At 37.6% G+C, this 144,179-nt stretch overlaps 7 protein-coding genes across 7 annotated transcripts; 3 read left to right on the forward strand and 4 right to left on the reverse strand.

The window, feature by feature from the left end:
• Nucleotides 1-11,923: 11,923 nt before the first annotated feature.
• Nucleotides 11,924-12,310, reverse strand: LOC145785172 (zinc finger BED domain-containing protein 5-like). The gene has a single exon (XM_082596867.1). It carries the CDS (start codon nt 12,308-12,310, stop codon nt 11,924-11,926), a length of 387 nt encoding a protein of 128 aa, XP_082452993.1.
• A 12,928-nt stretch (nt 12,311-25,238) lies between these two features.
• On the forward strand, nt 25,239-39,182 carry LOC145785173 (uncharacterized). The gene is made up of 8 exons (XM_082596868.1): nt 25,239-25,334; nt 30,025-30,138; nt 30,678-30,845; nt 31,888-32,018; nt 33,394-33,597; nt 34,050-34,213; nt 37,220-37,360; nt 38,556-39,182. The coding sequence occupies exons 1-8, from the start codon at nt 25,239-25,241 to the stop codon at nt 38,672-38,674; spliced, it is 1,137 nt and encodes a 378-aa protein (XP_082452994.1). The 3' UTR covers nt 38,675-39,182.
• A 249-nt stretch (nt 39,183-39,431) lies between these two features.
• LOC145785928 (uncharacterized) lies at nt 39,432-48,268 on the reverse strand. The gene is made up of 4 exons (XM_082597622.1): nt 48,213-48,268; nt 46,231-46,353; nt 45,441-45,582; nt 39,432-40,012 (listed from the first exon to the last, which is right to left on the reverse strand). The coding sequence occupies exons 1-4, from the start codon at nt 48,238-48,240 to the stop codon at nt 39,898-39,900; spliced, it is 408 nt and encodes a 135-aa protein (XP_082453748.1). The 5' UTR covers nt 48,241-48,268; the 3' UTR covers nt 39,432-39,897.
• Nucleotides 48,269-48,778: 510 nt separating this feature from the next.
• On the reverse strand, nt 48,779-51,445 carry LOC145785174 (growth hormone secretagogue receptor type 1-like). The gene is made up of 5 exons (XM_082596869.1): nt 51,420-51,445; nt 50,864-50,995; nt 50,218-50,347; nt 49,741-49,869; nt 48,779-48,922 (listed from the first exon to the last, which is right to left on the reverse strand). The coding sequence occupies exons 1-5, from the start codon at nt 51,443-51,445 to the stop codon at nt 48,779-48,781; spliced, it is 561 nt and encodes a 186-aa protein (XP_082452995.1).
• A 7,079-nt stretch (nt 51,446-58,524) lies between these two features.
• LOC145785176 (growth hormone secretagogue receptor type 1-like) lies at nt 58,525-70,724 on the reverse strand. The gene is made up of 10 exons (XM_082596870.1): nt 70,678-70,724; nt 68,427-68,519; nt 64,977-65,105; nt 62,056-62,185; nt 61,248-61,376; nt 60,739-60,878; nt 59,845-59,981; nt 59,637-59,759; nt 58,973-59,102; nt 58,525-58,639 (listed from the first exon to the last, which is right to left on the reverse strand). The coding sequence occupies exons 1-10, from the start codon at nt 70,722-70,724 to the stop codon at nt 58,525-58,527; spliced, it is 1,173 nt and encodes a 390-aa protein (XP_082452996.1).
• An 8,010-nt stretch (nt 70,725-78,734) lies between these two features.
• On the forward strand, nt 78,735-100,323 carry LOC145785524 (uncharacterized). The gene is made up of 12 exons (XM_082597182.1): nt 78,735-78,839; nt 84,333-84,493; nt 84,953-85,131; nt 85,402-85,656; nt 87,298-87,395; nt 91,080-91,254; nt 91,823-92,097; nt 93,679-93,907; nt 94,562-94,667; nt 96,833-96,969; nt 98,066-98,387; nt 98,433-100,323. Exons 1-12 carry the CDS (start codon nt 78,764-78,766, stop codon nt 100,275-100,277), a joined length of 3,858 nt encoding a protein of 1,285 aa, XP_082453308.1. The 5' UTR covers nt 78,735-78,763; the 3' UTR covers nt 100,278-100,323.
• A 13,041-nt stretch (nt 100,324-113,364) lies between these two features.
• LOC145785608 (host cell factor 2-like) lies at nt 113,365-139,944 on the forward strand. The gene is made up of 21 exons (XM_082597281.1): nt 113,365-113,530; nt 124,854-125,002; nt 127,932-128,092; nt 129,206-129,411; nt 129,529-129,749; nt 129,927-130,074; nt 130,585-130,737; nt 130,858-131,023; nt 131,475-131,562; nt 131,873-131,975; nt 132,148-132,236; nt 132,551-132,754; nt 134,444-134,516; nt 134,917-135,025; nt 135,710-135,853; nt 136,071-136,259; nt 136,696-137,149; nt 137,318-137,610; nt 137,860-138,014; nt 138,225-138,285; nt 138,889-139,944. Exons 1-21 carry the CDS (start codon nt 113,371-113,373, stop codon nt 138,920-138,922), a joined length of 3,360 nt encoding a protein of 1,119 aa, XP_082453407.1. The 5' UTR covers nt 113,365-113,370; the 3' UTR covers nt 138,923-139,944.
• Nucleotides 139,945-144,179: the final 4,235 nt, after the last annotated feature.

Consider the following 144,179-nt stretch of genomic DNA (forward strand, 5'->3'; position numbering starts at 1 on the left):
TAACAATTGTGTTTCAATCCTGGAATATAGCGAATACACAGTCTCTAAAGAAACATAAAAAATTACCCTTGAGGACCGATGGGACACATATGTCCCATGCAAACAAAATATCCTTTCATGCCATAATATTCGCTCTTATCCTAATTCTAACTGGCATACAACAACAAAGAGGTCTTACAGACCACATTGCAACCAAAAATTTTTTTTTAAATGATATGAAAATTTCTCAATTTAGTCACTAAAAAAATGCACTTGTAACCTCAACTTTTCACTGTTTTCATACTAAAATAACACCAAGAAAAATGACTCAGAGTTTCCAATTTTTATATTTATTTTGAAGGATAAACATCTAATACTATGTTAGGGTATCAGCAGTGGCAATTTTTTTAAAGTTAACTGCAGGGTGATCGGTTAAGTGCATGGGACACATATGTCCCAGCGGTCCTCAAAGGGTTAACTTAGAAATGCAAACGTTAGTCAGCAGCCTATCACCACTCACAGTTTTGCAATGACTGTGATTATAACGAATTAATATTGATTGCAAATGAAAAAAGGGATAAGTCCTTTGCAACAGTCGCAAAAATTATATTAATTTTTGATCAAATTTATAGAAAAACATTAAATCAGCATATAGATTACCGATTTGTGATCCTGTGTGCCAACATAATCATCAATTGTCATAAGTGTAAGTGTGTCGCTTCAAAACTTATGAAATATTTGATTCCATTAGGAAACGCGGTAAAGGCTACCAAAATTTCCGACAAATTTTTTTCAGGGGTCCGCGACCGCTTCGAAGGTACCAAAAGGAGTCCGCCAAAAAAAATGTTGAGTACCACTGGTTTAAATACTTTCACGCAAAGCATGAAAGCATTCTTACATTGGGTATGATTTAGCAAAGCGATGTTTTGCTTTATCAAACATAATACAAAGTTGTGCTTGGAAGCGGGTTACGTGAATATACCCTCAAGGAAAAGACAACAACTATTTTTGCTTGTCACTAAATAAAACTCAATTTCCAATCAGATTCTAACGGATGTCATCTGCTAGTACTCGTGTGGAATCTACTTTTCTGCACTATCCACGCAACTTCAAAACATAAAAACAACATTTACAACCGGCCAGAAACGACGATGTTCTTGTAACAAACGTGTGGGGAGATACACTCTTGCCTGCAAAGCTTTTGGTATTGATGAATGCACGGATTGATGATAACACTTCTATGGAGTGAACTGCATTATCCTTGCAGGTGCGCAAACACACACGTAAAAAGACAATATTCTGTTACACAATCTTCAGTCCGCCAACCAAGCGAAAGGCCTGGTGTCAATGATGAAGCCAAGAACTGGCTGCGTTCTATTAGCCTTCCAGTAAAGTTCGGGAGCATCGTGAACTTGGGATGGCAAAAGGATAAACCCTCAGCACCCAGAAGTTCTTAAACAATAAATAGATTAGCCTACTTCTTGGTTAGTTTCTAAAATCTTTTGTTTTTTGTACAACTGACCGGATTTGCTACAGTTTGTTTTTGAATGCTTCAGAAAGGGAATGGAGTTAAAAAAATTTATCCAAAGTGACCTCATAACCGATTTGTTTCGAAAATCTAAAAGTCCGGCTTAACACCAAACGTCCTCTTGCTCTCAAGTTGGATGATACATGGGAAGGTTGATTTTAATTTGAAATCATACAAAATCAACTAACATCACATTTAGCTGTCACTTTGAGTCAATACAGGATAGAAGTGATCTGAACTGAGTGAATGGAGAGAAGTTACGAGACCAACCCAATTCACAGCCCTTGCCAATACCAACACTCCACCCAGAACAGAACTACCTCGGAAGGAATGGGTGAAGCTCAATCGCCTGCGGACTGGGGTGAGCCGTTCCAACAGCAACATGTTCCAATGGGGCCTCGCCGACTCACCATCTTGTGCATGTGGCTCAGATCCTCACACTGCACACCACAATATCTACTATTGTCCTGTATATCGGCCTCAGGACAGGTATGTGGACCTCACAACGCTCGATGAACACACAATACATTGGCTGCTGCGCCTGGATATAACAACGTGATCTGCGGCGGGCTCAAACGCAAGAAGAAGATAGGATAGAACATTATGGTTGTTAATGCAGTGACAGTTTTTCAATCTTCTCAATAAATCAGAAAGTGCTGGATTCCAGACTTAAAACAGAATATCGATTGATTTGTTTGACAAGTAGACCAACTTCTCTAACGGACATCATAAACTTGTTTGGCAGGTAGAAGTGAACGCTTGTAAAAATAACCTTGGTAGCTACATCTGCTGTGTTCACTAAAAAACTTCTAAAAGCACACTTTCTTCTGGAGCATTACTAATGTTTATATTTATTTTATCTTTCTGCCTCTTCCTAGTTTGATCCATTCATGGCCGACTACTGACACTAGAGGGAGCCATGATCCACTCAAATATGGCTATATAGGCCTACATTGCTGTACCTAGTTCCGTGGTATTTGCTAGTCCTTCATACCTCATCACTGGGTAATCTACGATGAGGATTTTAGTCCAGCATTCTTTCTGCTGTTTAAATGTAAATAAGATTATGATTTCTCATATTCATCCTTATATTCTCCCCTCCTCCTCATATTCGTCATTTACTTATCTAAACAAGCTGACTGATGCAGAAAATATGCATTACAAAAATGTAAACTAGCCTACGCTGACCAAACTTTTGTACCAACGGGAAATGAAAAAATAAGTAACTTATTACAGTGAGTATTTATTGAGGATCAAACCTATGAAGATGTTGGACATGGAAGAGGATAAATCTTCAAACTTCCAAGAACACTCTAGGTATCAAAATTCCCGAAATGTTTTTATAAGTTAAACAAACTCTATCAACAACGGAAAATGAAATGGCCTAGTCACAGCTCACAAGAAAAGCGCAATGCATCGACTCCATTTGATGAAGTCAGAGATTTTGTTATCCCTTTATTCATGGTATTGTGCCTGAACAACGCAACAAAAATTAAGGTCGGAGTTAATTGGAATAAACTGAATGAATGAAAACAATTATTACAGTTGCTTTCTGCAGTGCTTTCACTGCTTATGTGTACTTTTTGTTAAATTTAAAATCAATTTTTTTGCCTAAATAACAACATCTAATGGTTTTCCCCATTACAATTTTTGAAAACCCTGATATCTTCGGTTTATTCATTGCTACATAGCCCTTGAGTATTGATTTAGCCCTTGAGTAGAATATATTTTCATATTGGCACAAACTACGTAGCCATGGAACGTCAGGCATTAAGTCGTCACAATGCCAATTGTTTGAAAAACAGTTATGCGGCTTGTACGTCATTTTACTTTCCGTTGTTCCTGAACAACACGAAGAAAGAAAGGGTTACAATTGACCATTTAAGTGGGCTAAACAAAGCAGGCTATCAATAACACAGTGTCACTAAGCAGTATTGCACCAAAAAGAGAGCGATACCTTCATTTTCTTACACCACAATAACATATAATGCACAAACTTAGAGAAACGCTTCATTGAGTTTTAAAGTTCTCTTCTTGGAGCATACAGTAGCATTAAAATCGTTCGCTTGCAGCGAAGTCTAACTAAAAACAACTTCTTATAAAATCTTAAACAAGTTTGCGATTGAATTAAACTAAACATACATGAAATCTGTGCTGACTCCATGACAAACAGAGAAACGTATGCCACACAGGGTTGCCAGATACTCAAGCTATAGTAAGGCCAAATCCATTATAAAATAAGGCCAAAAAAAGGCCAGATTTTTTATTTACTTCTAAGGCTAAATAAACGCTAACAACTTAATTGAAATAATTTTTTGAAAATGCCATTTTACGATCAAATATGACAGATAATAATTTAGCACTGTCAGAGCATAATGACCGGTTCGTTTGCATAATTTGATTAATGAAAAATTACTGTAGTAGCAGATAAACTAGAAACCATTATTACTTCAATTCATGAACAGTGCAATTCGGAACATCTAGCTAAGCAATAAGCATGAATTTGTCTTATTGAGTATATGTAGTCAGGGATGTCTACAACTACAGGATTGGAAACTCTTTTCAGTGCTATACATGACTACAGAAGAATTATTAAAATAAAACACCGTTTGTATCAACTAAAGAATGTATAAAATTCAATTTTGCAATAACAATATAAAATATAGCCTTCACTCACATCAAAACTTATTTGATGTAGCCTACAGAAGTTTAAAACCACGAATCTAAAAAATCAGAAATAAACGAATGCAAAGATTCCCTGTCGTTCTGTAGCATTTTGCGTATTGCAAACCGGATCAGAAGTAAACGTGGAGTGTTCAACAATCAGTTTTCTTCTTGCGTTTGAGGCCGCCACAGATCACGTTGTTACATCCAGGCACAGCAGCCAATGGATTGTGTATTCATCGAGCATTGTTAGGTCCACATGTCTATCTTGTGGTCGGTATACAGGACATTGATAGATAATGTGGTGTGCAGTTTGAAAATCTGAGCCACACGCACAAGATGGTGAATCAGTGAAATGTGTTGTCGTAGGCTTTTATAATAAACTTATTCACAGACCAACCCAGTACGAAATCAATACGTTTAAGATGTCATAAGAACTAAAACTAATACTCGGCTTTGAAGTTATTTAGCAGCAAACAAAATACGACAAAATTGAACAAATGGAATGCAAACACATCACATTAACAAACAAGGCAAGTGTATACTTTACGGTTTACGGCAGGTGCAACTTAATAGAACCACCTTGTCCACCGCTAACATATTCTCTACTCTCTACCTATGTCTCTACTCACTAATTAAAATTAAAACGAATATAGGTCAGGCTCTAAAGTCTGAGTGATGATAAGTGATACTTTTATATTACAATTGAAATTAAATTTCCTTAAAATAGTACTTTCTAAACCGGTCAAAATTTGCAGCCATAAAAAGGGCCAAATAAGGCCAGATTTTCTGGCCTTATTTGCATCAATTTTTTTAGGCCAACTGCAATTTAAAAGGGCCAGTTTTCTGGAATTTGGCCTAAAAAAAGGCCATCTGGCAACCCTGATGCCACAGGATGTACTGTAAATCGCTAATTTCCCTTTCCGCATGTTGCCAAACATATGTTAAATCTGCGCTTACTGCATGACAAACAGATAAACGTGTGCCTCAGGGTGGAGCCTACGTACTGTAAATCGCTAACTTCCCTTTCCGCATGTCGTCTTGATCACTCAGCTGTAACGAAGCTGTCATAGCAAAGTCAGTCGGCTACCATCTGGTAAGGTAACCAAACAAGAAGCTTTGATGTCACTTATTGTAGGAAGGAACTAATAGGCTATATTATAATGGTTAATTTATAATTAAAGGCATCAATGCTTTAGGTTAGGCCAGTGGTTCCCAACCTTTTTGTCTTGGTGACCCCCTTTAAAAATTTCGTAGATACCGCGAAACCCACTTATATTCTTTCCTTAATGCAAGTATACTATTAACATATAATACAACAAAAGGCAGCACTAAAAATGTTTTGACGCCATCGGTACAAACTCCACAACATTTGTCCATTCAAATTGGGTAGATTCAAAAAAAGTTGTCATCTTATTCATAACATCGGCACTTTTTATGATAGTTTCCAGCTCACTGCAGAACAGAAACTCCTCTTTGAAGTCACCGGAATTTTCTTTTTTTGATTGATTGATTGGTTTATTTTGTTTTGCAATATCATAACAGTCTCGTCTACCTGACATGAAAACACCGGAGAAGCCTTGATCTCCTGTATCACTTGCACTGTTACATCTTTGGACCTATCCGATATGCGTCTCTTGATGGTATTGTTAGAAAGAGAAATTTGTTTAACTTTCGCCGCACTTGCATCCCCCCGAGAACCAGTGTTCCAGACGGTTGTTCGCCTGGTCAAACGTCATGTAGAAACCGTTCGGGTCTACTGAATATTACGTCATGGAAATTCCTAAAACATGAGCCAAAATTGCACCATCGTCCGTAAGACTCGTGTCAAACCTGTTTAAACCTGTTTCAGTTGAAACCTGTTTGGACATGAAATTGCGTCACACGAACTGCTCTCGTGCCTTTGAGTTATCACAAATTTTTCTGATTCATTCTCGAAGTTGTTTGTTGGAAGTCGGTCGCACATTTAACTGGTTTATTTGGTGCTTGCTAGCTGGACAAATTCTCCGTCTTTTATCCAAGTAATCTGTATCGTAGTGACAGTTTTAGAGGTGTACGGCGTTGCATTTCGATTTCGATAGCCGCGGGCTAATTTTACAGGAATACACTTTTGAAAAGACGTTTCGAAAGAGTGTTTATTTTTCGGTCACCTACATGCAGACGAACGGATTTGGGAATCTTATGTTACAATTTTCCCACGAAGAGATTATGGTTTACCGCTGTGACCATAAAAAATAAAAGACGAGTTCTTGTCAGTTGGTAGGTCAAGAAGAAATTAAAACATAAAAAATAAAAGACGAGTTCTTGTCAGTTGGTAGGTCAAGAAGAAATTAAAGCTAAAAATAAAAGAAGATTTTTGTTAGCTGGTAGGCCAAGAAGCACTTGAAGGCATAAAAATAAACGACGTGTTTGTTGTCAGCTAGTGCAGAAGAACTACTTAAAAGTACAAGAAATAATAAAAGAAGATTTGTTGGTTGGTAGTCTACACTCTTACAGAAGCAAAGAAAAGTAAAGACAATTCTTCTCAGTTTGGTACAGAAGAAAAATAACTTTGACATTCATTGGCAAGAAAGAAGATTAAAAGACAATCCATCTGTGCTTGTAGATTCAAGTGGAAGAATCCAAGCAAGTTTTGTGGACTTTAGGACTTCATACTCGTACAGCTACGATATCGTGCATTTAAATTCTTTTTTGTATTTTTACGGTCTTGGCAGTTAAGTTTTTTATAACTACTGTAGCCTAATAATTTTGTGTGTTTGTGTAACTTCATTTTTTTTTTAATTGTTAATTTAGCCCCAACATTTAATATGTCTACACTCGGTGGCGACAAGGACTCGACCGCCGTAGACTCGACTGAGTTTAAGCCTGATGATGTTCTTTGCGGTCGGGCAGGCCATTCTGGGGAGGGACCCAATAACGATGAGGCTAAGTCAGTTCGAGAGGCCCGGCATCTTAGACGGGATATTTTGACTCAAATTGGGGAACTTTCTGTAGCCCTAGGTTCTTTGAGTGATAAGCAAGAACTGTTAATTTTTCGATCTAAGTTATCTATTTTAGAAGAGGAATTGCTGCATTTCCATGCTCTTTTGACTAAAATCTTTAACTCTGCAATCTTGGCAGAACTTCGTGATAGGGTAGATCCCGAATTTAACTCTTTAAAACATAACTTCGAACAAAAAGAAAATGAGTTCTCAGATAGGTTGGATGCTGACATACATCCTGAGGATAGCGCCTCAAACGTAAGCACTAGGATGTCTGAGAGCTCGTCACGGATAGTTACACAAATTAACCTACAGTTAAAACGAGAGGAGCTCCAGATACAAGCTGAGGCCGAAGCGAGAGCTGAGGCCATACGAGCTGAGGCCGAAGCAAGAGCTGCTGAGGCCATCGCGAGAGCTGAGGCCATACGAGCTGAGGCTGCCGTGAGAGCTGCTGAAGCCGCCGCGAAAGCCGAAGCGAGAGCTGCTGAGTTCGCACTCAAAGACGCTCAGTTGAGGGCTGAACAACGTAAAGAGGTAGTTTTAGCTGAATATCGATCAGAGGTGGGCTCCCGGCGTAGCTCTAAGAAGAGCTCTTCTAGGCATTCCAGAAATGAACATCAATCGCAGTTTAATTTACATAACCTTTTCCAAACGCCCGTTCAACCTGTGAGTGGACCAGGGCAATCCACACGTTTTCCAGCTGTTTCAGGAGGTCTCGGGGCCGCGGCTAAGGGTCTTCCGAATGCTGTAGAGCCAAGGTCTGCGAATTACAACCGAACTCCTCCCCCAGAGCGTACAGGTCACGGGGCCGCCATTAGTAGCAATGCTTTGCCCCCTTCACAGTTTTCTGCGCCGCTAGGTTTAGATCGCCCAGCTACACGTAATTTGGGTGGTTGTGAGAGGCGTATCGCGTCTCCTGATTTTAACGTGTGTGAGGATCGTGATCGGGCTGTGCACGTGACTGAGCCTACTCACCCCCTTAAGGGATATAGCTTGTCTTCTCCCGCTAAATCGAGTTCTCAACAGCAGGATTGCTTTTTTGAATACCAAAATAGTAGGACGTTTTTCGATAAGGCGGCCTTGATTGGTTACGATGGTAATAATATGCCATTTATCTTCTTTAAAAATCGTGTTACGGCCTTAATGGCAGCTTCGCCCTTTAAGGGGACTCGTTTGACTTTGTTACAAGCAGCTTGTGTTAGGACAGCTGCGCAAACGATTGCTAATTTGGTTTCTGACACCCCTGGCTTGTCAGAGGAAGACAGGATAGAAATGTCGTTAGCTCGCTTGTCCCAGCGTTTTGGGGTTCGTGGAGGTCTTTTTGCAGAACCGGAAATTAGAAAGTATCGCTATGGTAGCAAATTGACTTCGACCTCTTCCAGTGATCTGAAAGAGTTTAAAGATGAATTATCGCAGTGTTTGCTTTACGCGCAAGCTTATGGTCAGCGTGACAAATTGGAAGGACGTTTTGTTTTGGATTTGGCTAAGCGACTCCCGTTTGACGCTAAGCAGCGTTATCTTGACTTTTTAGGTGATCAGTATGGTGGCACTGATGAGCCTACTTTTCAGAGTTTGTTTGAATTTGTAGTACGGGAGGAAACGCGTAAGTCGACTGATTTTAGCATTATGCTAATGGGCGATTCTGGTGAGTCGCAGCAATTTAAAAAGTTTGGCAAAGGAAAATTGCCTTCATGTCTGGTTAGGCAGACGTCCGTAAAACCCCATGATGATGTGATGTCAGGGAGTTCGCAGTACTCGACTGTTGTTGGCGCACCGCGCGGTGGTGAAGCCAGACGTAAAAACCTACCGGCATGCATTTGTTGTTCGTCACGTGGTCAAGTTGAATATCATTTTTTGTCTAATTGTAAAGAATTTTTGCGCTTGACACCTAAAGATCGGAGAGATGTCATTGTGAAAGCTGGCAAATGCTTGAATTGTTTGCGCCAGCATATGGTTAGGGATTGCGTTCATGCAAATAACTGTCGTAAGTGTGGGCCTAACAACGATAGGAAACACTATTTTCTTCTGCATGATTTTTATGTGACGTCACGTGATTCTCTGGATTCGGTTGGGAAAGATGATGCTCGTGCCAGAGTTCCTGTGCGTAATGTTAAGATTGGAAATGTTAAAGCAGCCTTTAACCACGTTACTGCTGCTCGTGTTTTGAATCCAATGACTGGCAAATCGAAGTTGGTGTATTGTCAGCATGATCCTGGTTCGCAGTTGACGTTTGTTTCGAGTGATTTGGTGTGTGAACTTGATCTTAAACCGTACGATAAAGCGTCGTTTAAAATGGATACCCTGGCTGGTCAGAAAGCTACTTGTGCTGACCTTGTCAAACTCAACATCCAGTCGTTAGAGACAGATGAACTGTTTTGTGATATAACCTCGGTGGTTAACCCAGCTTGGGCTGATGATGTTAAAACTTTACCGCATAAACAAGATTTAAATGGTTTCCGTCATTTTCATGACGTGAATATGTTTCATTTGAATGATTGTAGTACTGTAGATGTACTGATTGGCAACGACAACGCTTATTTGATGTGTGCAAAAAAAGAGCGTGTTGGTGAAAATCGTAGTGAACCACATGCTTTGCTCACTCCTCTCGGCTGGTTGGCTTGTGGTGGTAAGTCACCCTTAGATGAAAGCGTTGCTAAAGTGTGCAGAGTGCAGACGTCTTCAGAGTCGGATGTCATCTCTGGCTTTCAGCGTAAAATTGAGTCTCGTGATATGGAAATAGCAGACCTGAATAAAGTCATTCAGGATTTGACGTTGCAAAATGAAACCTGTGAATTGTCTCGCAATGATAATTTGGCTAGAGAACTTGTCGAACCGAATATTGAGTTGAAAGATGGTCGATTTGAGATACCTGTTCCGTTGAAGGAAGATATTGATCTACCTAACAATTTTGTGTTGGCGTCAGATAGAGCTGCTGCTTTAAGAAAGAAAGCTTTAAAACAACCTGAACTTCGTGATTTCCTTACTGACACCATGAAAGATCTTAAATCAAATGGCTATATTGAGCGTACTGGTGAAACAGGAAATGTCAAGGGATTTGAATGGTATTTACCATACTTTGTTACGTCACAATTAAAAAAGCGCATTGTTTACGATGGCAAGTCTGAATTTCGAGGAACTTGTGTTAATGATGTAATGTTTTCGGGTCCTGACTTGTTAAACCCTCTGGTAGATGTCTTGGCTAGATTTCGGCTTGGTAGATTTGGTCTCATGGCTGATGTGACTAAATGCTTCTTTCAAATAAAGTTACCCGAGTTGATAGGATCAGCTGAATTTCACAACGCCCTGAGACAGAGAGAGATAAACTGGGAATTTATACCTCCGTATGCTCCGGCGCAAGGTGGCGCCTGGGAGGCAATGGTTAAACAATTTAAAATTGCATTTTTTCACATTTTGGACTCTTCAAGTCGTAAGCCCAGTTTTATTGAACTGCTTACGTACACCAGTAGTGCCGTTCGGATCGTGAACGAACGCCTTTTGGTACCTTTGAGTGACGACCCTAGGGATTTTACTGTCATCACCCCTGCCTCACTTTTGACCCCATACTTAGACCCATACTGTGCTGTTGGGCAACCACATGATCGTGACCAATTAAGAAGGGATTATCGGTTCAATCTGTCACTTTCTCAGCAGTTTTGGAATAAATGGATCAATTTTTACTTGCCAGGTCTTCAGGGCCGGAAAAAATGGCTAAAAATGGCCGAGAATTTGGAGCCTGGTCAACTTGTAGTGGTAGGTTCTCTCCAGGACATTGGTAAACGTGGGAAGTATCAACTTGGGAGGGTGCATGAGGTAGTTCCACAAATTAAGAAAGGGAAGCCTGTGGTTCGTAGAGCTAAAGTTGCCGTCTGCAACTATGATGAGAGTACGGGGAAAGTGAAAGTAGACTGTGTGTTGAGGGATATTTCGTGCCTCGCCCCCGTAAAGAACACCTAAGTGTTAGGGTTTGAGCCTGGTTTTGTCTGCGGTGGCCGACACTTGTCTGAGCCCAGAACAGTCGGTTATTATCGCAACCATGGTATATAGCGTCATTTTTTGCGTGTACCTAATACCTATGGTACCAATTTCATGTATCGTCGTGTTTATTCTTATTGCTGTTCATTCTTTGCATGCCCTTTGTATTTGCGTATTAACTTAAACGTGAGTGATTCAAACAATTTGTGTATCATGTGTTTTTATTCATTGGCTCACAATTGTCGTCAATTCTTTTTTAGTTATGCCATGTCAGACTGTCATAACTAGGGGCCGCTATGTTCCAGACGGTTGTTCACCTGGTCAAACGTCATGTAGAAACCGTTCGGGTCTACTGAATATTACGTCATGGAAATTCCTAAAACATGAGCCAAAATTGCACCATCGTCCGTAAGACTCGTGTCAAACCTGTTTAAACCTGTTTCAGTTGAAACCTGTTTGGACATGAAATTGCGTCACACGAACTGCTCTCGTGCCTTTGAGTTATCACAAATTTTTCTGATTCATTCTCGAAGTTGTTTGTTGGAAGTCGGTCGCACATTTAACTGGTTTATTTGGTGCTTGCTAGCTGGACAAATTCTCCGTCTTTTATCCAAGTAATCTGTATCGTAGTGACAGTTTTAGAGGTGTACGGCGTTGCATTTCGATTTCGATAGCCGCGGGCTAATTTTACAGGAATACACTTTTGAAAAGACGTTTCGAAAGAGTGTTTATTTTTCGGTCACCTACATGCAGACGAACGGATTTGGGGATCTTATGTTACAATTTTCCCACGAAGAGATTATGGTTTACCGCTGTGACCAACCAGCTTTACCGTTTTTAACAAGCATGGCTTCACAAGTGTTTCCCCAATGGTGTGAGGTTTCTTTCCTTTGGCAAATTCCAGTGCGACGCCATAGGACGCCACATTTTCCTGATGAAAGTTTCCAGTAGCGTCAAGCCGTTGCAGTTTGAGACAAGCTTCATGGCGTTTAAGAAATGCTGCATCCTTTTTAGCATGTTGAGGGTGTTTGGTTTCTAAATGGCGTTTCAATTTTGATGGTTTCAATGATTTTGCGCTAAGAACAACGTTGCAGAAAACACACTGTGGTTTCTCAACACCATTGGTCAATAATGAAGTAAAGCCAAGGTTAATGTACTCTTCAACGTATTTTCGTTTTTTCTCCATGGAACGATGCTCCCTTTCAGGGCCGGATTTAGCTGATGGGGGGCCCGGGGCACTTTTAGATCGGGGGGCCCCCCCGTGCAAAAAAATTTTTTGCGCCTACGCCGCAAAAAACCACCTCTACGTCTACACTACCATTAATCCAGCACTGTACAGCATTTTGCAGAAATTTTAAAGACTGAAAGGAAAAATAACAACACAAAAACACATTTTTTCCACGTAGGGGGCCCTTCAAAAGTCGGGGGGCCCGGGGCACCTGCCCCCTCTGCCCCCCCTAAATCCGGGCCTGCTCCTTTTAACTATTTTTTAGCAATCTCGAGTATTGACTGATCTCTGTTGTCTAATATACAAGGCTACTTCGTTAATAGAGTTTTAATTTACACTTTTACAGCGAATAGTCCTACACCCTAATAATCCTAATATGTCGCATTTTAGGGGCAAAAATTAAGAGGCTGATTGATGCATTTCGCTTTCCAAACAAAAATGTGTTTTATAACCCTTCAAACTTTAATATTTGTTTAGGGAAGCATTTGCTGAATATTTCCACAACAAAAAAATCTGCAATATTGCTTCAACGATATAACAATTCAAAGATCTTGGTTCAACTTGCACCAAAGTCGCCGTTGTTGTGTCCTCGGATAACACTTTCAAGTACAGGTTCTAATTATTGTCCCTCCCTCTCTTTGTCATGATAGGATGGAAAATGCCACAAACGACCAAGCCAATCAGTTTTCAAAGTGTTTATTCAAAATCGCTGTCAATTCTTGCTACAAATCGGCTGCGGAGAAACATATTGTTGATTGGATGGTCTGAATGGCTAGCGTGGAAGCTACACCGTTATGGTTAGCGAATCGCAACTGCTCGCTGTACTAGTGAGTGCTCAGCCTTGTGCTGATAGCCGGGGCCCGGGAAGAACGCCCCTTTCTTCACAATCCTACCTTATTACTTTTTTGATACACCTTTGCACTGTAAACCAAAAACATCAAAGATCAAAAGCACAAACAATGATTTCGCATTGAAATGAATCGCTGCGTGTGTTCTGCACGAGCACCAAGATGACACGTATTGGGTTAATCGTTTAGCATGCACTCGACGACAGAGAGGATTAACTTTAATTCGGAGGGAAAATGATTTCAGTTTGTTATTTTGAAATGCTTGCAGTAGCAAAGTTGTGTTGTGAAGAGTGAACTAACTTAGTATAGATCACTTTTAGTTTTGCTGAACTTATTAAGCATATAACTTAGTTTTTGCTAACTTTAATAGCCTATAGTAGGCTACACGTTTGATGATAGTCAAAAAGGAAAGGTTTGTCATTTATTTTACATAGCTAAAAAATAAGAATTCAAGTTTAACATATTACAAGTTAAGTTTGCTGGAGTTGCTAGTTAGTTTTTGCTGCTAGGTTAATTGAGAGATGCAGAATACCGTTGAACTTCAGAGCTTGTTCATTTCACAATAACACTTTAAATAATTGCTATCAAGTCTTCTTGTGATAATGTCATAGCAAAATAGCCTATAACCAGAAATGGGCAAGATCACCAGTATTGGTGATCTTGAAGATCAAGATCAAGATCACCAAGAATAGGTGATCTTGAAGATCAAGATCACCAAACTATGTGATCTTGAAGATCAAGATCGTGATCTTGAAGATCAAGATCACTTTCAAGATCACTTTTTGTGTACAGTACTTGAAAAAAAAATCAAGTTTTTGATCAATGATGTTGCATAAAATAATTACTATAAGCAACCTGGGTAAAGGTAGCCTATATAGTTGGTATTGCTAACTTTTAACTACTCGATCGCTGGCCTAAGAATTGTAATAAGTTAGTGACTGTTGCTATTTAGGCCTATCAATTGTTGACGTAGTTTGCGTATAATCGCAAGGTCACACCCAAGGCCGAGGTTACACACACTAGTACTGAAAAAGTCGCCAAATTAGTGTTATGCTTTTTATTTATAATAAATAAATAAAAATAAACTCTGAACTGCATCATTTTTTACCAAATTTTTGTCTGGTTCATGTGGGAGTTTTATTCGTGTTACCAAGTAGTTTTAACTTTCACTGTATTATGTCAATGTGTATTGCACCATTGACCCATCTGGCAACCTTGATACTGTTGTCTGTAATCAAAAAAGTTCAGAGGTTTTCGTTCAGACAAACCGCTCCATACTCAGACCCTAAACATTATAAACAAGTCTTGGTCTGGTTGATTTTCTGCAATAAACCACTTTACATGACCAAAGTCGGCTAGAGTCCAGATTTTTTAACACCGCCATTCTAGAGTTTTGAAACATCTAAAATTGAGCCAAAGAAAGCAAACATTTCTTTAAAATTCACACATGGAAATTGTGAACAAAGTTAAATCATTTTTATTATAAGTCAACATAAAGTAGGCTACACGGAAGTTGACTTCTTTATTATGACCAACACAGAAAACTTTTTTCTATTTGAAATGGCAACACTGACCAGATTAGATGGACTTTAAATCGTCTTTTGTTGGACACATATCGTATGAACAGTGGCTTAATGTTAGTAGTTGCCACTAATTACTTTGTACAGTACGAGTTCTAAAAAATGCCTCTTTCCAGCAAGTAAACTTCAATTTTAAAGTGATCTTGATCTTATTGTTCTTCAAGATCAAGATCACACAAAAAAAAGTGATCTTAGATCAAGATCAAGATCACCAAAAAAAAAGTGATCTTCAAGCTCAAGATCACGCCCATCTCTGCCTATAGCATATACTGTAGTGTGGAAAGTATGGAAGACAGTTATGATATGTATTGTACACTACTGCTACTGCACTGTAGTTCAAGATGATCATATGATTGCACAAGTCTTGCAGAGAGTGAAGAAAGATGACAAACAGTTTGAAATATTGGCATTATTAGTTCAGTGCTTTCATATTTATACATGGTTAAAAATTTAAAAACTTTTAATTGCACTTCGTCAGCATTGCAACTTGCTTGTTTCACTAATTTTCAGTTTTCTTCTTGTGATAATGTCATAGCATAATAGCCTATAGCTTATAGGCTACTGTAGAAAGTATAGAAAACAGTTATGTTATGATGTGTACTGTACACTACTGCACTGTAGTTCAAGATGATCATTTGATTGCACAAGTCTTGCAGAGAGTGAAGAAAGATGACAAACAGTTTGAAATATTGGCGGATGCATAGTTTATAGGCCAACATTCTGCAAATTGCATTTATTTTTATTTTTTGCAGCTGAAGTAATACAATATAGCATTCAACTTGGATATCAAATGATAAATAAATGTGTTGTTTTCAGATACAAGTCTTGTTATGACACAGGCAAAAATGTTGCATTATTTCGTTTTCCTTTTAAAAAGGACGATTTAATAGCCAAATAGATTCAGTTTGTTAATCGTGCTAATTGGACCCATCTTTCTATTCTGTTATTTGCTGCAAACATTTTGAGGATAAACTTATAAGCGATGGAAAAGGAAAACACTGATTTCGTCTTTAAACCCTATACCTTCTATTCATTCACCCAATTCTTTCGAAAGGCCTTCAACATTAAACACTCCTACAGAATTACGAAAACCACAAAAAGCGGCTAAGAACGAAAGACTTATAAATGTGAGGCGGTGGGATAGCGCAGCGGGTAAGGCACTCTCTTTCCAATTATGCAATCCTGGTTCGACTCCCGGCTTATGCTGGTTGTTGACAAATACCACTCACCTCTACCCAGGGTGTAATAAATTGGGTGGGCATAGTTGCTGAAGTAAAGACGGCCAAGAGAAAGGAACTGGCCACCTTACTCTGGTTGGTGCTGAAGGCTTAGTACACTGGGAACCTTATTTTTTCATCCCCGATGCTTGGATTCAAGTGTGAGACTCACTCACCTTTACTCTTTTTTTGTTTGTCCCATCTCGTGTTATTCTTCTGTTAAAATAAGAGCGGTTGGTGCTATATATAAGACGAATCACTCCATTGAAGCCTTTAATCTAAGTTTTCCAATTGATTTTGATATCTTCCCAATTAGTACGATTTGATAAATTATGTCAAGCATGCATAGATACTTTGTGAAAGTTGTGAAAAGCGTCTTTCCCAGTGATGCAACCTCGTGACTTGGAATGAGCAGAACCCAAAACATTCAGTCATTAACAAGTATTGTCTGTTCTAAAAAGAAATGCTTTAATACCCTTTTTGGCCATTGAGTATTATTCTATATGTCAGTGTTCATTTCAATGTGAAATCATCGTTTGCGCTTTTGATGTTTTTGGTTTACAGTGCAAAAAGATGTTAAAAATGTAATAACGTAGGATTTTAGGATAAACACTATGAAAACTGATTGGCTTGGTCGTTTGTGGCATTTTCCATCCTATCACGACAAAGAGAGGGAGGGACAATATTTAGAACCTGTACTTGAAAGTGTTATCCGAGGACACAACAACGGCGACTTTGGTGCAAGTTGAACCAAGATCTTTGAGTTGTTATATCGTTGAAGCAATATTGCAGATTTTTTTGTTGTGGAAATATTCAGCAAATGCCTCCCTCAATAAATATTAACCTTTGAAGGGTTAAAAAACACACTTTTGTCAGGAAAGCTAAATGCATCAATCAGCCTCTTAATTTTTGCCTCTAAAATGCAACATATAAGGCCATGCGTCCACAGTGATGAAATAAACGTGACTGTAGTACAGTCACGCTTATTACATCACAGTGGACGCATACTGATGCAATAATGTTGTGCTACAAGCAATCCGAATGAAATGGCTAGCGGACCGGTACCTCGTCCTACTTACATTCACTTTTGTTGTTGCATGAGCAACAGCTTCGCGACCCTCTTTTAAGTGCTCTGCGACCCCCAGGTTGGGAACCACTGGGTTAGGCAATATAACCCATTGGCAAATTTGCTATGTTTAGCTGGCATGAACAGACGTAACTCAGCAACAACACTACTGTACATTAAACATTATTAAAACAAAACAATAAGCGAACGTTTTTCGGCTAGTCATACAGCCCTTTTCAAGCTTATAACTGGTCACAGCGGTAAACCATAATCTCTTCGTGGGAAAATTGTAACGTAAGATTCCCGAATCCGTTCGTCTGTATGTAATGACCGAAAAACAAACACTCTTTTGAAACGTCTTTTCAAAAAGTGTATTCCTGTAAAATTAGCCCGCGGCTATCGAAAATGGGACGCAACACCGTACGCCTCTAAAAACTGTCACTACAATACAAACTACTTAGTTAAAGACGGAATTTTTGTCTAGCTAGCAAGCACTAAGCAAACAGTTAAATGTGCGACTAACTTTCAAGCAACCATTTCACGAATGACCAGAATAGATATCAATATCTCAAATTCACGTATGCAGTACTGTGACGCAATAGTGAAAGACATTGTCACGCAATTCAAAACAGGTGTTCAAGCTGGTGATCCAATGTTTCATGTTTAAACAGGTTTCAAACTGAAACAGGTTTGACACAAGTCTTATGAACGATGGTGCAATTTTGGCACATTTTCTAGCAACTTCCATGACGTAATATTCAGTAGACTTGAACGGTTTTTATATGACGTTTGATTAGGTGAACAATTGTCTGGAACAATAACAAAAAATATTTTAAAAGAAATACTAAAGAACCATAGTGTCAATACAGTGTCACAGCAAAAATATGGTGAAATCCAAACATTTGAGAGACCGCTCAACTTGCTCATAAAGCCACACGGAGCTTCCTATCTTTTAACCGTTTTTGATTGAATTGTCAAGTGTTGTGCTTCTCGCATTTTGCTTTGTTTGTGCCACTATCTCGTGTTGTGCTTCTGTCCATCTTGCATAATCTGCTTGAGTCCTTCTCTGAATAATTGAATTCATCTCTCAAATACTTGACCTGTGGGGCTTCTCAAACCATGGGTCGTGAGTCGTGACCACAAATTGTAATTTTAGTAAATGAATATCAATAAATATCAATATCAAGAAAGCATCAATACGTTTTGATAAAAATGTTAAATTTTTACACTTATAAGTTCAGCTTAATTTCACACTCATCATAAATAACTATTTGGAACTTATTTATTTATTTATTTGGATTTTGTTTCAGACACAAGTAGAATTGGTCCATAGGATACAAACACATAAAGAAAACAAAATACAACACCACACAGAGAACGAGTAGCAGCTATCGGTACTACACAAATACCACAAGTTTCAGACTGGAGAGCACGATCATGATGCTGGAAGAAAGCAGATTGATAATAACACTCGGAATTCATCAAATGCTGAATCCACGTATTCGATGTGTTAAGGCAGCGATCAGTAAATTGATATATACTTTTACGAAGGAGAGCATGAAACGTCGTAATTTTGTTAGTTACCATCACAGAGCTTATACTTATACGTCTCGGAAGATGAAATAAAATTCTATAGCTGTTATTATACGCTACACGTAGACGATTGATACTGTAAGAAAAATATTAAAGAATAAGCCACTGCCCACAATGTCTTCAGCATGATACCACTGAATTGCGGATCTGAATAGCTTTCATTTTGATTGTAGTTCATAAAATCCTTCACCTTTTATGGTATCCTCACCGGGATAGGTTAATTTATTTATGAACTTCACTAGGTGAATAAATAATTTGTTTTACTCAAAAATATTAAAATTTATTTTTATATCATCATGTTGCATGTTTGCTTGTTATACCATCATGTTGCTTGGTTTCCATTGGGACAAATTAATTGAAACTTTGTCGTGGCGGATGGAGGTTGTCCTTAGTAATTCTGAAGTTTTTTTTCTGCAGATTGGTTTACGGTTATAATATTTAATATCTTTTCAGGAATTCAGGTTTAGAGGTTTTTTTGCAGATTAAATTACAGCTGTAATATTTAATATCTTTTCAGGAAGTACAGGTTTAGAGATTTTTTTTTGGCAGATTAAATTACAGTTGTAATACTTAATATCTTTTCAGAATTATCGATTCTTTACTGTTTGCATGTTTTTTCAAACTTTCTGATGATCCGTTAGGTGAAACAATTTGTAAAGGCTTCAGATAGTAATAACTATATTTGATTTAATTCGCTCTGCTTTGCCTTTTTGCTTGGCATTGAGCACTTTTTGTAGTATTAATAGTTTTCATTGTTTTGTTAGTACTATATGTATAGGCTTACTACTCACAAACTTGTGCTACGTACTACTTATTAACGACTGCAAATCTGCAATCTTATTAACTGTAGGCTACTCAAGTCGGCCTATAAACTGACTGATTTTGTTAAAGTATGAATTTATAAAGATAGGCCTACTTTTAGTGTTTTTGCTTCGTCCTTTATGCTAGCAGTTAACAGTTGTTGTTTTTGCATAGGTGTTTTTTTTTCTCATACTTTTGTAGGGCATGATATTTTTTGATGTTACAATGAAACCACAGGAATCCACTTTTTTGTTTACATTTTGCGGAACTTATGCTAATCTTGTTTGCAACGTAATGCCGATGCTTTACATTTGTCACGTTAAAAACACGGGAAGCAGCTGACTCGATGACTAATATAGTCTTTCGCTGCTTCCTGTCTGTTGTTGAATATATTTGTACGGTACTGTATACTATTTTTCGCAGCAGACAAAATAAAAGGTTTCTCTCTCTCAGTCTTTGGTTTTGAAAACAACTGCAGTGAAGCTGAAAGGTAAATTCAAATTTTGTGCCATATGGGATACACATAGGCCTAAATGAGCACTTTAAAATATGCCTAAATGATTTAATTTAATATTTTTAAAATAGGCCTAAATGAGCATAGCGAGCATTTTTATGATTCAAGTATTCTGTAGCCTACTTTGAAAGCAAAATAAGTAGACTGAAAAATTGCGGAGACTCAGTTTGCTGGTGTAGGAAAGTAGTTTACTTACCAGGTGTGGTATTCGTGTGTGACGTAACAGTTACCCACTGTTGCCATCTTGTTATCGTATTTTACAGTATTATTAAAAATCAGCAGAGCCCTATTTATGGCATATTATGCATTTCGCTTTACAACTGTAGAGCATCATTAGTGCCTAAAAAGCAAACATACGGAAGCATTACCTAAAAACGATTATTATATAAATCTGCAGTAGCCAAACTAGGATACCCTACAGGCCAAAACTGAGTGGCACAATACTGGGCGTAAAAAAATATAGGCTACAAGCTACAGCAAATTGAAACTAAGCTACATGAATACAATTTTGGTAAAGAGGTTACTTTCTTCAGCCACAGACATATACAACCACACGGCATTTAACATAATGGATTAAAATTGAACATAAACTATAAGCTACAAACGTTTTCGGCCATACACACGTTAGCCCTTATCAAGTAACAAAAAATAACTGCTTATCATATCTACAATGAAAATGAATGACTGATCTAAACACTGAATTGAAAAACGAAATGCAAAATGAAACGGCAGAACAGAAGAAAGGCACATCACGTGGCGTTTAAATTACACCAGGCAAAGACGCAACATATGACGTATCAAGAAAAGACGTTGAGTAGATAAGAAGCATCTGAGGCAAACAACTGTGTATTGAGGCGAGAATATATACACAGTTGCATATATACATATACACACATATATACACAGTATATATACATATATACAATATATACACAGTATACACAGATACACAGTATATACACTCGCCTCAATACACAGTTGTTTGCCTCAGGTGCTTCTTATCTACTCAACGTCTTTTCTTGATACGTCATATGTTGCGTCTTTGCCTGGTGTAATTTAAACGCCACGTGATGTGCCTTTCTTCTGTTCTGCCGTTTCATTTTGCATTTCGTTTTTCAATTCAGTGTTTAGATCAGTCATTCATTTTCATTGTAGATATGATAAGCAGTTATTTTTTGTTACTTGATAAGGGCTAACGTGTGTATGGCCGAAAACGTTTGTAGCTTATAGTTTATGTTCAAGCTACATGAACCTAACTACTATGACAAAATAATGATGAGAGACAATGAGCAAAGGCAAGGTTAAGAGTCGAATGGCTAAAGCATGGATGGGCAACGTGCGGCTCCTTTCCATTTTTTATGCGGCCCTTCATCTTCTTCCAGCTATTTTTCCCCAAATAAGGCTATTTAAATTAAGGCTATTTTCATCTCGATTTACACAATTTCGAAGCTTAAGAAGTGATATGCCCGTCTTTTCACCCCCCGCAGGCTACCTGGGAAATAAGTTTTGCGCCTGTAGAAATCCAGCTTGAATTGAATTCACTGCAGGAAAATGACCTTCTTGTACAAAATTTCAATAAGATAAACTTCATTGCTGAAAATATGAATTAGTGTTTATTTGATGTGCGGCCCTCCTGTAAGCATTACATTTTCCTAACTGGCCCTTGTGTTAAAAAGTTTGCCCACCCCTGGGCTAAAGCAATAAGTGACATAGTGAAACTGTGTAAAGTTCGGGCGGTAAAAAAGAACTAAGCGACAGAACATGCTAAAAGGCAATGGGCCCATGACCTAAGTGTTAAGTGGTCAGACAGGCTCCACTAAGGTGATAACGAGGTGAACAGAAATATGCAACGGCAACTGCGAAAGCATATTTTTTTAGAATATTCGTAAAACTGTTGAACAAGTTTGCCGCCTAAGTTCTAGGAGGTACCGTAGCTCTTTTATACTTGAAGCTCTTTTATACGCCGTTGATTTATTCTTGGATAACTCACTGAGTCGCAATTTCTTATCCGTTTCTGCTGAACTTGATTTCATGTAGAGATCGCCACTTTTATTAAAAATCATCCGCGTTTTGTCGTTTCTACCTTTTTCTAGACCTCCTGTTATCATTGGTATAGTTTTTCCTTGTGATGGTCAGAAATAAAAACAATTTGAACTGAACTGAATAATGAAATGAAACTGGAAAAGCAGGACCAGTGAACAGAAACCTCTACTTGACAAGAGGCAAAATCATTCTCTTGATGTTAATCGAAGATTTGATCAGTGAAGCCCATTTGTAGGCATGGAGGAACCATTTTATAAGTAGGTGGGCCCAGAAGCGCAACAGTCATTTAAAGTCAATCCAATTTCATTGTTGCATTCCTAATACTTGAAATTGTTTGTACAATGTGTTTTCATGATTGCCTTTCGTGCCAATATGTGAAAATTTTTCCATTTTTGAGCACAATTTGGCCAAAAAAATTACAAAAAGTTAAATTGCTCTATAACGCTGTACAAAATATGGCGATGTACATATAAATAAAAAGGCAACAATACACACACAATTATAATACCACCTGGGAGTAGGCCTAATAATCTACAGCATTATACAGTACGTGCATACGTAATGATTAATGGTATCATTGTTTTAACGATAGAGACCATAGAGAATAATTATATTGATTGGTAGATTGCTCCACCAATCACATTCAACCACACTCACACGTGCTGCCCATCAATAGTAGGCTCAACAGAAAAGTTTGAAGAATGGATTTCATTACTGAGCTATCAAAGATAATCAAACTAGTGTGTATCAAATGAGTGAAGACCTTTTTTTAGAAGTCCCTCTTTGATTTGCCGTTTTCGCTACCTTTTCAAAGAAATTTGGCTTTCAAAAGTGGGTGGGTAGGCCCACCCAGAAAATAAAGTAGGTGGGCCCAGGCCCACGTGGTTCTTCCATGCCTGCCCATTTGTTTTCGCACATGTCACATAAAGCACCAGCAGTAAAATAGTGTTTGCACTTCGTGGTGTTTCTTCTGAGGAGTGGTAAGGTGTTTGCAAAGTATAAGCATTTTCGATTTGTTTCTATGAGAAAGGAAAGTGATGGTAAACTCATTGGTTTGCTGAAGTAACTTCGGCAACTGCGAAAGCATCTTTTTTAGAATATTCGTGAAACTGTTGAACAAGTTTGCCGCCTAAGTTCTAGGAGGTACCGTAGCTCTTTTATACTTGAAGCTCTTTGATACACCGTTGATTTATTCTTGGACAACTCACTGAGTCGCTTTCTTATCCGTTTCTGCTGAACTTGATTTCATGTAGAAATCGCCATTTTTATTGAAAATCATGCAACATAAAGTACGGTACCAAAAAGGATTAAAAGAAGACTGAAGTTATTTTCACAAAATAAACGAATGAAAAGCGTTACCCTTCCCGACTGTTTTTAGCTACGTCATTTTTCTAATGACAGAAGGAGCTAAAGACTATGACGTCATGAATTGGCAAAAATCCTGTGACAACGTAAAGCTACAGGTACATGCCATGATGCAATTGAGCCTTCCGAACAGTAGCCTACCGGTGCTTAAAAACAAGTTTTTTACGTGCAGATTTTTTCAACGTGTTGCCTGCCAGCTAAACAATTCCAAGCATATTATGCTTTGTGAAAAAGTTATTGTGCAAACGACCAATATTGACATTCTTTTCAAACGTGCATTTTAAAATGAGAACAATAGCGCGTACCTTTTACAGATGATGCTGCTGTTGCACTAAAAGTCGTAGGCCAAACTAGCAGGCATAACTTCAGAAAGTGTCTTTGTGCCGTAGCTTACAATAACATGAAGTTAGACACACTTTACACAGAGCAATGTTTTTTAACCTTCAGGGTGCACTTGCATACCTTTGATTGAGAATGTGATTGCGCACCAGGCGAGCGAATCGAGAGCAAAACTTTTTGGTTATAGGTTACGGTACCTGTATTTCTCTTGATTTTCTTGTAAGTTTTTATTGCAAAAGCCTCATAACTTACTTACATTATGTTTAAAGAACCGTACTAGGCCTATATGCTCAATGGGATAAGCTAAAACAGAAAGAAAAAGTTTTTTACGAAATAGACCAAAATAAGCCTTTATATTGAAATAATTTCAAATAATAAGCACACAGCACAACCTTTGGTAGAAAAAAAAGTTTTGACCAACAAAGTATCCTATTTAATAAACTCAACTCCCTATTTCATTGCCCCAAATTCAGAGAACACCTATAGCCTATAGGCTACCTAATAATAATATTATAATAATCATGCTTTTATTTGCGCCCATTGCGATAACATAGGCTCTACAGTACTCTGCGATCACAGTAGGGATACAACAGACGAAGGAAGCAGCGAAGTGACATATAGTCTTCGAGTCAGCTTCTCCCCTTAGTTTGGCTTGCCATTAAGTGTCTTTGACAAGACACAGCCGCGTGCTCTGGAGCGGTGTCGAACCCACGTCCTTTCGAACGTCGCGCAGACGTTCTCACCACTCGGCTACGCAGCCGACAATATACCTTCTATCTCTAATTCTAAAATAATATGTTACACATTTTTTTCAATATTTTTTTAGTTTTCCTGCAGCCCATCTGGCGACATTTCCACGCACCGGTTAAGAAACGCTGCTTTAGAGCCTTAGCTTGCAAGACTAGCCTACAGTTCGTTGATTTGAAGTAGGCCTAGTTATACCAACTGATAACCCAGAATATAGATGATTCTATGATGAAGCTATTGAATGTTGAGATTATGCAACAGTTTTGTTACGTCTTTTATTTCTAATAGCCAAAAAAACGTTAGACAGATAAACAATACTGCGTGATTCTCGGCTGAAGGTTCGGATAAATATGGCTTTGTGTGGTGTGAACCATTGAATAAAGAACTTTCGTAGCAGTATTTTCATCTTTATTTTTAAATAAATCGACAAAAATTTGACAGTCTAAAACTGAGTAGGCGCTTAGATGTCGGTAGCACCCCTGGCAGGGAATACAGGGAAACAGTTAACACGCCCTGACCAAGACACCGAGTGCTTTCACAGGGACTCGAGTCACGGATTTTTTTTACCAGGGGAGACGTTTTCGTCATTAATTTGGCAACGCAACAGAATATTTCGCTTATAGTTGAATGAATAGAAAGAATAAGATCGATATACAGTGGAACTTTTTGTATTAATTTATAAAAAGTAAGTTTCTTACATAACGTTACCCTTATCTTAGTTTCATAGGTGGAGTTCAAAAAGTGCTAACTTTAATGAGCTTCATCTGTGGAGCATGCCGAGTCAAATGAACAAGTATTTATCTCTCGTGCCTTATGAAGCTCCAGAATGGGCGAGACAATTGAAAGGGATTCCAAAAGAAAAAGTTGTGGTTTGTATTTTTATATTTTTACAGTAGCCTACTTTTTGTTGTTCAACGGTTTTATTTTCCTTAACAACCTACGAGACAAAAGGTTGACACTACAAGAAGAGCCAAATAAACATAGCCATGTCAGAGACTTCAAGAAACCTGCCGGACATAACCACATCTACAGTAGGCTACTGACCAGTCAATCGTGCCCATGTGTGCTTTTCACTCAGTGCATATTCTCTATAGGCGACATCATCAGCCAACACTACAAGAGAACAATTTTTCTTGAAAGCAGCTTTTTCAGAAGAGGAAAAAAGCTTCAAATAAAATCTCACTTATAACAAACAACATTATGCAAGAATTCTTATTGCTAATGACAACTGGACAAGATATAAATTACTTTGTATTTTACAACGATGGTAGGCTTAACTAATTGTCGATGTAGCCTAACAGTAAGGCTTTGGTGACAGTCCAAAGGTCTGCCAGAGTGTTTTATCTTTGCAAATGATTGCACTTTTTTTTCTCCATAAAATGGCTTTTATAAATAAAGGAAAGAAATAATTTGATAACGATTTATCGTATAATAATTTATCACTAATGCTTAATTGCAAGCCATTAATCAAGAGGATACATTCTTCTTCTTTTATTGTCGCACTTGATTCCAAGCATTGGCTGCCTCTTGTATGAAAAATTTCCAAGAGGATACATTACTACCATTAAACTTTTTTGGCAATTTTCCCACCTTTATCTTCACTACATAATGTTTGTTAAACAACTCTTTAAATTGTATAGGCTATCTATAAAGTTCTACGGTTAGACATTTACATTTTGAAGTACAAACAAAAAAGTCACATAAACCGAAAATGTGATCTTTTATGGTCCAATATTTTGTATAAGCGCTCTGCTCAAACGAAGTTGATTTGATTATATTATCGATTTACAGCTTTTGGTATTAGCCGATACCGTACTAAAAAAAATTTAAACTTTAATTACTTTTAAAGCGTTCAGTGATAATAATTCACACTTTTTCGCTACAACAGAAAATCAATAAGGCTATTATTACAAGTTTATAGCAGACAGTTTATAGTTTATAGCAGACATTACCAACAATGAAGGTGAAGAAATATTGATATCTGAAGTTGAGAAAGCCATTCAAGATCTGAAATGTAATAAAGCTGCAGGAAAGGATAACATTTATCCAGAAATGCTAAAAGCTCTCAATGGCGTAAGTGTCAAACGCATACACAAATTATGTAATGAAATTTATATGACTGGATTTATACCTGAAGAAATGAATGAAACTGTTTTTGTCAGACTACCAAAGAAATCCAAAGCAAAGAACTGCAGTGACTTTAGAACCATTAAGTTTGATCAGTCATGTACTGAAAATTTTTTTGAAAATAATTTTGTTAATAAATCGTAAAACTATTGAGAATGAGGTTAGCATGACTCAAAGTGGATTTATGACTGGTAAAGGAACACGAGAGGGTATACTTAATTTCAGAACGATTTGTGAGAGTTACAATGCAGTAAATAAAGATGTATAGCCTATGCATGTTTCATTGATTATAAGAAAGCATTTGATAGAGTTAACCATGAGAAACTGATTCACTGTTTGGCCAATATTGGTATGAATGGCAAATACTTACGTTTTATTATCAATTTATACTGGAATCAAAAAGCATTTAATCGCATGGAAAAAGATTTGTCTAAAGGAATTGATATCAAGCGTGGAGTACGTCAAGGATGTGTAGGCTACTCTCTCCATGTCTTTTTAATTTGTATACAGAAATGATTTTTCGACGCATTGATGATATAAGGGGTAAATGTTGGCGGATTGAACATAACAAATTTACGCTATGCTGATGATACTGGTGTTTTGGCTGAATCACAAGAAGATGTTCAAGAAATATTGGACAATGTTAACTCAATTGGAAAATAATTTAATATGAAAATTAATGCTAAAAAGACTAAATCAATAATAATCTCAAAATCACCAGACACTCCAGTACTCCAAATTATAATTGACAATCAAAATATACAAAAAGTTAAATCTTTTTCTTATCTTGGACATTTAACAACTGAAGATGGGAGGTGTGAACATGAAATTCTAAGACGGATAGAAATTGCAAGAACAATATTGGAAAAATGAAAAATGTTTTAATCAATCAAAGTTTAAATTTATCAATTCGTCAACGAATATTAAAATGCTATGTCTGGTCAACCCTTTTATACAACTCTGAAACTTGAACAGTGTCACAAAAATAGGAAAAACGGATCGATGCCTTCGAGCTCTGGTCATACAGGCAAATGTTGAAAATTTCATGGAAACAAAAGATCATTAACGATGAAGTATTATCCAAATTTAATTCAAGCAAAGTTCTATTACAAATAGTCGAAAGAAGAAAATTAAAGTATTTCGGACACACAATAAGGCAAAACTCGTTACAAAGATCATTAATAGAAGGGAAGATAAACGGTAAAAGAAACAAAGTAGACCAAGAATGATTTGGACATCAAACATCACTAAATGGACAAAATTAAGTTATGAAAATGCAGTACGAACAGCTCATGGTCGAGAACAATGGCGCATTGTATCCAACCCTCAATACGAGGAAGAAACGTAATGATGATGATAGCAGACAATCGGGACAAGCAATAAATTTTCAACAAACAAACAAGGAGCAAGTTGAAAGTAATGACATGCTACTGCAATGTGTTTGCAAACAGTCAACATCAGTCAGTGATAAAACAGTCCGCCCCGTTAGCTCAGTGATTGCTCGCTCACCTCAAGATCACGCGGCGCTGGTTCAACTCTCGGGGTGTGCGCTTAAGCTACGTATTTCAGGACTGCTCTCCATTCAGTGGCACATAGTGGATGGTATAATTCCCCGGCAACAACACTTCAACAATCAAAAAACTTCACTCTGTCAATCTCGATAACCGGCCCTGCGTGAAGAGCCTCTACAAGTATACGAAACTACCAGGAATAACCTATCAAGATTTTGACCAGTCCGAGGATAAAGATTCAAAACCAACTGATCGAAGCCCACTACTGAACCTATCACAAAATAACACTATTCCAAATAAACCCATGTTTAAATCTTCAAAAAAAGGAAAATCCATACCGTAACCGAATTTTCAATGAGTGCTATGATGTCAAATTATAAATTAGCCCAATTTTTGTATTAATGAAAAATTCATATATAAGCAACAATATGGCGAATGTCATGTTACAAAAAAAAATGCAAACCTTTCCGGCTGTAGGCTACTGCGGTGTATCATCCTGCTCTCTTCAAGCATTTCAAAGACTAGTTTACATTGTAGGAAAATAGAAAATGTCATCAAAAATTTATCCAATTTCAATAAAAAAGTGCCTTTAACAATCCTATGGTCTACTAATTTGTCGATCGTGCTATAACAGTAAACCGTCATTAAAATCCTTTGAGATTGTCAGATAATGCTTTTTGATACTTCATCACAAAACTTCCCACTTTATCCAACCCTTACATCCAAAAAACCCTCGTTTTATGGTCACTTTGAGAACTTTCACTCCTTGCATCTCAATAGTTATTCTAGACTACATGTCGTTTCAATTAATACTTGCATCCCACAGGCTTGTCATTGTTAAATATCTACAATATATCAGACATGTCAGCTTGCCTTTAGTTAGATTTTATCCTTGGCATGACGTTAAAACTACAACTGGTGGGAAAGACTCCAGTGTGGGAACTCTGAAGTAATGGGGAATATGGAGTTACCCCTTAGTTGTCTATTGCTCTCAGGTCTGCTCTTGCCCGTAGCAGCCGCACCTGTCAGGGCCCCAGCTATGGGTTAAGTAGCACCACTCCGGCTTGTCACCCTATCGAAACCTGGATGTGTGATAGACTGTGCGGAAGAAGCTCATCATTGGATGTAGCTCAACGGACAGGAAGGCACCACCCAGTATCATAGTTGCAGGACGTGCCCAAGAGCATGACGTGACGCGAAGTCGTTATGGTCATCTTATTGCATCTATGTTTCACCCAATCGTCTCGACTATTGCTTGCCATTGGACCCTGAAACCTGAGATAAGAAAGTGAGGTTGGAGTCCTACGCAGCCCTCTTCCATCTAAAATAAAATCACGAGCAAGATATGTTTCTCATCATTAATTAGATTATGGCAAAAGTGTTGCAGATTTATGGTGTTTAAAGGTATCACCACAGCGCCAAGTGTTTTTACTTTAGGTGCCAAGTGGCCCCCATTTGAAAACCACTGGCCAAGTGATATGTCTACCAAAAAGAGATCGGGAAAGCTCCCTAACGCAAGATGTTTCTCAAATTAAACTGTTGGAACGGGAGAATCTCTAGATCTTTTGTTTAAAGCATAGTCTGTAGCATCCGCGCACGTTTTTGGCATAGCTGACAATAACTCTCCCTCCTCCTCTTGATAGTTCAATTGTATAAGAGCAAATTAAAGCAACGCTACTCCAACTCTTAGGGTGTGCGTTAGAACAACTATTTTCAAAGACAGCTCACTATTCAGTGGCATCTGGCGGCTGAACGATTTACATGCCACAACAAACATAGAGGTTTGTTTATATTAGTGATCGGGCCTGCGTTAGGAATCCCAACCTCCTACACGTGTGCAAAACTGCCAGGATTCAAATTCCAAAGAACCTGTCTCAACCTGAGGAATAAAATTTCCACAGTAAATGTATCACTTTTACAGCTGGGTACCTTACCGACACCATTACACCAATGGAATATTCCGAACGTTCCAAGTGAGTTTGAAATATTCATCAAGCGAGATGATATGACTGGAAACACTTTGTCTGGAAATAAAGTAAGTCTAAAGTTGCTTGTAGTGATGTGTGATACTTGTACTGTTTTCTTTTGCTTTATTATTCTTCTGACGAGAGCCGAGTTGTGCCGAAAACGTTCCCAGACAATCACTTTATCTTTACCATATCGGATATTGATCTGACGAGACCTTTACCAAATCAAGTGTTGTTCGGGTTAGAATTTGTTTCAAAGTTAGTTTGTCATGCTAAAATAAAGTTATTCAACCCAGTTACTGTTTTCTTGTCATTGGTTTGTAGTACAGTAGAATTCGCCTATAGTGACACCTGAAGGAACCGCGGAAAAAGTGTCACCATAACCGAAGTGTCACTATAGCCGAGTTCTACTCAACTGTTGCGTATGCAAACGGGACTTTGCTACAGGTGTCACTATAGGCGAAGTGTCGCTATAGCCAAAGTCACTATGGGCGAATTCTACTGTATTATACAATAGAATTATTAACTGACATGATAAGTGTTGACTTCACAATTATCCTACATTGCAACTATATCTTCCTGTTTAAAAGTATCTCTACTTTCTTAGGTCCGAAAATTGGAATTTTTATTAGGTCAAGCCATTGCACAAGGATGCAAATCCGTTATAACACTTGGGTTAACTCAGTCTAATCACTGCCGAGCCACAGCTGTGGCTGCCAGAGAATTGAACTTGGATTGTCATCTCATAATAGGCCTAATCAAAGAACAAAAACCGGTAATTTATTTTTTCACATAGGCCTACTGTAGGCTGTATAGCTACGGTAGGCCATATATCGTAACTCTACCATATGTTGTCTTTTTGGGGGATTTGTCCTCTTTGTCAAGAAAAATAAATTGTCCTCGGAGGACACTCAAAAATGCTCAAACGACCTCCTTTTTTTTCCTTTTAAATTTTTTTGTTTAAATTTTCAACAGGATTTTGCTTATAGACTTATATGCCTTCTCTTCGGTGACAGCTTGTGTTTGGCATGTCAATTCCTAGTTTCTTCAAGAGGGTGGTTTAATTGAGGCTAGTTGTTTAGAGAGACTAACCTCCTTAAAATAATTTTTTCTACAAAGTTATTGAATTTAAATTGTTTGAACTCATTTTCTTTTAAAGATCAAATTTAAATTAGACTAGGCTACTTGTACTACTTGCTATGCCACCAAAATGGAAATCAACCTATAATAGTACTCAAAAGTGACAATTTGTAGTCAATACACGAAAAAGTTTTCTAAAAAATGTTAGTTTACTAACTTTACTTATCCCATATTTGGTTATCTTTGATGATGCAGCCACAAGGAGCAAAAATGAGAGCGCCTTTCGTTGAGTCCGTTTCTGTCATCTTGAATCTAACTCTTGTGTATAATTTTAATCATATCTTGTGTAAGCAATTTTGTGGTCTTGTTAAGCTGATCCTGATAAAAGGTGAAGGTTACAGTACAATATCCTGAATCGGAATCTGACAATCATCCACGAAAGTGTAAAAAATTCTTCAAACGTAAAACTCTACTTGCATTTTACTTAGTGACGAGACTTGTCTTCTTTTTGGGCGATGACAATATGGTACTATGGTAGGTCTAAAGCCTTAATAGACCGTATGCTATTTACTCATCTACGCATTAATGGGCTACAGCTGCACTGAACCTGTATGTCTTGTAAAGCGCTAAGAGAACGCACATCTGCAATGGACAGAGTGATGGATCAAGAATGTATTCCATATGCGACATACAGCGCTATTCATTGTTGTTTAGAAACTAACGCATTATTTACGCAGGACGAAGGTGTTGTTGATCATCCCGGAAATCTTCTTCCAGTATTGTACAGCAATAGTAAAATATACATGATACCAAAGGCTACACGACCTATTGCAAAAGAAAAGGCAGATAACTTATCAAAATTGATAAGGTAATTTACTAAAGATTACAGTCTTTATGACATAGTGTCAAAGTGCATTTGTAGGCTATAACTTAAAAAGCTGGTCGTCCATTCCATAAAAAATGCATAATAAGAAAACCCTTAACAAAAGTTGATCAACAATACTGACACTGTAAACGCAACTGAAACCAGAAAAATTGAATCTCGAAATGACATTGTAGACCTTGCTTTGAAAGGTGTGTACTTCGAGAATAATTAAAAGTGTTTCCAATACATAGATTTATGATAATAAAAGCAAACCAATTCTCTTACAGAACACTCCACAAAAACGAAGCATGTGAATTTCTTGCACTTAAAATGACGTGGGTGGTTATAAAGTACTGCTCAGGCTTGACTAACAATTTACATTAATTGTGATAGCTGGGCTACATGAACATTGGTGAGCCATCTCAAGTGTTTAATGTATCGAAGAGCAGTGTCTGCGGCCCCTAGTCTGAAACAGGGGACCATTTACTTGAGTACCTTCAGCCAGTGACGTAGCCTGGGAGAGCAAAAAGGGCAATTGCCCTTCCAAAATACTGTATTTTATAGAAAAATTCTACACTCTGTTACAGCAGCCTTTGACATAGTTTTACTATTGATTTAGGCTGAAAGTACCTTCAGAATGCGCAATATTAAGTTTTTTTTCGAATTTTTTTGAGGGAAGTCCCCACACCCCCTGTGGGTACTCCACCTTCGGTAGCTTGTTGCCGGGCTCATTCACGTGTACAAAAATAATTATTTTCTCCCCCTCCAAATTTTGTGCTGGTTACGTCCCTGCCCTCAACTTACCAACAGGCCAGCAAGTGGGAGCTTTCAGTGCAAAACTCTATTGCAGAAGAATGAGACAATTTTTGGAGTATTCAATCAAACTTAGAAGAATCGACAGAAGAAGATTGTATCGAAGAGAATAAGGGAACCGCAGCTAACCTTCGCAGTGAAATCTTATTTTTATAAAACATATCAACAACAAAATTGGTTATGTAGTGGCTTAATACAATTAAAGAACTGCAAGATTCAATCTCTCCTGGCAAAGTAAAACTTGAACTGAAATAAAGTTAAAATCATTTAACTCAAACTTAAAAATATCGCTTTGAATTAGTAATTTTTGAAAAGAGCATTTGCAAAATGATCATATCAACTTATTGAATTTGGTGAAAATCAATTTTCAACATTGATGCAAAATACTTGACATTTTACTGAGCATTAAATTGAAGTAGCCTACTGTATATCCTAATATATATACACAATATCCCGAAGTATTTAAAAATAAAACAAAAAACTTAAATGTGAACTCACACAAGAAATTGCTATTTAATTACAATTTAGCTTCGTTGATTTGGTGAAGTGCTGTGCTTTTTTACAGAGAAAAAACAGGAAACGCGCCATACTTCATTCCCGGAGGCGGATCCAGTACAATTGGCTTGTTTGGCTACATCAACGCATGGGAAGAAATGATAAATGAAAACAATCTTTTGGATGAATTCCAAGACATTGTAGTGACCTGTGGAACAGGAGGCGTGCTTGCTGGTTTGGCGATCGCTAATTACTTGACAGGACAAAGATTGAAGTACGAGTGCTAGTTTGATTGTGAGCCGCGGCATATGAAGTTTATCTTCAAAGGCTGTTGCTAAGTGAATTCCATCTTCTCTCTTTCTTTGTTTAACAGAAGCTTAAACGAATGTTAGCACGTGTCGTACAAGTTCAAGCAAATGGCGATCATAGAAGGTGCTGCCTATAATCGAGAAAATACGGCATAAAATCTTCTTTCTTTTTCTTACTTTTCTTACTTTCTTACTTACTTTCTTATTTTGTCACGTTGCATTAGCTTGTCCTAAATTGCTAGCAATTTAATCTTCCAAAGTTTACGTTTTACTGTAGATTGCAAAAGGCTGTCAAATATTTCAGGCAACCATCGAAGTTTCAATGATCAAAGACTTTTTCTTTCCTAAGTGATTGATGATTGACTATATATTCCAAATCATATTTTAAACTGAAAGGTCCTACTAAACTGTATTACAGAATTCACGGCATTAGCATAGCAAGCAACAAGGAACTCTTGTACGACAACGTAAATGTTACCCTAACAAAAGTGGGAATTACAGACGTGAAAGCTGAAGATATTGCAGATATCCTTGACAGTCATGTGGGGGAAGGCTATGCTACCAGTACGAGTGAAGACAGAGGTATCTCTGATAGTTAATTACCATGTGCTCCAAAAATTATTTCTCTGCTTTTCAGGTTAAATCTAATCTTAAAACTCTTACCGGTAGTTAAAAACTTAGTATACATTGCTAATGGACGTTCACACACATGAGCTAACAATAAAACGCACAAAGATTGAAACTTTTTCCGTGCGTCCAAAACATACGATGCCACGGAAGCCTATAGTCTAGTTCTGCCGCCTATAACAATTGTTCATTGGTAGGTAATGCTTAAAACACAAGAAAGTAGTGTCTTGCAAATCGCTTTCATGCTTCGGTATAATATGTCTATTGCAAACTTCTGACGCATTAAAAGGGGGTCGTCAAAGGAAAAGCACCAAGACCAAGAGTCATAGAAACAGTTGGGAAATCGTCAAGTCCACGAACAGGCGACTCGATTATTAAGTTTGCACTCTGCACCAAGAAGACGAGTTAATTCATGACAAAATCTGAGACAGTACGAGATCTTCACATCATACAACTCAATTCTAACTCAAGAGACACAGCTATTGTGTTTATGAATGGATGCCCATAAAAATCTTACGTTTGTGCAACAATACATTTCCCGCTTTATCCATTGCATCAGAATTGATTTTCAGGCCAACCTCTGTATAAAACGTCTGATTTTGTAACTAGAACTCTTGGTCTGGACCCAGCAGTTGCCACAAACGTTGAGATTGTCTCAGGGTTCAGTTCAGTTTGGTTTTATTTCTGACCATTACAGAGAAAACGTTAAGCCTAACGTGCCAACAAACCTTAGGTCTACAAAAAAGGTAAAAGCGACAAAACGCGAACGTTTCGACCTGCTTCAAACCGAAATAAGATAATTGATAAGTTTAACAATTGGTATGGCCGAAGCACCTTTCCAGTTATAATAGGCCTACCATATTTTCATCGCCTAAAAAGAGGACACGTTTTGCCAGCAAGTAGAATTTTACGCTTGAAGAATCTTTTACATGTTTTTAAATCATTACAGTATAGGCCTACGCAGCCAAAGTTACCAAAAAAAACAAGAAAACCGATTGACTGAACGTTTAACTTATTTTTTCTCATTTCTAGTGCTTCCTTAAGACAACAAATGATTTTATATTTTTAAAAGTCAGCAAAAAGTGAAAAAAAGACCTAATTTTTTGACAGTTTCAGTCAGACAGCAATGATTGCAAAAATCTGCAAACTGTGACAAATCAGGCACGATCTCCAGGTCAAGCCTTAACTTTTTCAACAAGGAATGGTCAGCCCGAAATTGTTAAGTTATTTGCAAGAAATAGGATTAAAACAGTAGGCTGCACTGTGTGGAGGCCTTGAACCACTGACACAGACCCGGTCACTGAGGTTGACAGCTAAGTTTCTGCTTGTAGAAATGAAGGCGTCTGTAAATTCGTTTACTCATGAGTTGCTCCTAAACCAGAGGTGACGAACCTACGGCCCGCGGGCCGCATGCGGCCCGTCAAAGAATTTTGTGCGGCCCGCAAAACAACTTGACAATCTCAAAGGGTCATCTGTTTTTAGCAGCACGAACCTATGCGAATAGTTCTTTTATAAAATGCACTTTACAAAAAGTCGTTACAGGTCGAGGCTGACAGATGAAAATCTTAGTATGCAGTTGAGAGTTGCCACATCGTCTGTTCTACCGAATATTGAACGCTTAGTCAAGCAAAAAAATTCCAAAAATCCCACTAAGCAAAAAAATCAATGTTATTTTTTAATATTTTATTCTTCAATGTTGCATTAGATAGCTTCAGCTGTATGATTTGCATAGGGTTTTGTTTGTTATTTGAAAAAGAAATTTCATTAACTGATTTGTTGTTTCGGAGCATAATGGTCGAAACGTTTAGTCAACTTGAGCAAAAAGGATAGAGCCAAAAAACGAAGAAACCATACTCATATGAAAGCAAACGCTTCGAAAATTAAACTGCCTTCATTATCAGTGCAAGTACTGTTGCTCTATCCTTTTTGCTCAAGTTGATTTGTTTTTATTTTTTGCTGTTGTATGTTTCGATTCTGCGTAAAACAATTTCAACTGTTTGGGTTTTATTTCTTTCACCTGCCGTTTGTTACTTTTCATGAATAATATCTTGAGTCGCTTCTAAAAGATTTCATAGTATGTTACGATTAAAAAGTTGTGTGGCCCGATAACTCATGTGTAATTGACAAAGTGGCCCGCGACCGCAAAAAGGTTCGTCACCCCTGTCCTAAACGAACAGCGTTGTTGTGGAGTGGAGCACTTTTGGACATTCGTTTCGATTTGTTTCAAGTAACAAACGAGCTAAACTCAGTTGGTAGGCCTAATCTACAAGCGTTGTATCAATACAAAACGTATGTAGGTAAAAGAATATTTTTTTTGTGAAAGTGTGAGCATATGGCCTTTAAAATGTCGTTTAATATCTTACAATGAACCAGGCAATGAACGTTCAACAACAGTTTCATAAAATGCGCCAATTTCTTGTAGAATTTATAAGTCAACATGTTACATTGGTATACAAAATGTTTAGAAAACAAATAGCCTACAAGCCGTCGCTGAAACGTCATCAAGCAATATAATCCCGTTGAAAATATCAGCATGAAAACCCAAACTGTCAAAAAAGAGGACATTTGAGCATTTTTTAGTGTCCTCGGAGGACAATTCATTTTTCTTGAAAAAAGAGGACAAATCCTCTTATAAGAGGACATATGGTAGCTCTAAGTTATAACAGATCTTTTAATCATTCGCATTTCACTACAACAATTATTGTGAATCAGTCAGATAAGACTTGGCTTAATTAGTCTAAACACGTCAGGTAGTCAACTTACCAGCGCTTATAACATTGCTATACATTTAGGTGGTTTAATATTGCCTTCTCGTACCAACATGAGTGCTACGTGTGATATCCATCCATGAGTGTATCCCTTTTTTTGATATTCTCAGTTTTAATTCAGTTTTAACGATAGCGTTTTTTAGTCTATATTGCAATGTTAACGTCGTCGTCTTGTACAACTGAATGCTTGCAGAGCTTTACTTGGAGATTGCCAGTGCCACAGGAATAATATGTGATCTTTCCTACACTGGAAAAGCTGTCAAAGGCATGTTGTCAGAACTGAAAAACAATCCAACTCGCTTCAAAGGAAAGAAAATTTTGTTCATCCACACAGGTATAGGCGTGAATTAAACGTAGTGAAACTTTCAAGTCGTGAGTGACGTCCTGTCTGTTATATGTTTGAGTGGCGCAGCACTATTCTAAAGTTTTTCAAAGTTTTTAATTTCAAATATAAATTAACATTTTCCCCTGCTGTGTGTGTATCTGTTTAAAGGTGAGCCACCCCGATAGCTCAGTGGTTACGCGTTAAGCTCAAGATCAAGCGGCTCAGGTTCGACTCTCGGGGTGTGCGCTTGAGCAACGCATTTCAGGACTGCTCTCCTTTCAGCGGCATCTAGTGAATGGAATAATCCCCCAGCAACAACACTTCAACAATCGGAAAACTTCACTCTGCCAATCTCGGTAACCGGCCCTGCGTGAAGAGCCTCTACAAGTATGCGAAACTACAAGGAATAACCTATCAAGGCTTTGTCAGTCCGAGGATAAAGATTTAAAACCAACCAACCAGATCATTCGCCAAGTGGTGATCACTCTTGACTTTAGCTCTGGTAGGTGTGGATTTGATCTCAGGTCGGGTCGTACCAGAGACTAAAACGGTACCGATTATATGTTTTCTTGCATAACGCATTAAGGTTAGGTCGCGTAATAATCCGGTGACCTCAACATCATATAAAATTGCAAAGAGTAGAAAAGATTTTCGCTGTTGTAAAGCAAAAATAGACCAAATAAACCATAGCCCAACTGCTAAGGTCCCTGTGAGCTTACCGAGTCCTCTGCTAGTATATTGAACACATTGTCACTTGTCAGTTTACTGCAGTATGTTTTCTACTATTTTCTTCACCAGTTGACGTTCGCCTGTCAACACTGTTTATAGTGTTTAGCCTTGTTTTCTACTTAGCTACATGTTTTTTTTCTGTTTTAAAAAGCTATTCGACGTTCAGGGCAAGTGATGGAAAGTCAGATCTTGGTAGCTTTATCTAATGTTGCTACACCATAGGCTACTTTCCATTTGTTGCTTTTAATGGGGCACAAAAAGAATCGTATCGGCAGTTTATTTCAAGACGCCACATTTGCATCTCACGATCCCAACGACCTGCACCAGCACAAACTGTCCTCAAGAAAATAACATTGATACCTACAGAAAATCTTGATGTTATTTCAGCATGTGTTTCTTAGGTATAGGCTATTTCAACACATAGCCTTCTGACATATTCAAACTCAAAATTGGTCAATTTACACGTTTTGCACAGGTGGATTGTTCGGACTGTATTCCGGAAGGGTGCAACCTGAGATCAAACAGCGGTTTAGAGAGAACACTTACGTATGGCCCAAAGAATCAACAACATACACAAGCTATTTAAAGAGTTAAAATAAAATTTGATAGAGTGGAAAATGTTGGAAGAAAGTGAGGAGTGATTTTTTCATGAAACAGTAACAGTATTTTTGAAAAGCAATGTTTTATGTATTTATTTATCATAAAATTGTAGAAAGGTGCCATTTCCCAATGTTTTCTTTAACAGACAATTTACACTTTAAGGAACTCTGCTGAACTGCTCTTTAGTTTGCCCTCCATTCTTATCACGTGCAAGTACATTTCATTTCGTATAAGCGAATATTAGCCTAATTATGTTTCATGTGTCGATAGGATTTATGAATAATTTAGCAGTGGCACTTTTTCTTACAGATATCACCACTATTTCTAGGAATGACACCTGTGAGAAACTTTGCAGAAATATTTTACTTATATTTTTCAGTTTATATTTACTTAATAATGATTTCATTATTGTAGATTAGACAATATATTTCCGTCCTACACTTTAAGTGTTAATTTGGTTCATGCTTGATGTTGTGTTTTTTTTCTCTTTTGTTATATGCAAATACCCTATAATTGTTGTCGCTTCAAGAGTTGTGTAGCTGAGGTCTACTTGGGATTACAGCTATATGAAGCAGTCTTCTCAGCTTTGATTAAACCAAGTTTTGGTTTAGTGTCATTGATTGTAAGAATTTTCATCCTGGGACTGGGTATATTTTTTTTGAGAGCTTTCGGGTGCTACAAAGAGATGAGGGAGAATGGCATAAAACGTGCATAGAATAAGCAAGTTAAACGGCCTGAACAATTTCAAAACAATGCTCAAAAGTTATTTATTACAAAAAAGTAGATTTACGATACGATGAGGACGGTGAATAAAAAGTAAGTACGAGAAAAATAAGAACAATGCGGACTACGAAAACAAAGAACACAAGAATCACTCTTTTCCGGCAATCGGCAGTGTTGTGTTCAGGGCTGTCAACTCAGAATTAGTCTTTTCTGGTTTTTGATGGCCGTTTGGGATTTTTCTTTTCGCCGATATCGAACACAATATTCTTTACCCATATTAACGTTGATTCGGAAAATTTAACACTTCAACAAACGGTTAAATTCTTCACTTTACAAGTAAATAGAATCGAACTCGAATTTCAACTGGAATAAGAGTTTTTCGAGTTCAATACTCTTAAGGCTGCAAATTTGGGACGTGTGTGACATCTCCTAAGATTGGTTTGCCCATGCTGTCAGCATTATAACTAACGTTAGACAGTACGAAAATACCCTGATTATAAATGGCTAGTAGTTCCTGTTGTCGTAGTATGGGGAGAAAATTGTATTTCTCTACATAATAATCTTTGTAAAGCATTTTGAAGAATTCGTTTGGTTTCTCTTTGAATTTTTCTGCAATAGAAAAGTAGTCCTTATGAAAGTAGTATTGTTATAATTAAAAAACATGCCCAAGTACTATTTGAATATTTCCATTCCCTATTGCAGGGTTAGACACATTTTTCCTTACTGACCAGTTGAAGGCGGGTGTTACTTCTACTGATCGATCATAAAAATGTGAGAAATAACAAAATAATAAAAATAAACTCAACAAAATTATAAAACATAACAATAACAAAATAATAAAATAAACATAAAATAAAATAAACAAAATAACAAAATAAACATAAAATAAAATAAACAAAATAATAAAATAAACATAAATAAACTAACAAAGTTTATTGCACTTAAAGTTAATACAACTCTGTCCAAATTGTCTATAAAGAGAATAATAATTTTTTATGTTATATAGCCCGGGAACAAATATCTTTCAGACCAGTGCCGGGCCGCGGATTGATGGTGCCGGTCGCCTCCTAACTGTGTACAGCAACGTGGCACCTGGAGTTTGGTGACATTAGCTCCTCAATGGAGATGGCTGACAATGGCAGTCAGTGCATTAGTGCAATGAGAAGAGAAAGCTTGAAATTATTATCATTTCCATGCTTTGTGTATGGACATACACTTAGTGTAACCTACAAACCTAAGTTTTACATCATATGTCGTATAATGTCATTTTGTATTGTAAATGATAATCTATTGATGTGTCACGGACTCTGAGGAAGGATAGGCTTACTTTTTAAAATCGCTCTCTTTAAGGTGTTGGCTAATATCTCTGCATCCAGTCTTTTAATAAAGTAGAAAACCCGCTATTAAGAAAGAAAACGTTGTTAAATGTAAGCTACTTTTTGTTAATAACTGAAATTGTACTGTTCAGTTCAGCAGGTCTAACCATGACTTTTACCACTTGGCTACAGTAAACAACCGAAACTGTACTGTGTACTTGCATGCTAATTAGTACATGTAGAGTTTAGATAAATAAAAACTTAATTTTTTTTCCATGTGAGAGTTGCTTTTTTTGATGTTTGAGATGTCATTGTTCAACATTATATAAAAGCTTACAGACGAATCGGTAATCGTGAGGATTGGCATTAACTTGATGCACTGAAAAAGATACGTTTCAGAAAGAATTTTTTTTGTACGATTTTTAAGTTATAATAAACTTGCCCGGGTTAGAACGTGCAGGATTTGCCTAAGCTGAACAAATGAAAAACACCTCAAACGATGGTAATCGCCACGCATTGTATTTAACATCATTCACACAAAATTGTTGTTTTGCTTATAAGCGTCTACGCTTCAAGAAGTCAGATCGAATACAAATTTAAACGATTTGTTTGGTTGCACTTGTCAATAACATCAGTGTTGTACGCGTCATTGAAATAATTTGACGGCGTCAGCGTCAGCGCTAATTTCTAGCGCTATTTTTTGCCAGCGTTTCATAAAACGGAAATATTTCAACCAAGTTCAGGCTAACAATAGCTATAAATAAAGAGCAGGTATTATGTTTTGAGACTGTATTGTAATTAGCTGCTCAGCCTATCAGTTATTTCCTTGCAGAAAAAGAAGCATTTCAAAACGTTTGTCTGACAATCTGCTGCGTTTGGGACGCATATTCAGGGGCGCCGGAGCGATTTTGACTGGATGGGCAGGAGTATGAAAAAAGGGCACTTTTGTTGCTGAAAGGCCAATTTTTTTTGTAAGTTTTAAGATAAGATATAGCGATAATGCTCATCTATCAGCTCATTATCGAGTAATGATACAAGTGTCCGCTATACAAAGAACAATGGCACGGAAGGGCATCATGCTATTTTATAATGATTTAATATAACTTACTGTGATGGAGAATTTTGTGTCGTGAATATTATTTTGAGTCAAAAATAGAACATTATAATTTGGCTGAAAGCGAATAGCATAAATTGTTATATTGCAAAGTGTGCAGGAGCTTACATGACCTTAAAAGGGCACCATTGCCCCCTCTTCCCTCTCCATCCACAGAAATTTGAGGGGAGGGGGGCATCCGCTCCCCCTGCTCCCCCCCCCCGCTTCCGGCGCCCCTGCGCATATTGTCCTTTCCAAGTGAAAACATGCGTTCCACAGCAGCGCTGGTTGGTATTGGTGTGTTGTATTTCAAAAACAAGTTGAAAACGTTTAGTCGGAAAGGTATCACTGTTCCAAGCGTGCAGTGATAGTTTAGCATGTATAAATCTTTTAACGAGGTCCACTGCACCAACATCGCTCTTTTCAGGGCCATAGGGCTCTTGAAATAAAGTATATTCAACGTTCGCGATGCCATTCATGGATTTTTCGCTTTCTGTCTCTGATCCCTCGTTCTCAATACATGGGTGATCACCATTTGGCGAACTTCTTCCGCATGTATTCCAGGGAGCCATTCCAACCAACGCAAAAGCCAGTAATTCGGATGAGTCGCGCTGGCCAGAATACATAGTGAAACTCTTATTATGAAACGAGATTTTCCATGAAAACAAAAAATGACGCTTAGCGCTTGACGCTTAAAATCGGCAAAATAGTTGACGGCGCTATCACTTCCGTCAACTGAAAAATAAATTGACGGCGCTAGCCTCAGCGTCAACAAAAAGTTGACGCCGTCAAATTGACGGCGTCAACGTACAACACTGAATAACATGAACCCTTGACGGCTCATTTAAGTGGGTATTGGCAACCTAGTCATGGGTCACCATCTTTAAGTTAAGAAGCTACTGGCCTAGACTTAGAGGTAAGCTCGATTAAGGGGGTAATGTGCTCAAATAATTTTAAAAAAATATTTTTTTTTCAATTTTCTGTTTTTGTTGGTTTTGGATAGGTTAAGTCTTCTATAAAATAAACCCATAAAACTTGGAATATGTGGCCTATAAGACATTGAAATTCAATTTTTACAAAAGCCACTCTTACTTTGACAACCGAATTATTGTGTTTGGTTAGCATTTTGTTGCTAACTTTGCATGTTGTTTTATCGTTATTTGTCCCCTTTCAAAAAGAATAAAGTTTAATAAAATTTCCCATAATGCACTGAATGTGTTTATACAGAAAAGCTGACTGTGCATGTTCACTTGTTATCTATTTCCAGTCGTATATACTTCACATAGTTTCTCAAAAGTGTTAACCTTTTGGCTATTTTGAATTGTAAACTTTGGAGGCCAATATCTCCAATTAGTGTTTTGGTGCATGTGGCCCCACGGGAACAAGCATAACTCCATGACCAAACATCACATTGGTGTGAAATTGGGAATATATATTAAGAACAACTATATCTACAAAATCATGAGAGCGTTTTTTATATTATTTATGCAAAATGGAGATATTGCTAAAAATAATTTGATTGGCTGTTGCTAAGTTGCCATGGCAACCAAAATTAAATACAAAAACATAGTTTTGTGCCCAATTAACAATAGAACATATTCTGCAAGTTTGATGGATTTTGCTTAATTGTTTTTTGAGTTATGCTTGTTATTGTTTTTTGTTACTATGGCCCCCCCGTTGGTTACCATGGCAACCAAATGATTATGAACGATATATTTCAAATGTACTTACCTTGTGTTATAATAATATGCATAGCAAACGAATGTCCATTTTGTTATAGTCTCAAAATTATGCCATTGAAATATGTCAAAATTAAGGCACATTACCCCCTTAAGCTCCTTAACCGGAGAGTAATTTTTTCAACTCCGTTGTTCATGATGTGCTAGTTATGTATACAAAAAACATTAAAAAAATATAAAAACTGCATACGTCTCGTGTTTAATTCGTCTTGTCAGTGAAGTTGATATACAATGATATAGCCTACCATGAATGAGCCTGAGAAACTGACATCGCGGGCCTAATTCAACCTGCGGGCCGTAGTGTTAGTGATCCCTTGGTCACGCAAGAAATGACAAGTCTATACAGCAACCCTTATTCAACCGCTGAACTCCAATGAACTTCCGTCTTGTTACTTTTGTGAGTGATGATGTCATCTACCTACTTTCCAAGTCATGGAGTGACTCGATACCAAACTAAACTGTTTCCGTCTTTTAGCCCTTTCTTCGGTTTGTATTTTTTACCTGATTGCAGTACGGTAGTCAGCTAAGTGTTTTTGTTGTTGTTTTCGTGTTTGTGGACAGCTTTGTTTATCTTGAATTTATGTTACATATTCAATCATTTATTGAAAATATCTTTAAACTCGCATTGATTTCAGGGACAGACACGTTCCTAAAACTGCTTGAATCATTGTTAAGAAATAAGAGCACCAGTAAATAAATAAATATGGGTGATGGTATGAGAAGGTTGCAATGGGGCATTTCAGCAAACAGTATTTTCAGAAAACCTCAATGCAGCAGGCCAATTTTCGAAAATGCAACTCCTTCTGGTGGTGGTACATGATCGATCTCTCGAATGTGGCATTGCAACAATGAATCAATCGACATTTCATCGAACAAATCATAGAACGACATGGGTCTTGAAAGAATGAGAAATTGGGGGCCATGGATGACTTGTGGAATGGGAATTTTGAGGGATTGAGGTTTTGGAGGGTTGTAATTTAGAGAAATTAGAAGATTGTAACTTTGGGGATTGAGGTAATAAAATTTTAAGGGATTATGGGGTTGTGGGATTAAAATTTTGGGAAAATAATTTCTTTGTGTCTCAAATATTCCTAGTTTCCATTCTCCTAGAATCTAGTCTCCTAAAATCTAATCTAGAATTCCAGTCTCCTAGAATCTAGGACCTAGATCCATCAATACTCCTTTCCAATATACTTGCTATAAAATTCAATGGTTAATTTTAAAATTGTTGATTTTTTTTTGCCTTCTTGTTGTTGTTAGAACGTGAGCATTTAGTCAGTCTCCTCAGTTTTACCGAGATGGCTGTGAGCCAAACAAGTAAAAAGGGTGTACTGTTTTCTCTGCGGTGTCACGTATACATCATGATTCATGACACTGATTATGTCTTTAAAAAAGACAACATGTGCAATTTTTATGCTGGATTCAAACCAGTATTATAATTTATTATTTTACATGGCATTACATTACATTACCATCAGAAGCGTTGACAAAAGAGATCAAAGAGAACTTTTGAACCTGGGCCCAGAATGATTTTAGGGGGCCATAACCTTTCCCAGGGGCCCAAAAACTTGAAGAAACTACCTCGCATTCTTTAGATATTGTGCGTTGTTCTTAAAAATGTATTAATTTAGTGCCTGAGAATCACATTAGTATCGGGCCCATATCCTCTGAACAACCCTGCTAACCGGTATTTTAAACTCAAATTTCTTATTCAAACAGGTAGTCTAAATTACAACTGCTTAAACTTGTAATAAAATAGCGTAATATGAAACAACAACCAGTATTCCGCATTTTAAATTAGTCATGCAAAAATTGCTAAATGGAACTTTTTTTTTTTCAGTAAATAAAAGTTAAGCTTTTAAAGCAGTTATTTATTGTTTTTTACGTACTTTGAAGAGATGTTGTAAAAGATGGGGTTGAAGCACTCGCTAAGTCGAAGCATCAAGTAAGCAATAAACGAAAACCACCAAATTTGTTGAGCTTTAGATGCTGGATTTTCCGTCGGTTCCCTTAAACTGTAGAAATGATAAGCTGCAAAACAATGAAACAACCTGAATTAGAAAATGGCATAGATGAAGTGGCCCTCTGCTAATGTCACTTTTTCGTGCGATGAAAGTATGCTATAGTTTTGCTAATATTGGGTCTAAAACAATCTTTTTTTGATAAAATTTAATAAACTGAATAACTTTAACGCATGGACTGAATAATTTCATGTTTGTTTTTTAGATTCATTGTGTTTAGTAGGTAAGGGTGAGGATGAGAATAAGTTGTAGATAAACACAACGCTTGAAACTGGCTTGTTTTCTGTACCATCCTTTATCGATACGTTAACTTCAAAGGGCTACTATTTCCATGGCATTGCGAATAAATTAAAATAATAAGTAATGTAGGCTACGAACTGTGTAGATTAAAATTTTAGGCAGTTAGCACAGCAATCATCCTCCAAAATTTTATCTTTCCCCCCTCCACAAATGGCTTCTTAAAGCTATTACAACGTTTTAATGACATTGAATTACATCTTGACGTTTCATAAATGTTTAGCTGCATTCAATAGATATATTTTCAAACAAACTCTTCATTTTAAATATAAAATATTTGCCCCTTCAACAGTTGGTTTTGCCTTCTAATAAAGTTTCTTTGTAGCTACATCACTGAGTGCAGCAAAAGCACAAATCCTACCTGTTCGAGGACCGTAGCCGATAATAAATGATCCCACAATGAGTCCAAGTTGAAAAAGAATTCTGTTTTCTTTTCTTATCCTCTTACTTTCGCACAACTTCGTCTCTTGTTTGTCGTTACAACCTAGATGTCAAACCATTTAACGCAAACTCTCTGAAACGACCAACAACATGTGACTTGCAATGTGATAGTTAAATAAGCTTCTTTACTTGGCATAAAACAAGGATGATACAACCTTGTGGTCCGCGTGCAGCTTTTGTGCGGCTCACGACAACATTCACAACTGCTTTATGCATCCGGCCCTTGACCACATTAAAAATTGGTGTTTTTTTCTGGTAGACTAGACGTTGCAATTTATGCTGCATTGGCCTATTTACAATTTTCTGCGCTTTTGTGCTAGATTATGTTTTGGCTGTGTCGCTTTATTACGTAGGCCTAATTTGTTCAGCAAATTCGAGTTTAAGTTGTCCTTAGATTAAAGGCGACGGAAACGCACTCGTGGCATTCTTTGACTAGTTGAATATGTTACACGTACGTCTGATGTGAGAATAGGTTTCATATTGAACAAATGCGAGTTCTTGAAAAATTGTGAGCCAAACTTGTCAGCTAACAAATCAGTCTATTTTTACATTTATTTAGCGTTTGCTTGACGTTGGATCATTGTAAAAAAGGCCCTGATGGTAGTTAAAGAGCAATTAAAATTAGCACAAGGAGCTGAAACGTGAACGAATTGCTGGGAATTACCTCGGTTTGTTTTCGAAACTTCTAAAATTTTCATCAGTAATAGTTGTAGAATTTTTTTTGTGCAACAACTTTGGCAAGTGTGCTTGATTTAAAAAATGTCAGCTCGATGCAACATGACTGGAATCGGCGTTGCCAAACACGACTTTGCAGACTTATCACGTTGTGAACCTCACATTGTTATTTGTGGGTGACCGCTTAGGCTAACTTTTAGTCGTTATTTTAGTTTAATTTTTAGTCGTTTCCTTTGGCAGGTCTGACTCAAAAAAACTCATACGCCAAGGATAGTCACATTCTTTGTGCTTGCCAAACGTTTAGTAGCTTCTGCCCCAGCAGCCTATATACCATTTTACAAGATTGCTGGGTATACTCTTCGTCCAGTCAGGTGTTTTAAATGTTGTTTCAGTAGCAGGATTATTGTTTCAAGTTTTATCGCTGTTAAAGCTTTGGTAGAGAGTTTGTTTTGTTGAACCATAGAGAAATAAAACAGAGTAACCTTAGCGGGTTTAACATACTTTTTTTACACACAAAAATATAACATAATTAAAATAAACTCAAACGTTTTCGACACGTACGTGTGTCCTCATCAGGAATTAAATCTGCAATATACAGTATATTTTATGTATATTGTATATTAAATCTGCAATATACATAAAATGTATATTGCAGATTTAATTCCTGATGAGGACACTCGTACGCGTCGAAAACGTTTGAGTTTATTTTAATTATGTTATATTTTTGTGTAAAAAAGTATGTTAAACCCGCTAAGGTTACTCTGTTTTATTTCTCTTTTATCGCTGTCCATAAGAGTTTCAAAGAAAAGTGAATTTTAGACTATTTTACTGCATTACTTTTAAAAAATGCATTACTTTACATTTTTACTTAAAAAAAAAATACTGCATGCATGAGGCGTTCTTCTAATGTATAATGTATGCAAAGTTATCACAAAACATGGTGATGGACTGAATGTAATTTGACGTTTCGTCAATAAGATGCAACTAACATCTTGAAGCAAGTAGATAAACTTATGACTTGCAGCTTAGCGAATGTAAAACCACATAGTCATGCTTGTCAGACCAGAATTAATCCCTGGTTTGAATCTTGTTATTTTTATCAAGCAACCGGATTGATACAAAGTTCTGAAGAATTTACAAACAAAGAATCATGTTCAAGAGCTGGAAAACACAGATATTAAAGTTATCACCGTTAAAAGTTTAAAATTAAAGCGATTGTTGATTTACCTGTCATTGCACTTCGCTTTCTTCTCATGACAAAAAGCTTTATAGCAATTCCGGTTGAAAACGTCAAAATCAGAAGAAATGGTCCATAGAAAAAGATAGAATAGGTAATTTTGGTGTAACTTCTGGATTCCTTTGTCCTAAAATGTTTTGAATTGAAACCAAGAATACAACAAGTGATATATACCAATTTAAAAGTAAAACAACACGTCGAAAGTTGATGATGGCCATCGTGCTACTGTATGTTCTCACATAGCTATTGGTGGCAAGGTTGCCAGATACATTTTATATTCTCAGCCTACACTAATTGCAACTAAAAAGTATCCCAATCCATTTAAAGGTTGAAGCAATCCCAACAGTAGACTAAACTTTGACATTTTGCACAAATTAAAGTCAAAAACAAAATTTTTATATGGAAATGACATTTATTTTGTGAAATAAGGTTTGAAATGAAATCATCTTACAATTATTGTTTCTTACATTGGCACTATGTATGAATCGTTTACGGTCTCCCAGCACGTAAATATAATTATCGCCGATGGTGAATAAAAACTTCTCAAATCAATATCTTACTTTGAAGGATTTAGAGAGCACGAAGCAAAATTGGCATCAACACTGTTAGATGTTCGTTTGCGCTCCAATGCGTCAAAGAAGAACAAGGTTGGCACTACTCCGGTGAACACTGTCATCACCCACACACCACATATTGCGATCTATAGGGGGAAAAAAAACGTTATTTAAATATTATCTGGTATCTTTGCATCTTGCTTTTGCTTTCGACAAAAAAGATTTAAAAGAAACTCACTTATTCATATATATTATGCTGTACAGTACAATCATACAGTATGATAATTTGCTACGGATGCAGCATCCAACGCTGAGAATGGAAAAAACAGTCACGGCCGCAACATCAAAGTTAATGCTTCCATTCTTAGTATTTTTCAATTTTTCTTATAGTGCTTTTCTATTTTTAACAGCGCACTACCCTACCAAAAATCATGACATGACAGCCTACAGAGCCGCCAAAACTTGACCACATGCTCTCGTGACTTGCTTCAGTCAACGCCAACGTTTGAGAAGTCGGTGTCATCAAAAATTTAATTCCCTAAAAAAAAAATTAATTCGACGCAGTCAGTCAGTGTACGCTTTGAAAACTTCTCTTGCTCTTTCTCACGGCACAGTTAATTGAAAAGTTCTTAAACTATACGTCAATTCAACGTAGACTTATGTATTTATTGAGTTCCATTAAGGATAGGGGATCTCCTGACTAAGAAGCAGCAGGCCAGCGATTTTCTGTCAAGTATCAAATTAGAATTTTATTTCTTTAAATGCATGGAGAATCAGCAGAGCCCTATTTATGGCATATGCATTTCGCTCTACAACTGTAGAGCATCATTAGTGCCTGATGAATTGAACTTGCAAACTGCAACAAATTTAAATTTGCCTAAAAGATTAGTTGATAAACGATTGTCTCGGGTTTAAAATAAGTTGTCAAATTATAGTAAGCACAAATTGTGCACCATTCACTCACTTTTGTTCTCTTTGCTGTGAACGCACTGTAACGATGAGGCCACTGAATTGAGATGAACCGAAATGCAGAAAACATGAGAATATGCAAAGCTGTGACAAAAGATGTCCAAATATCGATTGCCCAGTACATCTGGAAAAACAATGGTTTTGGCTAAATTATGGTTAAGGTATCACGAAAAGTACCCATGGATTAGGTTTCTCAATATAGCCTCAAATTGTAAAACTGTTAAAAAATTGGACATCGAAAAATTAATGATAAAGGTTCTAGCTTGTTGCATCTACAAAAAATGAAGTATTTTGACAATATCTGGCAAATTACGGAAATGAAAAGCATGCCGGAAGCACTACACAGGTAAAACAGAAGACAGAACAAAATGGAGGCAGTTCATATGTGAGATCACAGCTGATCAAATATGATCAATTTGTTGAAGAAGAAGATTTTTAATGCAACCTTTACTTGTCGCATTTACTTACTCACTTTGCACAAGACGCTACTCCAAGCCCAATAGTTGAATCCCCAAGTAATGCGGTAAGCGTACAATGGGCTAATGATCGCAGCAATAAGATCAGATACACTCATGCTCAGTATGAGAATGTAAAACGTAGTTCTGCATCACACAATCACACAAATTTATTTGAGTGTACATTCATTTCTATATTCGATACAATCTACAAAATCATAGAGAAAAATTCATTTTTTTTTTCTTTTAAAAAAAAAGATTAATTTTTCACGAAAAATGCGGTTGTCAATGTTAAGATGTTACCGAAAATAGTATAAAACATTGTTTGCTGAAATAACATCTGGCAACTTTTTTCTTCAGCCCACCCTACACTGGGAAGGTAGTTTCGGATCCCAAGTCAAGATGCCACCAAAAAACAAAACTTGCAAACAGTTTTATTGTTACAAAATTTTATTTTTACTGGATTTTCATTTTGAGCAAGTCAACCTCACAGTCCAGTCTTCTTCTGTTGTTTACTATTTTCCAAAGTGTAACCCAAGTAGTTATAAACCAGGCTACGTATCTTGGTTTAAATACGAACGAATACTTTGATAAAAACAAAGTTTCAATCGTTTCTTAAACAACAAAATGCTGACAATTGAAGTTCTGAAATTTAGTATTTACTTGAGTTTCGCTGACTTTGCAATGACAATAATAGTAACAATATTAGTCACTGCTCCAAATATGCATAAGGTGAAGATGGTGGATGCTACCAATGCTATAGTTCCTGGTTCGTTGTATGGACCTTGATCAATACTAAAGAAACAAAAAGAAAAAATTAGCCCATTCTATTGAGTACTCAGCCTTGTGCTAGTAACCACGAAGAATGCTCCTTTCTACACCATTGTTTAGAAGTTGATTTTGAAAAACTCCTTAGCATTGCACAATTTCTATTGTTCTTTAAATTATTTTTGTGATACCCAGACATGCTGGTGAGTAAAAATTACACTACCTCTTTCAGGCGTCTATAGCTTATATTAAGCATCAAGCAGACAAACAACTGTGTGCTCTTGGTGCGCACTAAGACCTCGGACCAATCAATTCTTTGAGCTTTGAACCAAACTGACGTAGGTTATTGTGTTTGGTAAAAAAGTTTATGAGTAGCCTGCTGACTACATCAGATAGCTTTATTCACATGTATCAGTGGTATAATTACATACAGTTACCTCAGACTACCAACTAGATGCAGGGACTTTCACGCGCCATAGCTTATTTGCAGTAGGAACAGTTAAATTGAAAAATTGGGTGAATTATTCTTTTCATTGGGTTTTAATCTATTTTAAACACACAAAAACTCCCAGTGCAAAAGTATCAACGTAGTTTCTAAACAAAATAATATACTACCTGAAAATATCATTTTATCGCAAGCTTACAAGACACAGCAGTTTTATGGGAGCCAAATGAAGAACGGAACTTGCTACGCGTTGCTTTCAAATTACATCTTAGGCCACGTTACTTTACCCACAATCAGTTTTTTTTTTAAGGTTTGGTTTGGGTGACCGCTAAGTAGTTTTAAGAGACCGCAAGTATTTCATTTAAATACCAAAAAATAGCCAAAAAATAGCCATAACTACATACAATCAACGCAACATAAAATGAATTATTCGACAAGGCACAGCTTAAATAATTGTGACAGCGACCAAACAGCCTGCCCAACACGGCCGCCAAACAAGTTTGCTGCACAATCAAACAAAGTGTGCTTGTTGACTTCTGCTTGTTATGTTTCTACACGTAAAAACTGATCATTATGCGCCATAAATCAGAAATAAATATTGACGAGTGTCGAAGGTGCACTTCTTTTGTGAATAACTCTTTGATTCAGTTGTTAGCTGTACCTCCACTTATTCTTTTTTCCGGACGTGAACTATTGATCGTAGGCTATATTCGTATTATCGACAAGACATAGCGAGAAACAGCCATTACTTTTCTACTGTAGTTGCAAGTCCAAATTTTGGGAAACCGCTGGAGAAATTAAAAAAAACACCTTAAAAAAACACTGCCCACAATTAAACAAAATAACTTTAGTTAAGAAAAGTACTTACCAAGAAGCATTCAGTTCCATTGTGCTGAAATTCGTTGTTTTGTTTAAGTGTGAGTACAAAACTGTTGTCATTTTCGATATTTCCACATGCGAGTCGTTATTTGCAGATAAACAAGTAAACCTACAGGTGGAACGTTTCTTTTGTAAAGCTGAAGCTTAATTTAAAATCTAAATACTGTAATAATAGTCTGGGAAAAAAATAGAGGCCAAAATAAACCAACTGAGCTCGTGTATGGAAAGTTTTAAAGAGTAGGCTATTTGTATTCTCATATTCACTTTCAAGAAGCAAGTTTTGTAGAAAGATTTTTTAAAAGGAGTCTTTTGAATCCATTCATGACCGGCGTCACAAAAGTAAAACTACATATAGAGTATCTTACGTTATTCCCGGTTTTGTTGCGCCCACTGTAGCACACTTACTATGACCTAGGGGAAGGCGGGGCAAGTTGTGCAACGGGGCAAGTTGTGCAAGTCCCCGTTTGAAAGGAAATAAATAGCGTAATGAATCTTTAACGTCATTATTATATTTTACCTATAATGCCTTTGAAGCACGTGAATCGCAATTATCAGTTTTTTGGGCAGGTTAGGCTTGATCAACGATATAAGGTGTTTAGGTCTTAGGATCTAAATTCGGATGCAAATGAAATTTTGATTTTTTGGATTCACAGTAGAGCTAGTCGAACTTTAGCAGTAGGGGTCAGTAGACATATGACGTAGTTGTATTTTTGCAGGTAAATTTTTTTCGTACATTTGTTAGTTTTCTTGAAATTTTTTGGTTCTTTAAAAAAAGTGTGAATGGGGCAAGTTGTGCAACTGTTCCTGTAAACCGCCTTTGTTAATTTACAAATGTTCTAGCCTATTAGCCATTTTTACATAGTTTCAAAGTCTTCCACGTGAATGAATGTAAAAAATGACTAGTGAATGAATGTAAAAATAGCTGATTTGTTAAATTGTCTGTACTTTTGCTGGCCGTAATATGTTGCTCAACTTGCCCCTAGTCAAAACGAACGATTGTTGTTTCTCAACTTACCCCATGGTGCTACACAGCTTGCCTCATGGTGCTGCACAACTTGCCCCGGAAAAATAATCCGGGGCAAGTTGTGCAATCGTTACTTAAACTTGAATACAGTGCAAAATAACAAATAAAACCAACCAGTTTTTGTCTAAAAACTTGGCTTATTAGCATGTTTTTGAAATGCAATACTTGAGTCTTCGAAAAATTAGTGAAATAAAAAAAAAATAGATTTAAAAAACCTGCTCAACTTGCCCCGCCTTCTCCTACTACGCAACTGCATGCATTGAAGCAAAAAACAGACTATTTTTTCTCAACAAAGTGGTTAACTTCTACCTAGCCGATCACTGTCCTTAATACTTCTTGCCTTTGTCTTTCTTTTATTTTCTAGTGATCCAGTTTAAAGTTTCCCAGTGATTTTCGGTTTCAATTTCTTGGTGTTTCCCAATTATCGTGGAACATCAAAAATGCAACGAAAACCTATTAACGCACGCACTTTAGCACGTAGCTGACATACTGCCACTGTTCTAATAATAGTTACGTCCCACCTCTGAATAGAGCGACTACACAGTGGAAGGAAGAATTTGTCCAAGCGGGTAAAAAACGTGAAATTAAGTGTGTTGTGTTTTACCCTTGGTTTTAATCTATTTTTGTATGGTTCAAAATCATGCTTTTTAAATAGCTTTGCTTAATTTTTCGCTCATAGTCCAATCATCTTTTACAAGGATTAATATTAGGTGAAGCTTGTATGGCAAAAATTTCAAATTCAACTTTAGCCCTGATGTTAAGATACAAGAAAATATTCTTAAACCTCTTGCAAATTTTTATTGAAATTTCTGTCCAAAAACTCCCTCAATCTTAAAAATTACTTTTCAAAAGGACAATTAGCTACTTAGCACGTAGCAAACGTTGCTTGGCATTCTATTCAAGTCACATGTCACATATTGCTTATGTCATTTTTATCTAATGTTGCATGCTACTTCAATAATAATAATGTCATGGTTTTATTTATAGTCGCTCTACAATTACTAAGCTCTTTTAGCAACAGGGCTTCTTTATTTTATTTTGCATCAGATTTAGAACGTCATCACATTATTACCGGACTTATCCTCACAGCGTTTTGCAAGAAAGAACACAATCGGTACCGTTTTTAAAGTCTTCGGTATGACCCGACCTGGAACCGATCTCAGATCTACCAGCACAAGAGCTGGCGATGACCACTCGGCCACTGAGCTGGTTTATACTTCACCAAAATTCACCAACATGCTGCCAGACAGCCGCAACAGTTGTTTGGTCTAGTTTTGGTAGTAAAATGCTATGTGTTGTCATTACGATTTGTGTACGTGACTGCGTGCATGCGTAAATGCGTGACATAAATGCAAATAGTTAGTGTGATAAAACTGGTTATACTTAAACTGCCGTAAATAAAAATTTTCAACCAAACCTATCTCCAAAAGTTTATTAATTTCTGTCAGCAAAAACCTTACTTTGCAGTTTCGATTCAAGCCCTCATGATCCGAATTTCATTTTGCTGTCTTTCATCTGCCGGCTTCAGTTTATAGCCTTTGCTAGATTAGATTGACTCGCTTCTGCTATGCTTCTGCTGCAAGAACTAGTAGAAAACCTTAGGCTAACAACTGGTGCGATAGTTCGTTGGTTGAAGCAGAGATGTAGGCTACGTATACGCCGTAGACTTTTTGTTTACGCTAACGCTTACAGTCACATTTTTTTGGATAGTTGTCGCTTGAGGCTACGCCGTAAAGGTTTTGCGGTGTTTTAGCGTATAGCGTCAACGCATACTTTTTAATGTCTTTTTTCGCTCTCTCTCTCTCTCTCTCTCTCTCTCTCTCTCTCTCTCTCTCTCTCTCTCTCTCTGTAGGTATCATGGCTGATACAGCCCTCGATGTAGCCAACAAGGATGTTCCAGTTTGATCGATCTCGTGCGTCTTGCCAAATTTTAGTAGGTTTTTTTCGCTACAACACGCCAATACCTTCCAGCAAGGCCTCTAAGAAAAATTTTCACTAGGGGTACGAAGAGTCATTCGAGGCCCCCCTCTCACTCCGGGCTCCCTTTTTCATGGGCAAAACGGGTGATGATTGCTTAGGCGTATTGCACACTATAGACCTACAACATTTTACTGCAGAATTGGACATTTGTGCGTAATAATAGTATCAGGCAGCAATAGAACTATTATTTAGTATTTTGTGTCGTGCATAACATGTGATCTGTCCTTCACCAATTTGTGTATCCTACATTGAATTCGTGTGTCAGTTGTTGATGGTGCTGTTGAGAGGTGTCACTTGTAGCCTAGAGCTTTAATGTAAAAGTTTTCGAATTCATTTATTTATTTCTCTTAGATGTAGCCTGTAATTATTCCTGATGAGGACAATATGTGGTATCGAAAACGTTGGATTCAGTATTTTTTTTCTTGTTTTTTTTGTGTGTTTAATAAAAAAATGTTAAATCCGTTGACGTTACTGAGTGAGTGTTATATGTATCTATAGTACAACAAGTCAAGCTCTCTACCAAGGCTCAAACATAACATCTTGTTAAAGCATAATCAAATTAATCACCTGACCAATAACCTTCATTAACTTTTGCATTCACCACATGCCTAGCGGAGGTGAACGAAGTCACTTTTTTTTACTCCGACTGCGCTCCTGCTCCAAAAGTATTCACTTCGGCCCCTGCTCAGAAATTCATTTTGAAGTGAAATAAGCGTGAAACTACCCTTTTCAAGTAGTTTTTAAAAAACACAAAAGCCCAAACATGCCCGGGCTTTTTTAATAATAAACCTAGCGGGTTGGGATTTTTTCCCAGGAAAGGAGAATAACCAACTTCTATGACTTAGTTTAGGGTGTTTTTAACAAAAAAATTTTGCACATAAAGCATTAAATCACCACTTTGAGCCCCTAATTTGAGCGCAATGCATTCAATTACCTTTCCGGGCTATTTTTTTTTAATTACGGCCACCCCCCCCCCCCCTTCCCGGGACTAAGGAATAACAACTTTTATGCTTGGATTTAGTTGTTTAGGATGATTTTAACCAAACCTTTTTGCGCGTAAACTATAAAATCACAATTTCGGGCCCCCCAACAATCACAGTCCTGGGCCTTCAAAGGTACGCCGTACCCCCTAGGCCTTGCCTTCCAGCGCTGCAGTTAAAAGAATGTTTGCAATGGGCAAAGACATATTGAAACCAAAAGGCAGAAAAATGTCAGATGAACACTTTCAGATGCTTGTGTTTCTTCGTGGAAATTCAAAATAAAGCTTGTTTGTTTCGAGTGGTTTATACCGTGTGAATGTTTGGCACCTAGCAAACAAAATTAGTTTACGCTAGTGTATGCGCTGATGCCGCCAACTTTTTTTACAAGTTACGTTGACGCATACGGCGTATGGTTTTTCGAACTTTTACGTTTACGCTGACGGCGTCAATATTTTTTGTATGCGCGTACAATGTACTTCACTGAGTTTAAGCGCCGAATCACACGGCTCTGATTTGGTTCTCTGGCTGTGCGCTTGAGCAACGCATTTCAAGACTGCCCTCCATTCAGCGGCACCTAGTGGATGGAATAATTAACAGACAAGTACGAGCACTTTCGATAGCAGTCGGAAATTTCTCTGTGCCAATTTTTGTAACCTGCCCGGCGTCAGTGGTTCAAAGCCAAGTATGCAAAACTGCTAGGAATAAAGTAAACAATAGTCAATATCACACCATAGGCTATCAGAAAAATCCATTTATTAAAACATAAAGCTTTCGCCACACAAGTATGGCCTCTTCAGTATAATCTTATTCAAATAGAATCAAATGTTTTGTCGCACCGCGCATCCCAGTGGATCATCAGTTGAATTACAGTAGGCTATAGAAAAATTTGATGAAAAGTTTAGGAACGAAGTTTTGTTTTCGAACTGCTAGGAATAGTCTGTCAGTTCGATGATAAAAATTCCAACATTGAGAGTGAGATTTTTGTCGTGGATGTTTTTGTACGTGTAGTAGTTGTTAAGAAAAGCTCTATCAAATGAACATTAGACAATGCACCAACTGTGATGTGAACTGTCAGAAGCTTTTTCTTCAAAAAGCATTTACAATGCGCAGCATTACAAGACAGACAAGAAAAGGAAATATCAGTGAATAAATTGTTTATTCTTGAAACCAATTTCCGATTGTGCGTGTGACCCATAAGCGTGGTATGGAGAGCTTTGGATTCACGGCTTAGCCTACCTGTACACTTGTAAAACAGCTTGACTCCATTCTATGGATGCACATTTTAATCTGATTTATAATTACAAGTAGACGATTGCCATCACTAATTTACAAACGGTAGGTTAATTTTAGGGCATGACCTACAATGGACCTTGGCATTAAACTTTTCACAGTGTCTAAAACGTAACGTTATGATACAACATGCAACATACAAGATGATTACATGACTGTGTTTTTTTTAATTTCCAACGGTAGAAAAATGTTTTGGAAAATCCGATGTTGTGCTGAAAATTATTCATGCCCTAAAGTAGGCTATGCTGTTTGTGTCGTGGGAGAAAAGCTAATTATGCTATCCTTAGTATTATAATTAATATATAGTAATAAAGTATTATTATTAATATATTATTATTAATAATTAATATGTTTTGCATACTTGCAAAAGCTTTCAACCACTGAGGCAGAACCAAACGCGAATTTTTTTTCGAAATTTCGCGGCCCGGATATCGAGATTGACAGTACGAAGTGTTGAAACCCTTACCGTAATCCTGAAGTACCTTAGCTCAAGCGCACACCCCGAGAGCCGAACCAGGGCCGCCTGATCTTGAGTCGGGCGCGTAACCACTGAGCTAACAGGACGGCCCTGTTCAGAGACAAAGAATACAACTTGATGCTTATGGTCGCGTATAGACTGAGAACCATATATGGTAGGATTACTGAAAGATCTGATGTAGGCTACATTCATAGCCGTTGAATTGTGAATGCAGTAAAATCGTTTGGATAAAACCTTTAACCTCATAAACACAGACTTCTGTTCGTTTGTAGTAAGATAATGTTAGCTACAACATTGTTTATTAGCACAAAAAGAATTTCCTTTCTTGCGTGCTCGAGAAATGTTTTTTATCTTGAAGATTTTGACGTTCCCTTTTTGTCATCCATGATGTTTGTTACTATACCTCCCATTGTTGTAAGACAAGTGGTATAGTTGAAACATCGAAGACGATCTTCCAGAATAATGAAACTTTTTTGACCTTTAAAGTTGGCTGGACATTCCAGTTGTGGTCGAATATGATGAGAGTTGGTCTTTGATGCATGATGTTTTTCTCCAAATAAACATCAATGTTTTTTTAGTTTCTTTCCTCATGTTGCTTTGAAAATAAAAAAAGTGCAGATTATAACCTGAAGCATCTCGTGATAGCTTGGCTCATTTTACACAAGAGCGCATTGTACTAATGTGAATAATCACATGCAAAGATACTGCATTGCAGTTTCAAAGCTTTTGTAAATTAATTATTTTGAGCTTTTTAATAATTCATACCTATTTTGTACCTGCAACTAGTTGAATGCACTGATTTTCTATTGAGCAAATTCTGCTTTATTCAAAAGGTTACGTAATATTAAAATTCACTCAAAGAATCAATGCTGAAATATTGGTTGCTGCTATCAAACCAGGTTACATGCAAATCATCGTTCACACTAACCTTGAAGATATGATGTAGAATATGGGGTTGAAACATTCGCTCACACGTAAAGCTAAGTATTCCAGAAAGGAGAAAAGCCAATACTCTTCAGCTGGGGTTGTGGGCGCATTGAGATTGAAAAAGTGGTGAGCTGAGATCAAGTTTAAAATAGTAAAACATGTTGAAACATCAGCACTTGTTTGCTGTGCAGTAAATTGTCCCAAATCAAAATATTAAATTGGTACTTATTTCTAGCATTGTATCATGTTTATATTTTTGGAGAATATATTGAAACTCCCATTGTTTGAAGAGATTATTGATTTATTCATTAAAACGCATGAAGTTTAAACTCTGTTGAGCTTACAGTTTACAAATAATTTTGTAACTTAGCGTATTTTTCCGCATATACACTTATACAGTATGCATATTGCATAGCCTATATATAAATGAAATTGATTAGCTAATTTTTATCATTTTCTACCAATGGCTTTCCAACGCGTGAAAAGTATGGACCAAAGCTGTCTAATTCTGCATGTGATAATCCGTGTATACAAACAAAAACAATACCTCACAAGAACACAATTTTACACACAGTTAGTAGCCTACATTTAAAATAGCCTACATTTAAAACAGCATACACACAGCCTACATTTAAAATAGCATATCCACTAGGCTATTAAATTACCGGTTCGGGGAACGTAACCGAGCACAAAGGAACCAACAATAAGACCGAGCTGTAGGAGAATTTGTCGTTCCTTCCTTCTTCTTTTAACTTCTGTTGTGTCAATCTCCTGCTTATTGCCTTTTCCTTTACAGAGATAAAAAGAGTTATTCTGAAATCTGTGTTGTGTTGACGTTGCAAATTTGTTAAATAACTCTTCACAACATGTCACCTTTCAATGTTTCTCGCTTTTTTCGTTTCAAATACAGCTTCAAGGCTATTCCCAAGGAAAAAATGATAACCAAAATGAATGGGATGTAGAAAAATATTGGGTAGGCAATTTTGGTGTAAACCCGAACTTGAAGCAAGCTGAAAAGCAACAGTTTAACAAATGTACAATCTTGTTGATAATAGGTTATAGCATCCACAGATATAATCAACAAAACACATGTTTGATTGAAAAACATTATTGAAATTACAAGATAACAAATTTAAAAAAAAACATATTTTCAAAAGCGCAGTGCTGCCCCAGAAATGTTTAATTTAATACTCATAGGCTATAGCCATAAAATCTTTTGGGAGGGGCGAACAAAATTTGCACAGATTTTGTCTTTGCAAATATATTTTCAAAAACGTAACATTACTAGCAATATCTGAGGTGGTGTATAGTCTAATACAGGGGTCAGGGGTCGGGAACCTTTTTTTCACAAGTGAGCCATAAAAGTTACATTTTTGTAAATGTATTTCTGTAAGAACCATACAATACTCACTTAATAGGCTACAACTAAAATGTAGTGGCAGATGATGAGTTGTAAAATTGAGGCCATGTGTTTACTGAAGATGAGAAAAACAGCGTTTACAATTTCTGGACAAGTTTATCAAAGTTATACTAGAAATAGTTTATGTGAACTTAAAAAACGTTTATGCTGGATTGCTGGTTTGTTTTTAGGCAAAGCCTCAAGGCAACACTTTGGCATTTCTCTAACAAACAAACAGCTATGTTCATTGACGTGTTAGGCCTGGTAGCCGACTGAAATATGCCTTTTTTATTCTGATTAAGATTACTAGCATTTTGTTTCCACACCAAGTCATCCTAACACCGCAACACCGCTTAAAGATTCGGTACCTTGGAAGATTAACTGAACAAGATGGAAAGTTCGATCCGGGTAAGCCTGTGCCTCTGACACGCTCATTTGCTCCAAACCAAAATAACAAAGGAATAAATCCACCACCAAACGTTATACACCAAGCAAAGCATATTGATATCTGCAAATATTAATGATAATAATCATTTGAGTGCATTCTTGTCAAAATGAAATATTTTTATAGTTTGTTGTGGTTTATCCTACCCATTTTTTTTGTTATTGGAGTAGTCATTATAGTTTTCTTCATACATTATATAGTTTGTCTCCAAACTTCAAAATGAAAAACAGATATTCTCTGACGTACAAAACTCGTTTTTATCAAAGCTCTGTCTGTTTTGTATTGTGCGTGTGGTTGACTGTTGCTGTAAGCAATGTTACATCTATTGCTTAGTTTATACTTTTATACTTTTTGTCAAAAACAAGCTCAAACTATTTATGCTAATGCTTTCAAGACACAAGCTAAACATTGAAATAAAATAGTTTTCTTTACTTTTGTTCTCTTTGCTGTGAACGCACTGTAACGATGAGGCCACTGAATTGAGATGAACCGAAATGCAGAAAACATGAGAATATGCAAAGCTGTGACAAAAGATGTCCAAATATCGATTGCCCAGTACATCTGAAAAATTAATAAAAGCATTTCATTTATCGCTCAATACATCTAAAAACAGCAAAAAAATGACAAAAAGTTAATAGTTGGTTAGGCAAGAAGCCATAAAAAGTGCATAACAATGAACAAACGTACTCAAATCGAATTTGGGATAGATTAATTATATCTGTATGTGTGTGTGTGATATGTGTGTAGGCTATTGTAGGTCTACAGTAGGTGACTATGTAGGCTAATGAGTATGTATGCATGCATGTATGTGTCTGTAGATGTAGGTATTACTGTTATTACTGTACTATGCATCCAAGCTACTATTGTAAGCTACTAAATAGTGCTACTACAGTACGTATGTGTGAGGTGAAATTTTATGGCTTGGGTGAAACTTTTGAAGAATAGGTCTGACACTTGAGAAAGCATCAAACCAATTTTACTTATAAGTTTGTCGCGTTGATTACTCCAGTCGCATGGGACAGGTGTATACGCTTTGACTTTCATGTTAGCTTTCAAAAGTTCACTGTGTTACGGGCTTTGTTAGAAGAAATTAACAATTTTGTCTTCAATGCTCTTTGAGATATGATTTAGGATTTAGTTTTAGTATGATAACGTTTACACAAACACATAGGCTATATAATGTGTCACTTTCTATAGTACCCAACACTGCATAGTAGTGTAGTTTACGTAACCTACTTACAGTACACAAAAATCCGGTCCATTTCCACTCATCGAATCCCCATGTAATTCGGTAAACAGCCAAGGGACTGATTGTAGCAGACACTAGATCGGATATGCTCAGGCTCAGAATTAGCAAGTAGAATGTCGTTCTGAATTGAAAGAAACGTGATAAACTTTTGAAGTTTCTTATTTTTATATCTATTAATTAAATGTAGATCTATGAATTATAGTAGCCTAGTAGGCTACTGTAAAACCAAAAAAAGAGTGCGAAATGTCAAGCATAATGCTATACAAAGCATACTAATGTAACGTATTATTCTCTCTGTTAGGTATCATGGCTGATACAGCCCTCGATGTACAATGATGTTCCAGTTTGATCGATCTCGTGCGTTTTGCCAAATTTTAGTAGGGTTTTTCATATGTGGTTGAAAATTGTGCAAAAATGTGAATCTTTGAGCTCTTCTTGACCGTTTTCCTAGTATTTTTCCACTTTAAGATAAATCTTCAAGTTCGCTTTTCCTCATGGTGTGACCCAAGAACTTCAGTTGCCGCATTTCTATAGATCTCATTATCTGCTGCTCCTGGCCCATCTGTTGGAGAACTGCTCTGTTGGTTCGAATTATTACTTAGCAGTAAATAAAATGATTATTATTATCAAAATAACTATTGTTTCAAAATTCCTTCAAAATTGTTCTTGCTTTATATAAAAAAAGAAAACTTCTAAATAAGCTGACTCGTCTCTGGAAGATACAGGTTGTAAAGATGTGTTGACAATAGTGATTTAATTTGGTATATTTCATGTGTGTAGCCGAAAATAGGTTTCTGCATAGTAAGAGCTGAAACGAAAATGGTTTTCTGTTAAAACTGTTTTTTTTTGTGTTAGTTTTAAAACTTTACTAGGCAAGCTCACTGAAATATGTACCACCTGTGGTGGGCACCACAGCAAATTCTGCTATTGCAATGTTTTTATAAGCTATATAGTTTTGCTTTTAACGCTCTACTTGTCTAATACAACGGCCGAGACATTTATCGACTGTTGCACAATATTTCATTATTCGATTTTTATATGATATTTGCAAAGCAAACACTTTATTTCCTTAATTGAACTTCCCAGACTTGCGCGAGAAAAAAATATCTACAAGAAAAAGTTAACTAGTGCGTGACAAGTTTGTAAGAAAATAAGTCTATTTTAGATCGCGTTACCTTGCAAGAAAAACAAGAAAGACCCTATTTTGTTTAATGTAAATATACCAGATGTTCACTTTTTTCCAGACTAAATTGTTGTCAAGAATCTAGTTTTAAATTGGACTCTTACGTTAGCGTAAATGTGTTGGTCTCAATTAAAAGTCGTGTATAAATTTAAACTGCAAAATTTTATTTTTGTAAGCTAAGTTTGCAGGCGCATCTTTTCCTGATTGGCGGCTTCCCAATACAACAGTATAGAAATTTTCCCCTTTGACGCAAAAGTATTTCAAAGTAGGCCTACAAACTGACATTTAAAACATGTAAATTCTACTGCATTCTATTTAACATGTAAAGTTTTATATTACAAAGAGAAAGTTTTTCATAGCTGGAAACTGCAGTTCTTTTTGTCTGACTCTCTTTAAGAGCTTGTCGTCAGAGTTAATTATGACGAGAAGCTCCTGGAGAGAGTAGGACAAAAAGAATTGCACCTTCGAGCTATGAAACCGCATTTCGCAATATTTAAGTTTTGTACCACAAATTTACTCTTCATCTAAACTTTTCCTTTTCTTAATTAACTACCGGTAGTCTAGTTGTTGAACAACATAACTCAAAGGCAACTCAAATTTCTCGGTCACATCATCAGAAAAGAAGAATTCGAAAATCTTTGTCTAAGCGGTCGCTTTCTCGGGAGACGTGCTCGTGGCAGGCAACGAACAACATCTATATCTAATTTTCAACGAAATAGGGGAAGGCGGGGCAAGTTGAGCAGGTTTTTTTTTTAAATCTTTTTTTTTTTTCACTAACTTTTTCGAAGACTCAAGTATTGCATTTCAAATCCATGCTAAGAAGCCAAGTTTTTAGACAAAAACTGGTTGGTTTTATTTATTATTTTGCACTGTATTCAAATTTAAGTAACGATTGCACAACTTGCCCGGATTACTTTTTCAGCACCATGAGGCAAGCTGTGTAGCACCATGGGGTAAGTTGAGCAACAACAATCGTTCGTTTTTACTAGGGGCAAGTTGAGCAACATATTACGGCCAGCAAAAGTAGAGACAATTTAACAAATCAGCTATTTTTACATTCATTCACTTGTCATTTTTTACATTTATTCACGTGGAAGACTTTGAAACTATGTAAAAATGGTTAATAGGCTAGAACATTTGTAAATTAACAAAGGCGGTTTACAGGAACAGTTGCACAACTTGCCCCGTCATCAATTGCACTACTTGCCCCATTCACACTTTTTTTAAAGAACAAAAAATTTGAAGAAAACCAACAAATGTACGACAAAATTTTACCTGCGAAAATACAACTAGCCTACATCATATGTCTACTGACCCCTACTGCTAAAGTTTGGCTAGTTTTACTGTGCATCTAAAAAATCAAAATTTTGTTTGCATCCGAATTTAGATCCTAAGACCTAAACACCTTATACCGTTGATCAAGCCTAACTTGTTCAAAAAACTGATAACTGCAATTCACGTGCTTCAAAGGCATTATAAATAAAATATAATAATGGCGTTAAAGATTCATTACGCTCTTTATTTTCTTTCAAACGGAGACTTGCACAACTTGCCCCGTTGCACAACTTGCCCCGCCTTCCCCTACATCAATTAGCCAACCAAGAACACTTTGGGACACTGCACGACAAAGGGAACATTGGAAGAATTTACGAACTGACCATCTAGTTCATCAAAGGCCGCATCGGCTCTGATACTGTAGTAGTAGTAGTAGTCTAGTTGTTAGGTTTACTTCAGTTTGGAGGATGTTGCTATCACGACAATGGTGATGGTGTTAGCGACTATTCCAAAAACGCACAAAGTCAGGACAATGGACGCCACTATCACTATTTCCTTTGTTCCAAATGGAAGCTCAAAAATTCTGAAAAAAAGCAAAATATATGTAAAATTTTCAGACCATTAAAAGTGATTAGTTTAAAATCAGTCAATATTATTCTCAGAAAGCATACTCACTCTGATGAATTGGTGGGTATTGTTAAATTCATTTTTTGAAACATTGGTCTTGAAAAATAAACTTGTCGAAGTTTTGTATTCGAAATCAGTTATCACGAGAAATTACATTGAAATTACAAATACAAGCCCTGTTGAAATACGATGTTTGACATAATCAAAGCGTAATTATTGAGTTTAGAAGATGTAGCTGAACAACAAGCATATAGGATTTTTTAAATTTAAACTGAATTTGCAGTAAATGTAGTTTTCAGCTGTAAATTTAAAAAAATATATAAATCAAATATAGTTATTACTATCTGAAGCCTTTACAAATTGTTTCACCTAACGGATCATCAGAAGGTCTTATTCAAATAGAATTCTATTTGAATAAGACCTTCTGATGATCCGTTAGGTGAAACAATTTGTAAAGGCTTCAGATAGTAATAACTATATTTGATTTAATTTGCTCTGCTTTGCTTTTTTGCTTAGCATTGAGCACTTTTTTGTAGTATTGATAGTTTTCATTGTTTTAAAAAAATATATATATATTGTTGAATTGTTCAAACCATTATGTTCTGTAATAAACCAAACGTTTTTATGTTGCTTGGTTTGGTTGGTTTGGTTGGCTTTGAATCTTTATCCTTGAACTAATAAAGCCTTGAAAGGTTATTCCTGGTAGTTTCGCATACTTGTAGAGGCTTTTGACGCAGGGTCGGTTACCGAGATTGGCAGAGTGAATTTTTCCGATTATTGAAGTGTTTTTGCCAGGGAATTATTCCATTCATTAGATGCCGCTGAATGGAGAGCGGTTCTTAACGTGCGTTGCTCAAGCGCACACCCTGAGAGTCGAACCAGCGCCGCTTGATCTTGATCTTGAGCAACCACTGAGCTAACGGGACAGACTTCAAAATGCTTTTCATTCTTGGTGTTAAATTTATTATGTTCTTGTTGGTTGTTGCATCAGCACCTGCAAAAATCCTGGCAGTTAATCCTGCTCGAATACACACTTTCTTACCACTTTCTTCGTTGCCTTACGCTTGCTTGTACGCTTTTGTCTTTCGTTACAATTTTTCAAATGGGCTATTTATCGGTTGTATGAAATTGCCTTTCTACGTCTATAAAATCTAACGCAATGTTTGAAATCTGCGTAAAACTTTCGATCTACGTTTTCGTGTAAACCTGCAGCAGCTTTACGATGAAGCAAAATACCAAATTAAAATTCTCTGAAAAAAAAAACCTTTGTGCTGTTTTTGGTATTTAGAAATGTTGAAGCTATACAAGTATACATACTCTTTGAAACTGCCATTTTGCATTGCTTTGGCATGGAAATTTTAGTTTCAGATTAGTAAGCAATATAAAACTTTTCCTAGAGCAGTGGGGCAGGGAAAAACTGCAGCAAAATGCCAAGCGTTAGAAAATTATCTATAATAGGAAATGCGGTCAGTTACATGATTGGAATTGCTAGCAAGCTGGCTTCGTGACTAATAGATTACATGAAATCAACTATAAATAGGCCTAACTTAGTTCCTGAATATGTGGTTTAACAAGCGGTTGTATGTAGACCTTAGAGTAATTAGATTTAGTGAATATAAAGTCCACATTTTTTTCAATAAAATTGGAAATTTTTTGTTTCACACTAAAATAACATCAAAAATAATGTCTTTAAACACATTGTTTGTCACGCTTCAAAATATTAGCTACTGCAAAAATAAACGACTAGTTTCTAAGGAAGTTACAAATATTGTACCTTAAATTGCTGTCTATGCAAGACGCTTCACGTTTACGCATGGGAACTTTGTTCGAAACCTAAATAAGCTATAGCTTTTAAAACTAAAAAGTGTTGTTGTCGGTCAATTTTTCTATCTTCTAGGTGTCCCTAGTGCGTTGCAAAAGCGCAGTTCAACCACCGTTTCGTAATCTTGCTGTTTGCTTGTTACCAAACAAGTATGCGAAACTGCCAGGATTAAGCTCTGCAAGACGCTTTCTTAGTCCGAGGATAAAGATTCAATCAATCAAGCCCGGAATTTAAATAACGTAGCTATAGGGGCGGACAGTCGGCAAAAGCGTTGAAACGGCAACCGAAAGGGCGCCGGTTCGACACCGCTAATGAGCATGCGGCTGTGTCTTTAACAGGATACCTAATGGCATGCCTGAATAAGGACATGAAGATTGGCTTCCTTGCCTTCACGTCAACCTAATCCAAATCTTTGACCACCAGGTGTAAACCTGGATACGACAAACAAACAAGGGGCGGACAAATTAATGACTGTAAGGATTGTACAAAACATCTTCGGACGTAGCTTCTTTGGGAGCATTATGCTAACAGTTTGGCATATGCTTACTTGTAGAGGATACGAACCACTGAGGCGACAGACCATCGAAGTTGCCAGTGCAAAGATGTTGCTTGCTGTCAATTATTCCAATCAGTGGGTCCCACTGATTGGAATAATTGCAGTAGCGTAGCCAGGAATTTTGAAAGGGGGGGGTTTTGACCACCCAACGACGGGGGGTCTGGGGGGCCTCCCCCAGAAAACTTTGAAAAATTACATTGAATTTGGTGCATTCTGAGAGCATTTTCAACAAAAATGTGGGTACGAATATTCCTGTAAAATGGTGCTGTCCGGTAGCATAGCAAAAGGATAAGATCATGTTTTCTTCGGCATTTTTCGGAAAAAAAGCAAAGTATCTGTGTTTTCTTGTTGTTAATTCCTGGCTGAGATGTTTGAACGTTTGGTATTGGCAAAACTCGCTCTTTTAATGCAATTTGCGCGAAAGAAAAAAAAAAATAATGCAATTTTGTTTAAAACTAGGCAATTTTTTTTAGACTTAAAGCACCATTTTCAATATCGTGACGTCACACGCGTGTCAAAGAGGGGGGGGTTGTAACCCCCAAACCTCCCCCCCCCTTGGCTACGCCACTGCAGTGGGTTGTGCTACGAGTTGTACGTCGCTCATGTAGGCCTACACATCTTTTTTTAATAAGTTTATCTATCGCTGTTTGGTTTTGTCGTTTCTTCGCTCGTAGTTAATGACACATGACCAATAGACTTTTCAAATATGTAGAATATTTTTAAAATGTTTCCATGCTGACAGGGAGACAACGATATGACTATGCGGTCTGATAATCATTTCCCACCTTGATCCATCGCAGCGAAATGAAAAGATTTCACTTGGCAGAGATGTCGTTTTGCTTTTATTACCATTTCTTTAAACTTAAAACAACAAAGTTTTCTACATTTTAATTTCTTACCTTGCGTAACATGTCTCATGGTTTTTAAAAGATTCAGTGACCGTTTGAGCATTAACATGTTCGTGATTTCGTCGTATTGTTGTCTCTTGATATCTGCAATGTAGAATGTAGATGAAGTGTGTGCAGAGGTCAGGTTTAGTGGCGTAGCTAGGAAATGTGCCGCCCGGGCGGATTCAGATTTTGACGCCCCTTCAAGAAAAAGCATGTGAAAATGAACTGTGTTTTTTATCAGATTATAATCAAAATCAAAAATCGTAGTCTGAAAGTGCCGCCCCCATACGTGCCGCCCCCATACGTGCCGCCCGAGGCAGTCCGCCCCCTTTAGCTACGCCACTGGTCAGGTTATTTTCTTTGCAAGAAGGTTTTCAATAATTACAAATCATGCAAAACCAAGTTGTTGTGCTTGTTACGACTGCATAGCACTTTTCCACTAGCGTGAAATACCACACATTATATCAAAATCAGTCTTTTGTTTTACGTTTTCCGACGACATCTATAGGCTCCAGCAGTCTGGCGAATGCTTGTTGTGTAAACAGCACAATGTTCGGTTGCCACTTTTTCAGCCAGAATATTAAGACGCGTTTGCGGTCTAAACAGAGTTGACCATAACCAAAAATTATTGCTTTTACCGTTTCACGTTGTAGCCTACCAAGACAAAAGTTTTTTTTTCAAAAGGGAGAATCTTTAAAAACTAAAATTAAGCAATATACTCAAAAACCATAATCAGAGTTTAGGTCTAGCCTGAAAACAAAACACAGTGTTTGATTGTTTTTTTTTTTCTGGTATTGTTGCCAGGGCTGTTGGCTTCCAATGTTATTAAATCTCGCAATCACCACCCGTGTTGTGATTGCTATTAAACTATTTATTTTTGGCTAAAAGAATGTGAACTTCAAAGATAAAATCTTTATTGATCGGTGACAGATAGTGATCCAGAAATTGTAGGCTACATTAAAAAAAACTCTTCTATGATATCAATGTTTAGTTTTAAAAAAAACGACTTCACATAATATTGAAAACGATGTCCAAAAAAGAAAAATAAGTCGCTGTCATTCGTTCAACTAAGGGAAGCAAAACAGTTCCTGAAGGACAAATTCAAACCTGCAATGAAAATAATGTGAATTCAGACTGAAACAGATTTTATTTGAATAAGACCTTCTGATGATCCGTTAGGTGAAACAGGCTGTTAAGGATTCAGATAGTAATAACTATATTTGATTTAATTCGCTCTGCTTTGCTTTTATGCTTAGCATTGAGCACTTTTTGTAGTATTAATAGTTTTCATTGTTTTAAATTCAGACTATATTTATTAATATGTCTGAATAACAAAAATTCTCCCTGTAAGGCTGTGAATAACATTAAAAGAACTATGAGAGATATACAGTATCAAGAACCCAACTGCCATGTTGAGCATAACAACCCTAGAAATACACAAAAGTTTCTAGAACTATTCTGTTGCAAGATCTTTTTGTATTATGTGAATAGCATTATTCAATACCATCAATTTGTTGTTTATTATTTGTGTGTGGTATTGCAAAATTACTTTTCCTTCTGAAATATAAAATTTAGAAGACGAGGAGTAACAATTTATACACAAACTACTGTAAATGTGTGATCTACGTTCTTGATATTTTTTTTTATAACTTCTCCAGACATAGACCTAGTATCAATACACTTTCTTCTTTTAGAGCTCTGTTTGTAACTTCATTCTCAGAAAGACTTAATAAAATCAATTGTCTGACATTATGCAGTTAGTGGAGCTAGCTTTTGCTGTTTGTTTAGTAAATCAAATAAACCAGAAAAACTAAGCATTGTGATTGAATAATTTATGACCTTGAAAGAAATTAAATCTTTTAACTGTTTGAAATTACTTTTTTTGTAAGAACATAAATTATGCAGATTGCTGCAAGATAACAATAAATACAAATGAGACATCTAAGCCTTTCCTTGTGATTATGCAGTCGCCATGGTAAAGAGGAGTAAATCTTGTAAGTTATATTTACAAATCCTTGCGTTGGTTTGATGCACCTTTAGATGACCGTTGGAAAAGAATGGCGGGTGACTTGTAAAACAATGTGAAATTCGATGAAGTGATCGTTTTGGCTGCATTGCTGATCATCCTGAAGATGCGCCATTTAGTCATAGTTTTATTGAACCATCACTTTTTAATTCAAAAGCTACCGTTAAAGGTCAAATTTCAACAACATTTTTGACAGTGTGGAGAATAATAGTCATCATTTTTTTCAAAACTTACCGCATGAAGGATAGACGAGCGCTGACCATGGCTGACTGTATGATCATTATATCGAATACTTAGAAATCGGAACAAAAACTCTGCATTCATTTATATTCAACAAACCTTTTGTGACTCATACGCTGGACGACCCAATTTTTTTCACAACTCTCACACTCGAGACCAGCAAAGTTTACAGGGCCGTCCAGAAGGCACTTTTGAACCAGGGCCTGGGATAATTTTAGGGGCCCGCAACCGTTCCAAGGGGTCGAGAACTAAACAAAACAATTACTTTTTGGTAATAGTGCATTTTTTAGAAGTGTCTTGATCTGAAACCCAGGGACCCCATCGGTACCGGGTTCAAACCATCCTCTTAACGACCCTGCTCGTAACTGCTGGAATAGAGTTAAGCCTGATGTGACCTCGACGATGGAGGACTTTTTTTTTCTTGCTTATGAAGGGCTAGTAATCTATAAAAAAATAATTAAAAAGTGTTTCATCTGTTTTGCCAAGTGATAGTGCACGTTGGCCCGAACTTTTGACGTCAAGACTCTGATTTGGCTCGAGGTTGGTGGTTTGGTGTCCTCAGATTGAATGAAAGAATTTTTGTCCTCAGCATGAAAGGATCTTTTCATAAAAAAGCTTCGGGTAGTTTTCTTGCAGTAGATTCAAGTAATGTGTTATTAACAGTGATTTTAGTGACACAAGCTGGATTAAAATTCGATTTGAACAAAACGTTACATACTACTGCAACACACACCAGTGGCCATGAATTTATCAATTTATTGACGACGCCTTGCGAGGATACAAAACAGGAGGAAGACGAGTTTAATAAAATTTTATTTCACAGAAAACGTCTTGTCGTACAAAACAAATTTATCAAGCGGTGAACTATATGCTATAAACCAACGTTGCTTCAATCAATATAGACTTTACTTAACCTTTTCCATTACTAAAAATATCTCGTACTCTGTGTAATCCTAAAATTTCAAAAACTTAAAAGTACGGTGCGAAAAATGTTTTATTACGACTCTGGGGGTCTAGAGCTATTGTTTAGTAAAAAGTATTTAAACATTAAAACCAATAAACGAGTTTTATATCAGCAGTGAAAACTGATATCTTGAAGCAGATTGGCCACTATCACTTTCTCCAAACTCTAAATCAATGTCCGTATATATTGGAAGAAAGCTATTGTCAATGTAGGGTACACTTAGACCAATCTGCTTTATTTGTCATTTAATGCTGAGGTTCAAAGAAAGCGTTATCTTTATAGCTGTTTGTCATGATTAATTAAACATGACGGCAGATGGTCTCATAAATGTTACATAAGGCCAATTTGTATAAAAAATATCAAAATTCTTGTTATTGTGGTTCAATTATCTACATCTACCGAGGGGATAGGTACCATTAGATAATATAATTAATTCTTTACTTATGAAAACAAAGTAGGCTACTCTTTGAAAAAGTTTACTTTACAAAATTCTGCAGTGACTTCTGTAGAAGGAAAATTATTGCTCTAGCATCAGATCCAATAAAAACTCGACCACAAAATGTTGAAAATAAACAAGTAGTTTGTTGAAAAAGTAGTTTATAAATTAAGAAATTAATTAATTAGTAGCTCAACGTTGGTTCTTTGCCGAAGATTTTGCAAAAGTAAAGAAGCCTAATCATGCTTTGTACAAGGATAGAGAGGTGTTGCTGAAAGAAATTATGACGGATTTTTTCTAAATTTACGTTCAGTAAACTTGCGAGAGAGCAAATTACGTTTTTCACACATGTACCAATCGTCGGGTATTAGAAGCATATAAGCTTGAAAGAATGTTGAACAAGCTTCTTGGCACTACCGGTAGTGTTCGTGAACCGTTTGAGCAACAGAAAACAAATGATTTTGCCCGCGCAATAACATGGTGTGATGTAACAGCTCAGTCAAGTTATTCAACAGAATGTTAAGGAAGTGTTCTTTTTCAGATTGTAGATCTCTATGTTATGTGTCCAGTTGTGGTGATAATTTTTGGTTGTGTTGCTTAGCTTGAAATGTTTTGAAGTAATGCATACCTTCCATTAAATTGCAATAGTGGTTTATCAGTAGAATTAATATTTCTGTAATAAAAAATGTCCCCCGTTTCATAGGCCCACCCGCTTATTAAGCCCAAGATTGTTCGGACCCAAGGTGAGTTTAATAAGCGGGGACTATTGTATCTCATCAACTAGAAAAATTAAAAAAATGACAACCATCAAAATTCTGGCAACACTGAAACAGGAGTCGTAGCGTTGGTTGAAGTCGGCCAGTTATAAACCGAGTAGTTGGAATCGTATATTTTTTGTCAGACTCCGCAGCCCTGGTGAGAACATCTGCGCAACGTTGGTAAAAAAATCAAACCGGAACGTGCTTTTGAGCGCTGTCGAACCGAACGTTGGTTCGATATCGCTCAAAATCACGTTTCGGTTTGATTTTTTTGTGTTGCAGCAAAGACACTAAACGGCATGCCAAAATAAGGGTAGCAGCTCACTTGAAGACTATATTATGTCCCTTCTGTCATTGTTTCCTGTTGAATTGCATATATGATCACAGTGGTATGTTGCGGCAATAAATATCTCAACGAGTTGACCCCACAACTGGTGCACGAAAAACTTATTTGTAAGAATGCAATGCTTCACATTTCAGATGAAAACTTGAATTCGTGCTTTTCTAAGCGCTTTTGTAGCTTTACTTTCAAATTCTGTGGCTGTAGATATTTCTTTTGATTTGCCATAGTTAATGAAAAATAGGTTCACTCACATGAAAGCAACAAACAAAATTTTGTTTCCAGCTAAGTAGAATATACAAGGAATAAAAATTCAACTACTTAAACTGTTCAATTTTTTTTTTTTTACTTTCATCCATTTCAATAACAATTAGTTTTTAAGAAAAGCAATATTATACTGTAGATTATACATTAACTTCTAATGTATTCAGCCCTATGGGAACACACGTCAGCGGAACGATAAATGAAATGCAAGTAGGTCCATAGTCATTAGGCAGAGGAAAATGCGAAACAAAGCCATAGTATGTAAAAAAAAAAGGGGAAATTTACTTCAACAGAGTAGATAGCCTACCTTTTGATTTTTATGTACCGTAGCCTATCAACATTTCAAGCCCAGTATACCCAACTAGTCGTCCGCGGTCTGCAGGTAGATCGCAAAGTGTTCTCAAGTAGCCAAGACCGTGAAAGGTGGAACAAACAAAAAAAAACATTTTTACAATTGCAACAACTCGTGTCTGTTTGCTTGTTGACAGATAAATTTTGCATAAAGACTAGTAGGCTAAAAAGTCAGTTTTTTTTACTGGACTTTTGTTTTGCAAGTGACAGTTTTGCAATAGATATTTTCGTCAGTAAGATCTGTTTTCTGGCAACGCTATAGCCTACTATCAATTGGAGATTACAGCGATTATGCACTCCGATACGTTAATCTTGTTGATAGAAAACAAGCCAAGATTTACCATTTTCATCTTGGATTGAAAACTAAGCTTTAAAACAAACTTTAACTCATTTGAGCTAAAATAATATGTTGCGCTGCGCACACAGATCTGCTCCTTCACACGGAAGTAGATGGAAACGACACAAATCTTTAGTAAAACGAACTGATCTGATGGATAAAATCAAGGACTTGACAGTGCACGTTATTAGTTCAGAGCATGGCGTTATTAGTTCAGAGCATGGCAAGTTTTTTATTGACTTTAAATCTATCGATCTTGTCGTCAACTACATATGTCGTCCATTGGGGCAGAAGAAGAAGATGTGACGCAGTTTGACAATGCATCTCATGAGGAGCAAGCTCAGAGCATGTCAACAAAGTTTAAACAATATGTTACTGACTTCGTACCTATTGATCCGGCAGCCAGCTACGTGAGTTATGCATTAGATTAGATTAAGCAATAAGGTAATGGTTAGCATAAAGTGCTAGTGATTTTGCCCCTAATCAAATCATTATTTTTAAGATGGACAGACCAAAATATGGCCTTCCTTGACTTTCGATCCACTCAATCCAAATCTTCAACCACTCGGGGTAAACTTGGATACGACAAACTAACGAAAGTAAGGTGGCCAATCTCTTTGCCTCGGCCAGCCTTTTTTCAGTAACTAGGCCTGGTCAACTTATTCCACCTTTGGTGGAGGTGAATGGTGTTTTTTTCAACATGGAGATAAAGCCGGAAAATGTTGGACAAGAATCGCATCACCACAAAGCGAGTGCCTCATCAACTGCGCGACTGTACCGACACCAGACGGGTATACTTAGTAAACAAGAGCCTAAGTTTTGGAGTGTTTAGGCATTTAAGAGACGAGTCTTGGTTTTCAGCCGGATCCAGATTGGAGCCAGTGTCTGATTTTTTGGCAATTGATATTTTCGGCGTAGCCTACAACTATTTATGTTGTAGTTGGTATAGTTATTATGTTTGTGTAATTCTATGGTTTCATTTTCCAAGAAGTCACCTTTTTTATTTCAAAACATGCTTTTCTTTTAACAGAATAGAGAACTATGGAAGTGTGTGTGACAGGGAATAGAGAAGGTATAAGTTAATAGCGTAAAAAATGTAGATTGTAGTTTATGGTTTGCGTTTGGAGTAAATATTTCCAAAACATTTGGAGCAGGAGTAGCTTTGGAGTCACAGATTTCGGAGTTGGAGTGGAGCAGGAGTCCAGAAAACCTGATCCCGTACATCTCTGACCGACAATTAGTTGCCACTCACAATAAAAAGAATGAATAAAAAAAGCATTAAAAGAGAAAATTTTTAAAAGTTGTCAGTTCAAACAAACTTTAAAATATCGTATGTGCTTTGAAAGCCAATTTTTAGTGACGCTCAGCTCACAGATGCAGTATTACCAGCACTCTTGTATTGTTGCTTTCAGCAAATGTACTTAGAGTGCGCTGTTTGCAGTGACAGTGTCTCTATTGTCTAATAATTTATTTATTGTTGGGAAACTCTGGTCGATATATTCAATATTGAACAACTTTCGATCGATTGAAGGCAAGATAATGCTGCATCAGCAATTGCATTAAGCGGCAATTTTCGCCTACGAGGGATTTTGTGAATTCCATTAGTAACATGTAGTTACTAATTCGAACACCCACGTTTGAAGAACATGGCTTTTGACATTTTGTACCTGGTTGACTGTTTTTTCCACGTCCGATCGATGAGGTCGAAATCCACGAGTTTACTTTTTTTTTGTGTGTCACGTATAGAAATTGTTTAGAAATTCAAGTAAGTTTACAATTTATTCCTTGGTGGCTTGCTTTTTCACTATTTGAACTTTTATACACTAAATCTTTGTTAAAGATTCTATGCTAAGCAATTCGTAGCCTTAATTTAAAGCGAAAATTTGTTTCAGTATTTATTGGGTTTGTCACTGATTAATGGACAGGCAAAATGTCTTTCCAGGCTGCACTCGACAAAGTCTAGTGGCAAAGTGTCAATAAATCCTTTTATTTGCTAAAGTCGTCAAGCGGTTTGCTGAAAGTGAAATTGGAATCGGAAAGAATAAAGTAGAAAAGTATCCGAAATAAATTGAAAAGCAAATAATCTGTTTGTTGAAGACTTTTCTGTCATCCAACTATAAACTTGGATCAGCAACAATTGTGAAAAGTGCCTGGCTGTGCAAACATGTCGGTAAACCTTTGATAAACTTATGACATTGACACATTTGTCATGATTTTGTCTAAGACAAATGGTAGCCGGACGACTCGCCATGCGACAACTCAGCAAGTGCTTCAACTCAGCAATTACATTTCAGCTACTGCCAAGTCAGCAAATGAGATTTACGTGCTCACGTCGGACGTGCTTGGTCATCGCTTGTCAAACTGATTTGCTGACTTGTGACATGCCAAGTTATGGCTTGCTCAGTTGTTACTTGCTCAGTTTTATCATTTACCAACTTCAGCCACTTGCTGAAATGTTGCTAGCTCAGTTGTCACTTGCTCAGTTGTCGCTTGCTCAGTCCAAATACGAAAGCCAAAAAACGTTACAGCATTGTTACTAAAACACGTCGCAAAAGAGCGAGAATTTTGTGTCATAAAAAAACGTAGAACATATGAGCACTAAAATTTTCCTCGCCCTGAACTCAACAGTTGTGTGAGACCAGTTTAGAATTGTAAGTTGGAAGCTAGGTCTGAATTTGTGAACTGATTCTGCTTAGGTTCGGAATTAATTGTTCAGCTAGCAAATCAGCACTGTTTTCGTTGCAGAGTAACATCATGGTTATTGCATTGGCGCATAGCACACGGGACCGTTTTCCAGAATTTAGGGTTATCATTTTTTAAACTCATTGAGACATCATACCGGAAGAACATAAAACAGTTGAAAGGTGGATAAGTCTACAAAACAATAGGTCTACATTGAGATGAGATAGTCCATCTAGTACCCGTTTAGAGTACATCTGGCACGGTCAAGACTACCGTGAGCTTAAATGTGTTTGTATAAATAAATATAGTTTTAATATACAAGTTAAATTTTTATATTTTTCGACCGGCCTCCAAATGTAATCCAAAAACTCAGTTTAAAAGTTTAAACACTTTACTGCCACAGGAAAAGATGGGCAAAACCAAGAATACCCAAAGTAGGCAATTCAACTGCAATTTATGGAAGTCGCTTGGTTCAGCTTCAGCAGAGGGGTGTAGTAATGTACAGAAAACAAGTACAAACTCATATTTCAAACCGTCATCTTCGCTGACAAGATTTTGTATCTTTGACTCAAAGGGCTACTGTACAAACACCTTGAGCGATCAGGGCAACCCTTTCAGGGAAGCTTTCTCAGTCAAGAAAAGTTCTTTTCTCAACGAAATAACTCGATGTTGTTAATTTTGATATTCGCGGCCACCCGGAAATAAAGCACATGCGTTAATATACGCTTTAAGTGCTGAGCTAATATTTGATCTTCAATAAATAATGCTTTATTGGTACCGTTCACACCCATTATCTACGATCTTGAAAAGCAAGGTTATTTTTCAGTTTACATTTTACGGTTTGCATAACAGTTCCAAAACGTAAGATATGTCGTTGTTGTGCTATTGTCATTTGTAGGATGCGTTGATGCGTGACCGGTGTTGGGTGGCGTTAGAATTTTGAAAAGCAAATTAGTGATTTACTATAATGATCATAATGAAATTTTTAAACCTCTTAAGAGATTTTTAGGTAAGCATCAAGGTGTTTCTCTCAGTACAATTTATCTTTGTTGATATTTTTCATCGTTTTGCATTTAGTACACGTAGCTGTGCAGTAGATCACTTGTGTGCAAATATATCAACAGTGGTTTAAACCTGAACCAACAGCAGATACTGCTTTGTCGTAGCTAGGCCATTTCAATACCTTTGCAACCTTACGAATTTGTGAGGTGCAAAAAGATTTGATCTGCTTTCTTTTTTCCCACTGAACCTTTTTTTTTTGAAAAAAGCATTCTGTGTAAAAACCTTTGTGGCCTAATCTGTTTGGGAAACGACTTAGGCAGCATACGGACAAACATCCGTGTTAGACAAGAATATTTTGTTTCTACAAATGGATGTGCGAAGACCAGGGCCGGATTTAGCTGATGGGGGGCCCGGGGCACTTTAAGATTGGGGGGCCCCCGTGCAAAAAAATTTTTCGCGCCTTCGGCGCGAAAAACTATCTCTACGTCTACAGTAGCATCAGTCCAGTATTGCACAGCATTTTGCAGAAACTTTAAAGGTCAAAAGGAAAAAAATAACACAAAATCACATTTTTTTCCACATAGGGGGGCCCTTCAAAAGTCGGGGGGCCCGGGGCAACTGCCCCCTCTGCCCCCCCCTAAATCCGGGCCTGGCGAAGACATGCATGAGTTAGAGAAAGTTAAAAATAGCATAACAGAAATATTTATGTTTTTCTGTAAGTTCATTGATTTTTGATTTTGTTTCCTTTTGCTTGTCGTTTAGGTAACTGGTAAGCCACTTCAATGAATAATCATAGATTTTGATAGCTTCCTCAAGTAGTTCACTAGCCTAACCAGTAACCACCATTTCTTCAAAAGCTTGTCCTTGAATTTGTAATTCTCAAGTTCAAATTAAACCACCAATGATGGATGTGCAAGTAGTACTGCCGCAATGGCAGTACAGGAGAATGTCAAAAGCCTCAGTTGTGGAGCTTATTTTTTTGATACTGCTTTTGCCTGTCGCTTTTCTTCAATCTTCAGCAAGTAAGTAGCGATCAGTTTTATAAAAATAAAATGAAAGTTGTATTATATTTGTTTTTTGTTTTTTTTTATATCAATTTACCACTGCTTGTAAATCTTAATTTTTTCATTTTTTTAAGCACACTGCAAAGGCGTATCACCTCATTTTGGCTTTCATACGACGTATGTGAAAATACATCATGTGTAACTACTGTAGAGTACTAGACTATTGATCTAAATTTCTAAATAGACCATGCTGTCGGATAGCAAAATCGCCGTTTGATCATGAAGATAAAAAAAACATTGAAAATACTATTTTTGCAGCAAGCCTTGCTTCAACCTGGCCATAACTAGCATGGGCGTTGCAATTGCAATGAAAGGAAAATTCTAGGAATTCGAGAAAAACAACCATTCATAACTTTACTACTAGATCACACATCCTACAATGTTAGCGTTCGTTTTAATTGTTTGTGAATAGCCTCTGAGCATAAACGTTTACTACTTCACTAATAAAAGTCTGTTGAATAGAGCGAGAGCTTTGTAAAAATTACACTTCAAACTTTAGTAATTTAATGGACTTCACATAAAAGCAAGACTTAACCTGACCGACAACTTTCTTTCATGACATTGCAAAACTGCTAACATATTCTTCTTTCATAGAAACTTTGTGGGGAAGTAGGCCTAAATATTTTATCATTTCTATTTGTCAATTAACTATACTCTTACAGTACGTTAATCACACAGTGATATTTTATCTTCAGCAACCATTACGTAGAACATATGGATTAAAAAAAAGTAAAAATAGTTAAGATATCACGTCGACAATTTAGGTTCAAGCTTGATATGTTTTGGCTTGTCTCTACACACAAAAGACAACAACCTTGAACAGCAATTTATCGACGTCGTATCTTAACTATTTTTACTTTTTTTAATCCATCTTGATAAGTTTAAAATTGTTTTCTGTTACCTGCTATCTACGTGGATTGTACCATCAACAGATAAACTTTCAACCGGCTAATCAGTCCGTTTTTACATTGATATAACGTCTGCAGATTTTGAATCAATGGAAAAAGTCTGATTTGCTGTTTGGGTGAGAAACACTTGTTCAAAATGTTATCTTTTGCATCAAAAAGCAGTTTCTAACACTGCGCCTTACATGTTATACGTAATGAACAAGCCTAAGCAGAGTTATCTGCTGTTCGTGAAGATCGTGAGATTATTTTCAATATTATTTTAAAATCTTCTCTGATATAACTCAAAGACAGGCCAACATTAAACCATTATCTAGGAGGTATTTTGTTTTACTAGAACTACAGCAGGCTATCATGAGTTGTGATCTAGTAATGCTGTTAGTCCAAGTAGATGAAACAATTTATATCACGGTTAGATCATTCAAAAATGAATAAATAATTATCCTACTACATTTCTTGGTGAAAAAATTAAGTTAAAACGTTAACTGTGGTCAATTTTAACACTAAATAACATCATCAAAAGTTATGGACTCTGGGCATTGACGGTTTGATTTGCGAAATGGTGAATACATTGCTTTGAATTATTTGTATATGATGGTAATGATATTTCTATATCCGTTTCATTGTGATCTGCATGATTTTGCTATGAAATAGATGACAAGCTTTGTGACACTCTTTCTGTTTACACTCCTAGTTCTTTTGAATTATATTGACTGCAACAGGCAGGCCAATCTGTTAAAATCATAGACTATTTGGCAAATGAAAATAGTTCTAATTTTTCACCAGTAATGTCGGGTTTTCACTGCTAGTTGACTTTTTGAATAAATTATTCCATGTAGGCTAGTTACTGTAGTTTGATAAATACAGTTTTCAGAGGAAGTGGACTTAGCTTCATGAAATAAAATTCCCTCTTGGTCAAGGAATGCAAAGTAAACTAATCACCGCTATTTAAATGTAAAGCAATTAAGACCATTTCTGCATTTTTCACATTTCTTTAATATTACTCAGTAGATATAAGCCAGCTAAGTGTGTATGATGAAAACAGCAGCGTCTTCCCAAGGGGAAACACAAAAATGTCATTCAAACAGGCTTGTACATGCAGCATGAGTGATTCAAACAGGGCAAGCTGTATTGCATTTAGGCTTGTTTATTTTCACTCACGCAAGTCTCATATTTTCCTTCAATTTACATAGAAAGACGTTGTTTAAAACTGAAATCGAATCTATTATTGAATTAAACTGTTTTATGTTTGAACAAATTACTACTGTGACGTATGTAATTTTATTAAAAACTACGTTAAAATACATTGCAAGTGTTGTTTTTTTCCATTTCATATCATATTTATAACTTTCCTATAAATGTCAAAGATTTTAATTTGAAATGTATACTTGTAACATATGAAACCAGAATAACAATAAACCAATGAAATCCATGCAATCCTTTTGCACAAACAAATTAAAAATAACTTAGGACAAGCTATTTTATAAGCTCACTCTGAACAACGTATAGTTTATCTTCAACATTGAGCCAAAGATTTTCTTCTTCCAGCTTTACTCTAACCCATGTGGGATCACCGTTCCAGAACCTCATTATCAATGGCAAGCAATCTTTCGCATCTTCTTTCTGAAATTTCACCACTTTTGTATCCTCCTGAATAAAAATTTTCCGCCTCTTTTTGTATCTTCTTTCCAACTCGGACGCTCATGACATGTTGTGTGTACCGGACAAAAAAAGCTAATGTATTCTGCTGATATTTCGATTTGGCCTTCTTTATTGAGAAGCACATTAATCGTAGCAAGGCACCTTTATAAATATTTCATATCTGCTAAAATTTAGTATGAAAATTAGATAATTAAATTGGAGGATTTTTATTATTAGCACAAATTTAGCCTTATTTGCTTTATACGTACAGAAGCTTTCTTGACGAGGTAAGCAGTATAACCTGTTGACTTCAGGCTGACTAGTATTTGCTTGATAGAAGCAAGTTGAATTTTTATAAACCAAAATACTAAACTTACATCCATTACCAATCACTACACTCAATAATGTGTGATGTGTATGCGTTTTTATATAAAAAAAAAAAACTAAAGCGTTTTCAGCTGAGGTTCAAATAAAATTGTCACAAGAATAATTTCTATTTGAATAAGAAATCGCAACGCTTAATGGGTTCTTAACCATGAAGTGCGACAAACATGACAATTATTCGGATTCTGATCCAAAAATAAGTGATTCTGGTAAAATATCTAGAAAGTAGTCAAGGATTGAGCAAAAGCAAAATCGTTGCGTTTATCTTGCTTAGTCTGGGCATTGAGCTTTTGAGCTAAGTCTGGGCATTGAACTTTTGAGTCTGGGCACTGGGCATTGAGTTTATTTAAACAGATTATTTACTGCATAATATGTTTAGTAGACTGCATCATTTAGGCTACATGCATAAAAGACAATGACAAAATATATATCGGCCACAAACAAACTTGTTTCTATCAACTGCAAGCAATAGATGCAAGGTATACATTACATCACAAAGCATAGCTTAGAAGTTCTTGTCCAAATACAAAAACTGAATAGATTCTGGTGTTTGTAGTTTGTTTACTATTATCTTACCTTGCACACTTCTGTCAGCGTACAACATCATTTAAATGTTACAAAAACCAGAATCTATGTAGATTACAGAGATAAAAGTTTAAAATCACAAGTTTATTTACACAGATAGCGCTGTTTGTCGTTACTTTTATAGGATGTTCGACGTGTAGAGATTGTGAACTATGGTGGTTGCTGGATTTAGAACATCATAAATACCTTTAAAACTTAACACTGTTTCTTTAGAAATGGTGTCAAGATGATACAAACATCACTCGATTATTTTATTTATAATAACATCAAACAGAAAACCACAACCTTTCTAAATTAAAATCAAAAGTGTCGTTCATACAGATTTACTTGGAAGTCGACGTTTGTTGAATGTGTGGCAACTCTGCCTTGAGAAAAAGTTTCATCTTGGGATCTTATTTCAAGGGAAATTATACAAGCTACAAGAAACTAAAAATCTAGGCTAGAATGATAGCAGAATAGCATTTAAACGGTTGAAATGCAGAACTTTTTGGAATATCATCGGTAATTCGTTTGGCCTCTAATTTTCAGCACTGGTGCTTGAAATTCAAGACCTCAAAGCATATTGTCGTGCTCTTCTGTCCGCATTCAAGCCGAAATCAAAACATTGCTAGCTCTTTCTAGTTTGCAGATACTATAAATCTGATAAGATTTTGAAAAATCTAATCCAAAAATAAAGAGCTCAAAATGTAGATACAAACTCATATTCAGCAAAAAACGTTTCAAAAACTATACTGTCTTCATCTTCAGTGCTATAAAATAATAGGCTACTTGACAAAATTGTATGCATTATGCAAAGCAAGTAATAACGCAAACAGATGTGGCCAGCTATTCATTTTTCACTTGCTTAAGCTTCTACTAAAGCAACCAAATAAGATTTAATTAGAACAGTGGTTCCCAAACTGTGGTACGCGTACCACTAGTGGTACGCGTACCACTAGTGGTACGCGAAGGTCTTTCAGATGGTACGCGAGAAACTCACTGAAGTTGACACGTGGATGTCCATGGTTGACAGCAGTTAAAATAAAATAATACAATTTGCGATTTTGCGCAAACTTTCTGATTACTCAATGTGCATTATTGTGTCATAATTAATTTTATTCGTAGGAGATTCAAGTATTTATTACGCAACATGTAGGTCAGTGGCTTTTAAACTTTTCGTTTCGACGTTTTTAAAAAAATTGTTGGACTTGCAACGCACTCAGCGTCAGCGATAGAAATTTCAGTCATTTTTATTTATTTGTGTCTCTGTAGCCTTTATTTGTCGCGCGACGAAATGAATTTAGAATTGCGCTATGTGATTGTTAAACCATAAGCATTTGCAACAGTTTCGTAATGATGAGTTCTCATGCGCATGTCAGGCAATAACAATATCTGTGAGCGCTTTATCATGCAATGGAGCTTAGATACGAAGCGGAATCATTGTGCGACGCTCTTAAAAATTGAGACTACGCACCAACAGCGTGGCAACGTACAGTTTGAGAACCTCTGACCAGGGTTGTTTAACAGAAAAGCCAAAACTTTTCAGTGTTCAATGTTGCTACTGATAGTAGCAGCAGTAGTGCACCCTATTTATTGGTCTTCTATCAATTCGACAGCTCAACAGCTTACTGTAATTATATTTAGACTAATATTAAAATCTTTTAGTCTTGAAGCGCTGTGCTAATATTTGTTAAAATTTTCTTGCCTTTTATTGTATATTTTTGAGATTTTTTGGTTGTAGCGGTTGGTGGTACGCGAGCACTGTATGAAACTGCTAAATGGTACGCGAATAGAAAAAGTTTGGGAACCACTGAATTAGAACAATCAAGTACAATAATTTATAGAATAAAGGCGTGCTTTGCTGTAGCTAAACAAAAGATAAGAATTCTAGTGACATACAAATTGCTTTTTCAGCCAATTAAGCGAAATAATTTTTAAAGCTGGTACTTATAAACAGGTGCAGAAAAAGACAAAGATAGATTGATGTCTGGGTACTGCCCTCAAAGCCTTGAACACCTAAAATGGAATACATCTTTGACTTCAGAGAAACATATGAGCTGTTCGTCTGAAAATTGGCCCGTGTTTAAATGCCGCAATGGAAACTGCTTCACGCTGCAGGTACAAAAGCCAGGGATACATACTTCTACAAATCCTAGACAGAAGCTTTCTTGCGTTTTTAATTAATTCAAAATTTTAATACAACCACTTGTACTGCAACAAGTAGGCCTACACATTTTTTAAAATTATTCTCGCACATTTGTCTCTTTCATGAGCAAATATTTTTTCAAAGATTCTGCTTACAACCTAACGGTTTAGATATGGATCAATTTTAATCATTTTTCTTCAAGAGTAAAAGATGGCTCACGTTTGTATCACCGTATTATTGGTTTTCTGGTCTTTGAGTCAACATGCACTATTTGTACTAAAAGCGCAAGCATTCGGTTCCTTTCTGTTGCATTTCCTCATGGCACAAGCCTTAATTGCCACAATAGCGATATGATGTAGCCTACACCTGATCACTTTTTCCTTTGTACTATTGAAGCTAACAATAACATGCGAAGTGCTTATTTCTTGCAGCAAACTTGCGACGGCCATGATGACTGTGGCGACTCTACCGATGAATGTGAGAGTATGTGCAGACAGAGATTTCGCTGTAACAATAACATAACTTGCGTAGCCATGGACATGTTTTGTGATGGGAAACAAGACTGCCCGGACGGAAGCGACGAAATCACAGCCAGTGACAATGAAAAAAAGTAAAGTTGTGCTTTTCACTTTCCAGTACAACTGTTGCTGAAGCAACAATAAATTCAAGCAGTTGATTTGCAACTTCAGGCAATAAGATTGCTTCAAATCAGTTTTTTCGATCGATATATTTTTATTTGATTACATTTCTTCGTTTTATATTGAAGCAAAATTGAAAATCAAATCACTAAGCACTCCATGGGTCACGTGTCTTGAAACAAAAGCTGTTTATTTTCAACGTTACCTACAGCGCATCACAATTAGTCCTTTTTTTTATTCAGATTCTCGTGTGCAAATGGCTGGAGAGTCTCAATGGAAATTCCCAATATTAACTTACATTGGAAGGAATTGAGAGTGTCGAAAAATGTTTGTGCTAGAGATCTTTTCGCTGAAAGCGCGATGCTGGTTGAGCCAAGATGCTACTTACCAAACCATCTGGTCTGTGACGGAATAAATCATTGCGGGGACCATTCTGATGAATGCAGTCCCGAAGCCGGTTGCCCAAAAGAGAAAAAATTTATTTGCAAAAACAACAGGTAAGAGCTTTATCAGCACGTGTAGGTTGTTTGAGACATGCTTTGGACGCTTGACTTGTCTGTGTTGCACTTGCGCGACATTTCACCGAAAAAACTTCTCTGTTGATGTAATTTGAAAGTTAGTAACTTCCACACACGGCTGCTATGTGTGGAATAGGTTTCTTTTCTTTTGCAATGACTTTACGCTTGTTTGTACTTTTTTTCGGGAAAATAATGACAGCCGGTACGGCACCCTGCTTAAATTTTTGCAACTCAAAGCCACATTTAAAACCAGACATTGCTACATCCCTCCGTGCCACTGTCAACTGAGTTGTATGACTTTTGGATGAAAACATTGTCCAATCTTTACCTAAGTCTGAAAGTGAGTGAATCTTTACAATAGCTTCTTATTTCTTTTAAAAGACGTTAGCATGAAAACTTGCTGTTACTCGGCCAATTATTTGTTTCAGCTGCATCATCTTTATGCATCATCTTATATCTGATGCAGTATTTTGAAGTAATGCAAAAATCGTCATAAATCAAGTCTGGTCTTAAACTTTTGGCCACAACTATATGTACCTTGTGACGTCACAGTGAACAGAATCACAGCTTGATGCGCAACGAGACCTCGCAAACAGGTATCAAACAAAAGCGGCCTTAGCGAGACGAGGGTAACAAAATTTGGATTTTTTTATTGCTAAAACGCATGTTGTACACAATGACATCACGCTGAAACAAAAAACTCGCAAAGTTAATTTGGGTTTCCCCGCTCTTTAAGCTTCTTGATAAGGTTTGGTTTAGTTGGTTTTGAATCTTTATCCTCGGACTGACAAAGCCTTAAGTGGTTATTCCTGGTAGTTTCGCATACTTGTATGTAGAGGCTCTTGACGCAGGGTCGGTTACCGAAATTGACAGAGCGAAGTTTCCGATTGTTGAAGTGTTGTTGCCGGGGAATTATTTCTTTCACTGATATTCACAGATCATTCACTGATAAACATGCACATAGAGAAAGCTTCGGTGTAGGTTATAAAAACATTGCATGTCTTGTGAAGGAAGTCTTCACCAATCAACTAATGTGACTTGCCACATGCTTAACTTTTTTATTTGCTGCAATTCTTTAGTGTGGCTTTAAAAAATTGAGATGTTGTTGATTTGAGACGCCTAACTAATCTTTCGATGCAGTTTGCACATTTTAAAAATTGCCACAGAGGTCAATGAAACATTCACCTTTTCAGTTTGATAAAACTTTAGATAAGAACTTCGAAAAACAGTATTTTCTCAGTTAATTTAAAAAAGTTCAAAGCCGCAACTCCTTCACCCAGTAGCCCAGCAGTTTACGTATCTTATTTATTGGTTGTTGACATGTTTTACAACCTGAATCAATCTTTTGATACTGTTCTCGTTTTAATGCCATTTCCATGACTACCGACGCAAACTGATATTTTCTCATATTTTATACCTTTAGAAATCGATCAAGTAAATCTGTCAGCTTTGTAACATGCTTGCCCTGCTGTAGTTGTTTTCCAGTATTGGTTCAGTACAAGCAACAGTCTGTTAGATGTCACAATGATTTAAGCTGAGTTTTCGTCCAAGCTGACATGCTTTTATTGTTAGTGCTTGTTTAACGGTGTTGTTACTCACATCAAAAACAACATTCTTTAGATGCATAGCAAAGATGCATGTTTGCGATGGTGTGGATGACTGCGGGGATTCCAGCGACGAATGCGGGAATTGTACTAAAAATTTCATGTGCAATGATGGTGAGAACAAATAGCTATTGTGCAATAACTCTTAAAACACGCCAAAGTAATATCAGGCTAATAATAATAATTATTTCACGCCAATTGGGTGCAAAATAACGTAAATTATGAGTCCATAGTTGGCGATTTTCAGCCAACTGTAGCAGTTCTTTCGGGCTGTACTAGGTGAAGGATCAAACCCTTCGCATGAACATTTGTGCTGGTATGCCTGGTTTCTTTTTCCTTGTATGTGATTTGATAATTGTTGATCAGGTTAGTGCAAACCAAACAAAGCACTTATGCTTCTGACTTCCAAACAAGTTTTCAAACTGATCAACCTATGTAAACCTTGCCGTGTTGTATACAAAACACATTTCTTCATAAATTATTTTTGTGGCGCCTTTATGTCCTTCAATTTCACACAAATCGATATATTAATATACAACGTATACCTTGTCCGTTATATTTGTGTTATTGTTTATGTAATTAAACAAGAGAAGCTTGACTCCGTCATTCACTCATTGAGGTATCGATTTTCGAATAATTCCTATGCTGAATGTTTAGAAAACTGTATATACAAAATAACCATTGTACTTCTTTGCTACTGTTCCCAAAGGAGTGCAATCTATTTATATCTTTCAAGTTAGAATAAAAGTCTTGATCAGTTTAAAGTTTTTTAGTAATAAACATCACAAGGAAGAAATAGTTTGATGCTGACTGCAATTCGAAAACACAACTACACTCTTTATTTCAATTAACTACATTTACATGTAATATGTCGTCAATTCCTCACATGCTTACCAATGCAAATGATATCTTCAAAGAGTAAGAAAGGATTTTCAAACGAATGCATTTCCCGAGTCTTAGAACAAAGAATGTTAAAGTTTAACCTAAAAGATTACATTGGAAGTTTAATTTAACGTAGGAGATTAAATATTAAATGCATTTCTGAACAAAAACATGTGCTGTACTTACAACCTAATCAATATCTAAATGTTTTAGTGACTGTTTAGTAGAACATACTAAAATCCAGTGATGTACGCGCATACAAAAAATATTGACGCCGTCAACGCAAACGCAAACGTTTGAAAAACTATACGCCGCATGCGTCAACGCAACTTGTAAAAAAAGTTGGCGGCGTCAGCGTTAGCGCATACTCTAGCGCAAACTCATTTTGTTTGCTAGGTGCCAAACATTCACACGGTATAAATCACTCGAAACAACACACTTTTCAAGCCACTTCGCGATTTCTCGTTACAAGAAATTATCTTTTTGGCCGGAAGGCACATCTGGCATTGAAAATATAAGTTTTTGCCTTTCGAAGAAGAGAGCTTAAAATACTTTCCATGTAGGGCCATGGATTTGTATTATCATGCTCCATTTCACTTGGAGATTAGTATTACCGTAAGTTATTCCCTGAATACAATGGTGTAGTGTAAGAAACTGTAGCATATGCCTATCAAGAAAATTCTAGTATTATACTAACTATCGCTCCCTAAAAATCCATTATAAAAAACACTATTTTTAAAATGATTCCGTTTGAATAAGACTAATGTTGCTTTTAATGCCATAATTCCCTCAGTAAGCTTTATGTTTTTTTCTGATAAGATTTTTAAAAAGTGGGTTAATGGAAGACAAAACTGCCAGACATAAGCAAGTTTAGATTCTGAACTGCACAACTCTTTGTTATTAGCATTCAGGGATAGTTAGCATTACTAGTGTTATTAGCAGTAGGCTACTCAAAAGCCTCTCACAATTGGCCTCTGGATGCATGTTTTGCTAAACTGCTCATCAAGTTACAAAACATATGTAATTACTTACTTACGCAACAGAATGTATAAATTGTCAAGTAAAAATTACCTTAGCTTGATAGCCTACTGTATGTAGGCCTACACATTACTACGCTACATAGCCTACAACAAGAATAACCGGCAAAGGCAAAGTAATGTAGGCTACATATAACATAGTGAGTAGGCCTACAACATCATGCAAGCAATCACGGTCGGAGACCAAATATTTGAGTTTGTTTAGATACATAGGCTGCACTGCTCATTGCCTGAGAAGTTTCTGATTTGCCCCAAAATGCAAGACTTAACTAATATGGTGCTCACAATTGCTTACAAACGCCTTCAACACGGCTTGACTAAAAAAACTTCACACTACGAAGCCAAGTCATTGTTTACATTTTACATGGAGCGACATTACCAACGTACCTACTTGCTTGCTTACATTACATTCCTGTTCTGACCCGTAATTTACTAAGTAATTTTTCAGTAGGCCTAAGTTGTTTTAACTAATTCTTTCTTTTTTTCTGCAAGACTTCAGTCTCCACGTGGGACTCTAGCGTCAAAGGCAGTAGTGCGATATACAAACGAACTCCAGCTGGTTGAACAATAGATGACACTGTGACACAACACTAGAACAATGGGCAATTGCAAGACGTCAACATTTCGCAGTTTGACAAAAAAAATTGTAAACAACAACTAAGACATTAAAAAGTATGCGTTGACGCTATGCGCTAAAAAACCACGAAAACTTTACGGCGCATCCTCAAGCGCAAACCATCCAAAAAAATGTGGCCGCAAGCGTTAGCGCAAACAAAAAGTCTACGCCGCAAGTATGCGGCGTAGAATTTGCGGCGCATACGTACATCTCTGCTAAAATCCTGGACGATCGGATGCCAGAATGATTAATTAAGCTGTCACTCAATCAGTGCATTAGGTTTGGTACAATTTTCCAACATATAGCCTACATTTTAAAACTTGTCTCTGCTTTTTTGCAAATGTTAGAATAAAATACGACATCTGTCTATTGCTTGCAATTTTGGTCTACAGTAAGCTTATATTATGTGATTGTGCAATAAATTCAAGCACTGCGTTCTTTATTAACTTTGTAACACATTTTTACTGCTTCTTGGAAGAAAGTTTAGTGACATTCCATAAAATTTTACCTGTTTTGTACCGTTTGAGCAAAGAAGTGACAAGGGCTTGCATCAAGAAAAAGACCACAATGTTTTGTTATTGGTTATATATTTAAAAGTTTGGACGATCGTTTAATCTTTGCCATTTGCCACGTCTTAACCAGGCCTTGACACACTCATCCGAATATATGTAGAAAAAGTTTTCAGTTTATATGGATTATGAACAATCGTTTTTACCTTGTCGTTAAACTGATATATATATATAGGTTTGTCTCTGTTTGCCAGATGCACACTCTCCCCATCAATTTTAAAAGTCAAAGACAAGTTGTTAAGTCGTGTAAACAAAAAAAATCAAACTGAATCGATTTAAGCAGTCTCGTTTGTTAATTGTAGTATAGAGGCCTCATTTTTATTTTTTTTTAGATCAACATTCATACATCGAGTATAGCTTCCCAATTACATATTCTATATCTTGATCGGTATTTACCAAATATCTAAATTCTAAAAGTATCGTTGACCAGCAGTAGACCGTTTTATTAGTAGTTTTTATACTGCATCATCTGCTTCAGTTTTGCTCCACGCTTAAAAATAGTACATCTGCCTTTTCACACTTATTCGTAATTTTTACACACCCTTTTTTTCACGACATACATTTCGTTTGACTTTGTTAAAACAACTGTAGAACATTCATGTCCTGAAGTCTTCAAATGTGGGTTCAAACTTGTGCAAACAAAATGTTATGAATGTTTCGCTTTAGGTTTATTATTGTTGTGTATTATCTTTAGGAACTTGCATCGCATTTCACCATTTCTGCAATGGCATCGTGGACTGTCCTGACGGCAGTGATGAATTTACATCATTTCAAAACAAGAGTAAAAGTGGCAAAAACGCAAATGATTCACAAATTATTTGCTCCAACTTTTACAACCTTGCTTCATTGCAATGTGTGTTGCCGCAGAGGTAAGTAGAGCCTACGTCTGGTAAAACAATATCAAAGATAACACAAAACAGGGTAAAACCAAATTATGCTGTGTTTACCGTACCTGAAATATTGGTGATCAAATTTAGGGCATATGGTATGCCTGCAACTACAGTTTTATTAACTTTAGGTAAATTTATGTCACGATTTTTTAAGGCTTTCATTAACATTTAACAATGGTTACAAAGATAAATGGAAAGTAAAAGGTAAAGCTTTGTAATACAAACATTAGGCTACGTATTCAAACATGTTTTTTTCTGTGGTTTACCTGTCAGAAATACCAAATGGCACATTAGTAATGTAATGGAAGCATCCCAAATCCATACAAAGCCGGATCCTAAAGATAAAAATGTTGAGCAAATTGCTAAAACAAAAGAGCCCAAATGACAGAAGTTGCGCACTGCCTTGCATTTGTAACGAAACTATTTAAAAATATTGCAGCAGATAATGTTTTCTCTACGTCTTTCTAGTGTTCCCAAACGTACTGCCATTACAAAATAACCTTCAACCTAACTGTCATTTCTTCTCTTAATTGCCGCTCAATCCCAGATACATTTGTGACGGCCACGAGCAGTGTGTGAACCGTGAAGATGAATGTGTGTCCTCCTGCGACTTTTCGTTTCTGTGTTCAAACGGGAAATGCATTGTGGATGCGAGAAAATGTGACGGCTGGGATGACTGCGGTGATATGAGCGATGAGTGCAACTCACAATGTTCGAAAAAAAGATTCGAATGCGATGATGGATCTTGTTTGGCGTTGAATCGATTCTGTGACGGGACACCAGACTGTCCTAATGGGGAAGATGAATTAGAAACAGGACCAGGTAATCTACAAACCATAAAATTTCTTTCAACTTACCCTTTGGGTATTGAGGTTAGATTTTGAAAATATTTAATGAGTAGTTGAGAGTAAGTAGGCTTACTTTTAAAGTTTTTCTGTGCAGTAATGTGTTTTGTCGTACCCAGGCTTACGCCCTGTGGTTGAAAATTTAGATTAAGTGGACGGGGAGGCATGGAAATCAATCTTCGTGTCCACCTTCAAGCATGTCATTAAGTGTCATGCCGAAAACACAGCCGGATGCTCTTGAGCAGTGTTGAACCGGCGCTCTTTTTGTGTCGCATCTTATTCACTTTGAGGATGTGCGTTGTGATAGTGCGTGCAACGTCAGTGAAGCAATAAAACAATTTATATTTTTCTGCTTTTACTTTCGTGGTACGTAGAGTCAAGATAATAGAGCCCTGAAATGTTGTGTAGCGTCACCAGTAAAAACAAAACACGTTTGTATCCATCATGAAGAATATATTCAATACAACTACAGACAGGACGTTACTGTTTCTACCGGTCTCATCAGTGCAGTAAACGTACACTAGAATCGAACACCTTATCACTGTATGAGTAATTCAGCATGGTGATTTTTCCATTTGAGGTTCACAAGGAACCACATTTGGATACTTTCACCCACCTTGTCAGAGTGCTCACACTGCCGAAGCGGTGAGCTATGCGCAATGCAGCAGCAAGATGTTTGGTAGCAGAGTGCTCAATTGGCGAACCAAGAGCATTACATAACTGCAGGCAGGACGTCACTGTTTCGGTCTCATCAGTGCAGTAAACGTACACTAGGCTTGAATATGAACACCCTGTTTTATTAATTTAAGGTTTCTTGTGATTAAAGAACACGAGAATAGTTACAAATTTAATGTTTTATGAATTTATAAAACAATCTTCAGTATACAGCGTTGCTTTTGTGTCAGAGCAGCGATACCAATATTCTAGATGTAAAAACGAAAAAGACCCTGTACAACAAATGACCTGCGCTCTTATATCCTTTACGTAGCTGACCAAATGACTTTGTTTGAAGAAACTTAATTTTATCTTACACTGTGTTCCTGATGGGGCACTTTATATTAAGCCTTCATATCATGTTTATCCAACTCTAGCTGATATGGTGGTAACATATGGTGATAACTGTGAGGGAATAAAACATATGGTGACGCATACCAAGTTACGCATGTCCTGGAAACAAATTGTCATATCTGCAAATAGCAACACTCTTACATAAGCTAATCAAAATTAATAAATTACAACCAAACAGTAATATCCTGATAATACATGCATAATGAAAAGCTAACGCATCAAAAACTAATTAAAAAGGGCAAGGTAATTTTTCATTTTAATAAGCAACAAGGAAGTGTAAAACAGCCGCCTCTTTCCAATACGTAGAAATAGTTTTTTAATAAAACCTATTTTATCTGAAAGAGATTATGAATGCATGATCACTAATGCCTGTATTACCAGACCACGCACATAAGCAACTTATCATCATTGTCTAAAAACTCTAAACTCTTAAAGTGGATTTGTTGAACAACACGAAAATGGGTTCTATAATTTTTTTTATTATTATCAGGAGATGGGTTTTTCTGCTCAAGCATTCAGAGGTCACATACAACATCACTTAAAAAGGAATGTCTTCTTCCACCTCGCTACGTATGTGACGATATCAACCACTGCTTGAACAGAACTGACGAGTGCAGACCCGGCTGCAAAAGTTCCTTTTTTTGTGACCAGGGACTAGAAAATTCTCCTACTCAGTGTGTGTCAAGAAAAGCCTTGTGCAATGGCGTAGCTGACTGCAAGTAAGTTAGGCAAATTCAATTACAAAAACGATTTTTACTTGAGGATTATTTTACTTGTTCATTTTCTTAGAACTTAGCTACCATTTTAAAGGAAATAGTAATCTTTTTCTCATCTATCGTGACTTTTGTCCCAGCTTTGAGCAACATCTGCTACATTACTCGTCAAACCATCTAAAACGTCAAGAAATAATTAAAATGTAGAGTTATAGTGTTATTGACTATGATTTTTTTAGTGACTGTGATTAGAAGTGCAACCAAAATAGGGAAATCCCTGACGTAAGATATGACAAATTTCAATCGAACCCATCATCGTGGCATGCATCTTTGAATTACATGGTGCTTTGTTAAACAATGCAAAGCAATCATAATATACGTTAGATCACATATCTTATCTAAACGGCTTACTTTCATGCGTTACGCTACGGTAAAATCAAACCAGCCAAATTATTGGCCTATTTTTCTGATATAACTTTTTTGCTTAGCGTTAATCAAATGCGCAAAAAGGTTTATGTCGGTGTCAACATCACGCCAGCTATAAAAACAAACCATGATAAAATTATTGACCCCATCTATGTTGCACATTACTAAACAAGTTAAGGTAGGATTTGAAACGTTTGTAAATGAAGTATTTCTTACATTGTATTCTTATACCAGAGACTTGACTGATGAACCATTGCTGAATGGCCCGCTCTCCGCTCAAAGAGGATTCAAATGCATGCTGCCAAGAAGTGGTGATCGTACAGAGTGCATTCTACCAGAGGTGAGAAACTTAACATACAAATGGATAGTAGCGTTGACAGGGGTTTACTTTTGTACGCAAGCCGGGATGACATTCGGGACTCAGGCCACAACTTCCCAAAGGTTCGGGGACTTGACGAAACCGCTTCGTATTCGTTGGATATACAATAGTGTGTTTTCTTCGAAATAAATTTAATTGGTTATTTTGCGCATTATTTGTTCTGAAGATGCGCATTGTCATGGTCCGCGAAACGTTAGTGAAGCAATAAAAATGTCTTTTTTCTGCTTGTACTTTCACATTCACTAGATCAACCTTACAATTACTGTTTTGCTAGAAAATATAGGGGTACATGTTAAAAAAAGTTTGTTTAAAACCTCCTGCGTTAACTACTGCGAGTGTAATACAGACAATCAAATAAACAATGTTGTCAAACTTTACGGCAACAAATCACTTGACTTAGCTTACTTCTGTTGTTACATGAGTCGACAAACAACACTTTACGAAGTTCACAAAACATCTCATTGTATTAAAGCCAAGATTGGTAAAGAGGTTGTATGCCTTTCATGATCACTGCCATAAACAAAACTTGAAACGAAACCAAGGGGTGCCGATTGATATACAAACATGTCTTGTAAGATGAGACAGTCCTATTTATGGTATGTTTTAGTTGACAAGTTTGGTTTTGTCCCGACGGCATCAACACAACTCCAAATCAAATTGATTGCCACTGCTGCCACTGATCAAACATTTATAAATAATAAAATAATTCAAATCTTTTATTTATACCGATAAAATTGTTGCCGAAATTCTAATCTGTTTTTGCTAATTTTCTTGTGGTGGAATCAATGCGGAACATAGAAACCACTTGGCAAAATTAGGTTAATTTGCAATGCAAGAATCGGCTAAGCCAGTTATTTTCAACCAGTTTTCCGTGGAGCACTAGTGTTTCGTGAAAAATCATCAGGTATTCCGCAAAAAAATTATTAGTTTGATTAGTGTTCCATGGAACACCATTCGAAAATCAAAATCACAAAAGCTTTGCGTTTGTCTTTCTGCAATTCCTGCTCTATAGTATCAACTTTGTGCTCATTCAAACAGGCCCGCATATCGCACTGAAAAAAAAAAGGAAAATGAATAAATTGTTGTTCTGTGGTTTATTTTATTGCATCGTCATAATATTTCGTTTGGTGTTCCGGAAGATTATTTTAATACAGAAAGTGTTCTCTTGCTCAAAAACGATTAAAAAGCACTGCGCTAAGCAACTGCTTTTCTATTGCTATAATTTGTCTAAGCAAAAAGTTAACTGCCATACAATATGTAGGTAAACTATAAACCAATATAGTTTGGGTTCATTATCAGCACTCCTCTACATAGGATAAGCAGGATATCCTGTTCATCGCTTGTGTATAAAGAACAAGATTATGTGTCGCATTATTCTTTCAGATCTTCACAACAATGTGGGTCAACTTTAAAAAAAGTTATTTCTGTAAATGAGATAGGGTTACATTTTTTGTACTAAATGATAAGAAGACAGAAAAAGTGATAGGAGACTATAGTTTGTGATGAGAGCAGTGAATAGTGCTGCCTTGTCGGCTGCTTCGTGGCCTACATAGCTCACATAAAAGCTTTATCACCTCTGACGTGACGCATTTATCTTCTGCTTGTTGAAAGTGCAGTGACATTTAAACATGAGAAGATAATGCAATTGTGTGTGTGAGTTCTTAACAGCGTCACAGTCAATTGACTTTCACAAGTTTCTGTAGTAGCAGAATTAACAGTATGGCTATTTGTTTTTGCAATATTTCGCTTGCAATCGTTCTCAAAAAAGCATGTTCTTCAAAGCTCTAAAATATTTGTAGCAATTGTGTAGGTACCGGTACCTGTTTTGCCGAATACATTTGAATTTGTTATGTAGGCTATGTTGATTTTATTATTCAATAATACTACTTAATCTCAATAATTTGTTATTTATTATCTGTATCTGATACTTGCAATAAAATGCAAAATTCTAATAGTATTTTCATACACTCCTTTGCGATCTTTTATAAAATCTAAAATTGAGCAGTGTCAAGTTAAGTGGATTTAAGATAAATAGTGCAACTATAACTTTTTCCAATTCACTTTGAAATGTTTTTAGAATAACTATGTTTAATCTTAAGAATTAATTCTTATTTCGATATGCACAGGAGTTTGTGGGTGACCTGAATGACGACTGTGTGGACAGCATCGATTCTTGCGTGGTCAATATTACCGAGAACATCTACAACAACGCCAGCACATGCACCACGTGTCTGAAGGAAACGGGAATCACTGTGTCAAAAATGTAATGTCTAAGCTTCGTTGTTGCGTCACGTCTTAGTAGCCTACTTGCCCCTACACCTAAGCATTTCTTTCACTTCCGCACGTGAATTATTTTTATTACAAAACTGCAATAGAAAAATCTCACAACAGAGAAATTCGGTGCTTCTTTGCCTCCAACTCTTGACGAGAGGAAGGAACGTAATGATGATCAATGACTAGTTAGATACTCCAAAATTAATTTACTGAAAAGCTAAGACCAATAGTTTACAGTAGCTTTAAACTTTAAATACGCTCTACAATGAGCTTTTTGGCACAATAAGTCATACTGTTGAAAGACCTGAAGCAAAAAATTTGATTAATTTTGCATCTTTTAGAGTAAGTTAAGCTCCAGAGTCATCAGGAAGCGGCCACAATGTTTTTATGTTGATTTAGCATTTGATGACAACTTTTTGACATAATAAATTTCTAGGAAAATACTTGTTATAGTCGTGGATTTAACCTTGCCAACTGAGTGATTACTTTATGAAGACACTGCCCAAAGAGTAAATTTCAAAGTGTTGACATTACCTCGCTGTTTGACAAGTAATGAATTGTGACGTGCAAGGCCGACGTATGAATCCGCTTTCTGTTCCTGTTTGCGACATCTTACGGTCATCACAAATTTGCAAGATTTTATGAGCAACGTTTCATGGCTTTCCTCAAACAGCCAAGCTGAAATTAACATACGGTAATTGAGTTTACTGAACAAATTGGATACAGACAATTGGTCTAAAAGATAACCACTTTTGAGAAGAAATTACTAAAATTATGCGTTTTTAAAAATTGAGATAGGCCACTCAGAAAAGTCACAAATCCAGCGCACACAAGTTGTTGAACCGACGTCGAAACTACGATTATTGCAAAATGCTTGTTCTTGTGAAAAACCACATTCTTTGGTTACAATCTAGAGCAGCTAACTGTAGTAATCAATGTGGTTTCTGTTGTTGATTGTGCCGCAGACTTCATTCGTACTAATGTACGCTACTTTTCCCAAATTAATTGCACTTTCAATAAGGTTTGAAGAATGATATATCCTAAACTACATTCATGTCATTAAACTATTTTCATTTTTGTTTCAGGCAATTGTGTAATGGAGTAGTGGATTGCCCAGATCTATCTGACGAATGTCTATGCCAGGACAACATAATACTTCATGTTTGTCAGCACATCTGCTTTGACAAACCTGACGAAGTAAAATGCCCTTGCTCTGTTGGAATGGTACCATGTTTGATAGCCGAAGACACCAAGAATTACGTATGCGGCACATATCCGTTTTTGTGCAGGCAGTTTGAAAAAGCCAATGGGACACAGTGCATCCATGCGACTCAGTTTTGTAATGGAAAAACAGACTGCGACAACTACGCTGATGAAATCTACTGTGATGCTAGCGAAAATTCAAATGTTTTATTAGACCGTTTCATGCTGATAAAAAATAAAACAACTCAGGATCCTAGTGGTAAAAATTCAAGTGGCGTTTCGCAAATGCATTGTTTTGAGTTTCAAAAAGGCAACATGTGGACCCCAGAATTTGCAATTCCTTGCGATGGAAACCCTGAGTGTTTCAACATGGAGGATGAATGCGACTATGACTGTGACCCTTTACCAACATTTTGCTCTATGCGATCACCTAGTGGTACTTTTAATTGTCCGAACAACAAAATTTTGCCAGGACGTTTGATTTGTAATGGTGTTGCAGATTGTTCGGCAAACGATAAAAGTGATGAATTGAATTGCCCTGGTCGAACCAAATGCAAGTCAGGAAGAATTTTAAGCGTGGAAAATTACAAACTATGCAATTTTATCATCGACTGTGATGACGAAAGTGATGAAATTGGCTGCAATAATACCCATTTCTATTGCGAAAATCAAAAGGATCCATTTTTTGTCCGTCGCCGTGACGTCATGGATGGTGTTGATGATTGTTCGGATGGAAGCGACGAATGTCCAAACGAATTCTTTGGAAATTCTGTCTTTTCGTCCATTGATTTCATGATAAAAAGTCCTTTTCTCCAAGGGATGGTTTGGATAATGGGCCTACTTGCTGTAGTCGGGAACTTGTTGGTGTTCATCCACACTATAAGCTTGCTCAAGCAATCCGGTCGCCACAAGCTTACGAAAGTGGCGGTTGTGTATAATACACTTGTGTTAAATTTATCCTTTGCTGATTTCTTGATGGGTATTTTTCTTATTGCTCTTGGTACAAGCAATGCCTTAATGTCCGGAAAGTATTGTTTGAGGGATAGATCTTGGAGAACAGGAACTGCCTGTGCAGCGCTTGGAGTCTTGGCTACTTTGTCTGCAGAGGTGTCACTCACCACTTTGGCATTATTATCGTCATATCGGATGTACTGCGTTATGAGACCTATCGAAAGCCGGGGGCTAAAATTGTACAAAGCTATTTTTTTAATCGTTTGCGTGTGGGCATTTGCTGTGATTGTTGCAGTTTTGCCTTTTCAGGAAGATTTTAAAAACTACTTTGTATCAGATGTGTGGATGCAAAACAATCCTTACTTTTTGAGAGTTTTGATATCAAAGGGTGAACTTTCAAATTTTTGCGATCGTGTTCTGGGCTACGATAACTCTTGGGCTGCCATACTGCCAAACATGACAAGTGTGGAGTATTGTTCGGATTGGGATAATGCAATTAAGAGCATTGAACGCATCAACACTACTCATGAAATCAAAGGCCTGTTGGGCTATTATGGTACACACGCAACTTGTCTTCCAAAAATGTTTCTTACGCGAGAGGACTCTGCTTGGGAATACTCACTTGGAATAACAATTTATAACTTTGTTGTTTGTCTTTATATTGTATTTGCATATACAGTCATATGGAAGCCAAGACAAGTTAATAAAACTTCCATTGCGAGTAAAGGGGCAAGGAGCATGCAGAGACGAATAGCTATTCTTATAGTCACAGACTGTTTGTGCTGGATGCCTATTTGCATTATAGCGTTTCTTTGTTTTTCTGGCTTTGGGGTGTCTGACGGTGTATACGCATTTACTGCAATTGTACTGCTTCCTATAAATAGCGCTTTGAATCCAGTATTTTATTCCAACGCTTTGCAACATTTAAAAACGAAAGCGCACAATTTATTTTTGAAGATATGCGGCCCTAGTAAATTCGGAAGAACAATTAGAAATAGAAACCCAAATGCAAAGAAGACGTTAAGATCTTCAAACGAAGATGCAGTCACTTCCTTGTTACCTCTTCCTCCCATACGCTCATCAAAAATAGTAACAGAAACTCAAACCTTCTATTCAACAGCCATGACCGAATCACGGGTTTGAAAATCTCCTTTTGTATTTTCTTCATGTGAGTGCATGTTGTGACGTGACCTGATGTTTTTAATAAAAAAAATGTTAAACTACAAGCTACTTCATTCTGGTGAAGATACAATGACGGTATATGCAGGCTACAAAGAGGCAGGGCCGTAGAAAAGATACTTTGGCCCGGTACCAATGAGATCTTTGAGCTCCAAATCAAATTATTATATGAAAAACGCATTGTAGCCTATCCAAAAAATACGAGGTGGTATCTTCAAGTTCCCGGGCATCTCGAAAAGGTTCCGTGCCTTTAAAATTATTCCGGGCCCGGGTCCAAAAGCACTCTTTGAACCTCCCTGTCAAAGCTACTGCATAGAGGTCCCACTAAGAGAGTACTGCTAGAAAGCTGGTTCACCTCTCGAAGTGTGTGTTGGAGTGTGCAACTCCCTTCAAGTGCAACTATCTCTTCTGTGTCTGCAGACGTTGAATCAATGTAAAAGCGACTGATTTGCTGTATGGGTTTACTCGGTCAATCTCAGTACCTAAGTAGGCCGATGTGTGGATAGTTTAAAACCTTCATTTGGAGGCTATGAGAACTTCCAAAAAACCTTTGTTGCTACGAGGTTGAAGCTATTTACACCAAACCAAATCGAACGCAATCTTTTTGTAAGGTGTTAAAACCGAGAAATAGCAAAATACATGCTGAGCACCCGTTATTTTTCTTGTTTGCAATTGTATCAAGCTTACTTTTTGAGATTCAAAAAAAGGCGCAACCATCTATTAAATAATTACGGTAGCCTACAATGTTCCTTCAAAGATAACCTTATAATTGATACACAAATAACTTATTTCGGTATCAAGCACGTTTTAACGTTGGAGTTTTGTTTCTTCTTTTTTCTAGACTTCTGCTACGCTGACATGTGTTGTTTGCACTGTGATGGTCAGAAATAAAAACAACTGAGCTGAGTGGCCTACCACAAATTTTACAGCTCAGTTAAAGATATCGTAGTCAACCTTCTATTTTATATAGTTATAAGCCAGCTGTTTATGTGAAGTGTTAAAAACTCTGTGTTTGCCCGCTCTTGGTGCAAGGCTTGGTGCTCCGCCCTTGGATTTGTAGTTAGCATACATCAGGGGTGCAGGGACGTAGCCAGCACAAAATTTTAGGGAAGGGGCGAATAAATATATAATAATTATTTCATTAAATAAACGTTTCGAAAACTACGCTGTCTTTATCTTCAGTGTTCTACTTTTACAATAACTTTTATAACAAAACGACATAGCCTAAACTGCAAATGCACAACACCACTTAATTTGATGTTGTCAATTTAAGAGCTCACTGAACATCTAGCATAGCCTACAATTTCAAATTACAAACAAATTCAAATAGGCTACAATGAATTGAAAATATTCAGAACGATAAAAACAATCGGATGATGCAAGGTCTGATATAAAGCGCTTTGAGGAGTGAGTGCAACGATTGATAAAAGAAAAATGTTTTTCTTCAACAAAGCCTCAAACAAAGCGTTCACCCCATTAGCTCAGTGGTTAAGTTCCCTACTCAAGATTAAGCGGCGCTGATTCGATTATCGGGGTGTACCGCTGAGCAACGCAATTCAGGACTGCTCTCCATTCAGTGGCACCTAGTGGAAGGAATAGTTTTCGGCAACAACATTTAAACAACTGTCGGAATGTTCATTTTTTTAGCGTTGTTGTGATTGTGTAGTGCGAACATGATATTGTTCACAAATGGTCTTGGGTAGCAAAGCCGTATTAATCGCCCCTCCTACCCCCTGAGGGGCAAGGTTGTTTAGAGGCTCACTCATATCAATTTGTTTAATTTTTTTGGGGGAGGCTATTTGAAATAAAATAATGTTCTAGACTATATGTTGCTACAGACAGTGTTGGGCGCGATAACTCATTTTTCAGTTAAGCGATAACGATAATCGATAAACGAAAAATGCCTAAAGCGATAACGATAAACGATAAATCAAAAAAAAGTTAAGCGATAACGATAAACGATAAATTATCGCCGATAATGTCCGATAACGATAATTTTTTTTCTCGATTAGCGCTGTCCCATCCCATGCAGCACGAACTGTTTTCATCAACATGACGAAAAATCGAACATAATATACTGTAAAGGGACAAAACTTTTTGTAAGTTTTGCATGAATAGAATCGCAACAGCGGCAGTAAGTATCAATCTTCAACCTCTTGATCCAGAATCAAACCACTGAGGTAACCGCCGTGCTTATAATTATACCTTCAGATACCAGTTGGATGCTTTTATCAATTGAGTTACACTGCCGCTTACGTGCAGTAGGCAAAATAATTAAATCAAATGAAAATACCATAAAAAATTCCAAACTTTGTATTTTGCTTTCTACGGGCTGTTTACAGCAAAGTCAGCAATAATTGAAAAAATTCCAAAAAACGCAAAATGCTTGAAAATTTATCAGTAATCTTAAGCGCAATTGGTAGTAAAAATATGCATACTGTAAAATCCATCAAGCTTGTCAAATTAGTCGTATTTGTTCAAGAACAATAACATAATTATCCTAATTTACTGATAATTTCAGATAAATTTTTCTGTTTTCTTTGTGAACACCATCAAGCAATGGCAGAACGCTGAGTTGTTGAAATAAGAATTACAATATAGGCACTGTATTATTAGTGGAAATAAAAATATTTGATTGAGCGTTGGCTATGTTGCATTGGTAAATCATCGTCGTATTCAGGCTTACGCCCGGTGGTTGAAGATTTAGATTAAGTGGACGGGAAGGCAAGGAAGCCAATCTTCATGTCCACCTTTAGGCATGCCTTTAAGTGTCCTACCCTTTCGATTGCCGTTCCAGCGCTCTCACCACTCGGCTATGCAGCATAGGTAAATGAGAAAGGTTATACTGTATTTAGCATAATTGTACCACGCAACTCGATACGCAACTTGTATGCTCATGAGCGGTGTCGAACCGGCGCCCTTTCGATTGCCGTTCCAGCGCTCTCACCACTCGTCTATGCAGCATAGGTAAATGAGAAAGGTTATACTGTATTTAGCATAATTTTACCACGCAACTCGAACTCGATGCGCCTATTGTCATGCAAAAACTACTACAAGATGGAAAAAGTGTGATGTCGGTCTGCATGTCAAATGCTTCAAGCAATATCATATTCTGCAATGACTTGTTTCAGTGATGGTGGCGCGAAAGACCATGTTTCCGATGTAAAAGCGGCCTCGTATTGCGACACTTTCATAAACCACTTTCCAAATTTTTTCGCTTCGCTTCAAAGGAATCTGTACCGCCTGTGCGCTTACATTTTAATTGTAAAATTCACTCGCGATTGCCGATTGCAGCAAAACAACAAGAGACTTGTTGCATGCATTTCATTGCATTGCAATTTGCAACTCTAAAAATTATTGTGTTGTCAGGGCCGTCGCTGCAGGGGGTGTGCCCTTCCCATGACAACGACCTGTGCACACACACTTCAGGCACTGAAGAAGAACTGGTTTTAATTTTAGTTTCATGAACTAGGTGGCTAGTAAAAATATTACTTTTCATTGTCTTTCCACTTGTGTGTTGATCCGAAATAAAATTTATCGGCGATTAATTATCGGCGATAATCAAATATTGCCTTTGGCGATAACGATAAACGATAACTGAAAAAATAATTAAGCGATAACGACAAGCGATAAAAATTTATCGCCGATAATTATCGCCGATAAATTATAATTATCGCCGATAATTATCGCCGATAAATTATCGCCGATAATGCCCATCACTGGCTGCAGAAGCTCGATACTATGGTTTAAGTTACGCAAGGCCCTGTTTACTGCTTCTAAAACCCTGGTTAGTGGGACCACATCTCTGTTTAGAGGCTCACCCTAATTCCTATTTAGTTGGTAAAGCGTTTTTCGACATTGTAGCAGAGAAGCGATGGTGTCTTCGTTGGTAAATAAAGCCTGCGCTGATCCGAACCACATACTACACGATTGCGTATCCACTCTCAATGTCCCAATCATACAACGCCTACCATCACGGCGCCCTTTTGTAAGGCATGCTGCAAAACTCCAGCTCGCTGATTTCAGCACGTCAGATGCCTGGTCCGAGGAATTGAGCACTGTGCCAAAAATAAAGTCTCGCCTCGTTCTATTTGATGTCTCTCCTGCCTCTTCACTCCCACTTGGTTCTGAGCTTCAGAGAAGGGAGTGGGTGACACTGAACCGAATAAGAACGGGAGTTGGCCGCTTCAATGCTTGCTTGACACGCTGGGGCATAAGGGACTCTGCTGCTTGTCAGTGCGGTGCGACGGAGCAAACAGCTAACCACATCATCTTTGGGTGTCCCATCTATTCCCCTCCCAATGGAATAACAGGCCTCCGTACACTAGATGACTTGACGAAAAGTTGGCTCCAAGTCCTTCCATTCGGCTGACCACAAACTTTCTGCTTCATACGAACGACGACGACGACATTGTAGCCTAATATAAACAATGTTAAGCCTACTATATAGCCTACTGTTTAAAAACTCGACATTTTATGGTTTACGTTGCATCCATCGGTATTGTATTGTTGATCATCATTTAGAATGACTATTTTAAATCAACGAAACCAGTAAATCTATACTATTTTGTTGAATTTACAAAAGAAATAATAGCCTACTGCGCTCTCGCTTACTTGGAAATGTGTTTCAACAGTCGGTAGCACAAGACTTGTCCAAAATTTAGTACTCATGAAAAGACAAAGTTGTTCAATATAATAGCATCCAGAAGCCTTGACAAACATTATCCGGCGTGTAGGCTACTTCTGCATTCGAGATGATTTTTTTTAATTCAAAAATATTTTAGAAGGGGAAGGCTTACATTACATGGGGAACGAAACTCCAATAAATTGCATTCAATATTCAACTTTCACAGAGACGTTCGATTTATACTTTAGGCTAATCTTAGGACATTGCCTGTTAATCGAACTATTAGACTACAGTTTTTACTTATCCGTTTAGGCCTACTATCATGCTTTTCATATTCACATATCTAATAATTCCATCTAAAAGTACAGTGACATAGGCTACTTAAAGACCGTGATGAGAGTTTATATTTCACCGACAACTATCCTCGTCTACCTTAATCCTTGGTCTGACTATAAACTGAAAGATCTATGTCCAAGATAAAAGTCCGCCCCGTTAGTTCAGTGGTTACGAGCCCGGCTTAAGATCACGCGGCGCTGGTTCGGCTCTCGGGGTGTGCGCTTGAGCAACGCATTTCAGGACTGCTTTCCATTCTGCGGCACCTAGTGGATGAAATAATTCGCCGGCAACAACACTTCAACAATCTGAAAACTTCACTCTGCCAATCTCGATAACCGGTCCTGCGTCAAGACCCTTTACAGTATACAAGTAAAAGTAGGTTATGCGACACTACCAGGAATAACCTATCAAGGTTTTGTCAGTCCGAGGATAAAGATTCCAAACTAACCAACCAAATAACCAATCTAAACCTGTTCCACAACTGGGACGCCTAAAACGACACAGCCAACAACAATAAGAGCGAAATGTAACTGGCTACAAGAACAATCTTCACAACAAGACTAAGGTAGGTTGTATATCTTTATGACGTAGTCTATATCTCCGACGCCTTGAAAAATTGTCTTCAAAAATGCAATCACATTAATATCCAGGCTATTACACTTATAAGTAGCTTAATCAATATCACTACTGTAGCCTACTTAGCCTACTGTAATTTTGCAAAATTGTTGAGCTGCAGTTTCAAATATCCAATGAAACATAAACTAAAGTTCAAACTTTTATAAGATTTATGCAAATATTTTGAGTGAACAAACTGTTTTAAACAATTTTTAATTTTATTATTCTTTCAATCTAAACGTAGCCTAAAAATTTTATTACAAAAGTATCTTTGTGGAGTGGCTGCCAAAATTGATAGCTTCTATTGACAGATTAATTGATTTGATCTGTTGATCCGCCCCGATAGCTCAGTTGGTTAGCGCGTGACTTCTGGAACGAAGAAGCTTCAAGATCAAGCGGCACTGGTTCGACTCTCGGGGTGTGCGCTTGAGCAACGCACGTTAAGAATTGCTCTCCATTCAGCGGCATCTAATGGATGGAATAATTCTTCGGCAACAACATTTCCAGAATCGGAAACTTCACTCTGTCAATCTCGGAGACGGCATGCGTCAGTGATCCAAAGCCTCTACAAGTATGCGAAACTGCCAGGATTAAGCTCTGCAAGAACACGTTCACATTCTGCTATCGAACAAGGTACCGTAAAGTTGAAATTTCCTTCTATCATTTTTTCAGGTTTCAAGTTTGCAATATCAACCAGTAGCTGACCATTGTCAGTAGGCTACAGGGGTCCGCAAATACTTTTTGGCGCGACCCAAAAAACAATCGTTCGAAATCTTCGCGGCCCAAACGTTTCAGAAGCATATAATTTTGAGCAAAATATTTTGCAATTTAATATCAATTTCAATATGTCACTGCGCGGATGTCAGTTTCTTGCGCAGTGACACTAAATGGTGGTGGTAGGCCTATGTGAGCGATCTGTCTAGTATCACCTCAAGATATTTTGGTTCGGGCAGAAGGACAGAGGTTTTCCATTGTTGTGAACATGTAGCTCACGATCAGCTTCCCGATTGTGTAGGTGGATAGCTGCTGCCACAGTTTTGGTTTCGCTGAGTTTCAGTCGCCAGTTCTGGAGATAAGCTGAGAGAGTTTTCATGTCCTGGCTCAAGGTGTCTTTTCGACTTTATAACAGTAGGCTTAATAAGCGGGGACTACTATACTACAATCGAAAGTATAATTTTTTTTTGTACAAAATTGTACGAAACTCAGCACATCAAAGAGTGTATGATTGTATTTACTTTTGTCATACAAGTTATGTTGATAGCAAATTTAAACTGTTTTGCGACCCACTGTGGATGGTCTCGCGACAGTAGCGCACCCAGCATGGGGCTAAGGGGTATCAAGACCCCCCAAACCCACCACCAAAAATCAATTTTTTGTGTGTTCCCCATTTATACCTTTTGCTTACGGGTTAGATATGAATAAGACACAACAATACAACAGGGCTGAGCATTATAACAATATGTTTTACATATTTACAAATAGTTTTAACAGTCGAAAGTTCTCGATTTAACTTAAGACCTCATCAGAAATCTGAAAATATTTATAAAAATGCAATAAATTTCAACTTCTTGAAGGTAAAATTACACTAGGAAAAGGCGACTACATAAATAACTACAAAAAAATTTGCACCACAGGGAACGTGATACATCAAGTAAATGTTGAAGAGAATGGACGCACCTCCAGCAAATAATTGTTTGTTTAAATTTGGATTGTAGCGTTTGATTAACAGTGCTTCCTTTCATAACAGTGATTTTTGGTGTCAAATTGGGAATTGCTTTTGCGTAAACTTTTAAATGAGTCAGCAGAGAATTTTCGACCAGTGTAAAATAAACACTCCATAGTAATGGTCTTTGATGGCACTTTTCTTTAACTCCCTAAAGTTCAGATGCTCCCGTACTCTCGTGGTCAAATGTCTGGTGGACATACCGATGTACCGTACGTCAATGCCAAATCAGTAATCACACGGACATGTAAAACTGTATACGACATTTGAGCAGAGAGACGAAGGCGTCTGGGACTTTAGTCGAAAATACGAACAAAATTTAAATGTTTTGTAAGTAGGAAAAACGTCCAAATTTACTGTTTACAAAATTAGTGTTTTGTTTCAAACTGTTTTCGCACTTATTTATGTTGGCAAACAGAAAGCTAATTCTATTTTGTCATACATGAGTTGTCATATATACGCGTAGTTGCTGAAGTAAAGGCGGCCGAGAGAAAGGAACTGGCCACCCTACTCTCGTTAGTGCCGAAGGCTTAGTATAATGAGAACCTTATCTTCTCATCCCCCGATGCTTAGATTCAAGTATGGGACTCACCTTTACCTTTTTAGTCTTCATTATAATTTCAATCAATTGCCATATAAACCTGCAAACTTACAAATTTCCAATTGGCCATGGACACTGCTTACAGGGTTTTAAACCAGATTTCAAGTTTACTTTGCATTCTCAGCAATTTTCATTCAAGCAAAATTTATTTTTTAAACATTCACAATTGATGAAAATAGCTGTTTTAATGTCTATTTTATAGCATATCGTATATGTCGTAGTATCATTTTTCATATCTGTTTGATCTTTTTCTTTCTTTTTAAATAATTTTTAAGTTTTCTGCACCCCCCCCCCCCCGCCCCCGAAAAAAACTCCTAAATCCGCGCCTGAGCATGGGGTTCACTTAGCCAACTTCTGGTCTGATTGAGAGAACGAATCCTGATGTATCGGCAACCGGTGGATTGTAAGTGCTTTTAAATACTGTATTAATCAAAGTGATGGGCATTGCCGTAGACTTACCATAATTTCTTGGGCATAATTCGGGACAAACTCAAAACTATGAATGAAATAACTGGACGAAAGGCCGAAGGCCTGAGCTTGGCAAATTTTTATTCCATGTTTATATTTATAAGCTTTAATATTGCATAATAAAGTATTCTACTTAGCTTGAATAAAAAATTTTATTACTTTATTTAAAGGAAAATACATGTTAATTTAAGCAACACTAAGTCACAAATCAGACATTTATAAGAACAAACACTGACATACAAACACAAACACAAACACTGAGAACAAAGAAATAACACTAACAGTAACTCACAAATCAAACATTTATAGGGGGGATGCATTCAGAAACCATTGGCTTCATTGAAGTCAATAGAATAATGACGCAATAAACGTCACTCATTATTCCCTAACTAAAGGATTTCTCAAGCTATGCGCGATATTTTACTCAACCTAATAAGCTAAAAAAATTAAGATATTAAAATAAGCCTCGATTTAAAGCAAAGTTATGCCTTTTGGGACGGAATTATTTCATAATTTTGCATCAGGTTGGAGTTAATTTTGAAAATTTCTCTAGAGTAAAATTCCGGGACATTTTGCTAACCGGAACGGGACATCGGAACGGACGTTTAAACCGGGACGTATATGGTAGGTCTAGGCATTGGCCTATTGTCACTGTCACTATTGTCGCAAATCACTCGGCCTGCATTTCTCAATTAGCCCTCCCCCTACGGTATCGGCATTAGCTACCCCTGGGCTACGGTATCGGCATTAGCGCAAAGTCTCATTTGCATTCTCCTAACAGAGGTCACCAAACTACGGTCCGCGGTTTCATCCGGCCCGCCTCGTGCTGCGGAAATAATAGCTGCACTACAACTGTTAAGGAAAAAAGTTACCAAACTTTTTGTAAAGGACTGACGTTGCTATTCTTCGTCGTATGAGATGTTCTTCCGGACTATATGTTTGGGCATGATGTCATCAGCCACTCGACAGTCTCGTCATCCAGGGCCTTCAGTCCAAGCGTTCCATGTGGTGGTTGATGGATTGGGCAGTCATGGACGACATGATCTACTGTCTGGTCTGTGGCGCCACACTCGCATCCCGGTGAGGGAGCCAGGCCCCATCTGCCCATGTCTGAACGAAAGCGACCGACGCCGGTTCGTAGGCGGTTAATCCGGACCCATGCAAGTCTTGCGAGGGACATTCCCGGAGGGTGGGGATCGATGTCGGGTAGGAAATCACGGAGTCGGGAGGTGTTGTTTTGCCACTCCATGTTCCATGTGTAGTTCGTCCAGTGTGCCGCACTTATTCCAAGATCTTCAACGTTGTTCAGAAGCTGTCGTGCGGCGGACACAAATGGGCGTCTTGATTTCAGTCGCTGCTGTCCTCCAGGTAGGCGCTGGAGTGTACTGTGGAGGAGGTGGCCGGGGTCCAGCCCACGACGAGCAAGGGAAATCATGGCTCCTTTACGGCGAAGCTCAGCGGGTTGGATGCTTGCAAGGATGGGAAGGCAGTCCGTTGGAGTGGGACGCAGGCATCCAGTCACAGTGCGTAGTGCGTCATTGATGGAGATGTCAATGTGGCGGGTGTGAGAGCTGCGACACCACACTGGTGCGCAGTACTCGGCGGTAGAATGGACGAGGGCCAAGGTAGCTGTGCGAAGGGCTTTCGCATCAGCTCCCCAGCCGGAACCCGCCAGCCGCCTCAAAAGTGCAACGCGCGCAGATAGTTTTTGCGCAGTGACTCCAGGTATCGTCGGTAGGGTACGTGAGTGACCTGTCCAGGATTACGCCGAGGTAGGTGGGTTCGGCGCAATAGGGGAGGTGTTCGTCATCGGTGGTAATGTTGATCTCACGTTTTGCTTCCTTTTTGTTTAGATGGAAGGCCGCCGACACTGTCTTTGCCTTGCTGAGCTGTAGCTTCCATTTCTGGAGATATGTTGATATAGTTGACATGTCTTGGCTTAGGTTCCTCTCCATTGACTGCCAATCTCCGGCTGGATGCAGGAGAGCCAGATCGTCTGCGTACGCATACTTCCTGGAGATGGTGTCAGGGAGGTCATAGATGTAAGTGTTAAAGAGGAGGAGAGCCAGGACAGAGCCCTGTGGGACGCCGTCCCTGAGTCGACGTAGTCTACTTCGTCGGCCGCTACCGGTGGAAAGGGTAAAGCTGCGGTTTTGCACAAGTTCCATAATCATATGGACCATGTGCCTGTCAGGAAGGAGACGGAGTAGTTTGCAGGTAAGGCCGCTGTGCCATACAGTGTCGTAGGCTATTAGACGTTGCTTGGACGTTGCTATTGATCTACACGTAACCTGTCTTTGGCTTTGCCTTTTTGTGTAGCCTAATAGAGACTTCTTTGTTAAAATTGTTCGTTCTTATAGTTCGTTGTTGTATGTTGAATTTGTACATTTTTCCACCAGGCAGCCTACATGTTGGTGTTCTGTTTTTATCATTAGGCCACCACAAATGGTGACAGCCTAGGCCAAATTTAGAAAGATGTAATGTTGTTTCAAGAGCACGATGCCCTGTAATGTATCACAGCAGGAGATAGCTTTTCCAGCAACTATTCGATTTTCATCACAACTTTGCTATTCCACCGCCGACTTTGTTATTTATTGTGCTCAATTCACTTCAATGGAGATTCTAAATAGTTGTAGCCAATATCTTTTCGCAATATGCATCCGGCCGCAGCTGTTAATCTCGCAGCAATCCGGCCCTCAGAGAAAAAAGTTTGGTGACCCCTGTGCTAAACAATGCTCTGAATGAACTAATTCGCGTTAATTGGCACCATTTTAGAATTCTGTATCAGAGGAATATTTCTGAACCTTAAATTATCCTTCACTGCTAAAGCCAACTGTGTTTTCTCCCGGATTTTCTTGAAACTCTCAATAATTTGTATTGTCCTTTTTTGTTTGTTTGTTTGTTTATCTTTATCCTGCATTGCGGGAAAGCGGACTTGAGCGCTATGCATCGGTGTACGCCTTCCGACGTACACCTGACCCACGCTGCAGCCGACGGCAACGTCTGTTTCCGGTTGTCTACTTTACTAATGACTTAAATTTGGTACTACCCATTACTCGAAATCGATCACTGGGTAGAGGCAATTATCGTAAAGTTTCTTGCCCAGAGAAACAACAGCAATTAAGTGCGGGTGGCTGGAGTCGAACATGCAGGCTTTCGACTGTGAGCCCAACGCGCTAACCACTCGCCATTGCTGCCGATTGCTTTACTAAAAGTTCGGCTCTTATAGGTAAAGTTGTAGCCTACTTCGAGACTGAAGTTCAATGGATTGTTGCAGAACGTTATAGGCCTACATTAAGCCTAAATCTAGGAGAAGTTCTAAACTCTCCAGTTTTTTCTTCAGACCAAGTATAAACAGCACAATTTTTCTAGAAAAGATTTAAAATGGTTCAAACCACGCACATCTTTTATAGAATCTTCTACAGACAATTCGGGCAGTTCAAAGAAAAACATTCATGATAAGGGGCAGTTCAAAGAATAACGTCCAAGAATAAAACTCGCAGAACGGAATTAAGTTTAAGGTACACCCCTGTATCATTGATCCTCAAAGGATTAAGTAGGCTAGTTAGTATAGTAGCCAGGTAGCCTAGTTGTCAAGAAACAGTAGCCTAGGGATAGGCACTCTTTTTAGAAAACCAGAGGGTTGGCCTATATATAGGCTACTATAGTTGCTCGAAAAGGCAGAGAGTATGGACTACTGCGTATACCGCCGTATACCCTCGAATAAAGAGCTGGAGAGCAGTCCTGAAATGCGTTGCTCAAGCGCACACCCCGAGAATCGAACGTGCGCCGCGTGATCTTGAGCCGGGCGCGTAACTACTGAGGTAACGGGCGGACAATCAATCAATTTAATATCGGACTGGGAAGGCTTTTTTGAGAGCTTGATCCTGGAAGTTTCGCATACTTTTAAAGGCGTTGAACCACTGACGCAGGCCCGGTCACCGAGACTAACAGAGTGAAGTGTCCGATTGTAGAAATGTTTTTGCCTGGGAATTATTCCATCCATTACTTAGATGCCGCTGAATGGAGAGGAGGAGAGCAGTCCCTTAACGTGCGTTGCTCAAGCACACACCACGAGAGCCAAACCAGCGACGCTTGATCTTGAAGCTTTTTTGCTCACGAAATCACGCGCTAATCAACTGAGCTATCGGGCCGGACGGATTATCGGATTCATTTCACAATTTTTGTGCAGCTTGGAGTTTGTTTTTTTACTTTGTTTCGCATTTGTCTATTTGTCAGTTGGTGGGTTTTGTAAAGATGCTTATTAATGTATTTAGGCTACTTGCCAGATTTTTTTTGTTTTTTTTAAATCATTACTCAATACAAAGTCAAGAAAAATGTTTCATTTTTTGTTTTTTCGATCGGTAAAAATATATTTGCTCTTGCGCCACTTGGTGTTTCAGTCTAAAAAATCAACCAATATTCAGTTTGTTGCAAGTATTTTATATAAACTACAAGTATTAAAAAGTATGCAAAATTAAAAATATGATAAATTTTGTGTGCAACTTTCAAATTTAGCTCAACTTGGGAAATTTCTTGTTAAAGTTCACTATATTGCTTTTCATATGTTGGTCTATAATATATATGAAATTTCGTGAGGATTCTCTGTTATGGCGCACATCCGGGAAATTTTTCGAGACGCGTTGTGATTGGTTACATGTGTTTTGTGGGACACTGAGAATCAAAGATGGCGGCCCCCAGTGTAAAATGGAGTAGGGTTTTAAATTCTAGTGGACCCATACCTAGGCCCCGCCATGGACATCGAGCTGTTGCAATTAAAGAACTTATGGTTGTATTTGGAGGTGGAAATGAAGGTATTGTGGACGAATTGCATGTGTACAATACCGGTAAGTGGCAGCACTATTGGCATAACCAAAATGGTTTTTCTCTGTTTTTATAATTTGTATCATTTTATGATAAAAATAAACTAGTTATGACTTAATTTAAGTATTTATCCATTGCAATTACACTTTTTAATTAAACTCAAATGCTTGTGTGCTCATTTTTAGTTGTTTTTGAGTGTTATACGGTATATAGCCCCTTTATCAAATGGCAAGCATTTATAAATATCCAAATTGTGTGCAACGATAAAAGCAGTTGCTGTAGCAGACTTCCACTAGTTTAAAAGTAGCGCTTTACCACTACAATATGCCAAAAGAACAGTGCTACTTGCTACTAGTCGATAAAAAGTAACAAGCTCCTACTTTTGTCTCAACATGACACTAGAAAGGTTTATTCAAGTAATTTTTTGGGTGCAACCTAATTCGTACTATGAACAATTCGTACCATCAGTTCGTACCTTGAAAAGATAGAGAAAAAAAATTAAAAAAAGCCGTAGTCGCTAATCGCAGTTTTCGCAAACATTTTAAAAGGGTTAGGGTATCTGAGTATCGGTATCCGCAAACTGAATAGATCACGAATAAAAAATGGAACATCGCTGATTGCAGTTTCCGTTTTTCTGCAAACATTTTAAAATTTTCGGTAGTGATCCTAAGAGTTTGCCGAAGTCGCTGATCGCACTTTTAGCAAACATTTTAAAAGGGTTAGGGTTGATTGGAGTTTCCGCAAACATTTAAAAGGGTTAAGGTTTAGGGCTAGGGTGTTTCCGCAAACAAACAAACTGAAAATATTGAGAGAAAAAATTAGAACAAAGCCGAAGTCGCTGATCGCAGTTTTCGTTTTTTCCGCAGTTTCCGCAAACATTTTAAAATTTTCGGTAATGATCCTAAGAGTTTGTCGAAGTCGCTGATCGCAGTTTCCGCAAACATTTTAAAAGGGTTAGGGTTGATCAGAGTTTCCGCAAACATTTTAAAATTTCTTTAAATGATCCTAAGAGTTTTTGTTTGTTTGCGGAAAATTTTAAAATGTTTGCGGAAACTGCGATCAGCGACTTCGGCTTTTTTAATTTTTTCTCTCGATATTTTCAAGGTACAAACTGACGGTACGAATTGTTCATGGTACAAATTAGGTTGCATCCATTTTTTTTAGGCAGAGGTTATATTTACCATATATTGTGAATGTAGCCTCTGTGGCTACATTCCCCTCTTTTCTCAAGCAAGACGATGATCACAATTGTGCTTTCAAGCGTTTTGTATAATATACATTACATAAGCTTCGTATTTTTGCGCAACCATAGCGCTAACTGCAAAACATGTCGTGCATGCTTTAACCGTATCTGTTACTGGCGTAGACCTTATGGTCTCGCCCTCTGCTAATTCAGCAATTTCACATAGAAGCAGTGACGCTAGAAACCTGAGATTTCTTGACTTTTACTTTTTTTTCTTGCCCCAACTTTTAATCCCGATTATGTTGGTATCGGATAATTGTGAAGTTCACAATAAACCTTTTGTCACAGCCAGTTATAAAATGCAAGAAATTTCCTGATATTCAATAGCTTGATTGACAGTTTACTATTAGCGTGCGGTTTCATTTTGTGTCTGTCAGTCATAACACGACGACGGCGCTAAAATTCCATTCTCTACCCAGGCAGCAAAATCCGTCGTTTTTACATTGATTCAACGCCGATTTTGCTGTCTGGGTAGGGAGTTGGTCTTTGACGCGATATGAGTCATTCTTTGCTGGCAGACATCAATTAGGTAGGTAATTTATTATTTGCGTAAATTGCTTTGTAGTGCAAAAAGTGCATGGAATACTGTTTGCACGGAAACGGAAAAACAAAATTGATGAAATTCTGTGTTCTATGCAAGAGGACTTTCAAAATAAAATGTGAACTGAGAAATTTGACCAAGAAATGGCGAAAATAGGTCAAAAACCGAGTCTTGATCACCTTTTCTACCTAAAATACACAATCACGAATATATTTTGCGAAATAAATTTGATTGAAGTGATAGATAAGGCTTTTGACCAACGGCATACTTTTTCCCGTTATTTGCTATAAGCCGACGGAGTAATTAGCAATAATAAGAGAGACGTAGACCTGATGGTCTCGGCCAGTAACTCTTGCCGCCAAAAGGAAGCAGTGATAGATACGGTTAATGAGCGTATGAAAGTGGCAGCATTGAAAACATGGCGAAACTAAAACCCTTAAATGATACATTTGATAAAACTCTTTTTTTAAAGTAAGTAGCCTATTAATTTTTGCAGCCACCAAACTTACTCAAAGACAGTAAAAATTGAGTGCATAAAATTGGTCATTTTTGTAACCTTAGCTAGCAAATAACATGAAAAGAAATTTGACTCATTGACCTCGAGCAAACAGATGTGCAGTAAAGATTGCATGCAAGTTCGTTCGGCAAACATGGTCAACTTCATTGGCAAACGAAAATTAACTAGAGAAATTCTCCAACTTTAGCAAATTAAAAAATTCTAACAACTAATCTTGGTTTTTCATACTATTACAGCTGGAAGCAACAAAAAAACACTCTTATCGATAAACTTCTAAAAAAAACGCTCCTAGGCAGTGTCAAAATAATGCCCTTTGGAATCAATCAATCACTAGTTTATTTTTTTCTCAAATTATCATGACAAATACACTGGTACATTACATAGAAGTGAGAGAGGAAGGAAGCGAAAGACCTTAGGACGTCACCAAGTAAAATTAAGATGAATCTGAAATCAATGCGGTCACTATGAGCCACGGGTGCCAGATGTTTTGTCCTGACGTTTCGGCCCTACAAGACATCGGCTACTTGGGTGGAGAGTGCGAGATTGAGAGTGGTAAAACACTGCAACCGAAAAAAAATTTTATTTATTGATTTAGACTAGAAAAATGAAGACTACAGACCTAGTTTCAGTTGATTGAAATGTTTTATGATCGCTTGTCGCACTGCCGCAGCTAACAAATAATGCTCGATATCCAAAGTCCTACTAATTATGATAATTACTCTTGACTTCTATACCAGCTTAACACAACTGAGGGGTATAAACACTGTAATGCACAAGCTGACTGGTACATTTGTCGGACCGGTTGCGTCATTGCGCGCTGCCGGTCCTCGTGGTGACTCGCACTTTCCACCAAAGTAGTCGATGTCTTGTAGGGAACTGTTAGAAAGTTTTTCAACTTACGCTCATCCGCTTATTGGTAAACCATCGAAAGGTTTTGTCATGTCAAGTAGTAACATGTCAAGTTTTATTAAGATGAAGTTCAATGTGGATATTATTCCCGTATATAATACATTTAAAGTGAGTTATTATTTTCGAGTGCAACCTAGTTCGTACCATGAACAATTCATACCGTCAGTTCGTACCTTAAAAAGATCAAGAGAAAAAATTAAAAAAAGCTGAAATCGCTGATCGCAGTTTCCGCAAACATTTTAAAAGGGTTAGGGTATTGGAGTATCGGTTAGGTAAGATCGAGAGAAAAAAATAGAACATCGCTGATCGCAGTTTCCATTTTTCCGCAGTTTCTGCAAACATTTTAAAATTTTCGGTAATAATATAAGATTTTGCCGCAGTCGCTGATTGCAGTTTCCGCAAACATTTTAAAAGGGTTAGGGTGTTTCCGCAAACAAACTGAAAAGATCGAGAGAAAAAATAGAAGAAAGTCGCTAGTCGCAGTTTCTGTTTTTCCGCAGTTTCCGCAAACATTTTAAAATTTCCGGTAATGATCCTAAGAGTTTTTGTTTGTTTGCGGAAAATTTGAGTTAAAAAAAAAGAGTTTGCCGAAAAGTTGCTGATTGCAGTTTCCGCAAACATTTTAAAAGGGTTAGGGTTGATCGGAGTTTCCGCAAACATTTTAAAAGGGTTAGGGTTGATTGGAGTTTCCGCAAATTTTAATATTTCTGGTAATGATCCTAAGAGTTTTTGTTTGTTTGCGGAAAATTTTTAAATGTTTGCGGAAACTGCAATCAGCAACTTCGGCTTTTTTTAATTTTCTCTCTCGATATTTTCAAGGTACGAACTGACGATATGAATTGTTCATGGTACGAATTAGGTTGCATCCTTATTTTCAGCTTAAATCTAGGACTCCCTCCTGCTTGTGTTCAAATGTCCTGTACAAGTTCACTTGTTTGCATGACGCGAACTGTACATACTTGTCCACACAGCATTTGGCCACTAGAGTGAGGGAGCACTTAGATTTAACTAATTCAACAGAAAAAGTGCCATTAAAGACCAGGGCTGCGATTTTTTCTTTCTTGTCGAACGACCAAAAATTCTGCGTTTGTTTGTCGAATAGTGGTATGACGTCACAAGAGTCAGATTATAAGCATTTGGCCGCGAATTACTGCGTGATAGAGAATTTTTCCTTTGGCATCTCTTTAACAGATCCCGCACTTCACTCGCTGTTTGCTGAACCTTAACCGCTTCTCGGTAAGACCGACCGAAGCTTTTGCCATCCGTGTTGTCGGAGGATTCTTTCGTTTTTTAGTCATTATAAAATACTGACTAACTGAAGACTATCCTATCTGTAGTTGGGCAAAGCTATGCTGTTCTTACAACTTGCCTAAAATATTACCTTGCCTTGTCCACTCCCAGTGACTACCTACTATTCTTCTAGAAGCGAACTCTTATATATAGCGGCCTTTCTTTTCTGTGTTTCTGATTCTGAACATCTGGTCGGAAACTAGGCTATTTTCTTGATGTAAAACAAACTTGCGTAATAAGTAGGCTTTATTGTGTTCTTTTATTGTGTACTTCTGCAATTATTTTCTCCTGTGTCAATCACCTGCTTTAAGTTATATAACGGAAAGGAAATCTTAAATTTGTTTACGTCATCATGCACTGGCTACATAAATCCATCATTGTTAAATCTTTCAAAGGATGGCATCTCGCCTGTTGCGAGACAAATTTCCTGCAGAATGCAGATGTCCAGACTTCCCAGCCAGCAAACTTGTTTATACATGTCAATTCTGGGTTGTTTTTTTTCGCTGAGACTTTTCGGTCATTTGTCCGAAATAACTTGAAAAAATTCGGTCATTTTTTATTTATTTTGGTCATTTTTAGTCATTTTTGGTCATATATAGTCAATTGACCATACATTTTTTCGGACATTTTGACCGAATTGACTATATTTTTTTCGGACATTTTGCTAAAAAATTGGTCAATGACCGAAAAATGACCCAAAAAAAAAACCCAGCATGTCATGCGTTGTGATTCAACGTCTGCAGACGTTGAATCAATGTAAAAACGACAGGTTTTGCTAGCTGGGTTGTGTGCTTTTGTGAATGTGCAAAATCACCCATTACGTAATCACAGAAACTCTTTTAGTGGAAGGAAGTCGAGTTGCAACCGTGTTTATCTGTCTACCATTCTTTATTCACATTGCAAAACATTTCTGCAATCTTGGAACAACAAGTGCATAAGTCAGACATAAATACAAACTTGCAAACACGTTGACAACTAAAAGTAGCCTACTTCGGTTATTTTATCTATAAAAGAACGGAATGGCCCGTTTCGGTGAGTCCGATTCGGTGAGTCCGATTCGGTGAGTCCGATTTGGTGAGTCCGATCCCTATTTAGTGATTTTTTTAATTTTTTTTTAAATTATTGGGTACCGTAGTCTAATTATCATTACCATTTTAGGGTTAACAGTTAGGGGTTAGGGATAGGCGTTAGAGATTAAGAACTCACCAATCAGACTCACCGAATCGGACTCACCGAATAGTAGCAGACCCATAAAAGAAACCCGTTGTGTCGAATAGCACGAAACAGCACGAAACGTGTGTGGCGAAATGTTTGATGGCAGGCGTTAGAACTTCGATCAAAGCGTTTTCCCGCAGTGTTCAAAATGTTCTGGAAGAGAAGTCCTTTCCATAAAAATAGCGGCTTTTTTCATCTGTATTTCTGAACATCTGGTCGGAAACTAGGCTGTCTCAAACGGCAAAATACAAACTGGCAGTGGCATAGACGTTGACAACTCAACGTAACCTAAGTTATTTCATCTATAAAAGAAACCCGTTGTATGTCGAATAGCACGAAACGTGTGTTGCGAAATGTTTGATGCCAGGCGTTGGAACTTCGATCAAAGCATTCTCCCGCAGTGTTCAAAATGACGGCGCTGACGCCTTGGGAGTTTCTCGTGTGAAGCGTCACTTTTAGACCTTGCTTTGAAGTACCTGGCGAAGGAAAGTTTACGTAAGTCAGCTCTTTCATGATTGCATCACGTGATGCCCCCCCCCCCCCGATTCCTCGACCTGACGACGTTTCGTCCTCTCTCAGTTTTTTTTCCTTTTAATTTCCCTTTTTTTCGTTTTTTTTTTCCGTAAGGCACGGCGTTTGTCGAATAGTGATGGCGCGTGTCGAGTGACCTCGTCACCGAAAAAGGCAAAAATCGCAGCCCTGTTAAAGACCATATATTCAATTGCCAATCATGTTCAAACAACAAACCATCCTTGGAGTCTTAGAGTTGTGCGTAAATGTTTCACCGAATTTGACACTAAAATCCACGAGGCTTTGCTCATAAAATCCTGCAATCCTCGCCTCAATGTGCAGTTGTTTGCCGCAGACGCTTCCTATCTGCTTAACGTCTTTTTTTAATTCTTCATCCGATGTGTGTTTGCTACGCGTAATTAACCGCCATGTGATGGGGTCTGCTACTATTCGGTGAGTTCGATTCGGTGAGTTCCTAACACCTAACCCTAAAACGGCAATGTTAATTAGGCTACAGTACCCAATAATAAAAAAAAAATTGAAAAAATCCCCCGTTAAGGGATCGAACTCACCGAAACGGGCCATTCCGCATGTGATGTGCCTTTCTCCCCTGCTTCGCCGTTTCAGTCTTATGCATTTCGTTTTCAATTCATTGTGTAGATCAATTATTTACTTCAATGTAGATGTAAAATCAGTTATTTTTTGTTACGGTACCGTGAAACCTTACAACTTTGCCCGAAATTTGTGACTTGTATATATATCCGACCACAATACGGTTTTCATGATTTATAGTCAAGTGGGGTAAAAAAAAAATTTTTCAGAAAGGTTGTCCTAGATTTTTTAGCTTATCAAGTATGACCACTCAAGTTGGTCACAATATGCAGACCATGTATGTCTATCATCCCTCAATGAAATTTTTTAAATCCATTAACTGGTTTGGAGATTATCCCAAAATATCTGAATTTTTTTTTACCCCAGCTTTGGGGTAAAAAAAAACACCTGTTAGTATAGCAGCTTCTTCTTCTTTATTATTATAATATTGATTTCATATGCAATATAAAGGATTCTCCACCAGAGGAAAGAAGCTTTGTGTAACTCATAAATCAAGGACTGTGAGAGATGCTGAACCCATACTCAGAACTGACCGGATGGGTCATGATGATGATGTAAACGATTTTGCCCACAATTTTTGTATGCACTTTTTATTAAAATAAACATTGTGAAATCGCAAAGTCTCATTACTGTAATAAAAACAGCAGCAAGACAAAAAATTGTGTCTAGTATACTTATGCACGCCATCCTGAATTTTATCTGCAGCTCTGGTTTGAACAAGCAAGTGGACGATTAAATTTCGCGGATCGTGAATCCTAAAAAGTCAACCTGCAGTTTGTGAATGAACATACAACTAAAAAACAACAGACAGGAAATAAAACAACAGTTTGTGTATGTCTGATTGTATGTGTTGTGCACTATCAATCAATGGATCGCTCTGTACTCTCAATCTGCGCTATTGATCGACTAACCCGCAACACTAACCTTAACCTCGGACCCCCAACTCCAGAAAACATCAATTGATTGTGCATAACACATGCAATCATGCATACATTGGCACTGATGCATCCAGAAGTTTGTTTTTGTATTTTTTGGTGATATACTGCTTGGCAGTTGACATAACACCAATACAAAGCCAAAACATTCCATAAAATGCACTGTTTTTTTTTACCCCAAATCGACGAATTTTATTGGGGTAAAAAAAACACCTCAATAATAATTTACACAAACATTTGGAGGCCCCAGTCTTTGTTGCATCTAGTAGCCTCACAACATAGTACTCACAATATAACATTAAAACATTCATACTACCTATCACTAAAATTTAGCAAAAACCTTTAATAAACTCCTCCGAACCTTTTTTTGCACCCTTTGCTGGCAATATTTACTCTATTTAACATAGCTCTTCTTTGTTAAATCCAATCTTTTTCCTCTACCCCTCAAAGTAATCTCCAAAGACCACTTAAACAAACACTAAAAAAGTTAAGTGAATATCTACTCATTTTAGATGTGAGATGGTAAGTGTTTTTTTTTTACCCCAATAACCCCACTTTTTTTTTACCCCACTTGACTTTTGGTTTTGTTTAATGGATGATATTGTTAAATATGAATATTTTATCAATTGTTTCAGCAGAAAAAAATAACTTGTTAAGATTATTTTCATTAAGTTAATTCCAAATGAAAATACAAGAGGAAAAAATGCAAAAACTATGTGTCGGAAATTTCACATGGGGGTCAAAGGTCATTTACCCATGCAGAGTGTTTTCCATATGCAAAGCTTCTATATTTATTCATGAGTATGTGCATTGTGCAAATGAGTTTTAGTTTTTATTAAATTCAAAGAAATTTGATATTTTTTTAGGCATTTTAGTGGTTGTGACCTCTTATTTTGTGCTTTTGGTACAACTTTGCCCACTCATGATCACTCCAGCGAACACAAACTGCCTATTTCTTGCATATAACTTTTATAAAGTTTGTACGTAAGGTCATGAACTTGATTACAGGTCACTAAGAGACACATTGCTGTGATTGGTTAAAATTAGAGATGTACCGATACCAATATTTTGGCCGATACCGATACCGATATCACTTTTTTAGGCCGATACTGATACCGATATTTTGGCCGATACTTTGGTGTTACAAAAAGAAGCAATTTTGGTACTGTATTTGCAAGGAATTATATCAAATGCTAAGTTTTACCTTATTTGCATAAAACTATTAAAAAAAGCTTTCAATTGGCATAATTTATTAAAGATTCAAGAATCAAATCTCAACCGCATTGTTGTGTCATAATAGTAGGTTTTAGTAATGAAAGGCCACCGTAATTGGGGTATAAGGGAAGAAACATTACATCACAATTGGGGTTTCTGAAAAATTAATAAAGTGTTTGCGCAAACTCTCTAAATAGGGTCTGCTACTATTCGGTGAGTCCGATTCGGTGAGAGCCTTTTTCGGTGAGAGCCCTATTCGATGATTTTTTTGAATTTTTTTTTGAAAATTATCGGGTACCGTAGCCTAATTAAAACCCTAAAACCCAAACCCCCAAAAAAAACCCAAACCCCCAAAAAACCTCAAACCCCCAAAAAACCCCAAACCCCCAAAAAAACCCAAACCCCTAAAAAACCCCAAACCCCTAAAAAACCCCCAAACCCCCAAAAAAACCCAAACCCCCAAAAATTTTGAGGCAAAAATGAAAGATTATAATTAGGCTAAAAGCGAATAGCAGAATTTGTTATATTGCAAAATGTGCAGTAGCTTACATGACTTTAAAAGGGCACCATTGCCCCCCTGCCCCTCCATCTGCAGAAAATTTGAGGGCAGGGGGGGCATTCGCCCCCCTGCCCCCCCGCTTCCGGCGCCCCTGGGTGGAATTTAATATTGGTTCAACCTCCCGAAACACAACGGGTGACAATAGCAAATTGTATGCGGGCGAAATCACAAGAAAAGTTTCCAATTCAGTTTATGAAGTCAAATTCTTAAGGCCCCCATACAATTTGTCTTGTGACAAGTACTCATGGCCCTTGAATGAGGATCAGACCTTTGTGGTCTTTGATGCCATATCTCGCGTTCTTCCATAACCAATCGTTAATCAACGAAACAATAGTTTCATTTTTGTGTAATTTGTCACAAACTGTAAAACATGTATATATTGTAATCGTTCTGCTGCTGCTTTCCAAAAATTCATTTTTGTAACATCCATTGTTGCCGCTGTGTCACAGAAAGGTGCATGATTGATGATACTGTCGTTCAGTAGTTGTTCATATTTCTTTACTACTTATGTTAGCAATTTCTATTCAATAAACAAGTTGATTTCAATATACGATCATTAAGCCTGGTGTGGCTAATCGCGACCATAAGGGTAGCCAATTCAAGCCTTGAAGCAGCCGGCGGCCATGGCCGGCGGATTGGCCGCTAAGTAGTGCTTGAATGACCGCCTGTGCTACCTCCTTCGTCGGCCAAGTTTGGCCGCCGGTTTCTTCTAGCCAATTATTTAATTTCGCAATAGAATGATCGTGGATTAAATGTCGAAAATATGTAGTATCAAAGAGTGACGCAGAATTAGGTCAGCGCATCATAGTCACTACTGTTGTATTGAATAATGAATATATCCAGCTGCGATCACCAGCGCTGTAAGTCTTGTTTGCAATTCCCGATGTTTATTTTAATGAAGTGTTAATCCGAAGTGCTAATTTACATCGGCTGGCAATATTGTCGTTTTTATATGGATTCAATGTTGTTGGACATTGAATCGTTGTTAAAAAGGAGAACTAGGTTAGTTGACATCCTTGGGGAAAACACGTGTCTTCATAGTTGAGAATGCTGTGGGTTAGTGACTTCACACCTTCAATGGTGACATCATAACGGAATAAATGGTCAGGTTTTATGAAAGGCGGTATGCAGTTGAAACAATTTACTGAGCTGCGAGCAGTTAAAACAATTTAGGGTTGTTAGATGGTCCCGCAATGCCGGATTATAATCCCGATAAAGCATTTAATGCATGGTACAACGATTCTATTGCAGGACGTCGCCCAGACTTCAACAACGCTAAGTGATCATTTTAACATTGTTGCAAGTTTAATGCTGTTTACTTGTGCTATCATTGTTGTATTTTGGCCTCCAAGCACGCAGATTTAGCCGCCGAAAAGGAGCTTTCGGTAGGCCACGATGGCTGCCGGAAAAAAACACGAGTTTTAAGGCCTGCAATTATATAAAGTCCCTAGTCCCTACCAATTGGGCAGAAAGTTATTTTTCTACTGTAAGTTATTTTTAAAAACACTGCTTGTGGGCAAAGTTGTATGATACCGTACCATGTTAAAATTGCTTGATCCACAACTAAATGTGTAAAATATAGCCAAAAAGGTAGCTGTGGGCAAAGTTGGTTCACTGTTGCATATTTTGTTGACAATGGTTCACTGTTGCATATTTTGTAGAGGTTTTTGTTCGAGATAAGACTGTTTGGCCATTATCTGTCTGTGGTTGAAGAAAGTCACCTCTTTACTAAAATTGTATAATACTTAGTATTTAGGCAACCATATTATATATCATTTATATCAAGTCATTGTTTTACAGTAACAAATCAATGGTTTATTCCGGCTGTTCGTGGTGACATTCCACCAGGATGTGCTGCTTATGGCTTTGTGTGTGATGGAACACGCTTGTTGGTGTTCGGTGGCATGATTGAATATGGCCGATACTCTGATGATTTGTATGAATTACAGGTAAATAAGTTTAAGCATTAAGGATATTTTTAACAATTTATTGCAGTAAGTCGTGTAAATGGAGAAGGTCCTTTTTATTTCTAATGAAAGTGGCTGAAAAGTATAGCCTACGTGAAATGGAACCTGCATCTGAAATGCGGAATGGCCCGTTTCGGTGAGTCCGATCCCTATTCGGTGATTTTTTCAATTTTTTTTTTAAATTATTGGGTACCGTAGCCTAATTATCATTGCCGTTTTGTGGTTAGGGGTTAGGAACTCACCGAATAGTAGCAGACCCCTGAAATGTGTAGCTAGCAATTTTTTGCTCCATACTTTGCAGTAGACCAGGGGTGGGCAAAGTTGTTCAAAGAAGGAGCCGCTTGCGGATAAACTATAAACACCGGCAAGCCGCAAAATCAGTTGACACATACTAACATAACAGCAATAAAAACACAATGATTGTTTATCCATACCAGTTTTGTACTTGACTCGCTAATCTCTGAAAATTTGGACGATAAATTGTTTATGCTGTGCGAATTAATTCTTCCAAATGTTCATTTGTCAAGGTTGCACGATGTTTTGAATTTACAAAGTTATAAATTCTTGTAAAAATGAATAAATAAATTCTGGTGCTACTTCTAAGCTTCAACTAATTTGCTGCTTAGCGACTTTATGAAACTTCCAATTGTTGCTGACTGAACGCAAAATGAGCCGGGAGAGGCACAACGTTGCTTTTGCAACGTCACAATTCTATTGTTTAACAATGGCTACAGTAAAAGACTCCTTTTTGATCTTTGTCTTTTATATATTGGGTGCAAATTAGATTTTGAAGAAAGTATACAGTAAGTAAGAAATTTTAATTTTTACAAACCGATTTTCTCGCCTCTGTCAATGTGGCGCCCATGGCTCGAGCCATGCCTGCCATACCTTAGGTACGCCACTGCTTGGTTGAATTCGCGAGAGAACATATTTATAAAATATAATCTTAATTTTTTTGTAATATTATATTATGTATATACTTGTAATATTCAATACAAGAGCCACAAAATTTATGTTGAAAAGCCGCATGCGAGCCGCAGTTTGCCCACCGTTGCACTAGTGTACATACCGTACGGTATAAATGCAATTTTTATTCTATTGTTTGAATGGTTAGACTATATATATGAATTAGAATGTGTGGTAAAATATCATTTAATTCTTCCAACGTTTAGTACTTTCTCATGGAGTCATGATAAAACAGTACGTATTAAAAAAATTAAGTAAAACACTTTAGTCTTTCTCCACAATTAGTATTTTTTTAATCTCTTATATACATACCCAGGCCTCGAAATTCACGGCGGACATGTCCGCCGTCACAGCTCGTGATGTCCGCGAGAAGTACCATCTAGATCGGTCATATTTGTCCGCCGAGAAATAACACAGGGACTAGCGATTCAAATCGTTATTGCATAACACAAACAATTGTTGCGAGAATATAATTTCCAGCGCATTCTAGCGCGCATCTACAAAATGAAAATACTGTATGATATCCTTAGCTTCCATTCAAGCAGGAAAACTTTCGATTTTTACGTTGCTTGAACGATTGATGACATCGAATCAGCGTAACAAAGGTGAATTCTTCGCTAAGAATCGGTGGGAGATTGGGAGTACGGTTTTTCAACAGCAATCACGCGCAACTTGGTTCAAGTCTTACGTCACAATGTCTGGCTTTGATCTCCGAGTAATATTGATAAGGCAAGGTTGGTTACAAAATTAGATCATACGAGTAGGCTATTACAGCAAGATGCAGCAAAATTTGTTAAGTTTTGGTATTACAGTAAGAAAGAAAACGTCAAGGGAAAATAATTCACTTTCGCTCACACGACACGCAAAAATAAACCTAAAGAAAAAATCCTAGTGAAACTTTGCTCAGCAGAAAATAGTAGCGTTAGTGTAGAATTTTTCCGACTCGTGCCCAGAGCATTGTGACGCAAAAAGCTAGACGACCTCGTTCGGTGGAAGTTAATCAGTTATGCGGCGTATTAAGCAGCCACACGGCGCTTTGACTCTTCAAGCGCACGTCGTTGGTCTTCTCAAATGGCGAAGAATTATCAAGATAAACTGATGAAGCATGACGATCGACGCTAAAACTCGTGTGTCCGCCGTGAGACTTAATTTGTCCGCCGAGATAGCTGCTCAGACCGGACACGTTTGTCCGCCGTCAACAAAAACGAATTTCGAGGCCTGTATACCGCTATATTGAACTTAAATGACGCCATATTTTGTGTACCAATTGTATGATGTGTTCCATTTTATGTAAAGTACCATACCAAAATTATGTATGACTGTCAATAAGTAAGGTATTTTTAATGTAATAGAAAAAAACTTTCACCATTGCACAGGGTATTATTCTTTTTTATCTGGTAAAAGATTCCTTCTCACCAATTTTCATTCAAATCCATAGACATTTACTCCTTTCGCAAGGAAATTAAAGTTTAGCCAATAACTTAGCTCTGAAATGTTTGCTGCAACAGACTTAATCATTAGGATGTTAAAAGTTTTTACTTCGTTTTCTTTTCTTTTTTTTCAAAATAACTTGTTTGTCCTCTATCATTGTCATCTTTCTTGTGCAATGTGCAAGTTATAAAAGTTTGAATAATTTCTAGAAAATTTACAGGTAGAGTTTTCGCAAATTGTCACATTTTGGCACCCTGTACGAGTGTACGGTTAAAAGTTTTGAGACTAAAACCACTCTAGTGTTAAGTGTTGTTGCTCAGGTAAACCTATCTTTTACAAAATATTTCAAACAACGTATGCTTACTTTATGATTTGATGCTACCATTGGACATTGGTAAAGCCTTTCAATAGAGAAGGATGGAGAGACCAGACACCTTTAAAAATTTCTTTTCTTTTGAATGCTTCAGAATATGTATTTTTAAGACAAATGATGTAAGAAATTTGAATTATTCAGGCAAGTAGATGGGAGTGGAAGAAGTGGTCACCCCGTCCTCCAATCAGTGGGCCTTCTCCTTGTGCCAGACTAGGACATTGTTTTACCTTGGTTGGAAACAAGATTTACTTGTTTGGTGGATTAGCCAATGAAAGCGATGATCCCAAGACAAATATACCAAGGTAAGAGTGTTTTGCTTTGTTATGGGAAAAACCGGTGAATCGGTGATGATACTTCATCGATGGTAGTATTATTTTGCCATTAAATACAGAGTTTTCAAAGCTTATTAGTCTGGTGAGTTAAATAGCCTATAGCTTCTGTTGATCTAGATCAGGGATGGGCAAAGTTGTTCAAAGAAAGAGCCGCTCGCGGATAAACCATAATCACCAGCGAGCGCAAAATCAGTTGAGATAACATAACAGCAATAAAAACACAATGATTGTTTATCCATAAGTTATGTACTTGACTCACTAATGTCTGAAAATTTGGACGATAAGTTGTTAATGCTGTGCAAATTAATTCTTCCAAGTGTTCATTTGTCAAGGTTGCACGATGTTTTGATTTTACAAAGTTATAAACTCTTATAAAAATAAATAAGTAAGTTCTGGTGCTACTTCTAAGCTTCAACTAATCGTTGCTTATAGCGACTTTACTAAACTTCCAATTGTTGCTGACTGAACGCAAAATGAGCCGGGAGAAGCACAATGTTACTTTTGCAAAGTCACAATTTTGCAGATTGTTTTTGCAAATTGTTTAACAATGGCTACAGTAAAAGAGAGACTCTTGTTTGATCTTTGTGTTGTATTGGCCGCAAATTAGATTTTGAAGACAGTGTAGGCTAAGTCGCAAATTTTAATTTATATAATACCAACCGATTTTTGCGCCCCTATCAATGTGGCGCCCATGGCTCGAGCCATACCTGCTATACCCTAGGCACGCCACTACTTGGTTGACAGTCCGAGATACATTTATAAATTATATGTAATCTTAATTTTTTTGTAATATTACGATTCAATACAAGAGCCACAAAATTTATGTTGAAGAGCCGCATGCGGCTCGCGAGCCACATTTTGCCCACCGTTGATCTAGATGCTTTGATGCAAAGTATGTCATATATACAAAATGTGTCTACATTTGATTTTAGAATCGTTGGTCTATTGATTTAAGTTTAGTATCATTGGTAGGCTATTATTCTTGCAATTTATGTAGGTTGATGTGATTATAACGTTAATAACAAATAATAAAAGAGTTATATTATATATGTTATTTCCTTTCCATTAAATATTAACTTTCAGGTACTTGAATGATTTGTACACTTTGGAATTGCGCCCTGGTTCTGGAATTGTTGGTTGGAATGTCCCAGCCACTTTTGGATCTCCACCACCTCCCAGAGAATCACACACTGCAGTCTCTTGGAAAAACTCTAGCGGGCAAGATAAACTTGTCATATACGGAGGCATGAATGGCTGCAGACTTGGAGACTTATGGATACTCGATATTGGTAATATTATAGTTATGACAGCTGGTTCACAGATTTCCATCCTTTTTTTCTTAAATTACAAAATATGTTTGAAGAGCGTTTTTTTTACGTTCTTTCACGTATGTGCTATGTTTGTAGAATCCATGCAATGGAGTTGCCCAGAGAGTTCGGGCATCTTTCCTCTACCTCGGAGCTTGCACAGCGCAACTTGCATTGGCGACCGCATGTATGTGTTTGGCGGCTGGGTCCCACTTGTCATGGACGATAAAGTGGCAATTCATGAGAAGGAATGGAAATGTAGTGACACCCTCGCATGTTATAACCTTAAAACGCTGACGTGGGAAACTTTGTCATTAGAGGTAAGCAAATATACCTGACTAAAACTCTAACATTTTAATGTTTTAGTCATGCTTTTTCAATGTTCGTTTCACATACGAATCGCTGTAAAGCCAAATTTTGTATCTGTATAATACAGGATTGATTGACTTCTTGTTAACTTGCTTTATAATCAAACTTGTTTCAACCGGTTTTATCAGGTTTATGATGACTCCGCTCCCCGTGCTCGGGCTGGACATTCATCTGTTAACATCAACTCGCGCTTGTACTTATGGAGCGGACGAGATGGCTACAGGAAGGCTTGGAACAATCAAGTCTGTTGCAAGGACTTGTGGTTTCTTGAAACAAGTAAAATGGTGTTTTTTTTCTGGCGTTATGCACAACCTGGTAGAGACCGGTCTGTAAAAGATTGAAAAATCAGTTGGTTAATGTTCGCATTGGTGCAAGTATAAATTAACATCAAAAATAAGTTTGGGTAATTGTATTTTAGCTACTAATTGACTTGTCCTTTTTTAAACATATGTGAAAGACTGTGGTTTTTCATTTTTGCTCTGCTCAACTTTATTCATGTCCATTGTCCACAGTGCGCAATGTACAAAAGTATGGGAAAACCGGTATTCTGCGCATTTTGACACCAATTTCGTCTCTCTACCATGTTCCGTTTTAGCCCCTTACGAGTTTCATGTACGCGGTGCCACAGCTACATGACGTCATAATGGAATAAAAATTACACTTTTTCAAATCAGTGTCCAAAATCCCATCATACCCAAATCCGAACGTTTTTAATTTCGAAGTGTGGAAAAAATGAAACATCCTAGTACACATCTGTGGCCTACCTTTACACATTTTTTCATGCAGAAAAGCCGCCCGCCCCATCTCGGGTCCAGTTGGTTCGAGCATCAACGACAACGTTAGAAGTATCGTGGGGAGCCGTCAATATTGCAGATGCCTACTTGCTTCAAATACAAAAATACGAAATGTTACCCAAAAATCAAACTACCTCTTCGAAAGGCAAGTCGTGTGCTTTCAATATTCAAACAGCTTTTACAAGAAAAAGTTTACACATAACATTTGATTTCTTATAGTCTGCGTGTGTCAGCACAATATTAATAGACCATCTTACCATTGCAGCTTCAGAAGCCCAAGCCAAGACGTCGGCAGCTCAACTCGTAAACACGGCTCCACGTCTAGCTACACCGCTACCTGTTTCTTCATCTGTCACTTCCCAATCTCACATGACCGGTATAGCAGCATTGGCAGCTGCTGCTGCGGCGAAGCAGAAAATCCCTTCATCGGGGTACGGATTCTTGTAAACTTTGTCTCTAAAAACATAAATATTGATGCTAGATACGATTTCTAAACTAGACAAGGTATTATCGTATTGGGTCTAGGTTTCTTCATTTAGGCACAAATACCAAATATTCTACAGTACACTCATACCGGTACTGGGTTTAATTTAAGATGAGATATTGCTAAAAAGAGCCGTATTTATCGGAGTTGATGAGGTATCAAATAGATTCTGTTGTACTTGTGAAACGGAATTGCTCGGTAAGGCATTCACTTCAAAATAAAAGAAACATCACAATGGATTTTGTTTTCATTTTTCTAAATAGAAAAGTACTAGATATTTGTAAAATAATGATAATGCCCACACAACTCTGCCACACTTTCTACGTTCTAAGATTCCCTTGCGCTTTTGAGCTCAGCTCCAAATCGAGTAAACGAAACGATTGTGCTTTTTATTTCAGCGTGTCAGCAGCGCCACCTAGTGAAGGACCCGACACGCCAACCTTTCCAGACGCATCTGCAACTCCGACAAACACCTCAGCTGACGTTGTAAGCTTCAACTGTCACCAGCGTTCCGTGTCAGAGTACACGCTAAGATTGATAAATTTTATTCATGCAATGCGTGTGTGTGTGTGCGCATGTGTTAGACAGTGACTTACATAAAGTGACTGAGCTTTACTTGTATGTTAGAGTGCAGTTTAATCTTAATAACTGAGCAACGGATGATTTTGCATAATAAAAGAAAACCTGAAACTTTGAAGACACCATGTTGATGCTATTGCCCTCAATGCTGGTTGGAACGTTCTCTCGACGCTTCCGCCTCCTAAGCAGAAATCATAAAATTATTTGCACTTTGCAGAACTCAACACAACCGAAGACCAGCCACCCATCCACGCCACAATTGACCGTAGTCAAGTCGACGCCTGCCCAGCAACCAAGGCAACTCATCACCGTCAAGAAAGGTAGCCGGTTGTTCGATTCCTTGGCTTAGAAATGGTGTGCATTCTCAGACAGAAAATCCGTCATTTTTACGTGGATTCAATGTCTGCAGGCGTTGAATTAATGTAAAAATGACGAATTTTGCTGTCTGGGTTATTTATCAGGTTTGTTGAAAAAATTGATTCTGCTTTTCAGGTCCGGTCACTCAAGTCGTGACAACAGTCATAGGAGGGGTTACCAAAACCATCACTTTAGTAAAGACCCCCATGACAACAGTTTCAAAGGTAGTTACCACCCACAAAACTGATTAGTGGTTTTTATCCAGAACTGTGTATTTTAGTTTACGGTTTTTGCCCGACCACTGATGCAGAACGCTAAACTCTGGTCATATTAATTATTGGTAGGGTGGTAATTATTTTTACGATTACTGAACCATATTTAACGTGAATCTACCTATCTAGCCTTGAGAATGATTTCTTTTGTGTCCTGCGCTCTAGAGTCACTGAACAATGGCAGAATTCTGTGCACGCACAAACTTTACAACAGCTGGAGCACATTGATCTGATCACTGTCATAAATTGCGCCTTTCTCTTTTTAGACACAGGGGCGTCCAGTGGTCAAGCTAGTGCCCAGTGGAGCTTCGGTGATGACAACTCAATTGAATAGCACTGGCTCATCGGCGCCGGTCATTAAGACGATTCCACTCATCAATAAATCTGGAGGCGGTTCGAAACTTGTTGCCATAACGACGAAAGTGCTCACGCCTGGAGCAGGAACCAAAATCATCACTTCGAACACCCAGGTAGGATGGGCGTGCTGAAAATGAGGTAAACTGGTGGCAGAATCGTGTTTGCATCACTCTGGGCAAGAATAATTGCAGATAAAGGGAATGTTTGGAATACTAGTGGAGGTTTTGAACCACTGTTACAAGAATGGTTAGAGTTGACGTTTCTGCAAAGATACTTGTAACCAGCTGTACCCTAACCTCGCATTGCATTTTGCTATGTGTTTCTCCAACCGCCGGTAATCTTTATATGGACAATTTAATGCAAATATTGAATTGCAGTTGACGTGTTTCACAAAGTCTATCTTTTTCATATGAACTTGGCAAAACAATACAGCTTCATTCAGTCCAAAATCACTCTTAATTTTAAAAGAGAAATAATTATGCTCATGCTCAATAATAAGTATACTCTCATCAGGGTTGGAAAAAATCATGATTTTTTTTAAAAAATAAAAAAAATCGGATTTTTTTTAAATCGGATTTTTTTGATTTAAATCAGATTTTTTTGATTTTTTTTTATATAAAAAGCGTCGAGTCTACTTGGGGGAAGAGATCATTTTAGTAAGATAGCAGAATTATTTTTAACCCCTTGATTGATTGAAAGGCTTTGCTTTGCAAGTGTTTATTATCACATTGTAGGCTAGCCTGCCTAGTGTCTATTGCACGGTACCACGACAATTAACCGAACGACAGTTAATCGAAAACCTAACCCCTAACCACTACGCACTAACCAGTAACCCTAACCCCTAACCATTATCCCCTAGCCCCTGAGTGTTCCATTGCATATGTGCTTCGTCGTTCGATAAACTGTCGTTTCGATAAACAGTCGTTTGATGAACTGTCGTTTCGATAAACAGTCGTTTCGATGAACTGTCGTTTCGATGAATTGTCGTTCGATGAACTGTCTTTCGATAAACTGTCGTTCGATAAATTGTCTTTTGATAAATTGTCGCGTCACGCTATTGCACATATTTTTAAGTAGGTGTGATATGTTGCTTTATACTAAACCATAATGTGCATATCGAGATTGAGGTACGTCTCAGACTGTCATCTCACTACACTAAAATCTTTCTTTACGTTTGAGCACACATTACTTTGCTTTTTTGCTCAACTGATGCATAGTCTACAACCAGACTTTTTGCAAAGACAGTTTAACTGTGTAATATAATTATGTTACTGACGTATCATACCAAAACAATAAAAGTTCAGATGACACAAAATTGCAGTTTATTTTGCATTGAGAAGTTTGTACACAAATACAAGCTCGCCAGCTTTTGCAGTGCCCAATCGATTTCGAACTTCTGATTGAAGCAGACCAAAAGTGGAAAAAACTTGCTCAAAAGCTATGTTTAGTGAACAACACTGTTTGTGAACTGCCAAGTAAACTAAGTTGCCTTTCAAAACATGCATAGCCTTAAGTATTTAAATATAACTTTTGTATTACAGAGAAGCAGTGAAACGTTTGTTGATGTATTTATTTTTATTTTAGCAAATAAATAATCATTTGATTTTTTTAATTGATTTTTTTGATTTTTATTGTTTGATTTAAATCATGATTTAAATCATTTGATTTAAATCAGCCAACCCTGACTCTCATTCATAGACGTCATACAGCCCGGCTATGTTATCGAGGTAGGTCATATAGTTTTCATATATTATACCTACTCTTCCAATATCCACTTAACTGCACTTTTTTTTTTCATGTAGGGACTGAAGCTGATATCGAACACCTCCGGTATGCAGCGTATCATCGTCACGCCTAAACCCACCATCGCTCCTGGTAAGATATCTCTTTAGTTTTTATGAGTTCTGGAGGCGTAAATGCCTCGTCGAAGTATCTCTAATTCTCTATGCTTTGTTATCTGTCTGCATTTTTAATCGCGACGTTGCGTCATGGGTTTGTGAACTTGCTAAACGTAAAGAGCACTGTGGACGTCCTTACTAGACTTGTGTGTTTGGTTGTGCAGACTTAGTCACATTCCAGCTGTCAAAACCCAACTTTTGTGCATGGTTTACAGACGTTGAATCGACGCAACGAAGACAGATTTTTCCAGCTAGGTTGTAACCATCGCAATTTATGTACCGGTCGCCATAGTTGCAAGTTGCAACTAATTTAGTATTATGCAACTGAACTTTGTATTCCATATCTGAAGTTGTTCTGTTAACTTGTGATCTTGCAGCAAAGGAGACAAACGTGGAAGCGAGCGCCATGACAACCACAACCCCTTCTACGACATTTACAAAGAGTTCTATGAAACCCCCGCCCGTGCAAGCTGATACGAAAGAAAGGTTAAAATTTAGACGACTTTATTGACATTTTATGGTGCGATGGTTTGGTCAAAAAAGGCGTAAAATGCACAAGCATGATAAATTGTTTTCATTGCAAATCAATTGGTTATTTCAGTAAGAAATCAGACCATCTCGAATATGCATTAGAAGTGACAGTTCGAAGAACTTTCCTGTTGTAGAACTACAAGCGATATTTCTAATATTGTGGTCCGCAACTCCAAATAAGCGATTGTACGCTTGCTGCTCTTTTTTGTGTGGAACACTAGCCCCCTAGATCGTGATGAATGGAGACTGAGGATGTGCCTTGCCAGACCCCGTCCTACCCTGATTCTAGGAAATGAGACCTAAAACAGGAAGAAGATTTTCTACTAAGTTTTTGCCTATTTTCAGACACCTTGCGTGTTTTTTTCACGAACAGGTGCAATGTTTGTCTTTCGTTTCTTGCCCTTAATTTGTACAGCTCAGAAGTATCGTTTGTGGTTTTCATAAAGCAAAATTTTGTCTTTTGTTGGGCGTTTGATAGTCGTGGCGAGTGCTCCAAGCAAACCGAGAATAGTTCGGTATTTTTTGTGTTAAATAAACGTCTTATTGAACCACGTTGGGCTACCTAGTTTTATCTGTTTGTGTATGAAAATTAACTCTCTTCCAAAGTTTCCTTGCAATGACAGTAGAAATGATTTCCAGCTCTACATCCGAAGATCTGTCGTCGACAGTGAAGAATGGCTCTTCTCCCACTGCTCCTCCCAAAACTTCAGATCCGGAGCCCATGGAGACTGATGCTCCCGAACCAGTGAAGTCTGAACCACCAAAGCAAGAGTCAACACCGAGGTATCAAATACAAGACTACGTCACTATGATCAAGATAACTCAATATCTAACTGAAACACGTTTGCTTAATGAAGGTCACGAAAAAGAAAAGCTGGATTGACAGAATGCCAGCTTGTAAATTTGTTTTTTTAAGTTTGCGAGCGAAGTTTGAAATACAGCTTTGACATGTTTTACTCTTCGCTTGCTATTAAATGTCATTTGGATGTTTTCGTTCCAGCGACACCGCAACCAGCCAATCCGAACCGAAGTCTCCTCCCCACGAAACAACTGTGACCAATCAAACAGACACACCTATCACCGCCACTGCCGACAGTAACCAAGCTACGTCTACCACAGCGTCTGCTGCCGAAGCCTCGAATGATGCAGAACCAGCAAATGCAACAGAACAAATAGCAACTACAACTGCGTAAGTTGCATCTTTTTGTAAATAGAATGCAAACCTAATTGTTGATATTCAAAGAAAAAACGGTTGTACCAGCAAACATCTACAGGATTGGTCCATGATACAAGAGAAGGATCCACAGAGCATACAAGCTGATGTACATAAATCAGCAAGTGAATAAAAAAGTATTAGTAACCTCTCGAGTACATGAAGCTCCACACAAAGTGAAAATTTCATGACGTATTGACATTTTTTTTAGTTTTTTCAAATGTAAATGTAAGCTACATGTACTTGAAAGGTTACTGATAGCTTATTTATTCGCTAATTTAATTATATTGATGCCCATTGCCCATAAATGCTGGCTCATTGATTTCAAAACTAAAGTTTAAAGAATTCCTTTTGTAAGTTCTTAAAATGCATCTTGTCATAATCAACAGCTTCTCCATTCTTCTTCATTCAGAGAATGCAAAACTCCTCCTCATGAAACAACAACCACGAATCAAACGGACTCCACCAAGACTGTGTCCGCTGGTGGCTCTTCCACGGAAACCACTTCATCCACGGACATAGCCATGACGGCCAGTGTCAACTCTGCACATTCCTCGACTCCAGCAGATAATCCTCCAGCTACCGACGAGCCTCCTCCGAGTGCTCTTGCAGTTAAAATTGAGGATAAAGATCTTCCGACAAAGATGGATGTTGACGAAAAATCGGAAAACGTAAAAGATGAGTTAAAACCAAAACAAGACATTCCTCCTGAAACAACTCCAGAAGAAGCTGATCCGGTGAAACCGGAGAATGTCTGGTTTGATGTTTCAATTGTCAAATCCACTTCATTCACTGTCAATCACTACATGGAGAAAGTTGACGAAGTGGAATCGGATGCCGTGGATGTGATCACAGTACCAGACAAAGTAGTTATTCGCTTTTTTATAAATTTTATTTTTTAGCTTAAAATAAATACTGAACTACCTGAGTCGAAAACAGCATTTGTTATGCTATAGCCTGTTTTATAATAATAATTCGCAAACTACTATTTTGTTAAAATCTAATCGGATTTGCAATCTACATCTTTTTTTCAGAGTGGGTGTTTGAAGAAGGTGATGCTGGAGCCTGGCACCGCGTACAAGTTCCGCGTCGCCGCCATCAACGAATGCGGTCGCGGTCCTTTCTCAGAGTTGTCCGCCTTCAAAACCTGCCTGCCTGGATTTCCTGGCGCTCCCTCGGCAATTAAGATCAGTAAGACTCTCGAGGGAGCCTCGATTTCTTGGGAACCACCTGCCAGCACGAACGGCATCATTCTCGAATATTCTGTTTACCTTGCGGTGAAGAGCGCCTCGGCCAGACAAAACCCATCGAACATGCAATTCGTGAGGTATGTTGGTCGTCATACATCGCGCCTAGGCCCTGGACTAAAAGATATATTACTTATCTGTTGAATTGTAATCTACATTTTCTTAAAAATGTTCCAATAGTTAACGTTTTTGAGTCCTCAAATCACCACCTTGAAAGGTTTTGTTTTGAGGCGTTCCGTTAAAATTCATGTTTGCAACGCCTTATCGTTGCAATTGCGTCTAATTGCATCAAAGTATCGCAGTGTTTGATTAACTTGTCGACCGTTTAGGGTTTATCTTGGCCAGCAACCAAAGTGTACCGTGCCCCACGCCCACCTCGGGTCGGCCCACATCGACTGCACGACAAAACCGGCAATAATTTTCCGCATCGCCGCTAAGAACCAGAAAGGCTACGGTCCCGCCACTCAAGTTCGCTGGCTACAAGGTACGTACTGCGAAAATACTTCGCTACCCAGACAGCAAAATCCGTCATTTTACAATCAATGTAAAATTCTTGGTAATTCTTTAACCCCCGCAGACATTAAATCAAAGTAAAAAACGAATTTTGCTAGCTGGGTTGTTTGTAACGCTTTTTCGGTATAGAGACGTTGATTGGACATAATGTGACATAATATGATGATGTCTGCTTGTTCAGATGCCTCGAAAGTGGACGCGCAGCGACAAGCCTTCAAACGCATTCCTGCCGCCGGTGATGGGTAAGCGCTTGTGAAAGCAAACTCATTGTAACTCCTCTATCCCGACCAACATCAGTTAAAGTTTTCAGCGTAGTTATGGAAAGTTCTGCCCAGACAGCAAATCAGTCGTTTTTTTACATTGATTCGTTTGCAGGCGTTGAATCAATGTACAAGATGACTGATTGGCTGTCTGGGTGCTTTGCTGGGCAGCGTTGTTGACAAACACATCAAGCATGTTAGGGAGTGTATGTTTTAAAACGTTTCGAAATCGAACACCGACGGAGCTCTAACGTTTAACTTGTACTCATTAATTCTTTTCGGTGATTGGTTTCGAGGGGTGCAGTTTCGAAATCACTCAGATTGTTGCTTTTTCGACCAAAGCCTCTTTCGAAAGTGACATTCTGGCAGCTATCTCATAACGTCATCAAAAGTCAGTTAAAAAGTTCCTATCCCTCCCGAAACCATTCTGGTACACGAGACCAACCTTATTAGTAATGCTTCTCGTCGTTAACTGCGCCACAGTCTTGGCATTGCCTGTGGACTTAAAGTTTTAAACAATATAACATTTATTACGACCTCCAAGGTGATTGATATCTTTCATGAACAATGTTCATTCTGCCGCAGGTCCGCAAACAAAAAGCCGAAAATCGATGCGTAGAAGCCAACGCTGTTTCGAAAATGCAGTAGCGCAAGTATGACACTGAGGCGATGATGGCTCGACGATTCTGCTACGGCTTCTTCACACAAAAGAAGAGACGCCGATATGCGATTGTGCCTTAATTGTTTCGTCACCCTGCCTTGTTCGGTTTTCAAGAGACTCAGATTTATCTATTTTTCTTTTTTTGAAAATATCTAAATGTTAACCAGATGCCAGGTTCTGTCGTTTTTGTATCTCGGTCAGCAGTCAGATAGCGAAGCGTCTTGAAACACAGAATTTGCCATGCGTTGTTGTTTGTTGATCAAAGGACTTTGTGTTTCGAAGTACGCAATATTGACGTCGGTAACCGTTTAATGTACCAGGTAATTTGTCGAATATGCTTTGTCGTTACATCGGACATGTCCCATAGTTTTGTAAATATTTCAGATTTTAAGATCCGATTTCGTTTATAGTGAACTTTGCAGACAACAAAATTCGTCACTTTTACATTGATTCAACGTCTGCACACGTAAAATCTATACAAAAATGACAGATTTTGCTGTTTGAGTTACACCGACTTTAGATGTCGTCATCGAGAACACATAATACGTGGAGGGACCTCGTCGGTTCTCTCATATTTGAAGAAGTTGATTTTGAAAGGTTTCTGTGAAGCATGTACTCCGCCATGTGCTGCATAGCGCTGTTGTTCAAACAACAATACCCTTTGTTCTTAAAGTTCTATCATTTTCACACTAACTTCAACCTTACATCGTCATCTTTCTAAACTAGGTAGTACTAAGCAGCAAAATAAAAAGTTTTTTAACATATAAAATGGGTAGTTTTTTTTACATCTCTGTACGTAAAGATTATGGAATGCAACCTTTTTGATCGACTCTGCGTTGTGCAAAAGATTATGTTCGGCTGATCATTCATTTTTATTCCCGCTTGTTCATTGCAAAATTTTATTCTTAAAACTATTTGAGAGCGTGATTTGCAGCAGAAGTAAAAGCGTCATAGCGAAGTACAATTTTATTTGTGTATTATGTCGAGTGTGCTTTGTGTTCACTGCAGCTGCACTTGGGCAGCCAACGAAACAAAATCTTTAGTTGACTCAAACTGTAGGCTCCAAGCAGCTACTCTTGGACAGGCAACTAAACAAAATCTCACATCTTCAGTTGACTCAAACTGTAGGGTCTGAGCACAACCAGCTTTTTCCACATGAAGCCTGTTCCACAAGTTTAAGCGAGGCGTTTAATATTTCTTCACTTTTGAAATTATTTTACCTTAAACAGAACGACGAAGACGATTTTTCAATATGAAACACATGCAGTTAGCTACTTTGCAAAACGGTTCAACCGTGATTGGAGTATCTTAATGTGTTCAATGTTTCGGAAAAGTCACATCTGATGGAATCGATTGGCCTTCTCACATTTTGCGTCAAAAGTCACGGCATGGACTTGCAGTTACAATGCTTATTCATTCCCAAATCCACGATTTTATGTTGACTTAAACAACATTCCAGGTTATGGCCTTCCTAAATATTTTTTTATGAACCTTAAAGTGAAAATAGTTCGTGAGGGACGTGTTATACATTAAAGTCATCATCGAGTTGCAGAAACTTTGTCAGCATAAAACATTTCGGAGTTTTGTTGAGTCATCAATTGGGAACTTTATTTTGGCCTATCAGTTATCGCAGCGATGGGCGAGAACAATCTACTTTGATGGCCGTCGCTTTGTTATACTTGTTCAATCTAATTAGGCAGGAGCAATGAATGACTCAGATTGATTCGTTTGGCTGCAAAAAATTATATGGATGACTTCGCTGCACACCGTGTGCACACAAACATTCAGCGGAGAGATGTGCATGTCAGAACAAGCGAAAATTAAAACGACAGATGAGTGAAAGCTAGATCAGAGTTAGTGTCCTGGCTATAAAAGAACACGATGCAAAATAGCGGGTTAATAAAATCCTAAAACAAACATAACGAAATGCCGTAAGCGGTCATGGACTCCGTCAACGCTCATAACAAGAAGTCTAATTGCACGCTTATAGCCAACACATGGGTGCGCAGAAATGAACACCACTGAAACAAAAAGCCTCACGAATACCACAATAATGTAACAGGCTCGAACGTAAATGCAAATAGCACACACAGTTGACGTGATACAGGTACAAGCCAGACTTGGACAACTAGAATTTTTATAGCTTTTTGAAATTAGATTATAATTACAGCTATTTCAGTTTTTACAAGTTAGACTAGACTTAACATTAGAGTTAGCTAAGTTTTCGCAAACTAAATTAGAATTAAACCATAAACAGACATAATCCAGCAACAACACTACATTTAATATAAAAACAATAAGCTAGCGTTTTGGGCTAGTCATACAGCCCTTTTCAAGCCTATAAGAAAAATATTTTTAAAAGAGATACTTAAGAATAATACACTTATCACAGCAAAAATATGGACAAATCTAAACATTCGAGAAACTTGCTTAACTAGCTCACACAAAATGATAACTGAAAAATTACGCAGCACAACGGGTCAAGTATTTGAGAGGTAAAATTAATTAATTGTTCAGAAAAGGACTCAAGCAGATTACGCAAGATGGACAGAAGCACAGCACGAACACAGTGGCACAAACAAAGTAAAAATACGAAAAGCACAACACGAGACAATTCAATCAAAAATGGTCAAAAGATAGAAAGCTCGGCCAGAAAATAATAACTTGTTGAGCCTTAAGTTGAAAGATTTGATGATCAATGCCTCGTGAGTCTTGGTGTCGAACTCGGACAAACACTTAGCCTACGAACAATTTCGAAGGACTCCAATGAGGGTTTATTGTTTGAACACTCCACCCAGGTCTCACCTGCAAACTGCTCCCAGACAGGCACATGGTCCGCATGATCATGGAGCTCGTGCACAACAGAAGCTTTACTCCCATTATCGGTACCGGAAGGGATAAACTAAGCAGGTTACGACGCTTTAAAAATGGCGTCCCCAGAGATCTGTCCTGGCTCCAACAAAATCTTTAACATCTGTTTAACATCTGTTTAACATCTGCATCCACGACCTGCCAAATACGGCATCCACGCAATACGCCGATGACTTTGGCCATTCTACACCTGTCGAATGATTGGGAAACATTACAAGGGACTTTAAACCAGGACATGTCGACACTTTCGGCATACCTCCAGAGATGGAGATTGAAGCTCAGCGAAACCAAAACAGTGACGACAACTTTCCACTTAAACAACCGGGAAGCGAAGGTGAGCTCAAAATCAACACCGGTAGAAAAACCCTATCGTTCTGCCCAAACCTTAAATATCTAATGAGAGTCCTGGACAGGTCGCTCACTTACCATCAATACTTGAGTCACTACACAAAAAGATCCCAACGCTCACAGCTTTGCTAAAGCGCCTGGTCGGCTCAGGCTGGGAAGCCGGCGTTGACACTCTGCGCACTGCTACCATTGCGATAGTTTACGCTCCAGCAGAATACTGTACTGTGCAATTTGTGCACCCGTCTGGAGTCACAATGTCTACTGCAATCAAATTGACACTGCCATAAATGACGCCTTGTGTGTCGTGACTGGATGCCTGCGACCAACACCATCGTAAAGTCTACCACCAGCTGAGCTTCGTCGCAAAGAAGCCATTCTGTCTCTTTCTCGCAGCGCTATGAACCCAAACCAAACCTTTTTTGGTGCGTATGTTGAAGCGCGGCAACGTTTTAACGTTTCATTTATATTTTCTTATATTTTAAATGGCAAAACCGTCATTTCCGTAGAGTGGCAATTGACTAGTAGGCTATACCACCGTATGGTCGTCTCGTTGTCTTCCTGTCGGTATTGGGACTTGTGTAACTTTTGCATTGTGTAGCTATATCACTTGCATATTTCAAACATGTAGGCCACCGGACTATGTTCCTGTTATTGACAAACAAACCATTGATTGATTGATTGATTGATTGATTGATTGATTGATTGATTGATTGATTGATTGATTGATTGATTGATTGATTGATTGATTGATTGATTGATTGATTGGACAACTTGCTCCACTTGAGTCTCTTACAAGTCTGTATAAGATAAACCCCGGCGACTGAAATCAAGACACACATTTGTACAGGCCGCACAACTCCTGATGAAAACCGCTGAAGACCAATCAGTGCCGTACCAAGTGCGGGGCCTGTAGCAGATTGATTTGATGTACCGTACAGATAATATGTAATATCCAACTTAAGCTACGCAGACGATATGGCCATTTTGAATAATTCTAAACTGAAAATGCAGGAATACCTAGATGCTCTGTCAAAAAATGCTGCTAAATACGGCCTCCAAATAAATGTGTCCAAAACCAAATGTATGACAACCGACAAAACTAACAACACACTCAATCTCACTCTATATGGAAAACAAATAGAACAAGTACCAGAATTCATATATCTTGGCCACCGACTATCCGCAACCAACGATGGAAAGACAGCAGTGCAACACCGAATTGGCTTAGGCTGGGCAGCATTTGAAAAGAACAAAAAGATTCTAACATCCAATAGACTCCCAGTCAAACTGAAAGCAAAAATTTTCAACACCTACGTTTTACCAGTCGTGCTGTACGGTCTAGAATGCGTAAATTGGACATCATCAACAATGAAAAAACTCACTACCTTCCAAAATCACATCATGAGAAGCATGACCAACAAAAAGTTACTTGATCACACAAAAATAGAAGATCTTCTAACTATGACAAAACTACATCCAATTGCAGCAATAATAAAATCAAAAGTTTTAAAACTGTTCGGCCACACTAAAAGATCACAATTCGGAATCAGCAAAGTTTGCACAGAAGGCAAAGTAGAAGGAAAAAGAAAACGTGGCAGACAACCAAAACGATGGCAAGATAACATTCAATCATGGACCGGACTCCACTTGACGACACTGGGCGAGTTGGCTCAAAATCGCGACTCTTGGAAGCAAATAAGCCATGTTGATGCGCAATCTGCCGCAGGAGGAGATAACGACTGATGATGACAGATAATACCCGGGAAGTAATTGAATATTTTATAGATTCTACATTCTACATTCTACAACAATTCTACATTCTACATTCTACATTCTACAACAACAAAAATAACAAAAGTCTAATGTAGGCTAATGTTTTATTTGCAAGGAGAAATATAAAACTTCAACAATATTATTCAAAGATCTTTTTGACGCGTTTTGATCTCGGCAAATTTGGCAATTATTTCAGATGAGTTCAGTGACTTCAGATTTCAGA

Source organism: Aplidium turbinatum, chromosome 16 (genome assembly GCF_918807975.1).
Source record: "Aplidium turbinatum chromosome 16, kaAplTurb1.1, whole genome shotgun sequence".
In the NCBI taxonomy this organism is placed as follows: Eukaryota; Metazoa; Chordata; class Ascidiacea; order Aplousobranchia; family Polyclinidae; genus Aplidium; species Aplidium turbinatum.

Coding starts and splice junctions, on each gene's coding strand:
- LOC145785928 (XM_082597622.1), bottom strand. CDS start 48,240: ATGAGAAGAAAGCGAAGTGCAATGACAG. Junction 46,354..48,212: donor AAAGCGAAGTGCAATGACAG/GTAAATCAACAA, acceptor TTTGACATCTAG/GTTGTAACGACAAACAAGAG. Junction 45,583..46,230: donor CGGCTACGGTCCTCGAACAG/GTAGGATTTGTG, acceptor ATTGTTTTGCAG/CTTATCATTTCTACAGTTTA.
- LOC145785174 (XM_082596869.1), bottom strand. CDS start 51,445: ATGGCGCGTGAAAGTCCCTGCATCTA. Junction 50,996..51,419: donor CGTGAAAGTCCCTGCATCTA/GTTGGTAGTCTG, acceptor TTGTTTCTTTAG/TATTGATCAAGGTCCATACA. Junction 49,870..50,217: donor GGAGTAGCGTCTTGTGCAAA/GTGAGTAAGTAA, acceptor TTGTTTTTCCAG/ATGTACTGGGCAATCGATAT.
- LOC145785608 (XM_082597281.1), top strand. CDS start 113,371: ATGGCGGCCCCCAGTGTAAAATGGAGTAGGGTTTTAAATTCTAGTGGA. Junction 135,026..135,709: donor CAAGCTGATACGAAAGAAAG/GTTAAAATTTAG, acceptor AATGATTTCCAG/CTCTACATCCGAAGATCTGT. Junction 137,611..137,859: donor TCGAACATGCAATTCGTGAG/GTATGTTGGTCG, acceptor TCGACCGTTTAG/GGTTTATCTTGGCCAGCAAC.
- LOC145785524 (XM_082597182.1), top strand. CDS start 78,764: ATGTCAAAAGCCTCAGTTGTGGAGCTTATTTTTTTGATACTGCTTTTG. Junction 78,840..84,332: donor TTTTCTTCAATCTTCAGCAA/GTAAGTAGCGAT, acceptor ACTTATAAACAG/GTGCAGAAAAAGACAAAGAT. Junction 85,657..87,297: donor TTTATTTGCAAAAACAACAG/GTAAGAGCTTTA, acceptor AACATTCTTTAG/ATGCATAGCAAAGATGCATG.
- LOC145785172 (XM_082596867.1), bottom strand. CDS start 12,310: ATGGAGAAAAAACGAAAATACGTTGAAGAGTACATTAACCTTGGCTTT.
- LOC145785176 (XM_082596870.1), bottom strand. CDS start 70,724: ATGATCATACAGTCAGCCATGGTCAGCGCTCGTCTATCCTTCATGCG. Junction 62,186..64,976: donor GCAACATCCTCCAAACTGAA/GTAAACCTAACA, acceptor CTTTCAATTCAG/AACGACATTCTACTTGCTAA. Junction 58,640..58,972: donor TTCTACATCATATCTTCAAG/GTTAGTGTGAAC, acceptor TTATTTTCAAAG/CAACATGAGGAAAGAAACTA.
- LOC145785173 (XM_082596868.1), top strand. CDS start 25,239: ATGCCGAGTCAAATGAACAAGTATTTATCTCTCGTGCCTTATGAAGCT. Junction 30,846..31,887: donor TAATCAAAGAACAAAAACCG/GTAATTTATTTT, acceptor TTATTTACGCAG/GACGAAGGTGTTGTTGATCA. Junction 33,598..34,049: donor TTGACAGGACAAAGATTGAA/GTACGAGTGCTA, acceptor ACTGTATTACAG/AATTCACGGCATTAGCATAG.